The sequence below is a fragment of the Bufo bufo genome, chromosome 11 (genome assembly GCF_905171765.1).
Source record: "Bufo bufo chromosome 11, aBufBuf1.1, whole genome shotgun sequence".
In the NCBI taxonomy this organism is placed as follows: Eukaryota; Metazoa; Chordata; class Amphibia; order Anura; family Bufonidae; genus Bufo; species Bufo bufo.
The window spans coordinates 82,298,843-82,407,877 of NC_053399.1; the positions used below are offsets into that span (position 1 = coordinate 82,298,843).

General features: G+C 47.5%; 3 protein-coding genes across 5 annotated transcripts; 1 reads left to right on the plus strand and 2 right to left on the minus strand.

Annotated features, from left to right (window-relative positions):
• Positions 1 to 2,825: 2,825 nt before the first annotated feature.
• On the minus strand, positions 2,826 to 34,164 carry EIF2S1 (eukaryotic translation initiation factor 2 subunit alpha). 2 transcript variants are annotated; one of them, XR_005774737.1, is made up of 9 exons: positions 34,009 to 34,164; positions 25,848 to 26,089; positions 24,053 to 24,132; positions 23,083 to 23,234; positions 22,597 to 22,703; positions 22,290 to 22,387; positions 22,019 to 22,162; positions 11,343 to 12,261; positions 2,826 to 2,833 (listed from the first exon to the last, which is right to left on the minus strand). XR_005774737.1 is itself a non-coding variant. In XM_040411343.1 (8 exons), exons 2-8 carry the CDS (start codon positions 26,086 to 26,088, stop codon positions 12,136 to 12,138), a joined length of 948 nt encoding a protein of 315 aa, XP_040267277.1. In that variant the 5' UTR covers position 26,089; positions 34,009 to 34,164; the 3' UTR covers positions 11,061 to 12,135. The 2 variants fall into 2 exon arrangements, 1 of the variants encoding a protein (XP_040267277.1); XM_040411343.1 differs by lacking the exon at positions 2,826 to 2,833 and having other exon boundaries at positions 11,061 to 12,261.
• A 387-nt stretch (positions 34,165 to 34,551) lies between these two features.
• Positions 34,552 to 46,251, plus strand: ATP6V1D (ATPase H+ transporting V1 subunit D). The gene is made up of 9 exons (XM_040411345.1): positions 34,552 to 34,694; positions 39,020 to 39,137; positions 40,620 to 40,699; positions 41,292 to 41,359; positions 41,615 to 41,659; positions 41,752 to 41,855; positions 43,000 to 43,066; positions 43,932 to 44,010; positions 45,868 to 46,251. Exons 1-9 carry the CDS (start codon positions 34,654 to 34,656, stop codon positions 46,004 to 46,006), a joined length of 741 nt encoding a protein of 246 aa, XP_040267279.1. The 5' UTR covers positions 34,552 to 34,653; the 3' UTR covers positions 46,007 to 46,251.
• A 7,394-nt stretch (positions 46,252 to 53,645) lies between these two features.
• On the minus strand, positions 53,646 to 101,638 carry PALS1 (protein associated with LIN7 1, MAGUK family member). Of its 2 annotated transcripts, none has more exons than XM_040411339.1 (14): positions 101,430 to 101,638; positions 84,523 to 85,006; positions 74,520 to 74,728; positions 73,610 to 73,687; positions 71,071 to 71,217; positions 70,775 to 70,936; positions 68,956 to 69,033; positions 67,265 to 67,448; positions 65,289 to 65,360; positions 62,880 to 62,951; positions 61,570 to 61,737; positions 59,199 to 59,401; positions 56,910 to 57,020; positions 53,646 to 56,709 (listed from the first exon to the last, which is right to left on the minus strand). In XM_040411339.1, exons 2-14 carry the CDS (start codon positions 84,884 to 84,886, stop codon positions 56,533 to 56,535), a joined length of 2,025 nt encoding a protein of 674 aa, XP_040267273.1. In that variant the 5' UTR covers positions 84,887 to 85,006; positions 101,430 to 101,638; the 3' UTR covers positions 53,646 to 56,532. The 2 variants fall into 2 exon arrangements, with proteins under 2 accessions (XP_040267273.1, XP_040267274.1); XM_040411340.1 differs by lacking the exon at positions 101,430 to 101,638 and adding an exon at positions 100,815 to 100,885.
• Between the last annotated feature and the right edge of the window lie 7,397 nt (positions 101,639 to 109,035).

Consider the following 109,035-nt stretch of genomic DNA (forward strand, 5'->3'; position numbering starts at 1 on the left):
CATACACACCGCTACCTCCTGATACATACACACCGCTACCTCCTGATACATACATACACCGCTACCTCCTGATACACACACACACCGCTACCTCCTGATACATACACACACCGCTACCTCCTGATACATACACACACACCGCTACCTCCTGATACATACACACACCGCTACCTCCTGATACATACACACACCGCTACCTCCTGATACATACACACACCGCTACCTCCTGATACATACATACACCGCTACCTCCTGATACATACACACACCGCTACCTCCTGATACATACACACACCGCTACCTCCTGATACACACACACACCGCTACCTCCTGATACATACACACCGCTACCTCCTGATACATACATACACCGCTACCTCCTGATACATACACACACCGCTACCTCCTGATACATACACACACACACCGCGACCTCCTGATACATACACACCGCTACCTCCTGATACATACACACACACCGCTACCTCCTGATACATACACACCGCTACCTCCTGATACATACACACACACCGCTACCTCCTGATACATACACACACCGCTACCTCCTGATACATACACACACACCGCTACCTCCTGATACATACACACACACCACTACCTCCTGATACATACACACACCGCTACCTCCTGATACATACACACACCGCTACCTCCTGATACATACACACACACCGCTACCTCCTGATACATACACACACACACCGCTACCTCCTGATACATACATACACCGCTACCTCCTGATACATACATACACCGCTACCTCCTGATACATACACACACCGCTACCTCCTGATACATACACACACACCGCTACCTCCTGATACATACACACACCGCTACCTCCTGATACATACACACCGCTACCTCCTGATACATACACACACACACCGCGACCTCCTGATACATACACACACCGCTACCTCCTGATACATACACACACCGCTACCTCCTGATACATACACACACACCGCGACCTCCTGATACATACACACCGCTACCTCCTGATACATACACACCGCTACCTCCTGATACATACACACACCACTACCTCCTGATACACACACACACCGCGACCTCCTGATACATACACACACACCGCTACCTCCTGATACATACACACCGCTACCTCCTGATACATACACACACACCGCTACCTCCTGATACATACACACACCGCTACCTCCTGATACATACACACACCGCTACCTCCTGATACATACACACCGCTACCTCCTGATACATACACACACCGCTACCTCCTGATACATACACACACACCGCTACCTCCTGATACATACACACACCGCTACCTCCTGATACATACATACACCGCTACCTCCTGATACATACACACACCGCTACCTCCTGATACATACACACACACCGCTACCTCCTGATACATACACACACCGCTACCTCCTGATACATAGATACACACCGCGACCTCCTGATACATACACACACACCGCTACCTCCTGATACATACACACACACCGCTACCTCCTGATACATACACACACACCGCTACCTCCTGATACACACACACACCGCTACCTCCTGATACATACACACCGCTACCTCCTGATACATACACACACCGCTACCTCCTGATACATACACACACACCGCTACCTCCTGATACATACACACCGCTACCTCCTGATACATACACACCGCTACCTCCTGATACACACACACACCGCTACCTCCTGATACATACACACACACCGCTACCTCCTGATACATACACACACACCGCTACCTCCTGATACATACACACACCGCTACCTCCTGATACATACACACCGCTACCTCCTGATACATACACACCGCTACCTCCTGATACATACACACACACCGCTACCTCCTGATACATACACACCGCTACCTCCTGATACATACACACACCGCTACCTCCTGATACATACACACACACCGCTACCTCCTGATACATACACACCGCTACCTCCTGATACATACACACCGCTACCTCCTGATACATACACACACCGCTACCTCCTGATACATACACACACCGCTACCTCCTGATACATACACACACCGCTACCTCCTGATACATACACACACACCGCTACCTCCTGATACATACACACACACCGCTACCTCCTGATACATACACACACCGCTACCTCCTGATACATACACACCGCTACCTCCTGATACACACACACACCGCTACCTCCTGATACATACATACACCGCTACCTCCTGATACATACACACACCGCTACCTCCTGATACATACACACACTGCTACCTCCTGATACATACACACACACCGCTACCTCCTGATACATACACACACCGCTACCTCCTGATACATACATACACCGCTACCTCCTGATACATACACACACTGCTACCTCCTGATACATACACACCGCTACCTCCTGATACATACATACCGCTACCTCCTGATACATACACACACACCGCTACCTCCTGATACATACACACCGCTACCTCCTGATACATACACACACCGCTACCTCCTGATACATACACACCGCTACCTCCTGATACATACATACACCGCTACCTCCTGATACATACACACCGCTACCTCCTGATACATACACACCGCTACCTCCTGATACATACATACACCGCTACCTCCTGATACATACACACCGCTACCTCCTGATACATACACACCGCTACCTCCTGATACATACACACACACCGCGACCTCCTGATACACACACACCGCTACCTCCTGATACATACATACACCGCTACCTCCTGATACATACATACACCGCTACCTCCTGATACATACACACACCGCTACCTCCTGATACATACATAAACCCCAATTATCTGATTCAGAGCTTAGAGGGGTGAAAGGGCAGAGATTAGGGGGGGGTGACAGGGCAGAGCTTAGGGGGGGTGACAGAGCAGAGCTTAGGGGGGGGTGACAGAGCAGAGCTTAGGGGGGGGTGACAGAGCAGAGCTTAGGGGGGGGGTGACAGAGCAGAGCTTAGGGGGGGTGACAGAGCAGAGCTTAGGGGGGGGACAGAGCAGAGCTTAGAGGGGGTGACAGGGCGGAGCTTAGAGGGGGTGACAGGGCGGAGCTTAGAGGGGGCGACAGGGCGGAGCTTAGAGGGGGCGACAGGGCGGAGCTTAGAGGGGGCGACAGGGCGGAGCTTAGAGGGGTGAAAGGGCAGAGATTAGGGGGGGGTGACAGGGCAGAGCTTAGGGGGGGTGACAGAGCAGAGCTTAGGGGGGGGTGACAGAGCAGAGCTTAGGGGGGGGTGACAGAGCAGAGCTTGGGGGGGTGACAGAGCAGAGCTTAGGGGGGGTGACAGAGCAGAGCTTAGGGGGGGTGACAGAGCAGAGCTTAGGGGGGTGACAGAGCAGAGCTTAGAGGGGGTGACAGGGCGGAGCTTAGAGGGGGTGACAGGGCGGAGCTTAGAGGGGGCGACAGGGCGGAGCTTAGAGGGGGCGACAGGGCGGAGCTTAGAGGGGGCGACAGGGCGGAGCTTAGGGGGATGACAGAGCAGAGCTTAGAGGGGTGACAGGGCAGAGCTTGGGGGGGTGACAGGGCAGAGCTTAGAGGGGGCGACAGGGCAGAGCTTAGAGGGGTGACAGGGCAGAGCTTGGGGGGGTGACAGGGCAGAGCTTGGGGGGGGGGGTGACAGGGCAGAGCTTGGGGGGGTGACAGACCAGAGCTTAGGGGGGTGACAGGGCGGAGCTTAGGGGGGTGACAGGGCGGAGCTTAGGGGGGTGACAGGGCGGAGCTTAGGGGGTGACAGAGCAGAGCTTAGGGGGGCAACAGGGCAGAGCTTAGAGGGGTGACAGGGCGGAGCTTAGGGGGGGTGACAGGGCAGAGCTTAGAGGGGTGACAGGGCGGAGCTTAGGGGGGGTGACAGGGCGGAGCTTAGGGGGGTGACAGGGCGGAGCTTAGGGGGGTGACAGGGCGGAGCTTAGGGGGGTGACAGAGCAGAGCTTAGGGGGGGGGGGTGACAGGGCAGAGTTTAGGGGGGGTGACAGGGCGGAGCTTAGAGGAGTGACAGGGCGGAGCTTAGGCTGATATGACTACACATAACTATCTACCTTGCCAGGCATCAGCACATAGGAAAGCTGGGTAAGGATCCTTACAACAGAGTAATGAACCCCGAGGTAGATTCACAGATCACACACACACAGTAACGCTGCGACTCCTCCTGAGATCCCCGCTGTATAGAAGTGTACCACTTCAGATGTGGGTCCCTCCTGGGACTTGTAGTCCCTCCGCAGCCGACCCCCCCACCCACCACACCCACCACTATAGACGATACCTACACGGCGCGAGAGCTTCCCTTCAGCGATCCGTGCGCTCCATCATAGAACTCGTTAGCTGCGTCCGCTGTTGCTAGGTTACCGTGCTCCGCTATAGAGCTCACGTGATCAGAGATAGTGGCCGGCGAGGCTCAAGATTCCGAAGCGCGTTTCAGGCTCGTAAATGGCGTTTCCTCTTGTGGGGATGAAGTCCATGCGCATTCCATATTTTGCGGAACGGCCGGCCCCTGATAGAAAAGTACTATTCTTGTCCGTAATGCAGACAATGATAGAACATGTTCTATTTTTTGCGGAAAGGAAATAAGGAATGTACACGGAGTACCTTCCGTTTTTTTTTTGCGGACCCATTGTAAAGAATGGTTCCGCATACGGTATGCAAAAAACAGGGATCTGGTCTCCGCTGCGGGGGAACCACCAGGCTGCCACCTCCTGGAGTAGTCTCTGTTCAGTGACAGCTGGGACACCAAGGGGACAGACGAGGACGAAGTCAGTGGACAGGCCAAGGTCAGGGCAGGCTGTAGGTGGTCGGAAGGTTAAACAGGACTTAAAAGCAATATTCTGGTCGGAGGAAGGATGACTATTAGGCCTCTTTCACACGGGCGAGATTTCAGCGCGGGTTCAACGCGTGAGGTGTACACATTGCACCCGCACTGAATCCGGACCCATTCATTTCTATGGGGCTGTGCACATGAGCGGTGATTTTCACGCATCACTTGTGCGTTGCGCGAAAATCGCAGCATGCTCTATATTGTGCATTTATCACGCAACGCAGGCCCTATAGAAGTGAATGGGGCTGCGTGAAAATCGCAAGCAAGTGCGCATGCGGTGTGATTTTCAAGCACGGTTGCTAGGAGACGATGGGGACCCGATCTTTATTATTTTCCCTTATAACATGGTTATAATGGAAAATAAATCGCATTCTTAATACAGAATGCTAAGTACAATAGCGCTGGAGGGGTTAAAAAAAAAAATATATATATATTAATAAACTCAGCTTAATCCGCTCAGCCCGGCGTGTCTTCTTTCTTTTCTGATAAAAAGGACCTGTGGTGACGTCAACGAGCTCATCACATGGTCCATCACCATGGTGATGGACCATGTGATGAGCGCAGTGACATCATCAAAGGTCCTTTACCCAGGTCCTGAAGAAAGTAGAAAGAAGAGGAGATCCGCTAGGCCAGGGCTGGCCAACCTGTGGCCCTCCAGCTGTTGTAAAACTACAACTCCCACCATGCTTTGCTGTAGGCTGATACCTGTAGGCAGTCTGGGCATGCTGGGAGTTGTAGTTTTGCAAAAGCTGGAGAGCCTCAGGTTGGCCATCCCTGTGCTAGGCGATCAAGTGGATGGGGTGAGTTAAATTTGTTTATTATTTTTAACCCCTCAATGGACATTGTACTATGCATTCTGTATTCACCATGTTATACGGGAAAATAGTAAAATCTACACAACACCGTGTGAAGAAATCCGGCTTCGGGTCTGGGTACCAAACATGCCGATTTTTCTCACGCGCGTTCAAAACGCATCAAAACGCTTTGCACTCGTGCGGAAAAAATCGCGCATCTTGTCCGGCCCTCACACGGACGCCCGTGTGAAAGAGGCCTTAGATCGGTGGGACCCCTACTGATCACGAGAACTGGGGGCCCCCAACCCCCTGCAAAGAACGGAGTTGCCAGTCGGGCATGTGTGCGGCCGCTCAATTCATTTCTATGGGAATACCGGAGGCAGCCGAGCGCTGTACTTGCCAATAGAAATGAATGCAGCAGCTGCTCTATTCTTTTCAGAGGGTACAGGGACCCCGTTCTCGTGATCAGTGGGGGTCCCAGAGGTAGACCCACCACCAATCTGATAGCCCCTATCCCTGTGGCGTAGCTATAGGGGTCGCAGCGGTCGCAATTGCCCACGGGGCCCCCCAGGAGATAATGAGTAAAGCCCTGGCCCGGGTAGTTTACAATACTTGTGCGCTGCAGGCGGCACCGGCCCTAACCCCCAGGCGTTCCCATGGTGACGGGGACGCTTGCCTGGGGGTTAGAATATACAGGGCCACGCCGCTCACAGGAGAACATTTATAAACTAATCAGTAACTACTTTAACTTTAATCATTGCTCATTGCTGAGCTTTTTACTTGGATTATTTGGATATCTTATTTACTCTCTTAGCTCCGGTAATAGCAGGCAGTGCGGGGGGCGGCGCTCACTCACTGATATCACGCGCCTGCGCCGCCCCCCGCACTGCCTGCTATTACCGGAGCTAAGAGAGTAAATAAGATATCTGATAAACTGATTAGTTTATAAATATACTGCTGTGAGCGTCAGGGAGGGGGATCTGTGGATGGCACTGCCATCCACAGATCCTCCCTCCCCTAAACAGTGCCATCCACAGATCCCCCCCTGAACAGTGCCATCCACAGATCCCCCCCTGAACAGTGCCATCCACAGATCCCCCCCTGAACAGTGCCATCCACAGATCCCCCCCTGAACAGTGCCATCCACAGATCCTCCCTCCCCTAAACAGTGCCATCCACAGATCCCCCCCTGAACAGTGCCATCCACAGATCCCCCCCTGAACAGTGCCATCCACAGATCCCCCCCTGAACAGTGCCATCCACAGATCCCCCCTCCCCTAAACAGTGCCATCCACAGATCGCCCCCCCTGAACAGTGCCATCCACAGATCCTCCCTCCCCTAAACAGTGCCATCCACAGATCCCCCCCTGAACAGTGCCATCCACAGATCCCCCCCTGAACAGTGCCATCCACAGATCCCCCCCTGAACAGTGCCATCCACAGATCCTCCCTCCCCTAAACAGTGCCATCCACAGATCCCCCCCTGAACAGTGCCATCCACAGATCCCCCCCTAAACAGTGCCATCCACAGATCCCCCCCTGAACAGTGCCATCCACAGATCCCCCCTCCCCTAAACAGTGCCATCCACAGATCGCCCCCCCTGAACAGTGCCATCCACAGATCCTCCCTCCCCTAAACAGTGCCATCCACAGATCCCCCCCTGAACAGTGACATCCACAGATCCCCCCTCCCCTAAACAGTGCCATCCACAGATCCTCCCTCCCCTAAACAGTGCCATCCACAGATCCCTCCCCTAAACAGTGCCATCCACAGATCCCCCTCCCCTAAATAGTGCCATCCACAGATCCCCCCTCCCCTAAACAGTGCCATCCACAGATCTCCCCCTAAACAGTGCCATCCACAGATCCCCCCTTCCCCTAAACAGTGCCATCATGGCACTGTTTAGGCGAGGGGGGATCTGTGGATGGCACTGTTTAGGGGGGATCTGTGGATGGCACTGTTTAGGGGGGGATCTGTGGATGGCACTGTTTAGGGGAGGGGGGATCTGTGGATGGCACTGTTTAGGGGAGGGGGGATCTGTGGATGGCACTGTTTAGGGGAGGGGGGATCTGTGGATGGCACTATTTAGGGGAGGGGGATCTGTGGATGGCACTGTTTAGGGGGGGATCTGTGGATGGCAGTGTTTAGGGGGGGGGATCTGTTGATGGCACTGTTTAGGGGGGGATCTGTGGATGGCACTGTTTAGGGGGGGATCTGTGGATGGCACTGTTCAGGGGGGGCGATCTGTGGATGGCACTGTTTAGGGGGGGGGGGATCTGTGGATGGCACTGTTTAGGGGGGGATCTGTGGATGGCACTGTTCAGGGGGGGCGATCTGTGGATGGCACTGTTTAGGGGGGGGGGGATCTGTGGATGGCACTGTTTAGGGGGGGGATCTGTGGATGGCACTGTTTAGGGGGGGATCTGTGGATGGCACTGTTTAGGGGGGGGGATCTGTGGATGGCACTGTTTAGGGGGGGGATCTGTGGATGGCACTGTTTAGGGGGGGATCTGTGGATGGCACTGTTTAGGGGGGGATCTGTGGATGGCACTGTTTAGGGGGGGGATCTGTGGATGGCACTGTTTAGGGGGGGATCTGTGGATGGCACTGTTTAGGGGGGGATCTGTGGATGGCACTGTTTAGGGGGGGGATCTGTGGATGGCACTGTTTAGGGGGGGATCTGTGCATGGCACTGTTTAGGGGGGGGATCTGTGGATGGCACTGTTTAGGGGAGGGGGATCTGTGGATGGCACTGTTTAGGGGAGGGGGATCTGTGGATGGCACTGTTTAGGGGAGGGGGATCTGTGGATGGCACTGTTTAGGGGAGGGGGATCTGTGGATGGCACTGTTTAGGGGAGGGGGATCTGTGGATGGCACGGGGGGGGGGGGGGGCATAAATTTTTTTGCTATGGGGCCCATGCATTTCTAGCTACGCCCCTGCCCTATCCTGTGGATAAGGGATAACTTTAACCAACCAAAATACCCTTTTAGTTTAGGCGTACAGTGCACTAAAAACGTATTTAAACACACATGGAAAAAAAATGGAGACAGGAGAATAATAACTTTCTTATAAGTTTATAGACTTCTGTTCATTCACAACTGCCGATCAGAGGAGACAGCAGCCGTCTGAACCAATGAAGAGGCAGGGGGCGTATCTCACTCTACCTCTGACCCCTTGCAGACTACCTCTGAATCCTCGCAGGCACGGGGGGGGGGGGGGGCGTGTCTCAGACTACCTCTGACCCATTGCAGGCATTGTGGGGCGTGTCTCAGACTACCTCTGACCCCCTTGCAGGCACTGTGGGGCGTGTCTCAGACTACCTCTGACCCCCTTGCAAGCCCTTGGGGGATGGGGGGATTGTGTCTCAGACTACCTCTGACCCCTTGCAGGCACTGGGGGGGGGGCGTGTCTCAGACTACCTCTGACCCCTTGCAGGCACTGTGGAGCGTGTCTCAGACTACCTCTGACCCCCTTTCAGGCACTGTGGGGCGTGTCTCAGACTACCTCGGACCCCTTGCAGGCACTGGGGGGGGGGGGGGGGGGCGTGTCTCAGACTACCTCTGACCCCTTGCAGGCACTGGGGGGGGTGGCATGTCTCAGACTACCTCTGACCCCTTGCAGGCACTGGGGGGGGGGGGCGTGTCTCAGACTACCTCTGACCCCTTGCAGGCACTGGGGGGGGGCATGTCTCAGACTACCTCTGACCCCTTGCAGGCACTGGGGGCGCGTGTCTCAGACTACCTCTGACCCCTTGCAGGCACTGTGGGGCGTGTCTCAGACTACCTCTGACCCCCTTGCAGGCACTGTGGGGCGTGTCTCAGACTACCTCTGACCCCCTTGCAGGCACTGTGGGGCGTGTCTCAGACTACCTCTGACCCCTTGCAGGCACTGTGGGGCGTGTCTCAGACTACCTCGGACCCCTTGCAGGCACTGGGGGAGGCGGGGGCGTGTCTCAGACTACCTCTGACCCCTTGCAGGCACTGGGGGGGGGGGGGGTGTCTCAGACTACCTCTGACCCCTTGCAGGCACTGGGGGCGCGTGTCTCAGACTACCTCTGACCCCTTGCAGGCACTGGGGGGGTCGTGTCTCAGACTACCTCTGACCCCTTGCAGGCACTGGGGGGGTCGTGTCTCAGACTACCTCTGACCCCTTGCAGGCACTGGGGGGGCGTGTCTCAGACTACCTCTGACCCCTTGCAGGCACTGGGGGGCATGTCTCAGACTACCTCTGACCCCTTGCAGGCGTGTCTCAGACTACCTCTGACCCCTTGCAGGCACTGGGGGGCATGTCTCAGACTACCTTTGACCCCTTGCAGGCACTGGGGGGCGTGTCTCAGACTACCTCTGACCCCTTGCAGGCACTGGGGGCGTGTCTCAGACTACCTCTCACCCCTTGCAGGCACTGGGGGGCGTGTCTCAGACTACCTCTCACCCCTTGCAGGCACTGAAGCTACACTGTAGTCACAGATCACGGCTCAGGCCTAATGGAGCAATATCAGAGGAAATAAATGACCGGGGACAATCCTCGGTAGGTACTTACCGGCATATAAGTTTTGAGCTCCTTACTGAACAGCCCCTTCAAGGCAGTGACCTGACCGGTGGCTATCAGATATATCCCCCTTACGTTCCCTTTAACAAATCTCCCCCGGGTGCACTAAAAAGACCAGGGAGACGACAGAAGTAAATATCAGACTTTATTTTTTGTGTCACCAATGTAACTGAATGAACTGACAGTCGTTCGGCATGGTAATAAAAATAAACAGGGTTTTCCATTGGGATATTCTGCAATGGTTCCTTCACGGACCCAACGCCAGCAGTCACAAGTGTCGCGGCGTCTCGCTTCTAGTCACACAAGGCATTTCCTGGATACAAACAGCAGATATTGGGTTTCTTGCTCAATGTCTCCCCCTGCTGGTCGTCTTCTATATTTCACTGTCAGCTGTGGATTCTCAGTGTGCGCCATCAGATCATTGCGATATCTAAAAGGCCACACATCTAAGGCTACTTTCACACCAGCGTTTTAGTTTTCTGGTATTGAGATCCGTCATAGGGGCTCAATACCGGAAAAAAAAAACGCTTTTGTTTTCTCCCCTCCTCTATTTATTGTCAATGGGGACAAAACTGAACGGAACGGAACGCTCCAAAATGCATTCCGTTCTGTTTAGTTGCGTTCCCAGACCGGAGAGCAAACCGCAGCATGTTGTAGTTTGCTTTCCGCCCTGGGATGCGGAGCAAGACGGCATGACCCCCAATGCAAGTCAACGGGGACGGATCCGTTTTCTCGGACACAATAGAAAACGGAGCCGTCCCCTATTGACTTTCCATGGAGTTCATGACGGATCCGTCTTTCCTATGTTAAAGATAATACAACCGAATCCGTTCAGGCGGCAGGCGGTTGTATTATCAGTAACGGAAGCGTTTTTGCTGATCCCTGCCGGATCCAGTAAGCCTAAGGTATTATAGGCCACCCACAGGTGTCCTGGAGAAGAACTGTCCACATGGCATAATGAAGGGATTGTCCCATCACAGGAACTTATCTCCTCAGGTGAGACGGACCCCCGCCGACACATACGCTCCATCCAACTCTATTGGAGTACAAGAGCTCAGCTACGTCTGGAAGCCCCGCAGCGTGCATGCATGTACGCCGCACCAGTCAAACAGAGGGGCACAGGTGACCAATCTCGGGATCATTGGGATCTCCTATCCAATGCTTTAAAGGGGTCGCTCACCCTTGGGGACCTTTTCTGCAGAGCTCTCAGGATGTCCGGACCCGCAGTAGGACTCCTACTTTCATCGCTCCCCCTTAGGAGCCATATGTCTCAGGTCTACCCACATCAACATCTAGTTTGACGTGGGTCATGTGGCACGGCAGTGTCCAAAGCCATCTGCCTCCAGCCCCATACACTGACTGGTTGGGTAGCTGGGTTACAGACGGATATCGATGACCTAGCCTGAGCAAAGGTCAGCAATATCTGTAGCCCGGAGAAGAACCCCTTTAAACATGTTTGATTGAAACTTTAAATTTCAATAGAAAGGAACTGCCCATGCAAGAGGGGATCGGCCGGTCATGGACGCCAAGACCCAACCAACTTCAGTTATGACATGTGAAAACCCCTTTATATCAGGGCCTAACTGTGACCAACTGGATGCAAGAAACCCAAGATCAGATCTTACTGGTGACAACAATGGTGGCTACTTGCCATTAACCCAAAGGAGAGGTGTCCTACACGAGTTTGGATTGAGAGCATATAAAACCATGCCCTGAAGCCTCGGAGAAGCTCTGAGAGGCCATCACGAGTCCTGCAGAGGCAGATAGAAGGGACGCTGTGGTGGAACGACAGGTTTCATAGTCTTGGAATGAAGAGTTAGATCAGGGGGCGACTGCATAAAATGTTAGATTTGGGAAAATGTACGGATATGTTGTGGCCAGATTGTGGAGCTGGTGTTTGGAATTGGAGCAGTTTTCTTTTTAATCTTCTGCTTTTGCTTCCATTTCATCTGCGTCGTCGTCTCCGTCCACCTCGGCGTTCTCCTTCTCCAGTCGCTCCAGTTGTCTGGCCAGTTCTGTTTCGTCTGTCTCTGTGACCACCTTGGGCTAAACAGGAAAAAAAAAAAAAAAGACGGTTAACATTACACCTCATTTATCAGTGGGCCAATCCTGGACCATAAATGTCCCACCTCTGGGACCTGCTCCTGGAACTAGTCCTTGCTGTGGATGGAGAGCAAGGTGCACATGACCTGCTTTCTCCATTCACTGCTAGGAGAAATCCTTAAATTAGTGGCCATTTTCGGAAGCCCCAGTGCATTGAATAGACAGGTGACCGTGGACTTGCAGCCTGTTCTGCCCCAGCACAGGAAGATTCATTTCAGATCACGTCTATTTCATTCTGCTGCTTGTCTCGTATTGCTGTAGTTATTAGTTTGGTAATAGCACCATCTAGCGGCCTTAAGGATGTACTACACTTTGTTTGTCTGTTAATCAAGATTATTGTATTGTTGGGAGGTGCAAAGCATTGTGGGACCGTAGTGCATTCTGGGAAGGAGAAGCCCAGTCCCAGTCATCAAGGACACACCAGCATATCTTCTTAACCACCTCCGGACCGCTGTACGCACAGACGCGTCCTGGAGGTGGTTGTTTCATTCCGAGTGGACGCGCCGGCGCGTCTTCTCGCGAGACGCGAGATTTCGGTCACAGCCGGCCCGCGCATGCGCATCGCGGGCCGGCAAAAGTTCGAGGAGAGTTGCATCAGCAACCTGCCAGCCAATGATCGTCGCTGGCAGGTTGCTGATTTTTAAAAAATCGAATCACAAACCAGATAACAGATCATATTAGTAAATATGATCTGTTATATGGCTTCTCTGCTCCTGTGCTGGTCCTTTTCGTCGGTTGGATCCAGCACAGGAGCAGACTTCACAGTGAGTACACCAAACAGCACACCTTAGCCCCAGATCACCCCCTTGCACCCCAATTAACCCTTTGATCACCCCTTTGATCGCCCCTGTCAATCACTAGTGAAAGGAAAAAAAGTGATCAGTGTAAACTGTCACTTTTTTTTTTTCACTGGTATTGGCTGTTAGGTTTTAGGGATAGTTTAGGCCCCTTGGTTAGGTAGTTAGCGTCAGTTAGCGCCCACCCCACCACACCGCAGTCACTTTTATTCGCTGATTAGCGTATCGCTAATCAGCATTTGTACTTTTATAGTATCTGTAAGTGATCAAAACTGATCACGGTCAGATCTATAATAGTATTAGTGTCACTTTAGTTCGCCCTCCACCCAAAACGCAGTGTTTGCCCGATCAGGCCTGATCGGTCGCCCACACGTGCGTTCACCCACGCCCGCCCCACCGCAGTGACAAAAAATTATTATTTTTTGATCACTGCACATTCACTTTACACGCACTGCGGCGATAAAAAAATCAGTTTTGATATTTTTTATCAACCGCAGCGGCCTCCGGTACTTCGCTAGCCTCCCCTTTGTAAGACAGGTTTGCTTTTTTTCTTGGGTAGTCTCAGGGAATACCCCTAAATTTAGTAGTCCAAAATGTCAAACAGGGGGTATTCTTCTGAAGAGGCCTACAGGATTCTGACCCAGTCGGATGAGGAGTGGGAACCCTCATCTGACGAATCTAGCGGGTCAGAATATGAACCTGTAGAAAGCAGTGGCTCTCTGACCCAAAGTTCGGACGAGGAGGTTGAGGTCCCTGGCAGCACCAGGCGTACCCGGCCCCGTGTCGCTAGACCACAGGTTACGCAGGATCCGCTTCAAGAGCAGCAGAGTGGGGCTGTCGCTGCCGGATCACGTGGTGAGGCATACACCAGCAGCGCAGCCCTTCCTGGACCTAGTACCAGCACTGCCGTACAACCTGGTGAAGTAGCGAGCACCAGAAGGGCAGTTGAAGCTGGTACGGTGGCACGTGCAGTAGTTACCCCGTCGCAGCCACCGCGCAGACAGGCCCGTAGACCCCCTAGAGTCCCTGAGGTGCTGGCAAACCCTGATTGGCAGTCACCAACTTCAGCCGCACCTGTAGTTCCCCCTTTCACCGCCCAGTCTGGAGTTCGGGTTGAGACGGCTCAAATCGCTTCGGCCCTGGGATTTTTTGAGCTGTTCTTGACTGCGGAGCTCTTGGACTTAGTCGTGGCAGAGACCAACCAATATGCCACACAATTTATAACCGCAAACCCGGAAAGCTATTATGCCCAGCCTTTCCGGTGGAAACCAGTCCAAGTTTCCGAACTTAAAATTTTTCTGGGCCTTCTCCTCAACATGGGCCTGACAAAAAAGCATGAATTGCGGTCATATTGGTCCACGAACCCAATTCATCACATGCCCATGTTCTCTGCTGCTATGTCCAGGACACGATTTGAGACCATCCTGCGTTTTCTGCATTTTAGCGACAACACCACCTCCCGTCCCAGAGGCCACCCAGCTTTTGACCGGCTCCACAAAATTCGGCCCCTCATAGACCATTTCAACCAGAAATTTGCAGATTTGTATACCCCTGAGCAAAACATCTGCGTAGACGAGTCCCTAATACATTTTACCGGGCGCCTTGGCTTCAAACAATACATCCCAAGCAAGCGTGCCCGGTATGGGGTCAAATTGTATAAGCTCTGTGAAAGGGCCACAGGCTATACCCACAAATTTCGGATCTATGAGGGAAAAGATCAGACCCTGGAGCCGGTCGGTTGCCCTGACTACCTGGGGAGCAGTGGGAAGACAGTCTGGGACTTGGTGTCACCCTTATTCGGCAAGGGGTACCATCTTTATGTGGACAATTTTTACACAAGTGTGGCCCTCTTTAGGCATTTGTTTCTAGAACGGATTTGCGCCTGTGGCACCGCGCGAACTAGTCGCGTGGGCTTCCCCCAACGGCTTGTAACCACCCGTCTTGCAAGGGGGGAGAGGGCTGCCTTGTGTAACGAAGAACTGCTCGCGGTGAAATGGAGAGACAAGCGTGACGTTTACATGCTCTCCTCCATTCACGCAGACACGACAATCCAAATTGAAAGGGCAACCCGTGTCATTGAAAAGCCCCTCTCAGTCCACGACTATAATGCGCTCATGGGAGGGGTGGACTTCAATGACCAGATGTTGGCTCCCTATTTAGTTTCCCGCAGAACCAGACGCTGGTATAAGAAGGTGTCTGTATATTTAATTCAATTGGCGCTGTACAATAGTTTTGTTCTCTACAGTAAGGCTGGGAGAACAGGATCCTTCCTCAAATTCCAGGAAGAGATCATCGCGAACCTCCTTTACCCAGGAGGTTCCGTGGCCCCATCCACCAGTGTAGTTAGCCGTCTACACGAGCGACATTTCCCCAGTGTCGTTGCTGGTACCTCAACCCAACCGCCACCCCGAAAAAAATGTCGTGTCTGTAGCAGGAGTGGAATAAGGCGTGACACCCGCTATTTCTGTCCTGACTGCCCTGACCACCCTGCCCTATGCTTAGGTGAGTGTTTCCGGAAGTACCACACACAGGTACACCTAGCATAGGGATTGCATCTCACAGGACAGGCACACAGGGCTATTAGGGCCCTTTTACTCACAGCTGCTGCAAACCTCTCCTTTCACCTGGGATAAAGTGCATAACGTACTTCGCCACATCTTTGGGCGATTTGCGCTTTGCACATTGTCCCATGGGGAAGGAGAGGTTTGTTCTATAAAGGTAAAAAAAACTAAACAAAAAAAAAATTACCGGTAAGTAAAAAAGTTACAAAAGTTAAAAAAAGTTAATATGTTCTGTTCTAAAGTTAATAAAGTTATTGCTTTGCGGCCTGGTTTTTTCTTTTTTGTTTTGTTTTTTTTTACCTTTCAGGTGGACCAACCGATCGACCAGCTGCAGCACTGATGTGCATTCGGACAGAAGCATTGTGCTGCTGTCAGATTACACGCAAGTCGGTGTATGCGGCGCTGCAAGACGAGATTTCTCCTCTGCAGTAAAAGATACGTTTGCCGAGGCATATGAGCTGAGGAGGTGGCGGTGTTCATATACTTTGGCAAACACTTTGTATATATAAAAAAAAAAATCCCGGCAATGATTTATTCATCCACATCGATTGATGTGAATGGAGAAATCGGGTTTGCCAGGGCATACGAGCTAAGTGGGCATGGATGTTGGGCGGAGCTCCTATGTCCTGGCAGACGCCTTTCCCCTCCTTTTTCTTTTTTTGGCAGAGATTTTTTCATCCACATTGATTGATGCGAATGAAGAAATCTGTGCCGTTCATTTTTTTCTTTCAGCCCAGAGGCTGAACGGAAAAAAAAAATCTCATTACCCGTATGCTCAATATAAGGAGAATAGCAGAAACTCCTAATGCTGGGCATACATGTAATGATTGCGGAGACCCTCAAATGCCAGGGCAGTACAAACACCCCACAAATAACACCATTTTGGAAAGAAGACACCCCAAGGTATTCGCTGAGGGGCATATTGAGTCCATGAAAGATTGAAATTTTTGTCCCAAGTTAGCGGAAAGGGAGACTTTGTGAGAAAAAAAATAAAAAAATCAATTTCCGCTAACTTGTGCCAAAATTTTTTTTTTTCTATGAACTCGCCATGCCCCTCATTGAATACCTTGGGGTGTCTTCTTTCCAAAATGGGGTCACATGTGGGGTATTTATACTGCCCTGGCATTTTAGGGGCCCCAAAGCGTGAGAAGAAGTCTGGTATCCAAATGTCTAAAAATGCCCTCCTAAAAGGAATTTGGGCCCCTTTGCCCACCTAGGCTGCAAAAAAGTGTCACACATGTGGTATCTCCGTATTCAGTAGAAGTTGGTGAATGTGTTTTGGGGTGTCATTTTACATATACCCATGCTGGGTGAGATAAATATCTTGGTCAAATGCCAACTTTGTATAAAAAAATGGGAAAAGTTGTCTTTTGCCAAGATATTTCTCTCACCCAGCATGGGTATATGTAAAATGACACCACAAAACACATTCCCCAACTTCTCCCGAGTACAGCGATACCAGATGTGTGACACTTTTTTGCAGCCTAGGTGGGCAAAGGGGGCCACATTCCAAAGAGCACCTTTCGGATTTCACAGGTCATTTACCTACTTACCACACATTAGGGCCCCTGGAAAATGCCAGGGCAGTATAACTACCCCACAAGTGACCCTATTTTGGAAAGAAGACACCCCAAGGTATTCCGTGAGGGGCATGGCGAGTTCCTAGAATTTTTTATTTTTTGTCACAAGTTAGTGGAAAATTATGATTTTTTTTTTTTTTTTTTTTTTTACATACAAAGTCTCATATTCCACTAACTTGTGACAAAAAATAAAAACTTCCATGAACTCACTATGCCCATCAGCGAATACCTTGGGATGTCTTCTTTCCAAAATGGGGTCACTTGTGGGGTAGTTATACTGCCCTGGCATTCTAGGGGCCCAAATGTGTGGTAAGGAGTTTGAAATCAAATTCTGTAAGAAATGACGAGTGAAATCCGAAAGGTGCTCTTTGGAATATGGGCCCCTTTGCCCACCTAGGCTGCAAAAAAGTGTCACACATCTGGTATCTCCGTACTCAGTAGAAGTTGGGGAATGTGTTTTGGGGTGTCATTTTACATATACCCATGCTGGGTGAGAGAAATATCTTGGCAAAAGACAACTTTTCCCATTTTTTTATACAAAGTTGGCATTTGACCAAGATATTTATCTCACCCAGCATGGGTATATGTAAAAAGACACCCCAAAACACATTCCCCAACTTCTACTGAATAAGGAGATACCAGATGTGTGACACTTTTTTGCAGCCTAGGTGGGCAAAGGGGCCCATATTCCAAAGAGCACCTTTCGGATTTCACTCGTCATTTTTTACAGAATTTGATTTCAAACTCCTTACCACACATTTGGGCCCCTAGAATGCCAGGGCAGTATAACTACCCCACAAGTGACCCCATTTTGGAAAGAAGACACCCCAAGGTATTTCGTGAGGGGCATGGCGAGTTCCTAGAATTTTTTATTTTTTGTCACAAGTTAGTGGAAAATGATGATTTTTTTTTTTTTTTTTTTTTTCATACAAAGTCTCATATTCCACTAACTTGTGACAAAAAATAAAAACTTCCATGAACTCGCCATGCCCATCAGTGAATACCTTGGGGTCTCTTCTTTCCAAAATGGGGTCACTTGTGGGGTAGTTATACTGCCCTGGCATTCTAGGGGCCCAAATGTGTGGTAAGGAGTTTGAAATCAAATTCTGTAAAAAATGACGAGTGAAATCCGAAAGGTGCTCTTTGGAATATGGGCCCCTTTGCCCACCTAGGCTGCAAAAAAGTGTCACACATCTGGTATCTCCGTACTCAGTAGAAGTTGGGGAATGTGTTTTGGGGTGTCATTTTACATATACCCATGCTGGGTGAGAGAAATATCTTGGCAAAAGACAACTTTTCCCATTTTTTTATACAAAGTTGGCATTTGACCAAGATATTTATCTCACCCAGCATGGGTATATGTAAAAAGACACCCCAAAACACATTCCCCAACTTCTACTGAATAAGGAGATACCAGATGTGTGACACTTTTTTGCAGCCTAGGTGGGCAAAGGGGCCCATATTCCAAAGAGCACCTTTCGGATTTCACTCGTCATTTTTTACAGAATTTGATTTCAAACTCCTTACCACACATTTGGGCCCCTAGAATGCCAGGGCAGTATAACTACCCCACAAGTGACCCCATTTTGGAAAGAAGACACCCCAAGGTATTTCGTGAGGGGCATGGCGAGTTCCTAGAATTTTTTATTTTTTGTCACAAGTTAGTGGAAAATGATGATTTTTTTTTTTTTTTTTTTTTCATACAAAGTCTCATATTCCACTAACTTGTGACAAAAAATAAAAACTTCCATGAACTCGCCATGCCCATCAGTGAATACCTTGGGGTGTCTTCTTTCCAAAATGGGGTCACTTGTGGGGTAGTTATACTGCCCTGGCATTCTAGGGGCCCAAATGTGTGGTAAGGAGTTTGAAATCAAATTCTGTAAAAAATGACGAGTGAAATCCGAAAGGTGCTCTTTGGAATATGGGCCCCTTTGCCCACCTAGGCTGCAAAAAAGTGTCACACATCTGGTATCTCCGTACTCAGTAGAAGTTGGGGAATGTGTTTTGGGGTGTCATTTTACATATACCCATGCTGGGTGAGAGAAATATCTTGGCAAAAGACAACTTTTCCCATTTTTTTATACAAAGTTGGCATTTGACCAAGATATTTCTCTCACCCAGCATGGGTATATGTAAAATGACACCCCAAAACACATTCCCCAACTTCTACTGAATACGGAGATACCAGATGTGTGACACTTTTTTGCAGCCTAGGTGGGCAAAGGGGCCCATATTCCAAAGAGCACCTTTCGGATTTCACTCGTCATTTTTTACAGAATTTGATTTCAAACTCCTTACCACACATTTGGGCCCCTAGAATACCAGGGCAGTAGAACTACCCCACAAGTGACCCCATTTTGGAAAGAAGAGACCCCAAGGTATTCGCTGATGGGCATAGTGAGTTCATAGAACTTTTTATTTTTTGTCACAAGTTAGTGGAATATGAGACTTTGTAATAAAAAAAAAAAAAAAAAAAAAAAAATCATCATTTTCCGCTAACTTGTGACAAAAAATAAAAAGTTCTATGAACTCACTATGCCCATCAGTGAATACCTTAGGGTGTGTACTTTCCGAAATGGGGTCATTTGTGGGGTGTTTGTACTGTCTGGCCATTGTAGAACCTCAGGAAACATGACAGGTGCTCAGAAAGTCAGAGCTGCTTCAAAAAGCGGAAATTCACATTTTTGTACCATAGTTTGTAAACGCTATAACTTTTACCCAAACCATTTTTTTTTTACCCAAACATTTTTTTTTTATCAAAGACATGTAGGACAATAAATTTAGAGCAAAATTTATATATGGATCTTGTTTTTTTTGCAAAATTTTACAACTGAAAGTGAAAAATGTCATTTTTTTGCAAAAAAATCGTTAAATTTCGATTAATAACAAAAAAAGTAAAAATGTCAGCAGCAATGAAATACCACCAAATGAAAGCTCTATTAGTGAGAAGAAAAGGAGGCAAAATTCATTTGGGTGGTAAGTTGCATGACCGAGCAATAAATGGTGAAAGTAGTGTAGGTCAGAAGTGTAAAAAGTGGCCTGGTCTTTCAGGGTGTTTAAGCACTGGGGGCTGAGGTGGTTAAACTCCACCATCCTTTTGCAAGCATATCTGGCGAGACTTCTACCTTTGTTTCAGCTAGTTCTAATCAGTACTCAGGAGGTTGTCTTAACTGTTAGATGCTAGACATGCAATCCATGTATAGGCAGCCATTTTGGACATGTGCCCAGTGTTAATGTAATGTTATAATACATGCTGTTCTATGCTTTATACTTCTACATGATATTTGTATTCTTATAGTTTTACCACACAATTGATTAATCACATCAAATACTCCTGTTTTGCCAATAAACGAGTTAGACCCCAGAGAACAGTCCTCTTATTTGGAAGACAGGAATGGTTTATGCTGAATGTCAGACTGCACACTGTGTGAACGGGTATGAAGACAGGACAAGTCCCATTCTTGAGAGAGGAGCAGGTCCTAGAGGTGGGACCTGCGCCTAGCGGACATTTATAGCCTATCCCAGTGATGGCTAACCTTGGCACTCCAGCTGTGGTGAAACTACGACTCCATTTATTTCTATAGAGCAGCCAAGCAAAGGGGGCATCTTGGGAGTTGTAGTTTTCCCACAGCTGGAGTGCCAAGGTTAGCCATCACTGGCCTATCCTATTGACATGCCATACATGACACACAGATGGGACATCCCCTTTAATGTAACACTATCAGGTCATGCTCATCCATCTCAGATGGCTGTGTTCACGTCACGAGGCACACCTCAATGATATGTAATCCCAGCAGCAACCCCATGTGCCTTACATTAAGGGGACGAGCCCTCGTGGCACCCCCAATCCATTAAGGCTAACCTGCAGATTTTCCATGGCATGGACCAAAGCCCACTCATTTATTCCAATGCATGTGAATGGGGTACATAATAGGCCATCCATGGAGGGCAAGGCCGTGTAGGGACAGACGCTGATTTCTTTAGTCACTTTAAGTCATTATTGAGGACCAAGTCAAAAGGAGAAACCTATCACTCAGCATCTGGAGGGTGAGGGGAGCCTGCATATCATTGGATTCCTGGCCGGCCGCACTATTTAACATGTAAGACTTCTAAAACGACTTCATATCAACCTCATAAGTGACACACAACCGAAATCAGCATGTCAGTCACTACACTATGCTGCCCGTAAGTCGGAGACCTGAAAGGCTCCAGTTAGGTGTGGATCTACCACAATTCATAGTCCAATACACATGGAGGAGGTCTCAAAAACCCAATCTGAAAAATCGTGAAAAATTCAGGGCATGGTCGGGATTCTCTACTCCTCCATTGGGTTTCACCCTTTGTAACTGAATTCGCAAGCAACACGTGGATTTGGAGGTGGGCATGCTACTGCACGTCACTGGAGAGATATATTGATGACTTCTCCTCAGGGTAGGTCATCTCACCATCTGACTGGTGGGGGTCTGACCCGTTGGAAGGGGTTGCAGCCACTTCCGCAGCCTGTGAGGTCATGTCCATCAATCACGTGGTCTTTCTGTAGCTCAGTTCCATGCAAGTGAATGGGGATGAGCTCAGTTTTTAAATGGGCGTTTTTTAACAGACACTAAAAACTGATACAAAATGCAAAATGGCCGTTAAAAAAACGGTAGATGGAAAATGAACACAAACATGAATGCAAAAAAGCCATGAAAAACTGACAGCGTATTCGTTTTTTATGGTCCTTTTTTTTCCTGTGTGAATGCGGATGATAAAGCCTCACCTCCATTTGGACATTAAAAACGCCTCTTTTCTCCTCAATCCTCTCTTTGATGACGGACATTGCTTGATTCAGAACGGACAGGCCTTCCGTCCTCTCCAGGGTGGTGGTGGTCATCACGTACCGAGGCGGCGCAATCAGATTTATCTGCACAGATCACATATCATTAGGGTTGATTCAGATGGGGAGAGCGCTGCAATGTAACGGCGGGTCAAATGTAAGGCCCTGCTCCATGACAGTAACACATTTTACATCGTTGCGCGTCCCGCTTTACCTTGATTGGCATATTTTCCGTTGAACAGCTAAGTCCTGCCCTCAGGGCATCTTTGACGGCATCGATACCTTCATATCCGTAGCACGCAACTTCAATATCTTACGAGAAAAGAAGAAAAAAAAAAAAAAACGGAGACCGTAAGCCCGGTAAGCAGTGCATTCATACATCAGAATAGACTCATCGACCACGTTCACTGACATGAATGGGAGTTATGGACACCAGCTACCGTTCACTTCAAGTCGTGTTTTAAAGGGAGTTTCCCCCGAGGACCACCCTCCTCCAGCAACCGTAGGCGGAGGCGATTTACCTGCTCTGATCTTCACAGCTTGTGGAGTAAGACGCCTGTTAATATTGTCAATGAGAACTCGCATCTCCTCTTCTGTTAAATCCAATCCATCCAGAACTGAAGGGTCCCTGAAGGAATAAATTTTTTATTTTTTTTAAAAACCTCGTTTAGGGAGGTCGGTATACACTTACTACTCTGCTTATGTATACACCCCCTTTAACAGATGAGCATTTAGAATTGTATTACATCTACCTTCAGATGCCCTCTGCTGGACGGGTGTGAAAGCACACCCTGATAATCGGTATTACTTCTTTTCTATCCCCGTACAGTCCTACAATCTACAGTCAGAATAGGAAAAGGGACGGATAATCGGTGTATAACGACTTAAAGCGGTTTACAAGTGATGGCCACCACTACCTGATCGGCGGGGGTCCGACACCTGGGATCCAGTGCCAGAACGAATAGGTTGGACAAAAAAAACTAAAACAAAAACGAGAAGCTACTTACGAAACTGCTTGCTTGAAGGCATCGTAGGCTCCGTAGCCCGGCCTCTTGTATCTTTCATCAAATACCCAGGCGGTCCGCTGAAAGAGGCTCTCCAGCTGTTCATCCTTCCTGTACTCCAGCACCTCTGCTACATGACGCAAAATGCTGTAAACCTGGAATTACAGGAGCGCGGCGGAAAACACTAAATCAGAAAATATTTCTGCTGCCGACATGAAATCACTAGATGTCCGCTCTAGCACCTCTGTGCCTCGCTGTTCGCCGCAACAAAATGATATTCCCCGTACCTGCATCGGGACGTAAGGTGACAACTGTCACTGATGGCAGCTTACGGAAAGCTTAAAGGGCTTGTCCAAGTTATTAAACAGGCAGTCATGGCGGCCTATATTTACCAATTCCATCCCAGCACTGTGATAAGATTGCCGGAGCGCAGTGAAGTGCCCATATGCTCCAGACCCTGCTGCAGCCAATCACTGGCCTCAGTAGCTAAGTGTGAATGCAGCTCTGGAGTATAACGCAGACTGTAACTTGTGATCACTACAAAAATTAACAATGCCACGTGTATACAAAGTCGGAGTCCATGTACAAAGTGGGAATTCCGGACATGGACCTCAGGTGGACGCGTGCCGCTCTATAGCCACACAGTGGCATGCGCTGCCCGTGGGCTCCCAGGTTAATAAAAGTAAACTGTAGGTCATACCAGCCTATACCTACACTCTTTTGGCCTCCACTGGGTAAATGGGGGACCCCAAGGATACGTTTTAAGTATGCACTGGGAGCTTTTGACGTACATAGGGCAAATGTATAGAAAGCAGCCAACTATGTATTATTATAGATCAAATGGCGCTGAAACGTGAACACGCGTACCGCAGGGTTATACCCTGTTCATGTGTAATACTACTACAGCTGCCATGCTTACCGCAATCAATTCATCGTCCCACTAACTATCCCTCCAGCACAGGATCTTACTCACAGTTTTAGACTTGGTGAACTTATCTTCGCATTTCAGCGCTTCTTCCGGCGAAACTCTTCTCTTAGACAGATCTATGTATCCTGGGGGAGGAGGCAAAATGAAAGAGAAAATTAACAACTGCGAGAGTTGCCCGACAGACCCGGGGGTCTACCGACGTGTGTCTAGAGAGGGGACGGGCTGAGGCGAGTCTTAAAAGGGAATCTGTCCCCAGCAATATCCCTATTAAACTGTTTGTATAGTCACATAGCTGTGGTAAAACGCTGGTTTTCTCTAGTTCACCTGACGCGTCGTTCCTATGCAACAATCACCATTGATCCAGTTGAAGCCGAGCTCTGCTCTATTCTGCGGCCAGCCCTTCCCTCACTGCTTAGAGACTGCCCGGCCCTGTCAAAGGCAGAGCCAAGAAAGAAGCGGGGCTTTGGTGCAACAAGAGCAATGGCGACGCCCACATTGCACCAAGAGTCTTAATTGCACATTTTGGAAAAAGTATCATAACTCAGGAATGGAGGCTCCGATCAACTAAAGAAAAATAGCAATTTAATCAGGTGAAGCACAGCTATGTGTCTATGCAGACGGCTAGCACCTGGTGATAGATTCCCTTTAAAAAGTCCCAAATATTGGTGAAAACAGAGCCAGATTTACCTTTGAGGAAAAAAATAAATATATTTATGACCTAGTTATGTGTACGGGGCTGTGTGGGGGCTCATTTTTTGCGGGACGATCTGTTCTTTTTAGTGATACCAATTTGAAGTGTATGCGATTTTTTTATCACTTTTTATAAAAAAAAATATTGGGTAGTTGAAGTGACAAAAAAAAATGGCAAATCGGAAGTTTTTATTTTTTTTCCCCATTAAGCCATTTGCCGTATGCCATTAATATTGTTATATTTTAATAGTATGGCAATTTTCACACGTGGCGATGCCCATGATGTTTATTTTTTTATTGCTTAAGTATTTTTATTTTAAGGAAAGGGGGGGGGGTGATTTGAACTTATGTTTTTTTATTTTTTTAATATTTGTAAAAACTTTTTTTTTTTACTTTCTTTAAGTCACCTTGGGTGACAATAACTGGCAATCATTGGATTGCCCATTGTGTTCACTGCTGGCTAAATAGCCATCATTGTAAACTTCATTTGGAATACAATGCTGCCACCCAGTGGCCTGAATTGGTATATTCCTAAAATAGGCTAAGTAACACCTTCCCCGATCTCATCCGGGAAACGCGGTTACCAGACCGGAAGCGCGCTACTTCCGCTTCCAGACTGATCAGATTCCATGGTCACATTTGACCACGGCATCTAAAGGGTAAAATGTGCCGTGGGTCTCTGCTATTTAAAATCGCAGAAACCCCGCTCGCGCCATGTTTAAAGACCGGACCGATGACTTACATGTACGTAAAATCGGTCCTTAAGGGGTTAAAAGGGGATGTCCCACAGAAAATATTCTACAGTTTTCAAACCAGCACCTGGATCTGAATACTTTTATATTTGCATGCAATTAAAAATGTTGTATATTAACTCTGAGCTGTCCAATAAAATGTATCTGTATAGCGCCGCCTATTCGTTTTTTTTCTTATTTCTCTGTCCTACTCACTGAGATGGCCGCACATGCTCAGTTCCATCCTTCAACTGCCTCCTGAGCTGTGATAGGTGGAGTATGGACACGCCCCCTTAGCTGCAGTAGAAAAGACACGCCCCCGAGCTATCAGCTTGATATAAATCTAGCCGAGCAGTGAATGTAGAGATCTCACATACATTAAAAAAAAAAATATATATATATATATATATATCACATACCTTTATCTTTATCGACTCTTATGACCACCACGCACTCGTTTCTGCCAATGCGGATGAGCTTGTTGATGGATCGGATACGCCTTCGGGAGAGCTCGCTGAGGAGAATCATGCCCTCGATGTTGTTATACTCCAAGAGGCTGACGTAGGCGCCCATCTCCGCAATGGAGCGGACATTGACCATGACCACATCGTCTACTTCTGGAAACTTGTGCTGGTAAAACCGACAACTCAACGCAGGCATCCTGAAAGGAAGGGACCGTCATCATTAGTCACTGTCACACACTGTACAGTACAGTACCGTAATATAAAACCCACAGATGTATTGTATTCCCCTGCAAAGGATTTGGTCAGGATTTGGGCACAGAATGTGCAATGTGCGAACACGGTCAAAAGCTGGCTGGCATCCAGGCTTCTCCATGTCTTTGCTGCATGACTTGAAGGCCCATCAGGAAATCAGTCCCTTGCTCTGAACGCTGGGGGTCCAACCAACCAGACAGCGAAACTAACACCGCCAATAGTGGGGGAGGCTCCCGAGTCACGGATGATACCTTTTACAGGACCACAGGATAGGCCATCAATATGAGATGGTCAGCCTCCATAACCCCCACCGATCAGCTGGATGACCAGAGGTGGACAGTGCCAGAACACCACAGCGCCGTACATTGTGTAGTGGCCAACCTCGGGTACTGCAGCTCTGTACACTATTTTGACAACCTGTGGCTGCAACTAACTGCTGATCAGTAGTGGGAGTCAGACCCCCACTGATCGCATCAGGGCATACTATGGCCCTGAAAAACCCCTTTTAAGCAGATTTTCAAACCCCCTACCAAGGTCCAGGAAGCTGAGATAGGGGAAGCGCTTCAGTGGCTATCAGTGTTCAACCCTGTAGTCCTATCCTTATTTGTGGTCGGGGCTACACCTGAATCGGGACCCTAACTAGTAGTTAGCTAAACGGTTTGATTTGTGCCGGAATGTCGTAGGGATGACTGAAGGAGGCCATCCCCTGGTGTGACAATGAAATGGAGGGTGGGTGTGTTGAGCAGACGTAGGATGTAGGGGAGGGGGAAAATGAGCCTAAATAGCGGGGCAGAGCCCCTCCCACAAATACAGGCCAATAAATCGGCCTTAAAACATATCCCCACTGGGGCTGTGGTTTGGTTCTGACTGGGTAGAAAAAGGGGGACGGACCGGATTTGTGATTATCGAAAGTTCTTAATTACACATATAGTGAACAAAGGGGTCTTGATGAAGAGTCCATCGTTTATCAAAAGGGGTTCGCATCACAGTTCAAATGTGCAACAATATTATAAAGACGGGCCCCTCATGTATCTATATACCCGAGTAATTCTACTCTAATGGTCGTTGTCGTCGTCCCCCCTTCAGGGTCTCTCCACTTTTTCGATGGCTGTGACAATGAGTGATGTAGGATCTTTGTAATGTTTAGGCCGAGTGTTGATCGAAGCCTTTCTTGATTTTATTAATATGTTCGGAGATCCTTTTTGCGACCGATATACTGTCTGTTGAATTGCATGTCAAATGATCCTTTATTTCTAAATTGAATGAGTTTTTGGTAGATTGTACACTGTTAGTTCTTTTCGGAAATTTCGTTATTTTGCAATTATTTTTAAATCCTTTTAAATGTAGCCAATCATTAGTCTCCTTTGTTTTCTATCATTGGTGTTCATTTCTTGTATAAAGCTATCGAGAGCCTCTTCAGACTGTTTCCAAATGAAAATGACATCATCAGTATACCTTCGCCGTGGCACCAGGCTCACCCCCAGTTTTGGGAGTATGATCTCTTACTCCCAATTTGCCATGAATAGGTTTGCATAACTGGGGGGCGAACCTGGTGCCCATGGCGGTCCCTCTGATCTGTAAATAAAAATTAGAACTATAGCAAAAAAAAAAAAGTTGGGGTGAGCCTGGTGCTCTGGCGAAGGAATATTGAGGATATCATTTTCATTTGGAAACAATCTGAAGAGGCTCTCAATAGCTTTATACAAGAAATTAACACCAATGATGGGAACCTGCAATTTACCACCAATATCAGTAATTTCCTGGACAGAACAGTCACAAGACTTGTAACACTTACCAGAAACCAACCACTAGAAATAGCTTTCTACTCTTCTCAAGTTGCCACCTAACAAATATACCGACTAGTCAATTTAGGAATTGTACACACAATGAACAGTTCCAGATAGGGGCACCAAAATTAAGTGATCAATTACAAAATAAACCGTAATCGATTCATCGCTTCAAAAAGTTAGATTACTGGAAAGGGCATCTTTCTTTGTCAAACAAAATCCTAATACAGATGCCGACGAGACCCTACGGATGATTCCAGGAAGGTAGAAAAAATAAATAGGAAAATATTGGTCTCGTTTACTGGAAGACAAAATGATAGGTTCACAAGTGAGTAAGCCACCAAGAATTACATACACTAAAGCGCCAAATTTGGCCCTACGTACAAAGGAGACAAATGATTGGCTACATTTAAAAGGATTCTTCCGATGTGGCGCTTGCAATAATTGCAAAATAACGAAATTTCCGAAAAAGAACTACCAGTGTGCAATCTACCAAAAACTCATTAAATTTAGAAATAAAGGATCATTTGACATGCAATTCAACAGACGTCATCTACATGTAACAGACAGTATATGGGTCGCAAAAAGGATCTCCGAACATACTAATAAAATCAAGAAAGGCTTCGATCAACACTCTGTCTAAACATTACAAAGAGTTTCACAAGTGTAGAGCGGCGCCCAGGGATCCCGCTGCACTTACTGTTATCCCCGGGCGCCGCTCCGTTCGCCCGGTATAGCCTCCAGTATGTAAGTAGTTAGGCTCCACCCACTTGATCCTGCCGGCGTCGTCTTCTCCTATGCTGTAGCGCTGACCAATCGCAGCGCTCAGCTCATAGCCTGGCTATGAGCTGAGCGCTGCGATTGGCCAGCGCTACAGCATAGGAGAAGAAGGATCAAGTGGGTGGAGCCTAACTACTTACATACCGGAGGCTATAACCGGAGAACGGAGCGGCGCCCGGGGATAACAGTAAGTGCAGCGGGATCCCTGGGCGCCGCTCTCCATGTATGTATAGTTAGTTTAGAGGCTTTCCTCTGGTGAAAGGTCCTCTTTAAAAAACACAATGTAACTCCAAGTCAATCACACTTCTGTGAAATCAAACTGTCCACTTAGGAAGCAACACTGAGTGACAATCAATTTCACATGCTGTTGTGAAAATGGGATAGACAACAGGTGGAAATTATAGGCAATTAGCAAGACACCCCAATAAAGGAGTGGTTCTGCAGGTGGTGACCACAGACCACTTCTCAGTTCCTATGCTTCCTGGCTGATGTTTTGGTCACTTTTGAATGCTGGCGGTGCTTTCACTCTAGTGGTAGCATGAGACGGAGTCTACAACCCACACAAGTGGCTCAGGTAGTGCAGCTTATCCAGGATTGCATATCAATGCGAGCTGTGGCAAGAAGGTTTGCTGTGTCTGTCAGCGTAGTGTCCAGAGCATGGAGGCGCTACCAGGAGACAGGCCAGTACATCAGGAGACGTGGAGGAGGCCGTAGGAGGGCAACAACCCAGCAGCAGGACCGCTACCTCCGCCTTTGTGCAAGGAGGAACAGGAGGAGCACTGCCAGAGCCCTGCAAAATGACCTCCAGCAGGCCACAAATGTGCATGTGTCTGCTCAAACGGTCAGAAACAGACTCCATGAGGGTGATATGAGGGCCCGACGTCCACAGGTGGGGGTTGTGCTTACAGCCCAACACCGTGCAGGACGTTTGGCATTTGCCAGAGAACACCAAGATTGGCAAATTCACCACTGGCGCCCTGTGCTCTTCACAGATGAAAGCAGGTTGACACTGAGCACATGTGACAGACGTGACAGAGTCTGGAGACGCCGTGGAGAACGTTCTGCTGCCTGCAACATCCTCCAGCATGACCGGTTTGGCATTGGGTCAGTAATGGTGTGGGGTGGCATTTCTTTGGAGGGCCGCACAGCCCTCCATGTGCTCGCCAGAGGTAGACTGACTGCCATTAGGTACCGAGATGAGATCCTCAGACCCCTTGTGAGACCATATGCTGGTGCGGTTGGCCCTGGGTTCCTCCTAATGCAAGACAATGCTAGACCTCATGTGGCTGGAGTGTGTCAGCAGTTCCTGCAAGACAAAGGCATTGATGCTATGGACTGGCCCGCCCGTTCCCCAGACCTGAATCCAATTGAGCACATCTGGGACGACATGTCTCGCTCTATCCACCAACGTCACGTTGCACCACAGACTGTCCAGGAGTTGGCAGATGCTTTAGTCCAGGTCTGGGAGGAGATCCCTCAGGAGACCGTCCGCCACCTCATCAGGAGCATGCACAGGCGTTGTAGGGAGGTCATACCAGGCACGTGGAGGCCACACACACACTACTGAGCCTCATTTTGACTTGTTTTAAGGACATTACATCAAAGTTGGATCAGCCTGTAGTGTGTTTTTCCACTTTAATTTTGAGTGTGACTCCAAATCCAGACCTCCATGGGTTAAAAAATTTGATTTCCATTTTTTTATTTTTGTGTGATTTTGTTGTCAGCACATTCAACTATGTAAAGAACAAAGTATTTCAGAAGAATATTTAAGTAATTCAGATCTAGGATGTTATTTTTGTGTTCCCTTTATTTTTTTGAGCAGTGTAAATAGATAAAGACCATATAGAGTAGAATTAGTCTTATGTACATCGGGTATATAGATACATGACGGGCCCGTCTTTATAATATTGTTGCACATTTGGTACAAAAAGTAGAGAGACCCTGGGGGGGACCATATAGCGGCAATGTCTAGACTCGAATCCAGAATTTATGAATTCGAGACCGTCATTCCGAAGGGCTTAAATGCAGAATTGGAGATCTTTGGGTTTCTATAGCTCCTGGGTTGGTCGCCCCCCCGATGCGACAGTGTCTGGCTGTCTACCAGCACCTCTATGTCTCCTCCAGGGTGACCACCCGATCATCTCCTCTAATGCATCACTGCCAATCAGAAGGCCCACCAAGTGAAAGACGTATAAAACGCAACGATGGCGCATGAAAACCGCTGAGGATATCTATTGTACCCTTACTTAAGTAATAGTATATACACCTCAGAGTAGAATTACTCTTATATACATCGGGTATATAGATACATGAGGGACCCGTCTTTATAATATCGTTGCACATTTTGAACTGTGATGCGAACCCCTTTCGATAAACGATGGACTCTTCATCAAGACCCCTATGTTCACTATATGTGTAATTAAGGACCTTCGATAATCACAAATCCGGTCCGTCCCCCTTTTTCTACCCAGTCAGAACCAAACCACAGCCCCAGTGGGGGGGATATATAAGGACATGACTACAGGGTTGAACACTGATAGCCACCAAAGAAGAAACGTGTTGTTTCGAAACGCGATTGGCAGGCAACAGTGTTACCCTGATGAAACTGTAACACAACCATCGGATATGGAGTAAATACCAGCGCGCCGGAAGACCTTTGAAACCTCTAATCCGATCACGTGGGACGCCAGGAAACCTGTACTGGAAGAGTCGAGTCTCCGGCTATACCGCGGTCTGCACCTGTTCGAGCGGGGAAATACATACCAGGAGGCGGAACATACTGCCGGCGAGGAGACGGTAACAACGATATGTTTCCAATTGTTATCCCATCACCGCCGATTTGCCATTGGTCCTATAGACCCTTCACCGCTGATCCGCCAGTGAGGGAGAGACAACAGCATCGCTTTTGAGACCAACCCCAGACCACATCAACCAACTGACCTGGAACATCATCCATCAGAGGAATCTATACGCAGCTACAGCGTCCCTGGAACACGTCTGTTAAAGGGATCCTGATGCAACTGCGGTTCTGAATATATGGAACGACCCTATATCTGCTCAATGGGATGTGGTTTTGAGGGACTTTGCCGCATTGGATGCCACCACCGTTGTCCTTCTCCCGGCACAATCCGGCATGTACGACCATACCTGAGAACACGGCAGCTGACCGTCTGTGCTCACTTCTTTATCTGTTAGTTTTTATTATTCTATTTTGCACTATTACATTTTATATTTTAAATCATATAGTGCTTTTGTACATTTTAACTGTATAGGTCTATAGTGATCGTGTCACTTGAATAAATCACTCTCTTCTATACTATTCCAGATGGTAAAGAGCCTGTTCCATCTTTCCTTTAAATTTTGTCTTTCCTAGCAGGCCTGTGGGATAGCCCTGGACCAAGAGCACCTTAGTCCACGACTCGATTGGGCTGGGCCGCTATATGGTTAGGCTGGGACGCTGTATGGTTAGGCTGGGACGCTGTATGGTTAGGCTGGGACGCTGTATGGTTAGGCTGGGACGCTGTATGGTTAGGCTGGGACGCTGTATGGTTAGGCTGGGCCGCTGTATGGTTAGGCTGGGACGCTGTATGGTTAGGCTGGGACGCTGTATGGTTAGGCTGGGACGCTGTATGGTTAGGCTGGGACGCTGTATGGTTAGGCTGGGACGCTGTATGGTTAGGCTGGGCCGCTGTATGGTTAGGCTGGGACGCTGTATGGTTAGGCTGGGACGCTGTATGGTTAGGCTGGGACGCTGTATGGTTAGGCTGGGACGCTGTATGGTTAGGCTGGGACGCTGTATGGTTAGGCTGGGCCGCTGTATGGTTAGGCTGGGCCGCTGTATGGTTAGGCTGGGCCGCTGTATGGTTAGGCTGGGCCGCTGTATGGTTAGGCTGGGCCGCTGTATGGTTAGGCTGGGCCGCTGTATGGTTAGGCTGGGACGCTGTATGGTTAGGCTGGGACGCTGTATGGTTAGGCTGGGACGCTGTATGGTTAGGCTGGGACGCTGTATGGTTAGGCTGGGACGCTGTATGGTTAGGCTGGGACGCTGTATGGTTAGGCTGGGACGCTGTATGGTTAGGCTGGGACGCTGTATGGTTAGGCTGGGACGCTGTATGGTTAGGCTGGGACGCTGTATGGTTAGGCTGGGACGCTGTATGGTTAGGCTGGGACGCTGTATGGTTAGGCTGGGACGCTGTATGGTTAGGCTGGGACGCTGTATGGTTAGGCTGGGACGCTGTATGGTTAGGCTGGGACGCTGTATGGTTAGGCTGGGACGCTGTATGGTTAGGCTGGGACGCTGTATGGTTAGGCTGGGCCGCTGTATGGTTAGGCTGGGCCGCTGTATGGTTAGGCTGGGCCGCTGTATGGTTAGGCTGGGCCGCTGTATGGTTAGGCTGGGACGCTGTATGGTTAGGCTGGGCCGCTGTATGGTTAGGCTGGGCCGCTGTATGGTTAGGCTGGGCCGCTGTATGGTTAGGCTGGGCCGCTGTATGGTTAGGCTGGGCCGCTGTATGGTTAGGCTGGGCCGCTGTATGGTTAGGCTGGGCCGCTGTATGGTTAGGCTGGGCCGCTGTATGGTTAGGCTGGGCCGCTGTATGGTTAGGCTGGGCCGCTGTATGGTTAGGCTGGGCCGCTGTATGGTTAGGCTGGGCCGCTGTATGGTTAGGCTGGGCCGCTGTATGGTTAGGCTGGGCCGCTGTATGGTTAGGCTGGGCCGCTGTATGGTTAGGCTGGGCCGCTGTATGGTTAGGCTGGGCCGCTGTATGGTTAGGCTCAGACGCTATATGGTTAGGCTCAGACGCTATATGGTTAGGCTGAGCCGCTATATGGTTAGGCTGAGCCGCTATATGGTTAGGCTGAGCCGCTATATGGTTAGGCTGAGCCGCTATATGGTTAGGCTGCGCCGCTATATGGTTAGGCTGCGCCGCTATATGGTTAGGCTGCGCCGCTATATGGTTAGGCTGCGCCGCTATATGGTTAGGCTGCGCCGCTATATGGTTAGGCTCAGACGCTATATGGTTAGGCTGCGACGCTATATGGATAGGCTGGGCCGCTATATGGATAGGCTGCGACGCTATATGGTTAGGCTGATAATAAAGCCGCAAATAGACGACTGTGTGAATAACGTCCGATGATACGTCTGCATATACAATGCACAGCTGGAGGACACACCCCATAACTTATGTACAATGTATAGGGCAAGCAGGCCGGTGCCACCCTTGTAATACCAGCTTCAGGGTGGGTCGACTCCAAACCTGCAGCTACACAGGACGCCATGCCCTTGCCAGCCTACGTACTTGTCTTATCGGCCGTCTCCGTTGCTCCGCGATCAGATCGGTGACTGGGCCCCGGGTGCTTTCCTGTAGCACACGCCGCACTATTTCATCAGCATGCGTCCCGGCAAGACTTCCAAGCGCATGCGTCAACCACAAAGCGGAACCATCGAGACGACGGGGAAAGCGCCTAGAACGTACGTGCCGCCGCCGCGGCGCGTCAGCGTGACCGAGGCGGCCATCTTGCTTGTGGTAAACCGTGCCCAAATGTTTGCGGCGTCCAAAAAAAAAAAAAAAAAGAGAATTTTTAACCCATTATGAATGATAATATCGACGCTCAGTTTAGGGAGGGTGGCAAGAAAGCGGATAATGAGCATGAAGCAAGTGTTACGTTCTAAACCCCAAAATTTAATACGGCGATAAAATGACGTAGATATTTTGTCTTGAATAAAATATTTCAAAGCGGAACAATTTCGTCCTAATTTGAATTTATTTTTTAGGGGGGGGAGGAGAAGTCACGTGATTATGCAGCGTCTGCGCTGAGGCGAAGTCAGGTGACTGGCTGCGGTTCCCGCCCCCTTACACACCGCATCACGTGACCCTGCGCTAAAGCCCTGTGACTGTTCCAGTGACAACACCAGAGGCGGCTGAGGCTGTGCTGAAGACAAGATGTCGGGCAAGGACAGGATCGAGGTGTTCCCCTCCCGGATGTACGTATACACGGTGTGCTGGTCTGCCAGCATAACTGAATGCTCTTTATGAAATAGAGGCTTAAAGGGGGGCTCCATGTTTATTACTATCCCTTATATGGCGCTGACATCATTATCTGTCTCCACTGGAGCTTGCAATCTAAATTCCCTATGTGGGAGGAAACCCATGTTGTCCATGGTCAGACCCCAGCGCTGCAAGGCGCCAGTGCTAACCACTGAGCCGCCCATATTAAAGGGGTTCTCCGGGCTTTGAATATTGATGATCTATCCTCAGGGTATCAGATCGGTGGGGGTCCGACGCCCAGCACCCTCGCCGATCAGCGATGTGACGGGAAGGTGCGCGCCGTGTGCTTGTGCCGTCTCCTGTCTCTCTGCTGCTATGGTGAGAAGGGAGACGGCACAAGCACGCGGCGCGCACCTTCTCGTCATATCGGTGAGGGTGCTGGGCGTCGGACCCCCACCGATCCTGAAGATAGGGCATCAATATTAAAAGCCCGGAGAACCCCTTTAAGGAATGTAGGTATCCTGCCCTAAGGGCTCATCCAAGAAGAAAAAGATGGCTATGTTTTTCCCCCCCCCCCACAATTCAAATGTCTACAGTGGGTATCATCAACCTCGGACGTCCAGCTGTGGTGAAACTACAACTCCCAGCACTGTAGTGAATGGAGCATGCTGGGTGTTGTAGTTTCACCCCAGCTGGAGCGCCACAAGTGGTGTGCGGTATTGCAGCTCAGCCCCAGATCCTGAGCTGCAGTACCAGGCACAACCTGTGGACAGGTGTGGCGCTGTTTTTCGAATCCTGGAGAATCCCTTTAATTGTAGACACGAGTTGGGTGCCCCGACCCTGGATCCTCCACCGGCTGTACATAACCCTGCCAATCAGATGTGGGGGCACACCTTGCCTTCAAGAAATGAACCCCCACTGGTATTTCTTTTATTTGCTATATAGAATAGTGTGGGCCCCTCTTTAAGGAGTTCTCCGGGATTCAAATATTGGATAAGATATACATTTTTGGTGGGGTCCGACCCCGGACCCCACTGATCAGCACAGTTGAAGGGCATTGTCGATATGAGAATCAGGAGCTGGTGATGCCTAAGGGCTTTGGTCCCTGGAGAACCCCTTTAATCTGGCTCTCGATCAGATTACGCCTATAACTCCCCCTCGATAGGGGTACATGTGGTTTTATAAGTAAATGCAATGCCATGTCACCCCCCTGTATATGGCCCCCTCACGTCATCCAGTCTTCAGCTGTGTTATTTTACTGTATACAGTAGTTGTGTCCGGTGTCAACATCCTCCATTGTGGAGTTTGCTAAACTTTGGGGCGGGGTTGTTTCTCCAGACCTCATCCACCTTCAGGCCCCGGACCACCCTCTTAGCCAAAGCAAAGGGCTTTATGCTAGTAAGCTTTCTCACAGTGGACATCCAGCAGATTGTGGGGGTTCCTGGGGACCCACAATATATATTAGTAGAGATTTCGTCTCTTCAAACCTTTCTATTAAAGGGGTCCGCCCATGAAAATCATGATCACTGGTGGTCCGACCACACCTTCATTGTTCCAATTTTAAAGCCCAAAACCTTCGGGGGGGGGGGGGGGGGAATTTCCTACCTCAGTGCAGAACGATATTTGTCATCTGTTACGTCTCCCACCTTAAAGGGGTCTTCTGACTATATATCTTGCTATGAGCCTTCATGCTCCATCACCTCTGCCCTGAACATGGAGTCTTGAACTGGAGGAAGTCTTTACCGCCTCAATCCTGCGTCTTAATGTTATGTCTCGTGATAATGTATTGCTTCGAGCAAATATTCAGTTTTGGAGACTCCGCACATTAGGGAATTGTAATATAAGCGATTGCCTGCAAAAGTTTTCTTAAGGGATTTGCTCATTTTACAATTGTTGTCGGGTGGTGCTATGGACCCCTCCATAAAGGCTGGCATAATATACATCAGTGGTCTGTTCACCGAATACAGACTACTGGAACCATCTGGGCCCGGAGATTTGCTCCAGCATGTATAGGAAGCAGTCCTAATCATGGCCTTTATATTAGGGAATGTGCACCAAATCATGGGGGTCTTGGTACCCCCATGGTTTGGTGCACATTCCCTAATATAAGGCCATGATTAGGACTGCTTCCTATACATGCTGGAGCAAATCTCCAGGCCCAGATGGTTCCAGTAGTCTGTATTCGGTGAACAGACCACCGATGCCAAGAATGAAATAGTTCTTGTTGTACCCTGGGTTAAAACTAAAAGGGTTGTCCATTTACCTCCTAAAAACCCCTTTAAGTGGCACTGTACCCTAATTTTGTCTGCCCCTTTATTTTTGCCACGTTCACTTTGATTTTGTGGTATATTAGCCCGTGGACTCGGATTTCGCTCTATCCATTAAAACAGCAGCCAGCAACCTCCAACGCTCCGGCTGTTGGAAAACTACAACTCCCAGCATGATCCATTCACTTCTATGGGAGCTTTAACAACAGCCAAACAAGTGCGTATGCTGGGAGTCGTATTTTTTCCCCACAGCTGGAGGTTGCTGATCCCAGCATTAAAAGGTTAAAATGTGTCTGTGTCTTTTCCGCAAGGTAATGATTCGGAAATGGTCTGTCTGCTCAGTACTGTTCTGTACGCGGTTGCAGATTCTGCCGCGTCTGAACGTGGCCTGATAATGTAGGGATCTGATTATGTCCCATCTGTATCTGCATTTAGCAGACATGGCCTCCTTTACTGGTGTGGCTGGAGCGAAGCATTGCTTCAGGGTAAACACAGGATGTGTTTAGAGTAAACGGACGTTCTAGATCCAGCCGGGCCCGGGGTGACGTTCTGGCCAGACCACGACAGTACAAACCGGCGGAAAGTGGATATTCGCGGTCTTATGTATCACAGAGGAAAGCTGCGCACGGGACACTGAGGGCTGTGCAGGGGGATTAATGGAGCCCAGAAAAATCCCTGCCCCCTTGATCAGGATCTTCAGGATCTCAAGGTGACTGATAGGAGAAGGACGACTCCTTAAAGGGCTTCTGTCATCAGGAACATGGCGATTGTCGCAAATGATGTCCCAATCTCAGCTGAAGCTTTGACAGTCTTTGTCCCTTCTCTCTGTGGCTCCCCCTTGCCTTTTGAGCGGAGCCCCCGCAGTGAAATCGCGGGGGCTCCGATCTGTTGCCATGGCAGAAGCACGCCAGGCTTACCGTGGAAATCTCCATATTGAGCTGCGCGCGAGGCACAGCTCACCAGGGAGAGTGTCAAAATCCCATTCCCGAAAAAAATCTGAACAGTGAAAATATTTTTGAAAAATTCCTGTCCGGTGAGTGCCGTAATGGAAAAAGAATGCAAAACACGCGATTCGCCATTTTTTTGATCGCCGTTTTTGTGTAACTGTGATCAAAAAGTCGTACGTACCACAAAAATGGTACCAATAAAAACAACAGTTCGTTACGCCAAAAACAAGCCCTCCTACAGCTCTGTAGACCGAAATATCAAAAGTGATGGCCGTCAGAAAATGGCATTGCATAGAAAAGTTAGATTTTTGCAAAGGTTTTTATTTTTTTTAAATTTAACAACACGCATAATTTTTTTTCTTGTTTTCTAATAAAAGACATGTTAAGGCTACATGCACACGAATGTTGTTGGTTTCCGTGACCGTTCAGTTTTTTTTGTGGATAGGATGCCGACCCATTCATTTCAATGGATCCGCAAAAAATGCAGACAGCACACCGTTTGCTATCCGCATCCGTATATGTCTGTTCCGTATCCCCGCAAAATAAAAAAAATAGAACATGTCCGTTTTAGGCATTGTTACAATGGATCCGCCAAAAAAAAACGGATGGCATACGGATGTCATCAGTTTTAGGTTTTTTTTTTGCGGATCCGCAATTTGCAGACCGCAAAACACATGCGGTCATGTGCATGTAGCCTAAGTTAAATGGTACCATTAAAAAATACATCTTGTCCCGCAAAAAAAATAAGCCCACATAAGGCTATGTGAACTGAAAAAAAAAAAAAAGTTATGGCTATTAGAACGTGAGGACGAAAAAACTAAAATGCTAAACCAAAAATGGGCCCAGGACTTAAGGGGTTAAAGATCGGACAGAGGGGCCGGGGAGGTGGTTAAAGGTAAATCCACACAGGATGGAATGGCTGTGGATTTGCACAGGTAAAATCTGTGACGGATTAGGGTTTGATCGCAGTCAGAAAAATCCGAAGTGTATACTTTCTGTGCCGTCAAAGCCGGACCCTTGGTGGTAGTCGGCATTCTCACATCCGGGATCCATGTTTTTGCTGATTTATATTGTGCTCTGTAACCATTTCCGTTTTTTCTCCCTAAGGGCTCAGACCATCATGAAAGCTCGTTTGAAAGGCGCCCAAACAGGACGCAACCTGCTGAAGAAAAAGTCTGATGCCTTAACCATGCGCTTCCGACAGATCCTCAAGAAAATTATAGAGGTGAGACCCGCCGTGTATTGGCCATTCCACTTTTGAAAAGTGGGCGAGCTGATGTAAGCTAAATTTTACCAACTGCGACATTTAAAAAAAAAAAAAAAAAAACGCCGCAATCTGACTTCGGGAAAAGGCAACTTAGATACAGACAGAAGTGCTAGACTTGAAGATGCACCAAATATCATGTGACATTTGATAAATTTGGCGCAAATTACAGCAAAGCAGACGCCTGCAGAATGGACTTTCAAAAGTCCCCTCATGATAAATCTTCCCCGTTGAGTCACCGCCCGGTAAAGACTGTCTGAGCGCCAAATTCTTGAGTGGAAAATGTCAGCAGTGATGCATCATACCTATTTCCACTACCATTTTATATCTGGGCAAATACGGGCATGTGTGAGACATGGCCGTCATATCCTTCTTTGACCTCATGCACGTGGCTGTATTTTCGGTCCGCATTGTTTGCGAACCCATTCATTTCGATGGGGCCGCAAAAGATGCAGACGGTACAACTTGTGCCGTCCTCATCCGTACGTCTCTGCCACTGCCCAGCCCAAAAAAAAATTCAACATGTCCTATTCTTGGCCTTTTTTTTTGCGAATTAAAAAAAAAAAAAAAAATGGCGGCAAGATCCACAAAACCCATACGGTGGTGTGCATGAGGCCTAAGCGGAGGGCTATCATTAGTTCCCTTTCTGCTCCCTGTGCTGATCAAGATGTATGTGAGCGCCCTCTGGTGGCTACTAACGTGCAGGTTCAGATACCATCAATAATGGGGCACTGTGCCTAGCTGGCAGCACTGGGAGACACTGAGGTTGGAACTGGTGTAGGGGGCAATGCATGACTAATATTCTGGTGTTCTTGAATCCCTGTGTCCTTCATGACCACCTCAGGCCTTGCATGTCACAAAAACCCTAAAAGCATCTGTTTCTAGCCAGAATATTACTTTAACCTCTTAGGGTAGTCTCAGATGAGAGTGTTCACTGTGGGAAACACGCCCCATGGGCATTGCTCACCTGGAGTGTGGAGACCAGCAGATGAAAAGCTGTGGCCTCCAACTCCAACCACCATGACCAAATACAGCGTCTTATAAAGAGGGATGGACTTGTTCATCCAATGTATTAGAGCAGGAAAAGTCCACTTCTGGGAGGTTCCCCGGACACTGCTCCAGAGGAGACAAGATGGAAAGGTGGTCATTTATGTGGACAACTGTAGTTTCTGCAGCACCTACATCGGTGATAGCTGTGCCCATGTGTGGACACCTTATCTTCTCCTCTCCGGTGTGCTGAACAGGGAACCCCCATTCTCTCACGAGGTGAGTGTTGCACCCCCCTCCATCACACATGTATGGCATAGATGAGGATACCCCTTTAAGACTTACTGTGGCCTCCGGGCCAGGAAGGCTGTGCTCCTCTGGTGTAGTGTTGTCTCTAGGAGGGTAAGTAGAGATGATATGAGGTGACTACGTTTCTCTTTGACATTTGTGTTGTAGACCAAGATGCTTATGGGGGAGGTGATGAGGGAAGCTGCCTTCTCACTCGCTGAAGCCAAATTCACTGCAGGAGATTTCAGGTGAGCAGAACCTGTTCTAGATAGACCTTGATCCCTCACGTCCTACTGTCCAAATATTAATGTCCCTGGATGTAGCAGGTACAGAGACGACCCGAATTCCTTATGTCATTGGAGTATGTAAGTTTGATCTACTGTGTGACTGAAGCTGTCTCACATGTATGGGGGGTGTCCCCGCTCCCTCTGCTGATGGCAAATTTCGGGGGAAGAAGGATTGGGGCGTTCAGCCAAAAGCTGTCTTAGGGTCAGTTCACACTATGTGTAGGTTGGAGCAATATGTCTAGAGACTTTCCTGACACACATCTTTGACATATGGCAAGATATAGCCATACAATGGTGGGTGTGTGTGTGTGTGTATATATATGTGTGTGTGTGTGTGTATGTATGTATGTATGTATGTATGTATATATATATAATCACTCCTAGGTATTTAAAAAAAAAAAATAACAGCCTCTGTTGGGTGAATGGTGGTTGTCTAGACACTGCGCACTATCCTAGCACATATGGCGAGCAGAATGTGAATGTAGTGATACCCTCTTATAACTCATGGTAGGTTCCATTGATCTCAGCCTAATGTAGTATTTTTCCTCAACAGTACAACGATTATCCAGAATGTGAATAAAGCCCAAGTTAAAGTGAGAGCCAAGAAGGACAACGTGGCAGGTAATAGACAGGGTGTAATGAGGGGTTCAGGTGCACCTCCCTCCCGTGATGTCTTCTCGTCACACCGGAGACGAGAAGGGTTACTTTAGTCTTCTACATGGGTATAAGGTCATATGTGGTGACCACTATGGCGGTGGCTACAGCACTGCTGTGGATTGAATGGTATAGAAACGTAGAGGGGAAGTTCTTGTCAGACATTCATGGACGCAAGATATGAAGGATGTGCCATACACTGACTGTTCTTCCTTCTCCCAGGTGTGACCTTACCTGTGTTTGAGCATTACCAAGAAGGAGGAGATAGTGAGTATGAGTGATTCTCTCTTACACCCTTCTAAGTCTCTCCTTGTACACATGCATCCCCTCTCCAACCTCCACTGTATTCGTACCCTCAGGTTATGAATTAACGGGTCTTGCGAGAGGTGGAGAACAGCTCGCTAAACTGAAGAGGAACTATGCGAAGGCTGTGGAGCTGCTGGTAGAACTGGCCTCCTTGCAGGTATAGCCTGATCTGTGTCCTTAGTCTTTATGTACATATATCTACATTCAGGGGTATACGGGACATTCACCAAACTGCAATTTCTGATATCGCTTCCATCGTAAAGTGATGGAACACTTCTTCTAGATTATACCATTGCTGTACGTCTTGGGGTTCGAACCTCCCTGAGAAATAAGGGACCACAGTGCCGCCCAACCACTGATGGGGCAATCAGATGGCTGGGGCGCCACTGGGCATGGATAACTTGGAAGAGGATGCAGCCCCATCCTTCTCCATGACACCCACACTGATCATAAAATGATGGCAAAACCTAGGCCTTACTTTATAAGACAGGAATACCCCTTTAACTTGGCAGATGTATTAAATATAATGTAACTTGTTCCCATTTAATACAATAGAAACCACAGCACCGCAATAATATTACAGCCATTTGACGTGATGTATAGTCCTTGTCAGGTACATTTTAAGTCTATATTCTTTAAGTAGTGGTTTATTAGCTATATTCACTGCCATGCTAAACATTCATTTCAATATAAGGCATAGTAGGAGGAGACTTGAATTACTGCAGCCCTTTACTTCCTCCCTGCCAGTGTCAGTTGCACAAGCAGATATAGCGATAGGTTAAGAAATGCAAGTTATTTCAGCCATAACAGGAAATTAGAAGCCACCCCTTCCATGACTGGATAGAAAAATAGCTAGTTAATAAAGTCATGTGTTTACAGCAGGCTCTGTGCGAGCCGTGTAGACAGTGCTTTGAGAGTTAAAAATTGACAAGGAGCAGGGGGGGGGGTTGTAGAAAAACAAAGAAAAAAAAACTCTGAAAACCTTTACATCACTGAACCTCCCTCATTCGGCACAGCTCCACTGAGTCTTCCTCCCGTGGTTTTTGAAATGTGGTTTTGCATAGCCAAGGGGGTGGTCACCATTGCTCAAGGGGGAGTCCTTGGCTATACACGGCCACTTTTACTTATTGGGCACAGAAACTAATGGTCCCAGGTATTTTGGGAACGGCACAGAAGAATAAATTCCACCACAATATTCACTGGAGCCAAGTGAGGGAGGCACGAGGATTTAAAATTTCCAGCAGGTGACAGGTCCTCTTCAAGACAACTAACCAACTCTTTTCTCCTGTACATTACTGCAGACTTCATTTGTCACTTTGGATGAAGCCATCAAAATCACGAACCGACGTGTTAACGCCATAGAACATGGTAATGAAATCAAAAACTATTATTTTTTTTTTTTTTTTGCTTTTGTGTATATTGTATTACTCATTATTGAATATCTAGGAGGTTGCTGTAGAGCAGGGACACCCAGCTGTTGTAAAACTACAACTCCCACAATGCCCTGCTGTAGGCTGTCCGGGCATGCTGGGAGTTGTAGTTTTGCAACAGCTGGAGGGCCGGAGTTTGAGATGCCTGATCTAGGAGGTTGCTGTAGAGCAGGGACACCCAGCTGCCATCGTACCGAGGCTGCCAGTTGTCCAGTCCTCTGCCTATCCTGGTTTCTACTGTATTTGTATCCTTAGGATGCAGATACAGTTGAGTCCAATGGTGAAGCAGGAAGCTGTTAGGTTCACCGGTTCTCTGCCATTGGTGGTTAAAGGGTTTATCCAAAGTATAAAACATAGGTGAATATTCAAATAAATTGGATGCAGTAAGAAGTATCGCTCTGTGGTAGCTATTTTAGGGGACATCCTATTGGGAGGGAGGTGGCACTTAGAGGCATTATACTGTGTCGAGGGCACTAAGTATCGTTATTGTGAGGTGGCGCTAAGGGGGCATCCTCACTGTATAGGTGGTGTAAAGGGGATTAGGTGTGGCTTATTGTAAGAAAAATAAAATTGCTGCAGAGTGCCACCCGCCTTGCCCAGCAGCAGACTCGGGTATGTAGACCTTTAGTAGTATAGGATCTTTCTCCATACACCATTCCATGTGGGTGGATTATAAATGACCCCATTACTTGCATGGTCAGTGAATTTTGTTCCTGAGCTCAAAATATATGGACATGCCCTAGGAGACTATTCATACAGTCAAAGTGCGTCAATGACATTCTTTCTTTGTCTTCTCTCCCCAGTCATTATACCTAAGATTGAGCGCACCTTGTCCTATATCATTACTGAGCTCGATGAGCGTGAAAGAGAAGAGTTCTACAGGTAACCATGACTTCTTCTGCACATTATTGCTATCGATCTCACATGAAGACCCCTCTTAGGTCACAAGATGATGAATTTCGGACGACCATGCTAGGCTACTTTCACACTCGCGTTTTGGGCGGATCCGTCATGGATCTGTTACAATAATACAACCGCATGCATCCGTCATGAACGGATCCGTTTGTATTATCTGTAACATAGCCAAGACGGATCCGTTATGAATTTCATTGAAAGTCAATGGGAGACGGATCCGTTTTCTATTGTGCCAGAGAAAATGGATCCGTCCCCATTGACTTACATTGTGTGCCAGGATGGATCCGTTTGGCTCAGTATCGTCAAGCGGACAGCTAAATGCTGCAGCCAGGGTTTTGGTGTCCACCTCCAGAGCAGAATGGCGACTGAACTGATACATTCTGAGCGGATCCTTTTTCTATTCAGAATGCATTAGGGCAAAACTGATCCGTTTTGGACTGCGTGTGAGAGCCCTGAACGGATCTCACAAACGGAAAGCCAAAATGCCAGTGTGAAGGTAGCCTTAGAGTGGTTGACGGCTTGCTTCTCCCAAAACTGATCTTCCAAGATGGAAAATATTGGCTGAAACTACATGTGTATGTCTTGCCATGGAGTGGAGACTCCCCGATCAGCCAGTTTAGGTGCTTTCGTCGGTGGGATCATTCACTCATGACCCCACCGTGAACTGAAGGGCCACATTCCTACATTGTACCCTAGTTCTGCTTCTGTTTTCACCTCTTAAAGGGTCTTTCTGTAATGAGAATAGCCCCTCATGTGGTAGTGTCTGTACCTGGTGATTCAGCTCTCTGCCACTCAAGTGAATGAGACAAAGCTACAATAGCGGGCACAGCTAAGCAATGAAGGGGATGCACTATGGTCCGTTCAGATGGGCAATCAATTGCAACATCCCAGAAATCCACCTACAAAAAGTTACCTTGAGTGTGCTGAATAGGAAATGATGTTAAATTGTCTTAAAGGGGTTGTCAGTTTTTTTTTAATACTGATTACCGATCCTCAGAATAGGTCATCAATATCAAATCGACAGGGGGCCGACTCCCAGCAATCAGCTGTTTGAAGAGAAGGCAGCACTCGTACGAGTGCAGCCTTCTTTTCACCGTTTACCTGCTCGCCCTTGCAACTAATTACATCTTAGGCTACGTTCACACTCTTGTATCTGCAGACGGATCTGCACTGATAATGCAAACACTTGTATCCGTTTAGAACGGATCAGTTTGCATTATTCTTAAAAAAAAAAAAAAGTCTAAGTCAAAACGGAACCGTCCTGACTTACAATGTGATGCAATTGACTTTCAATGTAAGTCAGGACGGTTCCGTTTGGCTCCGCATCTTCAGGCGGACACCAAAACGCTGCAAGCAGTGTTTTTAGTGACCGCCTAAAAAAACGCAACGAAATTGGTGCATTCTGAACAGATCCTTATCCATTTCAGAATGCATTGGGGCTGAACTGATCCATTTTGGGCCGCTGAAACGGATCTCGCAAACGGACCCAGAAACGCCAGTGTGAAAGTAGCCTTAGCCGTCCGTACACTTCAAGGGGACTGCTCCTTCTTATTCACTTGAACAGGAAGTAGCCGTCCCATAGAAGTGAATGAGATGGTAAACGGTAGGAGCGCTGCAGTCTCTTTAGACAGCTGATCGGCGGGGGAGCTGGGAGTCAAACCCCCACTGATCTAATGAAGAAAAAGCAGGCAACCCCTTTAAGAGGAAAAGCCAGAAACGGAACTGCCCGACCTAGGAAGGCACACTGCTGAAACAAGAATTGTATGTTCGTTAGGCAAAGTAATGTTCACATGAAATAATTAGGGATTTTCTATTTTGTTGTAGATTGAAAAAGATTCAAGAGAAGAAGAAAATTATCAAAGAAAAGGCAGAGAAGGAGCGTGCGAAGTGGGAGGACTCCAGGACCTCGGAGCCGGCCAACCTCCTGGCTGAAGATCGAGATGAAGACCTGCTCTTCGACTAGTCCGCTTGGAACAGAACCCACTGTATAATATGAATGACCTCAATCCCAGGGGTTGTAACTGTAAGAACATGCTTGGTGCCACCTTCATACATGGCACTGGGAGCAGCCAGGCCCTACAGTACAATGTTAGGTAACCCAAGACCCCATTCTCTCAGCCGTCCCTAAACCGTGGTGAAGCCTGCATGACCGTTAAGTTATTGTGCGTGATTGTCCCTGCCATGACAGTAAAAGTGCAGTCGTGTCCAGTAACCTGGTCTTATTGTATTCATTGCCTGGCAGATTCACTAGACGGTCTCCATGATGGGACAAGGGACACAACCATGCAGTCTCCAGCAACCAGAGATTGGGTTGTGCTCTGTATGTAAAGTATTTCTTTAACAGTAGGGCTGGAGGGAAGGGGTTAGGTTAAGAATTTGGCTGCAGAAAGGCTAAGTGCCCACCTAACGCAGGTATATGGCACGTTGTAAAAGAAATCTAACACTAACACACCAGAGAGGAAGGACAAGAAGTTTTCAGCCTCAGCCCAGTGTCAAGAGCTGACTTCGGGTCTACTGGCCTGTACTCTGGCATCATAAATTCTTAGGATGCTGTGAGTTCGGATCAGTCCGTAATACACTCATGTGAAACGTTTCTACTACAGAGATCGTGAAAAATAAAAAAACACAATGGTGGTCATTTATCAAACTGGCCAAAGATATCCCCTGCGCTGACTGAGAGTGCGCAGGACTCATCACAAATTAGATGCATCCTCTGGCAGTCCGTGCGTCTAGATTGAAATCTATTTAGGCTCTTACGACTTCTTCAGACAAAATAAAAAAAAGACGTAAGCAATCTTGGTAAGCATATCAAGCAATCTTGGTTACCAAGATTGCTTATGTCATTATTTTTTTTTTTGTCTGAAGAAGTCGTAAGACTTTAACTAGATTTCAATCTAGACGCACGGACTGCCGGAGGATGCATCTAATTTGTGATGAGTCCTGCGCACTCAGTCAGCGCAGGGGATATCTTTGGCCAGTTTGATAAATGACCCCCAATGTAGATCAGCACATTGCAGAACTCTTGGTATACAATGATGACTATGCCTGAACTACAGCTGTTGATGACCTGTCCTCAGAATAGGGATGAGCGAATCGACTTCGGAGCTCTGTACAGTATTAGAATGTATTGGCTCCGCTGAGCCAAAGTTATTGCTTTGCGAGACTTTGGGTAATAACTTCATACATTTATTTGTACTGTAAAATACCATTTCCCAAACCCAGGTTCGGTTCCAAGTGGTAAGTTTTTTTTTTACAGTACAAATTAATTTATGAAGTCTCGCAACACTTCACGAAGCAATAACTTCGGCTCATCGGAGCCAATACATTCTAATACTGTACAGAGCTCCTGCTCCGTACAGTATCAGAACGAAGTATTATTCGAATCGACTTCTGATGTTTCATCCGAAGTAGATTCGCTCTTCCCTAATCATGAATTACAGATCAGCGGTGGTCCGACTTCCCGCTACCCTGACAATCAGGGCTGTGGCGGTCCAGCAAGTGTCGCGTTCTCCTCAGTTTTTACCTGCGCAGTCTCCCTTCTAGTGGTGGTGCAGGATAATTACAGCTTCCTCTCCCAGTACAAGCAGTAGCGCCACAGCCCCTTGAAACAGCTGATCTGCAGGGGTGCCATGATTTGGGGCACCACCCTTTTTCAGAGGTATGTAGCCATGTGTCTCAGGGGTATAACAACTCCTTACTGTCTGCGCCATACTATTATGGCAGAGGTGGAGCTGGTCAAAACGACTGCGGTACTTTAATCCACCAGACTTAGGGCTCTTGCACAGAAACGTATTTTTTTTGTGTGGGTCAGATATGGACCCATTCACTTCAACGAGGCCGCAAAGTATGCGGACAGTACACTGCGTGCTGTCTGCATATGTCTGTCCGTTCCGTGGCACCTGCAAAAACATAGAACTGACAAGAGGACAGGAGCATTTTATAGGAGCAAAATGCAGAACACACATAGCCGGTATCCGTTTTTTGCGGACTGCACAGTTGTGTGCATGAGCCCTTACATTTACAGACCAGTGAACTCTCATATGTTATTTAAGGCTATGTGTCAGGGGATCTGTTACAGAGGGGGGGTGTCCCTTTAATCCCATCAGCGGGGTTCCTCTGAGTATAGCCATACCTTGAGTGGGTAAGCAGCACAGTATCCTCTGTAGAGCATAGTTCGGTATAACTAGTCCCACACAAACCTACAATTAGAAAAGTCATGACCATCAGAATGCCTGGACGTAATAATGAACAAGGACTCTTGCTCCTTAGGGGGGCAAAAATGGATAAGGAGGCTTTGTCAGAAATCCATCTTACATTTCTGGTAATGCCACTGGGTTTCACGCAATCGGCGTTGCTAATTTCCGTTGAAATCAGAGGACCAGCACCCTTCCCCCGCACTTACGTCTTGCAGAAGTGGATTCAAAATGAGCTCACCTTTTATCAGAACTCTGCCTCGTGCTGTTCCTCTCTTACACCTCCTGAAAATGTATGAATACATTGCAAAAGCAATCGGGCAGTATCAGGAGGCTGAGTGCTGCGCTCCACGTGAAAGAAGAACTCAGACGTACAACCGTGATTTTATTCATTTATACAGAGCTGTGACATCTCATCCATACACAGTGCAGATACATGAGTGTTAGAACATGGCGGATCAAATCGTTAAGGCATCACATTCTCCATCTTGTACCCGTTTACTGACAAGGAACTAATGGGTCGTCCAGTCATTAAATATCACATCACGTGAAACGGAACAGTTCCTCAGTGGGAATCTCTCTTATAAAAAGCTCCCACACAATTGTTATGGCGCCCCCTGGTGTTCTTTTAATTCCCTCTTAGAACATCCCGCTTTTAGGGGCTTTTCTTATTGCTGCCTTATCCTTAGGATAGGTCATCACTAACGGACTCCCAGCACCCCGCTGATCAGCTGTTTTGAGGCCGCTACAGCCTCCTCCAAGGCCAGTGATGTCACATTCATCAGTCACATGGTCTAGGCGCAACTTGCTCCTATTCAAGTGAATGGGCCTAGGCTGCAACATCAAGCACAGCATATGTACAACGTATGGCATTGTATACGGTAAGCTGTGGGGAGGCCGCAGCACTCGCCAAAGCCTCTTCAAACTACTGATATACCGGATACGTCATTATCAGATCGGCAGGACCCCCGCGATTAGCGCGGGCAGTGCACAAGTGCAGTCTCCCTTCTCACCACTGCTGTCTATGACTAAGACAGGACCCCCACCAATCTGATAGTGATGACCTACCCTAAAAATAGGTCATCAATAGTAGGGAAAAAAAAAAGCCTGGACAACCCCTTTAAGAGGTGCATGCCTCAATCTGAAATCCAGGGCTTGCACAACATTTCCAACGATTTGTGCACATATATTCCAGCACCGAGGGTACATAAATCTTCCCTATTTTTTTATTTTTTTTTTATTGTAAGTTTTCCTGGTGTTTTTTCCATAGGTTCCTTTATACGAGTTGAGATAAACGCAATAAAAAAAAAGCTTAAGACTAAAAAAAAATTCAAAACTGCAGTTTTTCACCTTTAAAGGATAACTGTCACATTTAGACCCTAATTTTAATTTTCCTATATGTAGTTACTAATAACATGATATTCCAGAATCAGTTACTATTAGACTGACTTACCCCATATTTAATAAGATTCAGCCCTTAGCAACCAGTCTGCATAAAACTGCAATCTCACTATTCAGTTAAGATGGCCACCAGTAACAATAGCCCCCCAAAAGTGCTAGTAACCAGAGCCCCCCCCCCCCCCCCTAAAGGGTTAATCTCCTGCAGCACAAAGGGGTCCTCTTACCACATGTTGCTTTCATTTATACACTGAGCAGACGGCAGATCTCCCTTCCCTGGTCTGCGCTGCTCCAACTCTGCATTCTCCAGCTCTGCTGAGTGAGGGAGCGTCTGCCAAGCGCAGGGACAGGGAGAAGTGCACACAGCCCTGGTCTGCGCTGCTCCAACTCTGCATCCTCCAGCTCTGCTGAGTGAGGGAGCGTCTGCCAAGTGCAGGGACAGGGAGAAGTGCACACAGCCCAGGAACTGTTATCAGCTGCTGGGGAGGACCTGGCTTTAATCATTTCCTTACAGTCCCTGGCCGTCAGTAATGTGAGCCTGCACGCAACATGCTTCTGCGTCCTCCAACACATAGACGGACCATGCCTAGCAACACTATTTTAAGCACAGGTAAAAGTAGGCAGTACAGGGAACAAAACTGTGGAATTAAGGGGTTATTGAATACACAGTGAAAAGTTTAAATAGGGCCACCAAGGAGATATTAATCACCACAATCCAATACTCCAAAAAAAAATTAAATATCTATATATACACACACACACACACACACACGACAGTTATCCTTTAAAGAACAAGAGGAACTGAGAAGTTGGACTGAGCTACCAGGCATGTGTTAACACCAGGGGGCGCCACAAGATGTAAAAGTAATATACAGGAGCTTTTTTCAAATATAATATGTAATTTAGGAGTGCGCCTTTTTAACAAATATTCCCGTATAAACCCCACAATCGTGCTCAGCATAATACTCATTTTCTACATATTCAAAAAAAAAAAGAAAAGACGAATGTTCTCATAAATCCCCCCTCCCCCCACACTGTCTTCAGAGTCAATTGGTTGATGAATGACCCCCACGACTAGTATTCAGTGTAAGTACAAATTCTCATTATCCAGTGTCTCCCTGCCCAAAAAAGCAGAAACAAGTAGGTTTGCAAATAATACGACCCAGAAATTGTCGCACAGGCGTTTTTACACCATCCTTTCCACTTGGGAGTAGCAGGGACCAGGCCTGAGCATCAGCCCAGACACATTTACTCCAGTTCAGGGGTTGGAGTAGTTTTTACACCAGGTACATGGACTGCCTAATTTATGACGCCTCATCAGATGCATCCTACGGCAGCGCAGGGGGGGGACTCAAAGACCAAGGTAAAACGCCGGTCTTTGTAAATGACCCCCAAAGGTCATGTCTAGCCATAGAGAAAAATCAGTTGCTACTGCCGAAGCTTCTAGGAAAAATGCAGAATTCAGTATCAGCCATTTACACGAATGGTCGTCAGTGTAATGCCTGTCAGCACCAAGAGATGCTCAAGACTTGGACTGTTGGGATTTCTTAAGGGCAGGTTTGGGAATATAAATATAAAGGAACAAAAAAAGTGTCAGAGAAATATCTCAGCTAGAATCTGATTGGTGGGGGTCTGTCTCCCGGCACCCCCGCCGTGGTACTCCGGTGAGCGCTGCAGCCTCTTAAGCCACGTTCATCAGACACCTGGCCTAGGCACAGTTCAGTCCCATTGAAGTGAATAGGGGCGACCTGTAAAACCAAGCACAGCCGCTAACCAATAGATGGCGCTGTGCTTGGTAAGCTGCAAGGAGTCAGTGGTGCTGACTGGAGCGATGCAGCTTCTTCCAACAGCTGATCGGCAGGGGTCCTGGGTGTCGGACCCCCATAGATCACATACTGATGACCTGTCCTTAGGATAGGCCATCCATATTAAACACTTGGAAAACCCCTTTAAAGGGGTTTTCTCATCTCATACAATGGCGGCATATCGCTAGGATATTCCCCCATTGTCTCATAGGTGTGGGTCCCACCTCTGGGACCCGCACCTATATGGAGAACGAAGCCCTGAAAGTGAAGGAGAGCGGACTGCGCATGCGCAGCCGCCCTCCATTTATTTCTATAGGGCTGCCGATAAAAGCCGAGCACTGGCTCGGCTATTGCCGTCTGCCCCATAGAAATGAATGGGAGCATGGGCCGCGCGTGCCATTCACTATGGGAGAGGCGGGGATTAGGGCTTGGTGGTGGACGGACCCCGGGAAATCTGGGGTCCTCCAGCCACAGCGCTCCCCGCTCTGTTCTCGATATAGGTGCAGGTCCCAGCGGTGGGACCCACATCTATCGGACAAGGGGGAATATCCTAGCGATATGCCCCCATTGTCTAAGATGGGAATACACCTTTAAGGGAAGTTTCTAAATACAGTGCGGTTAGAAAAATATGTTTTAAAGGGATTCTGTCACCAAGTTTTTTAGGCTATAGAGATACGGAGATGCACGGCTAGATCGCCGCTAGCATGTCTGCAATATACCGGTCCTATAGGGCTGTGTGCTTTTATTTTCTTGAAAAAAGGATTTTAAAGATATGTAAATTAGTCTTGTAAGGTGCCCAAGGGGCTGTACGAACCTTCCTGGTGCCCAGCCACGCCCGCCTGTGAAAGAGCCCAGCACCGCCTGCGTCCTCCGAATCTCCTCCTTTCGTCATCGATAGATAGCCGTAATCTCGCGCATGCGCAGTTCCTTCCCTGAGGCTGATGCCAGCACAGGAAAGGAACACTATACCGGCACTGCGCATGCGCGAGATTACGGCTATCTAACGGTGACGAAAGGAGGAGATTCGGAGGACGCAGGCGGTGCTGCCTAAAACCTGATGACAGAACCCCTTTAAGGGCATGCCGTGCTTTTTAAAAACAGTGGTATACACTATTTGTAGCGTTTTTGGAACCCCCCCCCCCAAGTAATTTACCAAAATCTGCAAAGACATCTGCAGCTCAACCACATTCACATAGAGCAGTACTGACGTGACTTCAGACCCCCATGTACACTCCTACCCGTGTACCCCAGGGGTTCAGTGTTGGCCACACAGCAACCACACTGGGGGTACCTCCACGCTGCGGATTTGCCTCCACTGATGTGTGGTGTCATTTTAAGAAAACCTCAGCTCCAGGCTTCAACTTTATCTAAATCGAAGAGGACTGTCCGCCTCTCCGGATGCGGCTGGTTCACTAGATACTTGCATCCAATCGGGGAGCTTTTCTTAGAACTTTCCGTTACGACATCCCTCTGTTATTCCTCCTGATAATGAATGAATAATAGCCAAGGATGGTCCATTATCTGCCCGTGAGGGGAGGCACCACCTTGACAAGGAGAATGGCAATTGTCAATTTAGTCATACATTTCCAGGAGGAGTAACAGAGGAACAACAATTATACTCAAAAGTATAAAAACTCTTACTAAAACAGACAGGTCGGGAGAGTGGAAGGGCACCTACCTTTCTCACTTTCCACATAACCACTCATTTGCTATACGTTAATAGGTCCACAATGCATATATATACGGTTCCGCTCCAGTGAAAGGTTTTGTCCCACCAAACATAGTCAACATTTTTCAAACCAGCACCCGGAGCTGAACACTTTTGTAATTGCAAGTAGTTAAAATTCAAGAATAGCCAGCGAGTTATTCAATAAAATCTGTCTCGATAGCGCCACCTGCTGTTTGCTTCTTTTCTTATTTCTTCATCCACCTCGCTGAGGTGGTCGCACATGCTCAGTATAAATTTTCAACTGCCATCAGCCATATCTCCTGCTAGAAGCTGTGACCGTTAAGGGAGAGAGCTGCAGCAGAAAGGACACCCCCTTTCCCCCTGAGAAAGGGCATGTCCACTGAGCTGTCAGATTGATATAAATCTATTGGAGCAATGAATGTGGAGATCTCTGGATCCATGTGAGGTACAGGGCTGGTTCTAGCTTTGTTAGAAAGAGGTTGTCATGTTCTATACGATGTCCGATTTTTATTAAATACTCCTTTAAATGCTCACCACTAAATGCCATTTTAGAATGCACACATTTAACTGGTCTAAGCAGAGTAATTCTAGTGTTCTTTGTTCTGATCCTGATTTACAGTCCGAATTATGCTCCAGAGCTGCATTCACAGTTCAGCTGGTTAATTAGAAGCAATCTATGAGCTTGCGCCGAGCTCCTATTGTACAGTGCCCGGGGTATAGACTGCAAATGACCAGACATTGCTCTGTACAAAAACTGCTCCAGCAAGAATCCTGGGAGATTTCAGCTCTGCAGAATAGTGAATGCAACCTTGTAATGTTATGTATTCAAGTAATCAAGCAGTCCAAGCCACCCCCTCCCCTAAATAATAAGATAAGTGATGACCTCCATATACACGTGCACACATATCCTTCATTATAATCTGTGCCTACCTAAGTCTATCAACGTATCCTACAGTAGCGCAAACATATACAGTAGAGTCCAAATCTTCTCCACAGTCCTCCCCTTATAACTAGCTATTATATGTATATTTGTACAGTTAAAGGGGACTTCCAGGACTTAGATACTGATGGCCTGATATCAGATCGGTAGGGGGGAGACTCACTGCACGCCCCCCAATGTGCTGTTCCGGCAACTATACAGTGGCCAGAGCCAGAGGCTTAAGGCGCCATCCACTGTGTAGTGGCCATACAGAGGTACTGCAGCGCAGCTCCCAGTGGATGGAGCTTTCTGTCCACGGCATCATTTCTGCCATCTGCCGAAAACAGCAGATGGGTGGGGGTGTAGGGCGTCAGCCCCCCCACCGATCTGATATTAACGACCTATCTAAATCCATTTACATAACGACCAATTAGTTTAATACTGAACAATTTATAATACATACAGTCCGTCGGCGTCCATCCATTCATCAGATCCCATTAGTAAATGTATTGACGGAAGAAAGGTCCCTCCCCCACATATAAACAGCGCCACTTTTGTCCATGGGCATGTCTGGTACTGCAGCTCTTCATACCTGTTTAAATGCACAGGTCTGAAGCAAGAATCCAGAAGAAAGCAGACATTTCATGTCATATGACCCCTTTAATCCTCATCACCTACATGATAACAGCAATGTATTGTCCCCTTTAAGACTGTTAAGACTGGCTGACGCCGAGCGTTACACCCGTCATTCGGATTGGTGACCAGAAGTATAACTCAATGATCATTTTTCCAAAAATCACAAGAATTCTCTGGTTCTGGGAGCCTAATAGTCCATGAACTGGACACCATATTCAGTAAATGCCTTAAAGGGGTTGTCCTATCTCGCCGTTTCCATAGGCTCACGGAAACTGCTGAGAGGCCCAGTGATCCACCATTTCCGTAACTCCTATCGTCGTGGATGGCAGCTATGCAAATAGAGTATCGGCACAAGCTACGCTGCTTCCGTCCTTTAAAAGGGGAGCCACGGAAACAGCGGAGCGTCGGTCAGCTTGGCTGTGTCCTTAAGCCCACCCAACTGGGATGGCACATCCCCTTTAACATCTACCATTCATAATTAACACGGCAGTCCTATCTTATGAGGTGATGCCACTTTATGATCATGATCAGCACTGCAGCCCCATAACCGTTTTTCCCCGCACAGCAGGGCTCCTTTCAAGCGAATGGGGTGGGCCATTGTCCTGCTAAATCCTGAGGGCCCCTTCCCAGGAGGTCGGACCCCCAGGTGAATAAACACATATCTCTACGACTCCCCCCTCCCTGATGATCAGTTCTCCAAAGAGAATCTGATCATCTAAGCAGAGCTGGAGTGTAAAGCATGGAACACGGCTTGGTATGAACTGCTCAGACTACCTTAGGCTCCTATCAGAGAACGTCTAAGCTGGAGTCATGCCCTCAAAGCTGCCAACGCTGTAGAGGAGAACTCGTCGTTGTTAAAAAGTCAAGCTCCAGTGATCCGCTCAGGATTTACGCTCGGAGGTGGACATCCCAATCATAGGAACTAGAATATGAAAAAAATCAAATAAAAAAAGTGGAGCAAACGCGAAACCCAAATTCTTCAAGAGGTTTGGTATGTACGGCCAACGCAAAACCTAAAAAAATAATAATTGGATAAGTATGGGTGAAGTATGGCGTAGCTCAGGCCGGATGTGGAGGACATGCGGTCCAGAGGCTACTGAACGGATGGACGCCTTCTGGAGGAGAGGACAACATGGAAGGAGGAGGTCACTGGTGAAACTGTAGCCCAAGTTTATTTAGAGAAACGAACAGCTTTACATTCATTGCAACTTGTGAAACAGGAATCGCTGCTGGCATCGGGTGCGACTATAAAATGGAATGTGGCAAAGTCCTTGACCGTTAAAAACTAACTTCTCTTGGTTAAAAAAACCAGCGCCCTCCGGTGTGTGATGTGTGCTGGGGGGGGGAAGGGAAGGGTGTATGAAAGTATATTGCTAAAACACAATCTCTTATCTGTACATCCAGTTACGTAGGAGACTTTCCCAGTGATTCTTCTCTCTCTCTCGAGCATCCTTTATACATATAAGTGCCACGCATTACAGGAGCCACCGCCGACGGCTGCCTAATGGCGAGAACGGAAAAGATTCCTGGTCAATTAAAAGGTTAACTCCATCACTCTCTACCACAAGAAGGTTAATGAGGGTCTGTAAACATGTCCTCCTTTCCCGGGAGGGGTCAGGCCTACAAGGCTGTGCTCCACGCTGACATCAAGCACTGTCCCGCATTACCCTGGCATGGACCGCTGGCGCGGTTTTGCTCGGTCTAGACTAAACCTGAATGGGCGCTTCTACATTGGGCCACATCTTCTGGCCCTCTTCTAGAATAACTCAAACATACGTTGCAAAAAACGGAACTAAACTGGTTCTCCAACCGTGACTGTCCGGGGGGCTGGTTGCCGTGCGCCTCCGTTCACCGCAACCAGGAGGAAGGGACCCACTGAGGCTCCGTGTCCAGCTTGTTGATTAGTCGGAGGAGTTCCTGATAGGCCTTGTCCAGGTCAGTGTTCACTATGGCCATGTCAAAGTAGTGCCCGTTGTTTTGCTCCATTTCTCTGGCTTTCTCTATGATGTCTCGGAGCTCCTCAGGCTGCAAGGGAAACCAGAAAAAAAATGTCACCGACCATAATCGTCGGGTCACACGCATCGGCGGACCGCGAGAACATATGAAGGTCCCTTTTCAGGCCAACATTATGGGACTATCGTCATTGTGGGAGTCGTAAAGTAGTGGTATCCTCGTCACCATGCGGTCACTACACACAGTCATACATACCACGGATGACTACTTACCTTTGGATTTCTACCTTCTTTTGCCAGCAGTGCACGCAGCCTCTCTTGAGAAGGTGGAGCGATGAATATAATGTACGGCTTTAAATCCGAGTTGCGCAGCGTTTTAAGAGCCTGAAATGGGGAGAACAAGAAAAATCACATGTGTTAGAACAGATACAGGATCACCTACTGACAAGTCATGTGTGGTGGTCTTTACTATACGATACATAAAAACAGGCAACCCCCAAATAAGTTAAAAGGAGCTTACTCTAGAAACAGCACCACTCCTGTCCCTAGGCGGTGTGAGGTATTGCAGCTCTGTTTTATTCAGGTTAACCGCTCAGCTGCAATACCTGACACAGCCTGTGGAAAAGAGTGGCGCTGTTTCTAGAGTAAATGTAGACCCCTAGATCTGCTTTTAGAGACATTATAGTCATTTTTAAGACATCCAGAGGGGACAGACTGATATTTGTTTGATTTCGATAAATCCCAATCTGAATCAACGTGGGAATTTACAAAGAAATGAATCTACGGCTGAGGACGAATGTAAGGGGGGGGGGGGGGGGGAAGTGGTTTCTGCTATCACACAGCATTACTCATCTGTATATCCCCCCCACACGTAGAGCAGGACCCGGCCGCAGTCTCTGGCGGCAGCTCCCACTCATTCCACCGCAGCCTTCAGGTCGGCTGTTCTACAAGAAGCACGGGAGTCTTCAAGAATTTCACAAGAAACACATTGCTGGTGGTATTACTGTCCCTGAACCTCTGTGTGGGCTGACAAAGCACAGTGATAATGACTGCACATACCGGCAACGTGACATTTAACCTCTTATGTTTATGGCAGAAAACTACAAGAGTCAGCGCAACGCTGCTAGTCACCATCCTAGCCTCACTGATTGCCATCCGACTGCCGCCCCCCTGCGTCAGCATCCGACTGCCGCCCCCCTGCGTCAGCATCCGACTGCCGCCCCCCTGCGTCAGCATCCGACTGCCGCCCCCCTGCGTCAGCATCCGACTGCCGCCCCCCTGCGTCAGCATCCGACTGCCGCCCCCCTGCGTCAGCATCCGACTGCCGCCCCCCTGCGTCAGCATCCGACTGCCGCCCCCCTGCGTCAGCATCCGACTGCCGCCCCCCTGCGTCAGCATCCGACTGCCGCCCCCCTGCGTCAGCATCCGACTGCCGCCCCCCTGCGTCAGCATCCGACTGCCGCCCCCCTGCGTCAGCATCCGACTGCCGCCCCCCTGCGTCAGCATCCGACTGCCGCCCTACCTACTAAAGTAAGGCTACATGCACACGACCGTATGTGTTTTGCGGTCCGCAAATTGTGGATCCGCAAAATAAAACAGATGCCATCCGGGTTTTTTTTTGCGGATCCATTGTAACAATGCCTAAAACTGACAAGAATAGGAAATGTTCTATTTGGTTTTTTTTGCGGAGCTACGGAACGGACATACTGATGCGGACAGCACACGGTGTGCTCTCCGCATTTTTTGCGGACCCATTGAAATGAATGGGTCTGCATTCTATCCGCAAAAAACAAACAAACGGAAACGGACAGGGAAACAAACAATGTTTGTGTGCATGTAGCCTAAGGCCGAATGCACACGGCCGTGAGCGGTCCGTGAGATACCGGACTGGATTCCTGCTGAGAGCAGGAGCGCACGGCGTCATTGGTTGCTATGACGCCGTGCGCTTCATGCCGCCGCTGCACTACAGTAATACACTGGTATGATCTATACGAGTGTATTACTGTAGTGCAGCAGCGGCATGAAGCGCACGGAGTCATAGTAACCAATGACGCCGTACGCTCCTGCACTAAGCAAGATGCCAGTCCGGTATCTCACGGACCGTGTTCCATGGACGTGTGAATGAAGCCTTACCCTGCTTGGGCTGAATTGTGAATTTCTTTTCTCAAAGCTCAAGCCAAACTGTTAGGGGGTTAAATTAGTACAAAACTTAGAGGATACATTCTCTTTAAGCCTTCCTATCTGCTCCTGCACTAACCACAGCAGGGAGGAAGTAAAGTGCTGCAGTGATTCAAGCTTGCCATGCAGGTGAATCCAATCTATTGTTCCCAGCCCTTCTTCAATGTGATTATTCTCCTGATGTCCTGACGAATCCCTATCCCCATGAGCACAGCCACCATATATCTCCATGTTTTAAAAACTCCAGAAAAATGTACATTCTTAAGTGTGGATGGTATCAGCAGGGATAGGCTTTGGACTCCACATATGAAATATAACAAGGCAAATCCTATATTATTAAGGCAGTGTAGTGGTTACGATCCAGAGACGTGACGGCGACCTCACCTGCGTGTGCAGCGTTAAAAGGCAAATCTTGCCAGAATTAATGACTTGTCGCACGGAGTCCACGCCGGTGCCGTAGAGGTTCTTCTCGTGCTCCCCGTATTCAATGAACTTGCCAGAAGCAATGTCTGCTTCAAACGTCTGTCTGGAGACAAAGTGATAATCTCGGCCCGCCACTTCATTGTCTCGCCTATTCCGAGTCGTATCTAGACACACAAGGACAAAACGGATATCTGAGAGTCTGGCTCCAACCGTACAGGAACCATGTAATAAATATAAATCCTGGTAGGTTAAGGCGAGGGCAGAAAAGAAAAATCACCAAATGCTGCTTCTCGATGACACGGACGCTTATACAAGGCAGACTGGGAAAGCAGATTTCCATTAGACAAATCCCACTATGTCTGGAATTACAAATCATGTCCATTCAGAGACCGGAGGCTGAAATACCCCCTCCCCCACTCATCGTCACTCCCACCAGCTCCTGGGACCCCCTACAACCCCACACGCCTGCACTCATACAGGGAGGTATATGTGAGGGCGTCATGGTGGGAGAGCGTCCTCCTGACTGATGAATGCAGAGCGCTATACACAACAGTAACCACATTCCAGCTGCACAGAATACTGCAAGAAGGAGCCAAGACACCTCCTCAAGGAGGCAATACCCTTAGGCCTCATGCACACGACCGGTGTGTGTTTTGCGGTCCGGATAACCATTGATATAACTGCCTATTCTTGTCCGCAAAATTCCAAAATCTCATCCCATTTTCCGCTACTGTAAACAACGTGGATTTTCTGCATGCCATCCCACTGCAGAAAATCCACAGGTGTAGTGGTACCACAAGGGTCAACTGGCATTGCCCCGACAACTCCCATCAAGCTGCAGGAGCAAAGTCAGATAAGCTGTGGGCTGACAAAATGTGTGAAGGGGGAGCGTCGCCCTCCAGGAACCACCATCATGTAATCAGTCATCAATGTTGTAATAGAAACTGGGATAACGAGTTCACAAATCAGCACTCGTCACTGAAATGCAGCCATACCATCAGGAACTCCGTGAACCTTCTCCCACGAGTGCCTTATGTAACGGCATAACAGCTCATTAACCCCTGACAAGGCCTCAAAGACCAGAAACACTTTTCACGTTTTCGCCTGCCTTTCTGCATTACAGACGCCGTGCGGTTTTTATTTTTCCACTCGGGCGGCTGTCTGAGGCCTTGTTTTATAAGAGAGAAATGTGATTATTTGGCGTTGTTCGGGAATACATACAAATTACAGTCTGTCGAATTTTTTCTCGTTTTGCTGCAGACATAAAGAATCGATTTTTGGAGTCTTTTTACGCCACATTTCACACTACATAACCCGATAATCAAATTCAGATTATCACAGTTGCGTGGATACCTAACAGGTTTATATTTGTATTTAATGTGTGCACAATAAAATGTATTTTACAGTGAATAACGGCAATATTTTTAGGGAGGGTTGTGATTATTATTTTATTTATTTTTTTAACTTTTATAGCATTTTTTTAATCCCATTATGGGATTCCTGTTTTAGAACTTTATGTCACATTTATAATGTGTTAGCATACTTCGGTATGCTAATACATTATGTTCTGTGTCGGTATTACTGGGTAACACTAGTGTGCCCTAACAGCAGGGGTAGGCCTCCTGCACACGACCGCGGACCGCATTTGCCGCAGCACGACCACTGCGCGCACACGTTCGTGTGCAGGAGGCCTTACAGCAAGGACAGCCCGAGGGTCCTTCATAGGTCCCCAGGGCTGACTGAGTATCACTACCCCAGCTACAAATCGATCTTAGGAAGAAGTCCCCATTAAATATGCTGCAGTAAGGATTACGCCATGATCAAAGGGTTAACAGATGGTGTCGTCCAACTCCTGCTGTTAAAGGGATTATCCGTGAAATGATAATGATGACCTGTCCTCATTATCAGGGGGCACCCCACCAATCATTTATTCCAAGGAGCGGCCGCACTCCCCGAAGCTCTGGGGGTGCAGCCAGCGCCCAGTGGCTGTGCTTGGTATTGCAGCTCAGCCCCATTCACTTCAATGGGGCTGAGCTGTATCTAGGTCATGTGACTGATGTACGGTGATGTCATATGGCCTAGGAAGAGGCCGCGACACTCACTGAGCGCCCAACTTCTTCTAACAGCTGATCGGTGAGGGTCCCGGGTGTCGGACTGCCGCCGATGAGATACCGATGACCTAGGTCATCAATATACATTACTAGATAACCTGTTAGGAACACACGCACGATTCTTAGTGCTAAAGCGCTCTGGGGGGCGAGTAACTCCCTCATCAGCAGAAACAACAGGACAGCGGGCGGTCATTAAAGGCAGTTTGGAGCAGAATACTCACGAGGCACGGCGGCAGCAAATCTATCAGCCTCGCTGTTCATTAGGCGCAGCCGCAGCTCGTTCTGCCCGCAGTTCTGTGGCCCTATTAGTACTATAGGCCGCTTCCTGTTTGCCGGTTGGTGGTAGAGAGACATTTCTTCGTAGGTCAGGATCTCTTCATTATCGTAATCTAAAGGAATCAAGGGATAAGTGAATTAATAGACAAATCCATCATATAGAGACACCTATACGGCAAAACTGTTAATATTTCATACGCCATGTGCTGCAGACTTATTAAAGCTTTTACAAAACCTTTGTGGCAGAAAAAAATAAATAAAAAATAACTCGCAAATTATGGCGCACATCACATTTTACACTTCTTGCTACTTTTGAAAAGTGGTGAGAAAAGGGGCCAGGGCTTAGCGGGAAAGGGCGTGGCCTCCTAATACTATTTCTGCTAAAATTTACCCCAGTTCATAGCACAAGAAGGTGCCCGCTACAGGAGAAAAAATGTATATAGATTGTCACAGCTTCTGCACATGCGCAGTCGCCGAATGCTCAGAGCTAAGCGCTCGACTCTACACAAGACGACTATCGCCCTGCGTGACGGTGGCAGATTTGCTTGGCCTGTCATGCAATGTCCCTGCTAGCGTTAAACTAGTTACACAGACATTTTGGGCATGCAGCAGGCATCTGTGTGCTGGTCGGCAACCATGAGATGCCCCAAGCAAGTTGCAATCATAGTCCCATTAAGGCTACATCTACACGACGACATTTGTCGTGCGACAATTTTTATAATGGCAGTCTATGGTGTCGCACTGCAACATGCAACATGCTGCGACGCAATAGTCGCAGAAAATCCATTCGAGATAGATTTTTCTGCGACTGTTGCGTCGCAGTTGCAGCATGTTGCAGTGCGACACCATAGACTGCCATTATAAAAATTGTCCTACGACATTAGTGCAACAAAATGTTGCGCGACAAATGTTGCAGTGTAGTTGTGCCCTATCTGTCGTGCGACAAATGTCGTCGTGTAGACGTAGCCTAATAAGACTAGTACCCACGCAGGATACCCTAGGGGCCTGACAGAGATAGCTGCTGGTTGACTCTGCTATCTAGGGTAGTGCATGCTCAAACCCAACTCCATTCAAATGGGGGACACATATCCCCTTGTGCTTCTGAATGATGGGGGTCCCAGCACTCTGCCCTCCAGCGTTGTGAGATAATCCCTTTAACGGGGCCCTAGAGTCATGGACCCTTCAGATGACGAGATCTACCATCATGGATTTCTGTTGTTATATCAGTAACGCCCCCTTCTTCCTGGATACATACCATCATTTTTATTGGCATTATATAAGATTTTTTTCCTCTTTTTCTTGTTTTTCTTCGCACACCACAATTTGCCTGTAAAGGAAGAGAGAGGTTTTAGGTGGATGACTATAATCATGGCAGGCAGTAATGTACCCACTACTAGAAAGAGCTTACTGCTACGACTATACGAATATCTTTAACTGGACAGTCCTGTCTCTTAGGCTTTATCCACACAACTGTATGTATTTTGCGGACTGAAAACCGCGGATCCGCAAAATATGGATTCTAGCCGTGTGCATCCCTTACGTTTATTAAAGAAATGGATATTCGTGTTCGCAAAACAGACAAGAATGGGAGGTGTTCTACAATTTGCGGAACAGCCACATGGATACGAACAGCACATGGATGACATCCACGTGCTGTCTGAATTTTTTGCAGCCCCATAGAAATTAATGAGGTCATGTGCGATCCGCAAAAAAAAAAAAATGCAGATCAGACACGGTCCAAAAATACGGTCGTGTGCACGAGGCCTTAACCTAACATGTATACCATCCTAGGTATCCTTATATATATAGCAAGTGTCCAGGTGGCATCTGTTAATCCAGGAATGTAAAAAATCTGTAGCGGAGATTCCTAGCACAAAATGGACAAGATCCAGAAGAGCAGAGCGAGCCAATTATCGGACATTGGTGTATGTAGGCCAAACTGTAGAGAAAAGGCCCTGGGTGGCACATCCACATGCCACGCACTGATCTACTGCAGCTAGGCACAAGGCACTTTGTAAGTGTTTTTGATCAAAATGCATAAATGCCCTTTTTCAGGCGGGTCCCTACACTAATTTGGTGCAGTGCCACAATACAGCACCTACAGGCAGCCAGACCCCCCCTGCTGTTGGGCTAAGCCCCCTTGGCACTGGGCCCCACCAACCCACACGCAGCACTGCCCCATGTGAACAGATCTCTAAAGTTCATCTCATGTGGTCTCAGAAACCAGACTGTTTGGGTTATTACAGATGTGGCCATAGCAATTATGTGTACTTTTTTTCTTTATTTTTACACATTTTTCATTTATTAGCATTTTTCATTGGGAGAGAGGTTTGTGTTTTTTTTTTTTTTTCTTATTTTAAATATTTAGAAACATTTTATTAAACTTATTTTTTTTTAGTCTTATTAGGGGGTTGCTAAAATACACTGCAATACCTCTACAGCGTAAGGGTTCATGCACACGACCGTAAGTATTTTACGGTCCGCAAAAAAAACGGATCCGCAAAAAAAAAATACGGATGATGTCTGTGTGCATTCCGTATTTTGAGGAACGGAACAGCTGGCCCCCTAATAGAACAGTCCTATCCTTGTCCGTAATGCGAACAATAATAGGATATGTTCTAATTTTTTGCGGAACGGAAATATGGACATACAAAACCTAATGCACATGGAATAACTTCCGTTTTTTTTTTTTGCGGACCCATTGAAATGAATGGTTCCGCATAAGGTCGGCAAAAAAAAAAAAACGGAACGGACACAGAAAGAAAATACGTTTGTGTGCATGAGCCCTAACACTGACAGGCATCCTATCATACTGCCTCTGGAGTACTAAGGTGACAGACCTGCGAGCCACTGTTGGCTTCCTGGCTGCCATGACAACCCCCTTTCGAGAGGGCAAAAGAAAAAAGTACCATATTTTTCTCTTTATAAAGACAAAACTTTTTCCCCCCCAGAAGTGGGGGGAATGCAGAGCGTCTTATAAAGCGAATACTAATGAGTGCTTCCATTATGGTAAAAGTGCGTCACATTAAACCTCATGTACATTTTTGGTGCAGGACACGGTTGCTTGATCTAGGTAACTGAATTCCATGCGCTTCCTTTCAGAGGTGGGTCCTCTGCTCTGCTATGAGCGGTGACAAGACGTTGAATTATGTAATGCTGTGTAATGCTATACGTCTCCTACAGGGGACACCTGGATCTTGCCCCAGGACTAAAACGTTACTATAGCAAAATAATTAGCACAGCCACCTACCCACCCCGCCACAAACATGAAACTGAAAGACTCGGAAAACAAAGTTCTCAAGTCCTAAAAGATAATGAGTAACAAACCTATGACAAAGGTGGCCGGTAAAATAATAAATGAATAAAGAGGCCACAGGGCAGCGCTTAGAGCTGCACCCCCTTCACACAATGTTTGCGGTTTTGCAGGAAACTGCCGTCAGCCCATTCACTTGAACGTAGCTGTAATGCACTTTCCAGGGAAGTGGATGCAGCGCTAAACTGGCCCATTTATCTTAAGACCGATGGGGATCCTGGAGGTGAGAACACCACAGATAATAAAGTGATGGCACTGCGCAGTGATGATGTGATGACTCCTCTAAGTAGGTATGACAGGTACGTTACAGTAGTAGCAGAGTCACCTTTCAACAGACGTGGTGAGACCTACCTGACTTTTCCGGCTCCTTATCCTCTTCTATTGTCTGCTTCATTGCCTCCCGTTGCTGCTGAAAACTTTTTCCTTTGGGGAAAAAAAATAAAAATAATAAAATTCACATAATTTTGAAATTAGTAATATGAAATTGATAAAAAAAAAGAACAGAAATCAAATTTGTTTTCTACATGCCATAGTTAGTATCAGAAAACTGCACCTTATAATCTGCTCAGATCAGCAGCTTGAGAAGGCAGAGGCGCTCCTGTGAGCAGCTTACCAGGCACAGCGCCCTACATTGTATAGTGGCTGTGCTTGGTATTGCGCTCAGCCCCACACTTCTATAGGGCTGAGCTGCTCCTAGGCTACGTGACCAATAAACGTGTCGTCACTGGCCTAGTGAAAGCTGCGAGAAGGCCGCAGCGCTACTGTGAGCAACGGTGCCTTCCCAAACAGCTGACCGGCAGGGGTCCTGGGTGTCAGACCCCATTGATCATATACTGATAGATAGGTCATCAGTTATAAAGTCACAGAAAACCCCTTTAAGGGCAATCTCACACAATCATGCTCAGTGCGGGAAATACTCTCCGTCTTACTGTATTTCCTGTGACACAAACTCACAGCATTACAATGATTTATAATGCTGTGTGTTCCTGTACTGAACTGTACTGACGCCATTACGTGAGCACAATTCAGTACAGCCGCATTCAGGCAGGAACACACAGCATCATAAATCAGTCTAAGGCCTCATGCACACGACCGTTGTGTGCATCCGCGGCCGTTGTTCCATTTTCCGTTTTTTTTCCGCGGACCCATTGGGCCAGATTTATCATTAGCTCAGGTCAGAATAATGGAGTGAAAAAGTCCCCAAAAAGTCCCAAACGCTAAAACTGCGCACAAATTTGCGACTTTTTTCTGCTCTGCACTATGCTCGCCAGTTTTCTGAAAGTGGGCGTGTCTTCTTATGTAAATGAATCTCTAGACAGATTTACTATTGGGACTATTTAAAAAAGTCGCAAAAAAGTCCCAATTTCACTCCAGTGAGGACCATGCTTATCTTATGAGACTTTTTAATAGAACATGCGACTTTTTAATAAAAACGTGCGACTTTTTCATAAAAACGTGCGACTTTTGTAAAGCTGCTTACTGACGGATAAACTGCTACCGTCAAACCACATTTATTACAGTCTTAAAGGGCCGATCATAAATCTGACTTGGCTAAAACTGACTTTAGCCATATGTTAAAGTGGAGTGAGCTGTCAGAGTAATGATAAATCTGGCCCATTGACTTTCAAAGGGTCCGTGGAAAGATCGGAAAGTGCACCGTTTGGCATCCGCGTCCGTGATCCGTGTTTCCAGTCCTATTTTTTTCACGGACAACGGTTCACGGACCCATTCAAGTCAATGGGTCCGTGAAAAATCACGGATGCACACAAGATTGTCATCCGCGTCCGTGATCCGTGTCCGTTTTTTCCTATTATTTCAAAGGCAAACTTGACTTTTTTTTTTCATTTTTCATGTCTGTGGATCCTCCAAAAATCAAGGAAGACCCACGGAAGACAAAACGGACACGGATCACGGAACAACGGAAACCGTTTTTGCGGACCGCAAAAAAAAAAAAACGTCCGTGTGCATGAGGCCTAATGCTGCGAACTTGAGCCATAGGAGCAGAGTTCAGTCCGGGAAACCCTGCCGTCATGAGGAGTGTATTTCCCACACTGAGTACGCCTGTATGAAATTTACCCAAAAATGACCAAGCATATTCACAAACGTTTAACGTGTCATTGAGACATGTGAAAAGCTTTGACAGGTGGGGGTCCAGGTGCTGAGACCACCACTGATGGGTAAAACAAGAGGTCAGACTTTCTATGAATCTGTACACCACTTGCAGAAACAAGGGGCACAGCTGAGCGCTTCTGCCCCCTGTATTTTACCCATTAGTGGGGGTCTCAGCACCCAGACCCCTAATAAACAAAACGTTAATAGCACATTACCTGGCACAAGGCCTGCAAGAGGCTGATTATCTTCATCGCCGTCTCTATACGCCTGCCACCAGTTGGGGTCATCTTGGCTGATGATATGAAGGATGTCTCCCTTCTGGAAGGAAAGGCCCAGTTCTCTACACGGGACATAAGGGTCATCTGTGGGGTCATAATCAAAGTGCGCTTTGACATGTACCTGGAAAGAAATAAGACATGTGCGATAGGACCGTGATGTGACCAGGGGAGAGGAGAAGTCAGCCGTGGTCAACAGCACATTAGGAGTTAAGAGGATCAGTGAACTATTTTGAGGCCAAGAGTGATGAGCAGTAAAGACGGGACCTGGATAGTCAAACGCCTTTCAGGATTGTGCTGACCCAGTAATGCAGCACATGATATTGGGGGCTTTGCCACGGCTATAGTAGGCGATGGTGTATCGTTAACCCCGCGATTCTCAAAACAGAGCAGCAGCGCTTTCTTTCTAAGGCCGAGTTCACACGAACGTGTGTGATCCGTGACCGTATTGCAGCCCGCAAATTGCGGCCACAGTTCCGTGTGCATTCCGCATCACGGATGCGGACCCATTCACTTCAATGGGTCTGCAAATCCGGAATTGCGGAACGGCCGCACGGGACGGGACCCCTCGGAAGCACTACGGAGTGCTTCCGTGGGGTTGCGTCCCGTACTTCTGTTCCGCAAAAAGATAGAACGTGTCCTATCTTTTTGCGGAACGGGCGGATCCATTAAAGTGAATGGGTCCGCGATCCGATGCGGCTGACCTACGGCCGGCGATCGTGCATTGCGGGCCGCAGCACGGGCACGGGTCACACACGTTCCTAACATTTTGCTACTGTACGGCATGTGCAAGTCCTTCACCTAGCTGGTGGTGCTGCTGAATCGGACAAATCACAACAGTTTCTGGCAGCGCTTTCAACTCTCCCCCTCCCCTCAGTGTTAGGCTCCATTCACACGTCCGCAAATGGGTCCGCAATTTTGCGGAACGGGTGCGGACCCATTCATTTTCTATGGGGACGGAATGGATGCGGACAGCACACAGTGTGCTGTCCGCATCCGCATTTGCGGAGCGCAGCCCCGATCTTCGGGTCCGCAGCTCCGCAAAAGATAGAACATGTCCTATTCTTGTCCTCAGCTTGCGGACAAGAATAGGCATTTCTATAGGGGTGTCGGGCGGGTGTGTTGCGGATCCGCAATTTGCGGGTCCGCAACACACCACGGACGTGTGAATGGAGCCTTACAGATAGCAGTAAGAGGTGGAAGAGGTCCTACATAGTACATCAGAGTGTGGAGAGGAGGTAAAGCATGCAAGGAGGACAGCTTACACAGGCTGTAGATATGGGAGGAAAGCACACATATAGAATGTGTACAAGAGGAGAGAACCTACAGGAGAGGGCAATCACAAATTACACACGTCTCAGTACAAGTAAGGGTGCCTTTAGACGGCCCGAGAATCGGGCAGATTATCACGACACTGTGCCCATGTAAATGTGCCACCGAACACCCGATGATCGAGATTATAGACTAAAACTTGGTGCAAACTTTTAAACTCAAGGTAACCACTATCATTAAAGGAGTCCACCGCATTTAATGATGACCCTTTGCAATATATATACTTTTTCATATTCAACACATACTTGTACGTATATATATATATGTGAATGACACAATGACATGATACTGCTTCTTACCACAGTCTCCCTGGCCGGCGGTGGTCTGGTCTGCTGACTAGGGATAAGTACAAAAGTGAGCGCCCCATGCATTTCAGCCTAGTAAAGAGAAACTACATTTTACTCTAAAATATGACAATCACTTTAACATGAAACTACAGTAAATACTAAACGCCTCCCAAAAATGATGATGCTCCCCATTGACTCATTACCAATCCAATCCAATGTACCCCAGGAGGCATCCATCTTGTCTCCTTCACAGGAACCTTTCTCCACTCCTCTGTCTGTTATGGAGCCACAGAAGCTGAAATCTGACAGTTTAACTAAACCCTCCACCCCTCATTCTAAAAGGGGCCGCCTCCAATGAATCACTTCCGGACCTCCAGACTTTAAAGATAGCGTCCTCAGTGGAGAGGGAGCCACAGCCACCACCAAGTTTCTGCTGTTTGACACAGCAGACACCAGAGGCTAATGTCTGCGATCGGTGATCATTCTGATCGCAGACATTTAACCCCTCAGATCCCATGGTCAATTGTGACCATGGCATTTGAGGAAGCCTTCCTGGGAAAGCTGCGCTGCCTGGGGCCTGAACGGCTCCTCCGTGTGGCGATCAGGGAAGCCATTTGTTCCTTGTCCCTCTGAAGGATCCAACGGTATCACAGCTGTAGTTCCTAAGGATGCCTGCAGAAGGAATATTGTGCAGCTCCCATAGGCTGCAATGGTAATTCATTGCAGTACATGGGACAAGTAATCTTAACAACTGCTAAGGGACTTAAAACGTATAAAAAATAAAAAATAAAAACGTTTTTAAAAGTATAAAAAAATACCACCACCCCCTTGCCCATAACAAAAATAAAAAATAAATAAATACAGATCATATGCACCACCGCGTCCCAAAACGCCCAAACTATGAGAATATAAATACATTTATCGCCTATGATTAAACGTTGTGATGGAATAATGAAATGTATAAAAGTTATTGGGATCAGAATTTGGCAAAAATCTGGTTTCAGTTTATCCTTTTTCAGTATTAAAACACAAGAAAAACTATATAAATTTGGTATCACTGTAAATGTACTAACTAGAGATGGGCGAATGCCAGGTTTACTGGTAAAAGGTGAATTGCGTTATGGATTCCGTTACCACAGACCATATCGCAATTCTATGACGGAATGCATAACGGAATGCCTCCAGCTGTGGCAAAACTACAACTCCCAGCATGCCCAAACAGCCTACAGCTATCAGCCTACAGTAGGGAATTGTGGGAGTTGTAGTTTTACAACAGCTGGAGGGCCGCAGGTTGAGCATGCCTGCTTTAGAGGCATTCCGTTATTCAGAGAAGTCTATGGGCTGCATAACGGATCCGTCCCTTTTCCGTTATACTGGAGTCCTCTCCTGCATAATGGAAACCGGACGGATCCGTTTTGCAGGCCATAGACTTCTATTATGACGGAATGAATAACGGAATGCCTCTAAAGGCATTCCGTCATAGAATTGGTTACCAGTAAACTAAGCGTGAATGAATTTCGAATTTCAAAATATGAAATTCGCTCATCTCTAGTACTGACCTAGAGAATAAAGGGAACAGGTCAGTTTCACCACATAGAGAATGTCGTAAAAATAAAACTATGGTGAAATTGCGTTTTTTTTTTTTGTCCAATTCCAGATATCATGTGGCCATGGAAAAAATAAATAAAAAAAATGTCATGGCTCCGGGAAGGAAGAAAGCAAAAAACTAAAACTCAAAAACCAGGAAATCACACAGTGTGCTGACGGGGCTGAAGGAGTCTTTGCCCCATACAGTAACCTGCTGACTAGTGACAGATCTGGATCCACTTACAAGCAGCTCAAAGACATCATTGACATCTTTCCCCCGGATCTCGATGCCATTTATTTCCAGGATTTCATCTCCTTCGTGCAGTAAGCCGCTCTTCTCTGCTGCGCCCCCCTTCACGATGCGGCTGATGATTACAGAGTCCAGTTCATTTCTCACCGTGGCACCCTGATCCGTGAAAAAAAAAAAAAAAAAAAAGCCATAAGACCACGGAACCCACTACATGTATTATCACATGATCAAGTGACTGGACCATCACACACAGCAGACTGAGCCGCTCTGCTGACACGTCGGGTACTTACCAGTGGGATATCTCTTGCCTTCTCTATTCTTACTATTTTAACTGTTTCATCACCGTACTGGGCAATGTTTTCATGAAAGTGGTCTTCAGAAACAGATTCGGGCATCATTTCCTGCTCCGCCACCTTGTCATGAGCCAAGAAGAGAGCCTGTGTCAGAGAGAAGACATTAGTGGCACATCGGCTTCATCCCCCTGTATGATATCATAAATTAAAGGGGTTGTCCCACAAAAAATATTCTACAGTTTTCAAACCAGCACCTGGATCTGAATACTTTTGCAATTGCATGTAATTAAAAAATTTGCATAGCCACGGAGCTATCCAATAAAATGTATCTGCATGACGCCACCTGCTGTTTTCTCTTTTTCTTATTGTTTTGTCCGGCTCACTGAGAAGGCCGCACATGCTCAGTTTCTTCCTTTAACTGTCTCCTGAGCTGTGAATAGGGAGAGCATGGACACGCCCCCTGAGCTGTGATAGGGAGAGCATGGACACGCCTCCTTAACTGCAGCAGAGAAGACACTCCCCTTGAGCTGCCATCTGGATATAAATCTAACAGAGCAATGAATGAGTAGATCTCCGGATCCATGTGAGGTACAGGGCTGGTTCTAGCTTGGTTACAAAGAGATTGTCATGTACTGTATTATGTCTGATTTTCAATTTTTACAGTAATCACTGGATAACCCCTTTTACAGGGGAGCGCTGACTTTACCATCATTTGTCTGCTGGGTCCCCTATAATGATCAGAACAGTGGTCACACTGTGTGGTCAGGGGTGTGGATACGTATTGGGGGAAGGGGGGTCATAATATAGGGATTCTGGGGTCCTAGTGTTCAGACTGCCACAGACCACATTTCATCAGACTGTGTTAAGAGCATTGCAGAAGCATAAAAGAGTATATTGGACCACAAAATAAGAAGGTTTTTTTTCTGGACTTAAGAGTTTTCCAGGATTTTATTTTATTGATTACCTATTCTCAGGATACAGAGGTAAAGAGCTGCCTCCTCCTCCTCTCTACTTGTCAGGGATTATGATCCTGAATACAGTTTAAGAACTTTAGCTGAATCTCTGGGGAATTTAGTTCATGAGGAGACATGAAGTACAGAGAGGACGGACAGACTGTGGTAATGGAGACTGTAAACAAGTGCTGCTGCTCATCATCTACACCTCACCCTCCTGATTCCTGACAAGTAGAGAAGAGAGGAGGATGAAGCAGCACTATGGCTCATTGTGGTGAAGTAACTTGTCCTGTGTAATTAGGACAGGTTCTGTGTGTACTGATAGGACGGCGGCCATTTTACTTCTCCTAATGATTGCTCCCTAGACAAAACAAGCCATTCTAAGTAGGGATCGACGAATATTGATTTTTTTTAGGGCCGATACCGATAATTTGTGAACTTTCAGGCCGATAGCCGATAATTTATACCGATATTCTGGGAATTTTCATTTTTGAAAAAAAAAAAATTCCTACACAAATCTGCTGAAAATTTATGTATATTGTTAACGTGTATTTTTTTTGTAAATCTTTCTTTTTCATTTATACTTAATATTTTTGTTTTTACAAACTTTTAGCCCCCTTAGGGACTAGAACCCTTGTCCTATTCACCCTGATAGAGAGCTGTAGCTGCGATCTGCGGTAGTTAACCCCTTAGGTGCCGCGGATCGCAGCTACCGCTCATAGAGGTCGGGAGCCGGCTATGTGATTCTGCAGCCAGCTCCCGCCTCCTGTATATGAATTAATGAAAGACTTATCTTCATTGGTGGAGCGGTGGCCACAGCCCCTCCCCTTCTCTTGTCCTCCTTCCTCTCATTGGCGGCAGCACAGGGGGAGGAGACACTGCTTCCTTCTCCCCTGTTCTGCCGAGGGAACACGGAGAGCGCTGAGAGCAGCGCGATCTGTGTTCCCCATACGTTATCGGTATATCGGCAAAATAGATGCCGATACCGATAACGGTCAAAATCCTGAATATCGGCCGATAATATCGGTAAAACCGATAATCGGTCGATCCCTAATTCTAAGTAATGAAAGGTATTTGTGAATATATTTATGGTAAAATAATATTTAAGTATTTTTATTTTTTTAATTCCTGGAGAACCCTTTTAATCAATAAATTACGGTATGTGGACCCCAAAATGATGCCGACAAAAAACAACTCAAAATGGTTGGATGTCCTGACCATGAAGTTGTGCGTCCCTTAGGTTTAAAACAGGCAATGAGGACACACCTTTTTTTAAGAGAACATAGATGTAAAAGAGTGGGACCTCCCTTTAATAGGAGATGCTATGAGAAGCTCTCCTTCCTAATGACAGGGATATCAGCGGCTGCATGCAAACCTAATTTCCCACTGTAGAGGGAAAGCTGAAGAATTCCCCGTCAGTGGAATCCCCCTGCAACTAAGTTCCTCTCCGAGGACCCTTCATTGAAACAAGGGTTGTCCAAAGTGAGCAATATGGTGAAGAGAATCTCATTTGTAAAAAAATTAAAAAAAAAATAAAAAAGTTTTTCTCCTCTTGAAGTTTCGGTGTCAGCAGAGCGTTCTACCTGAATGTTGGGCGTGTTCAGAAGATCGGTAAGTTCTTGGCTTTCTTTGTGATGACTTGCTTTCAGTACGTGCTGCACCTACAAGGAAAAAGCATAAAGCAGTGAGCCAAGCATTTGGTTAGCCAAAGCAGGCAATCATCGGGATAACTGCCTGCATTTACATGCAGCGATCCCCTCCACTGTATGGGGGCGAGCGATGGCTACTGCAATTCAGCCTTCACAAAAGAGCCCATTCCTTCCTGAGAGTAGGAGGATACATCTAGAAGTCTAGATACATCTACTAGAAGTGAGAAGTATGGACTTCAGGCCAGACAGTTTCCTAAAGACAGCAATACAAACCCAACGTATAATAGTGCCACATACTGCTACAGCCCCAACGCTCCATATCCTCAGCTATATTATTTCCAAGGTTATCAAAGGACTGGACTGGTCAGAAACCAACTAGTCCGCCCCTTGTTCCTCCGCTGGCCCTATAGAAAAATAAATAAAAAATCTATGCTCCGATGATCATGTTTGTGCTATATAATATAGTTCACTAGAAATCCCATGTATGTAGTATTTCACTCCATGGCGTCCATATGTCACTCTGCCCAGGAGCCGTGGACACAAAATTTAGATGTAATGGAGCAGTAAAATCCATGTACATACAACTAGTAAGATTTATGAAAGCAATGCCTCCAGGCTTGTCAGTCCCATCACCTTGAGCCAACAAATGGAGGTGCAGCTATAGTTCTTGGACTGAAAATGTCCTGCAGACGTCATCATGGTCTTCGTTTGACCCTTTGGGAGTTGAAGACGGCATACCTCACGGTAAACCAGGCTTCAGAAAACCGCCCCGAAAGGCACTTGAGGAGAAAAAATGCACACCAGGCTATTTTTGTTAAGGAAAGAAAACAAGGTGGTCACCTACCTCCTGGACCAGCTCCTGCCCATTAGGGGTGAGGGGGTATGGTGGGCTGGCTTTGTTCATGTGCACAGCTACAGCATTGTGGATTCTGAATGCATTCTGAAAGTCTACATTTTGCACTAGATGGAGGAGTACACCGAGGTCCTCCTGGCTCTGAGAGTCTACCAGGGTGTGCTGGATGTCCTTCAAGGAACTCAATAAATCTTCCAAGTCTGCAAAAGATGGAGAGACGACATCTTTATTACCACGTGTCCGGTGGAAGACGACGACAGATCAAAGTGATAAAAATCTGAGAACAATACGGGTCATTAGAAACAAGTCCGCTCACTCTTGGTCGGCAGCTTGGACCCTGAGAAGTGAGCAGGACGGCAGAGTGGACCCTCCCTGCAGCCACCAGCTGCCTCCGCGGCTCACAGGTTTCATAGAAACTGGTCAGCAATAAAGACTGAAGGAGGCAATGTCGACGAGGAGGAGGCAGCGCATCCCAAGAAAGCAAACAGGCAGGAAGCAGCACAATGCGGCTTTGAGTGGCAGGAATAATAGGCAGCTGTGTCCTGTAGGCCCTGCTATGTGGGCAATAATCAGATGCAACTCAACACCACTGCCAATGCAGACCCTACTGTCTACACATGTGGCCACACACAAAGCCGGGAGAGGTCCTACACACTCCGGGAAAGGGACCTACAACAAGTTCTTTATGGAAATGTCACATTTCGAGGCGGCCGACGACATGGGAATGCGTCACTCCTTCTGGAAAGATTACAATAGTATTCAGAACAGATCGGCCTCGCGATGAGAGACCACGCTGACCGGACAGGACACCTTGTGCTCTGATGACCACAACCGACAGCAGAGCCAACCATCTACATATACAGTGCCTTGAAAAAGTATTCATACCCCTTGATCTTTTCCACATTTTTTTCACGTTACACCCACAAACTTACATGCATTTTACTGGGATTTTATATGAAAGACCAACTTGTATGTGTGAGGTGAGAAGATGATGAAGATGATGATGACGATGATACATGGTGTTCAAAATGTTTAATAAATAAAAATCTGGAAAGTGTGGCGTGCATTTGTATTCAGGCCCCCTGAGTCCGTACTTTGTAGGACCAACTTTCACTGCAGTTACAGCTGCAAGTCTTTTGGGGTACGTCTCTACCAGCTTTGCACATCTAGAGGATAAAATATTTGCCCATTTTTCTTTGCAAAATAGCTTGCGCTCAGTCAGATTGGATGGAGATCGTCTGTGAACAGCAATTTTCAAGTCTTACCACAGATTCTCAACAGGATTTAGGTCTGGACTGTGACTGGGCCATCCTAACACATGAATATGCTTTGATCTGAACCATTCCATTGTAGCTCTGGCTGTATGTTTAGGGTGAACCTCGCCCCAGTATGAGGTCTTCTGCAGCCTCTACCAGGTTTTCCTCCATATATTTAGCTCCATCCATCTTCCCATCAACTCTGTCCCGCTGTAGATGCTGCCACCACCATGGTTCACGGTGGGGATGGTGTTTCCAGGGGCATGTACAGTGTTAGTTTTCCACCACACAGCATTTTGCATTTACGCTAAAAAGTTCAACTTTGGTCTTATCTGACCAGAGCAACCTTCTCCCACATGTTTTCTGTGTCCTCTATATGGCTTGGGGCAAACTACAAGCGGGACTTCTTATGGTTTGCTTTCAAAAATGGCTCTTTTTGCCACTCTTCCATAAAGGTCAGATTTATGGAGCACACAACTAATAGTTGTCCTGTGGACAGATTCACCAACCTGAGCTGTGGATCTCTGCAGCTTCTCCAGAGTGACCATGGTCCTCTTGGCAGCTTCTCCAATTAGTTTTCTCCTTGATGGGCAGTCAGTTTAGGTGGACGGCCATGGCTTGGTATTTTTGCAGTTGTGCCATACTCCTTCCATTTTCAGATGATGGGCTGAACAGTGCTCCATGAGATGTTCAGAGCTTGGGATATTTCTTTCTTTCTTTATAACCCAACCCTGCTTTACACTTCTCCACACCTTTATCCCTGACCTGTCTGGTGTGTTCCTTGGTTTTCATGATGCTGTTTGATCACTAATGTTCTCGAACAAAACTCTGAGGCTTTCACAGACCAGCTGTAGTTATACTGAGAATAAATTACACACAGTTGATAATTAGGTGACTTCTGAAGGTAATTGGTCATACAGGATTTTATTTAGGTGTATCAAAGTACAGGGGGCTGAATACAATTGCACGCCACACATCAGATTATTTATTTATTAATACTTTTGAAAACCATGTATCATTTTCCTTTCACCTCACACATACTTGCTACTTTGTGTTGGTCGATCACATAAAATCCCAATAAAATACTTGTTAAGTTTGAGGGTGTAACGTGACAAAATGTGGAAAAGTTCAAGGGGTATGAATACTTTTTTTTCAAGACACTGTATATAGGGGTGTCCAGAAGATTTGGACATGCTGGATTTCAGCTTGCCTAAACCTTTTTTCCTGAATGCAGATAATTCACTAGTACCGGCGTCTGGCAGCGGCTTTCACCCCCAGCTAATCAAGTATGGGGGGCCAGGAGGAACAGCTGCCACCTGAAAGTTGTTAAAGGCTTGTGCCCACCTTAAGACAACTAAATGCAGGTAAGGTATGGGCCTACAATATATTGTTTGCAGAGTATACTAAAGTCACCGCCGTGTACAGAACATACCAAGGATCCTTGCAGCCACTGAGCGCTTCATTTCAAGAGCTTCACAAGGGGCCCTTGACCCCAGGGCTGGAGCACAGACCCGATCTTGGCAAAGATAATCACTTCTGATCTATTTCATGACTGTAGGAAGTCCACTACCCAGCAGTGGAGCAGGAGGCGAAAAGGTAAAGTGCTATGCACTTGCTTCATCAGACATGCGATGTCAGTGCACATTAAAGGGAACCTGTCACCAGTTCATGTCGCCCATCATAAACTGGGCACAAGAGAATTGGATTACACCACTGGGTCACTTACTGTCTTCTGGCCAGTGGTTTTCTTTAAATCAGTGGTGAGCAGCTCCAGCTGGAGTCCTGATACTCATGAGCCGCAGATGATTGACAGCTTTCCTCCTATACTATGAAAGGGGGAAGAAGCTGTCAATCAGCAACTTGGGGCAGCCCGTATATAGGGTAGCGTAAAAACCAGTGACGGATAGCCTGCTGTGATCAGAGACATACTGAACGCAAACCGTGGAGCAGAGGACAAACCAAAGAGCTCTACAGATGATGATGGACTGAGGCCGAGAAGTTAAGAACCAGCACCAGATCTCTAGGTGGCCCCGGCTTTGCCCCGTCATGGTCGGATGTCCATAAAATGCAGAAATCTCCTGCTCCGGGGAGTTACTGACATTATCAACCTTCCCACCATTAGCAATGTGACATCATACTATCTCTCACTAACTGGTATTAGTGCGATCAGAGCTTTAAAAAAAAATCGCCATCGGGTCGACAGGTCGCCAGTAATGCAACCACACGGCTGTAATGCACACTAGGATATTGTGCATGCATGGCGGCAGTACAGCCAATCACCTTACTGGAGATGAGCTGCAATACCAGACACAGCCAATAGACTAGAGTGGCACTGTTCAGGAGGGGAGGAAGACTAGCGGATCTAATGCTGGGACTACTTGGAACAAGTTTCGGAGCATGTCGAGGGTGTTCCCCAACCTGTGGACCTCCAAAACTTCAACCCTCAGCTTTGTAGTTTTTAAGAGCTCCAGGCTGGGGAACACTCAGAGGATCTAAATGCCTGAGGAACGCCCTATGTAGGCCTTGTGCTCCTAACAGGCCCGAGATCCCCCGCAACTTTTTTACCTAAAGATAATAATTTTATATATTTAAATTAAAAGGGGTTTAGCAGGAAATAAATAACTGATGCCCTATCGTCAGGATAGGTCATCAGTAACTGATCGGTGGGGGTCTGACTCCTGCCAATCAGCTGTTTAGAGGGGACTGTTCATAGTATACAAAGCACAGCGCCGAACATTGTATAGTGGCTGTTCTTTGTATTGCGGGTCAAACCATTCACTTGAATGGAACAGAGTTGTATAAAGACCATGTGACCAATGGAGGTGATGTCACAGGGCTGACTGTTGGGGATGTCAGGAGTCCCCCACCAATCAGATATTGAGGACATATCCTAAGGTTAGGGGTCAGCAAGACTTCAAGGGGCCACAACCCCCGCTGATTGGCTGTTTGGGAGTAGCACTAGCCAGCTCCACCCATTGGCACTGGCTACTGCAGAACAGCTGATTGGCGGGGTCTTGGGTGTCGGACCCCCACTGATGGCCTGTCCCGAGGATCGGAAGAGGGTGTGAATACTGCTCAGCCAATCGCTGGCTGAGGCTGGCCACTGCTGCCGTGATTGGCTGATGATCGGGAACAGGAGCGGGAAAGTGGCGCGCAGTGAGGACCATGCCATGGTGCCACCACCAAAACAGCGCCAGTGGGGGAGGAGAGTATAAGCTGGGGTATTTCTTTAATTTTTGCATGCTATGTGGCTGCTGGAATACCCCTTTAACCCGAGAAGCAGACATATCACGTGCACGTCCGTTCTGGTAATGACGATAATGACCACGGCCCAGGAAACGGTCAGGTTTGATGGATCGGCGGCATAGTAAATAACTTGTGTGAGAAAGTCTGATAATGTAACAGTGAAGGTCAGGCTCCGGGCTGAATGAATGACTTTATAATGTGGCGCGCGACCGGGGAGGACCAGACGTTGTGCAGATATGGAGCTTGGCAGGAAACCATCTAGGAGGTTTCTTCTGGGAACCTCAACTGTGAGGAAATGACCTGGCGTCGGTCACCACATGCCGTGGCCAATGGCCGCACAATTTACCTACATATGGACGGTGGCCCTGATGCAGCTCTCGGCACCCAGGGGTAATGTAGTATAACATGGCGGCATGTCATACATGGACCGTTCTCCATTCTGGGTCACAGAGGAGATCTGCGAGCATCCATCCTATGACATCCATATGGCCAAGAGTTGTCCTTAATCTACCGCCACATAACGCTATTATATTTACACCTTATTTAAAACCAACGTGGCGGCCGGGGGCACCTGGTAACCCCCATTACGTACTGTAGTTGTATTGTAAGATTGGAAAGCAAAACCCGGCAATCATAGTAACGTAATTATAACGTAAGGCGATGCCACCACACCTAGACCGGTGTCATGGAGGTCACTGTGCACCCTGGGTAATACACGACGCAGTAATTAGCACCCTGTTAGACCGGCCGCTCGTACACACTGTAATCACTGCTGGGGACGGGCTACAGCGACCGCCACACAGCTAACCCTTATTAGACATCTATCCAGCACCAGGTCTGGTTCTTATGGCCACGTCCGGGACACGATGCAGATTCGCCACTGGACACCATAAACGGTTACGATTTTCGGATGTGTGTAGATTACTGACTACATTACTTGCAGCATTCGCTGGGTAACACAGCTGACCCCCACAGCCGTAGCCCTGCTCCCGATCCCATGGGATCTGTACCGGTATAAAAAAAAAAAGAACTGAGCGTTACTTACCCAGCTGGACTCCGTTTATCCGGCTGCAGCAGTGACATCATGTCGACAACATGTGACTGCTGCAGCCAATCACTGGCCTCTTCAGTGCACTGCTGAGGCCAGCGTTTGGCTGCAGCGGTCACGTGTTCTCACCATTTCAGTTGTGTAAACGGAGCCTGACTGGGAGAACCAGAGCAGCGGAGCGGGGTCTAACAGGTAAGGGCTCATTCAGACGATCGTATGTTTTTTGATGTCCACAAAAATTCTGATGCATTTCTTTTTTTTTGCGATCAGTTCAGCATGTCTACAAAAAAAAACGGATTGCATTCCGCATTTTTGCTGACCCATAGACTGGGGCCACATCCTGATTTTCACTGAAAAGTATAGGAAATGTTTTATTTGTGGGGCCACATCCGTGTGGTGTCCCCATCTAATCAGATGCGGAAAGCAACATATGGCCGTCTGAATGAGCCCTTAGTAAGACGCAATTCTTTTTTGCAGGAGAATCACGTGTGTTGTCCGGTTTGTGGACGAACCCCTTTAATGGCTATATATTTTGATATTATTAAACACTTAAAGGGGTTGTCCCACAAATAATATTTGGAATTGAATACTTTTGTAATTGCACGTAATTAAAAATGTATTTTTATTCAATTCAGTCTAGCTGTAGAGCGCCACCTGCTGTCTGCTCTTTTTCTAATTTTGCAGTCCTGCGCACCGAGGTGGCCGCACATGCTCAGTGCCATCCTTCAATTGGCACCAGCTGTAAGGAAGTGCACGCCCCCTGAGCTGCCAGCTTGATATAAATCTATCAGAGCAATGAATGAGGAGATCTCTGGATCCATGTGAGGTACAGGGCTGGTTCTAGCTTTGTTAGAAAGAGATTGTCATCTACTATATGATGTTGTATTCTCATGTTTTACATTAATCATTGGATAACCCCTTTGATGGGATTCCTCGACTTCAATAAATTACTCATGAAAAGCGTAAATGCCTATGAAATCCCCCAAAAAATACTAGAGGACAATGTGGCGCCCCCTAGAGAAACCCGTCTCCAGGCACGCAGCATGTAGGGTGCCAGCCTATGCGGGCGCTATATCTAGGAAAGGAAACAAAGCACAACTGATGGAGGAGAAATGTGAGTTTCTGGTATTTAGAAGGAAAGGACTTTCTGTCACGAGGAGATTGATAGATGAGCCTTTCCACCCACCCCGGCTATGACCTACAACTCTCATCCTCCCTCCAGGACTGCTCTTGTACTGAACCCCTTGACCCGGTCACACCGATCTCCATTCCACCCTCCCCTCGTTAGATCTGCGCCGGCTTAGGTTCTGGCGGAGGTGGCGGGGTTCATACAGTGTCATTTATATTTACATGACTGGTGACAAAATTCCTGCTAAGTGCCTACTGAGCGACTGCCTCCATCGCGGTCAGATTGTAATCTCTTGTGGGCAGGGACTCCTCTCAAAACCGCAGTGATGGTTCTCCGGGGGTTATTACATGCCATCAGATAGGTTTTTAATAAATATATTTCAGAATTTTTGGCTTTTTTTTTTATTTTCCATGTCACTATATATATTTTTTTTTAATCCTGCAGGCCACTAAGGCTCACAACAGGCTGATACTTCCTGTTCTGTACAGCAGTCATCTCATTATCATCACAGGCAGGATTACAATAAAAGGCTTCATTTCTACTAACACTGGACTACTTCCCCTCCCCGCACAATGACCTCTGTACAGGTCACAGAGCATGCCTAGAAGACTCAATGGCGATTTATCAAACTGGTGTAAAGAAGAACTGTCTTAGTTGCCCATAGCAACCAGATTCTACCTGTCACTTTCCAAACGAGCTGGAATCTGATTGGTTGCTATGGGCAACTAAGACAGTTCTTCTTTCTACCAGTTGTGACAAATCTCCCCTCCTCCAGTCTATCGTGTCTATGGCCCACGTGGCTGCTGTAAAGTAAAGCCCCATATGCACGTGACCGCATATTTTGTCCGCATCCGATCTGCGGTTTTTGCATATTAGATGCGGTCCCACTTCATTTCACTCCGTGTGCTGTCCGTATCGGTATGTCCGTTCCACAGTCCCGCAAAGCAGATGGAACAGGCCCTAATCTTGCCCAGACAAGGACAGGACCTTTCTACAATGGCGGCATGCACACAGCGGTATCGGTGTCTTGCAGATCCACGGTTTGCGGATTGGAAACCCATACGGTCATGTGCACGAGGCCTAAATGTGGTTAACAACACTTCAGGAAAGATGGCTGCCTCTGTAACCTGTGCTTGCATGCGTTATATAAAGTCATGTGATCTCGTCCGTTTTTTGTTTTTTTTACAACAAATAAAATAAAAAAGCAGACCAGAAAAACTGAAAATGGATTTTGTGCTGCAGGATTTTGTGCTCTTTTTATAGGTGAAAAGCACTTATTTAACCTAAAAAAGCGAGGGCAATTACTGCGGCAATCGCGGGGAAGACCTAAGCGATCGTTACAACGCAGCTCCTGGCGTGCATTCTGGTTTCGGCGCGGCACAACATACCCAATTACTTAATGGCAGCAGTGACCGGAGACGCCTGTGCGCCACTCAACTACTATTAACACATAACGCTCCCAATAATTGCCCGGTGTAAAGATGCTGCCAATGTGGTCACCTAAATCATCATGTCCTAGAAACAATGAATGTGTACAGGGATGAGGACCGCAGCAGCGATCACTGATCCCCATACACAGGAGAGGATTGCGGCATGTTAAGGCAGCTCTCACCTCCGCTGACCGCCTGCTGTAGTAGAGGAGCAGTGGGAGTCTGACTGCCGAGACCCAAAGTGCCCATCGAATCTCTGCTGAAGCTCCATTCATTCTCTAGGGGACTGCTGGAACTCGGCATAACCCCTTTTAAAAGGAACCCGTCATCCACTCTGTGCTGCCCTTACTAACGGCAGTATAAAGTAGAGACAGGTGAGTTGATTTCAGCGGTCTGTCATTTATAAGTAAACAGTAAGTGGTTGCCGAGAACCAACATCACAATCATTGCAGACTGAGCCTGGAAAAGAGTCACGGCCACCGGAGAAGAGTCCTGGTTATTCATGAAGTCCTGCTCTCCTGCCCACCTGCTGATTGACAGTCTTCTACCTAGTTTTCTCTCTTTCTCTCTAGGAGAGAACTGCCAATCATCAGCAGAAGGACGAGAGAGCAGGAGATTGGGAATAACCAGGACTCTTTTCAAGGCCTGGGCTGCAAGGATTATGATTCTGGTTCTCGGCAACCACTTACTTTTAGCTCATGAGTGACACACCGCTGACATCAGTATTTCTGTCACTACTTTATGCTGCCCTCAGTGAGGTTAGCATAACGTTGTTGACAGGTTCCCTTTAATGATCATAAACGCCAATTTTTTTTTAAATAATATAGTGATGATTCATTCCCATAAGCTCCTTCACTATCTTCACCACATAGTCTCCTAATATACTGCGGATGAAGAGGTGTTCTGATCTCCCGGATAGAGGTGAAACCCCCTCCACAGATAGGGTTAATTCCTGCAGCCACCACTAGAGGCGCTCAGGAGCTCACTGCATAAGGGCTCATGCACACGACCGTATGTATTTTGCAATCCTAGACGTCCGTGTGCATTCCGTATTTTGTGGCCCCTAATAGAACAGTCGCATCCTTGTCCGTAATGTGGACAATAATAGGACATGTTCTACTCTTTGGCGGAACGGACATACGAAAACGGAATGTACGGAGTAACTCCCTTTTTTTTTTTTTTTGGCGGACCTATTGAAATGTATAGTTTCTCATACGGTCCGCAAAAAAAAAACAGAACGGACACTAAAAGAAAATATGTTCTTGTGCATGAGCCCTGAGTGGAGGGAATCTATCAAGGGCCTGGCCCCCATTTTTGACCTCCTTTTTCACGATGAGATGAAAAGTGGACAGGGTTTAGCAGGAGGGACCTCCCACCGCCTGATAGGTTTACTGACTGTAGTTTACACCAGAATTGGCAAAAGCTATAGCAAAAATCTATGTCTGTCCGTAGCTCGAAGGACAGCCAATGATGGGCCAAATGAATGACTTGTCATCAGTCTGCCATTAAGCTCCAGATGGGGGGTTACCAGTCGGGATGGTGTCCCCGTACAGTCTGAAACTATCCAATCAGTGCTGCCAGCGTCAGACTGTGCAGGGACACACGCCAGGTGGTAACACCCAGTTTCACCTTCATTGACAATCCATTCATAACTTCTAGCAGGAATAATAGAGGACTGGCACAACACAGTCATTATTACATGGGGATACAAGTAGTTACTAAAACGGACATGTCAGGAGAGGGGACAGGTCCTCTTTAACATTATCTGGTAATAAGAAGCTCCTGCTGTTTTGGCCCATAACAGGGGGGCCCCTGTGCCGCGGTACAGGGTCCGCACACTGGCACTGCCATGTGTACACTATAGAAGAGACAATCGCATTCTTACCTAATACTTTTACAGCTCGGCTGGGACTTTCCAGAACCGGTCCTTCATCCGTATCAAAAATTGGGTTATCAATTCCAGTTTTAGGAAAGGTCTGCGCCAACTTCTTCAGTCTCATGGAGGAATTGACGTCCAGATCCTGTTTCTTGCCCTCCTCTTCCCGTCGACGCCTCATATCCTCCTGCTGCTGCCGGATCCGTTCCAGCTGAGCGCTCCTTCGTATGGGCATGGCCCTCGTGCCCAGGTCCGGCGGGCAGTCCACTGCCATTTCTCTGTGTCTCTGCGGCTCGTCTGGAGAAAGATCTGCACTTTGCTTCTCGCTATCCGAGTCTTCTGTTACATGACCATTCACATGGGAGGTGGTCATGGCTGCTGAGAGAGCCCTGCGCCGGCTTTATACGAGGAGCAGGGTCGGACCATCGAGATCCTGGCCCGTGGTAGCCATCCGGGGACGAAGGGAACCGGACTCTTCTGAATGTGAAGTTACCTAAGTATAGAAAGGGCAAACATGTATTAGATGCGTTGTACAAGTCATCTGCCATCTACCATAAAACAACCAACTTTTCTTAGAACTCTGGAGTGATTCCTCTATTATTCCTCCAGGAAATATATGAATAAACTGACAGCTGGGTGCTACCATTTCCCTTAGACACATAGTGCCGGCGGTAACGGGCCACACCCACTGACAAGGGGAAGGGTACCTCCCAATTGTCAATACATTTCCAGAAGGAATAAAAGAGGAACGGTACCAGATACTGCCAGAATACCTTTAAGGCAGTATGTAGAACTGAACTCAATACGGGCAGATCTTCTCAAGTGTCTGCATGGTCAAACTCCCTAATGAATCATTACAATAGAAAACGGCACTTTCCCTTTAAATTAGACTGGTACGCCTATGCATAATACAGCTGTACGGTGAATAATGGACCAGTCGGACCCCACCGGGTGTTATTTTATTGGTCGCCTGCCAAGAAGAACTGAGAGGCACAGACGGAGCCCAGCAGTGAACTTCCCATCACACCGACGAGCGTCTCAAGAACCGGCACAAACTGAGCAAAGTCCTGAAGGCATACAATAAAAGCCAGTGTGTGGCGGCTAATTAAGGAGCACGCTGCCACCCTGCCGGGGCGTAATGCAGGCGGCCACGCTGTATAATGAGCTTACAGAGGGCTAAGCGGATAATCACCCAGACACACGAAGAGTGGGGAGCCTGGCCTTACCCGCCACCTCAGTTATTACTCCCCGCAGTAGTCAGAGCGCCCCTCGCTAGTCACATAAATGCTCGGCCTTTGCTTCAGTAGCTCAAACGGCTAAGGGGTCAGCAACCTTCAGCCCTCTAGAGGCGGTGAAACTACCACTCCCAGCATCCCTTCTATGGGAGTTCTGAAAACAGTTAAGCAGGTATGCATGCTGGGAGTCGTAGTTTCACCACAGCTGGAGTGCCTGGGCCAGGTTTCCGGCAGAGAGGATCAAATATGCGGGAGGAATGATCGCTGCTGCGGTCGTTCTTCCCTCATTCAGGTCTATTGATGTGCTGCCGATAACTGAGCCGGTTTGACGGAACACACGGCGCCGGATCCGGCGTTAATGCAAGTCAATGGGGAAAAAAGCCGGATCCGGCGTTCAGGTAAAAATACAGCATGCTACGGTTTTCTGAAAAGCCTGATCCGTCAAAAAGACTGAACTGAAGACATCCTGATGCATCCTGAACGGATTACTCTCCATTCAGAATGCATGGGGATAAAACTGATCAGTTCTTTTCCGGATTTGAGCCCCGAGGACGGAACTCAGCGCCGGAAAAGAAAAACGCTAGTGTGAAAGTACCCTAAAGCACTGAGGTCCGTCACATAAGGTACGGGCTCCTGGGAATGAGGAGGAATGTGTGAAGTATGCGGAGAATGCTGCTGCCCATCTGCAGGCCGGGGAGAGCCTGACACGGTGCAGACCACGTGTACGCAGGAGCATATTAGGGCATTCTCCGTCTGGATCTGCCAGTAGGGCTGCAGTAAACAATTATTTCAGTAATCCAGTATTCTATCAATTATTTTTTATGATTAATCGAGTAATCTAATAAGAAAAAATGAATTAATAGACTGTTTTTCTTTATAAAAACTCAGACCCCCTGCCATCAGTCCTCAACATCCTTCATTCCCCCCTGTGCAATCAGCTTCAACCCAACCCAGTGCCCTCAGATCAGCCCCTCCGTGTCCCCCAGTGCCCTCAGATCAGCCCCTCCATGTCCCCCAGTGCCCTCAGATCAGCCCCTCCATGTCCCCCAGTGCCATCGAATCAGCCCCTCTGTGTCCCCCAGTGCCATCCGATCAGCCCCTCCATGTCCCCCACTCCCCCAGTGCCATCCGATCAGCCCCTCCATGTCCCCCACTCCCCCAGTGCCATCAGATCAGCCCCTCCATGTCCCCCACTCCCCCAGTGCCATCAGATCAGCCCCTCCATGTCCCCCCACTCCCCCAGTGCCATCAGATCAGCCCCTCCATGTCCCCCACTCCCCCAGTGCCATCAGATCAGCCCCTCCATGTCCCCCACTCCCCCAGTGCCATCAGATCAGCCCCTCCATGTCCCCCACTCCCCCAGTGCCATCAGATCAGCCCCTCCATGTCCCCCACTCCCCCAGTGCCATCAGATCAGCCCCTCCATGTCCCCCACTCCCCCAGTGCCATCAGATCAGCCCCTCCATGTCCCCCACTCCCCCAGTGCCATCCGATCAGCCCCTCCATGTCCCCCACTCCCCCAGTGCCATCCGATCAGCCCCTCCATGTCCCCCACTCCGCCAGTGCCATCCGATCAGCCCCTCCATATCCCCCACACCGCCAGTGCCATCCGATCAGCCCCTCCATGTCCCCCACTCCCCTAGTGCCATCCGATCAGCCCCTCCATGTCCCCCACTCCCCCAGTGCCATCAGATCAGCTCCTCCGTGTCCCCCACTCCCCCAGTGCCATCAGTCAGCCCCTCCATGTCCCCCACTACCATCTGCCCCTCCATGCCATCCATTGCCAGCTGTCCCCCTTAGTGCCATGTCCCCAGCGCCAGTGAAATAAAATACTTACCTTTCCTGTAGGGGCGCCACTCCACAGCTCCTTCCTCTCCGCGCGCTGCACTGGATCCTAACATCACACAGCGTCGGGTCATAGTGCACACTTACGTGCACTATGACCTGACAACGTGTCAGGATCCAGTGCAGCGCGTTACAGGCCGGCGGGTGACCACGGAGCGGTAAGTAATAGGAAGCGCTTCACTCGCGCTCCGTAGTCACATGACACAAACGAATCCTCAATGCAAAAAATGTGAATTTTATCGAGTAATCTTCAATCGAGTAATCGTTTCAGCCCTATTTGCGAGTGTTACAGCGAGCGAGATATTAGGAAATCTAATACGTGGATTTGTAAAGCTGCACCACACTGAATCCAAAAAAGCGCGGGGAAATTCAGAGCGAATTTGCAGCAAAATCCACGTTAAGCTGCATCTGCACTGATCCGGAGGATAGCCCATCAGTATCGGAATCCCGGAGAACCCCTTTAATGGGCCCGATCCTCCGATATCCTATTCAAAACCAAGAAAAAATAAAATAAAATGACCAGCCTTTATAATGATTGATAAAATATACGTGAAAGCGAGCTTTCTGACCGCACAGCATCCGGACTGAACCCTGCCCCATCCACTTCAATGGGTGTGCGCACAAGAGCATCGTTTTTCACTGACCATCTGTCCGTTCAGGAAAGATCGCCGCATGTTTTATCTTCATCCGTTTTTCAGGCAGGACTGGTCAATTCCAGTTAATGGGTGAGAAAAAAAAAAAAACAGATAGCACACCCATGGCATCCGGATGCAGTGCGTTTTTCACCTCCTGCACGTGACCGTACCCGTTTTAGCGGTCCGCAAATTGTAGATACCAACCGTGTGCATCCCACATTTTTCCTTCCACAGGTTCCGCAGTATGTTTCAAATTCCCATAGAATGTTCTATATTCTTGCGGGGCTGTGGAACGGACATACGGATATGGAAGCACACGGCGTGCTGTCCGCATCTTTTGCGTCCCCACTGTAATGAATGGGTGCTCAAAAAAATGCAGATCGGACGCGGACCTTACTCTTCAGTTTTTCTTCCAGCATGTGGAAAACGGATGCAATCCTGATGGAAAAACTAAAAATACTGAATGCAATCGCAGATAAAACTCCTTCAACTTGCATGCAAAACCATTGCTGAACGGACCTGGACGCGTTCCGTCTCGCTCAATGTGAATTAGGCCTCACCTGCTTTTTATTTTCTTTGGTGCTGGCTGCTCGTTAGGGCTCATGCATATAACCGTATTTATTTTACGGTCCACAAAACACGTATCCCCCCCCCCTCCAAAAAAAAAGGATGACATCCGTGTGGAGCCCGTGTTACATCAGTTTTTTTGCGGATCCATTCTAACAATGCCTGTCCTTGTCTGCAAAACGGACTAGAATCGGACATGTTCTATTTTTTTGCGGAACGGACTTGGACATACGGAATCATTTCCATTTTTATTTTTTTTGCGGCCCCATTGTAATGAATGGTTCCGCATACGGACAGCAAAAAAATAAAAAAACGGAATGGACAAAAAAAATATGTTGAGCCCTTGAGCACACACCTATGATTATTGACTGTAGCAAAGAAGCAAAAAGTAAGGTACTACCCACCTCCTACCTTCTCAGAGACTCTGGATGTGACTTTGACCCCCATACTTTACACTGTGGCTCCACTTGTATGCACACAATCTGCACACACTGCTGCTACTACTACTAGTTTAACAAGTCACAAAATATCATGAACTGCCCGGAGGACGGCTTAAAGGCGCAGACCATTCATCATCTCCCTCATGGAGGGAGTATCGGCACGTCACTCAGATCGTATCTAGATGTTATCTGTGAGGTGCCGTTCACAGGTGACTTACCCCCAACATGAAGTGCTCTCGGCAGGTGAAACATTCCCAAAAGCAAATGGAGACTTTCCATTTCAATCTAAATCTGGTCATAGTCTAGAGACGGTTTCACATGAGCTGTCAGCTGATGGAACTCAGGAATGACAGACGGTTTGCAAACAGACAGATTTCTTATTTTTTTTTCGATATCCCACGTATCACAAAAACTGCGAAAACTTTTTAATAAAGACCAATTGAAAAAATGATTGCCTTTAACAAGGGCATAAAGATATAGGTCTGTGTGAACTGCGGTGAAGTGGGCACCGCGCGTTTAAATGCTGCAGAAACGCTGCGGATTTGACACCGATTTTAGCCTCTGCGTTGCCAAGGGTGAAACTAGGAGCAGATATCTAAAAACGGAGATTTAAAATCTGCTCTGCATTTTAACACGCACCTCGCTGCTACCGTTAAACGCTGCAGATTTGCCGTACGTAATTCCACTACAAAAAAATACGAAACTACAAAACTACAACTCCCAGCATGCCCTCATGGCTGTAGGCTGGCCAGGCATTATGGAACCTGTCGTTTTGAAACAGCTGGCTGCCGCAGGTGGGGCGTTCCTGCCCTAACGGTGGGTGCTGTGGGCGTCACTAAGCATAGTCTCCCCTGCTGGAGCACCGCTGCTCCCACGCTTCTCCACATAGGACACATAGGAGAGGGTGCAAGGCTGATGGCCGTCCGATACCACCGCGCAGGCCTTCCACTACACGTGACTACCAGGCCGGGGCTTCTCTTCCCTGACACTTTCACATGGCCAGCTGGGAGTTCTCCTCCTTACCAGAGAGATTAGCATTCCAGCAGCATTCCTTAGGTCAAGACCATTAGTTCCTATAGCAACCGGTGGGCAAGCCTGGGAAAGCGGTACAAAGGCCGGGGCCAGACACCGGGCGGAAATAATAGGTGATCTCACATCGCTGCTGGTGTCACCGGACGTGATCCGATTCCCAAAGGGCCGAGGACGTAGGCGATGACTACTGGTGGCACTGGTTTCCAGTAGATGCACCATTTCTTGTAGATCCCACCATCACCGATCGCTTTTCCATTATTTAACGGACCTGTAGTGGATTTGTATTCAGAGACGCCAAGGCAATTTACTGATATTCTCCCCCCCCTCCCCATCATCCTACACCCTAGTTTTAGACCAGTTCCTTCAGTTGTCATCATTATACTACTACTTAAGACTTCATTTTTTTGTTTTTGGCGTGTGTTAAAAGCAGGATAAGCAGCTGCCAGACAGACCTGGCTCCGCTTGTCAGCATCGGACAGAATGAAATACATGTGTGAAACCATGAGACCGTACCGTTAGGTGTCACCCGTCTGACCCTAAACCCCCTAACGAAACTGTGGGGGGGGATTAAGACGGATGTTTCTGACGCGGCAGTAAGAGAGTTGAGCGGGGCAGTAAGAGAGATCTACGTCAGTGCGGTATTAAATCTTTCAGGCCACGTAGGCTTTGCACATCTTTTAGAAAAGTGCAGCCCCATGTAAAATTGTAGGGGGGGGGGGGAAATAGCTCAAAATGAGGCTTCTATGTCATTTCCCTCTAGTCCTGCATCGCTGCACATTTAGGGCTCATTCACATGAACGTGTGCTGCCCGTTGCCGTATTACGGACCGCATTTGCGGATCCACAATACGCGGGCACCTACGGAGTGCTTCCTGGGGTTCCGTGCCTCCGCATCAAGATAGAGCATGCTCTATCTTTTTGCGGAACGGAGGGATCGCAGACCCATTCAAGTGAATAGGTCCACGATCCCCATGGACGGTGCCTGTGCATTGCGGACCGCAATTTGCGGTCCACAGCACGGGCTTCGCACAGTCGTGTGAACAAGCCCTTACCCTAAAATCCAAGGACCTGTACAGGAGCCGCAATCAGAAAATCCATCATGTCTGACGCCATGCCTCCTTATTCTTCCCGTCAATGATGGGCACCATGACGCAGACCCTACAATTGGGGGCCACTTTGGCATCCATCACAGGACACATCCAGGCAATCTGTTATTTTAATCTTTCCACACCAAGTGGAAGCGTGAACAGAGCCGAAGCCTTGATGTCTACAAGTAACCGAAACCCAACCACAATGGCAGCGGGTACAGCACTGCACTGGTGAGTACCGCCTATTGGTAATTAAATACATCTGACATATCGGCAGAAACGTGGCCTGGCAGGTAGGTAGATAGGATAGCTGTCAGACATGGTGAGCTTCAGGTTAAAGGGATGATGGGGTAATCTTAAATGGGTTTAATACTGATGACCTATCCTGATCGGTAGGGGTCGGGCCCCCCTCCGATCAGCTGTTTCAGAAGGCACCGGCGCTCCAATGAGTGTCCCAGTATTTTCCACGCTCACCAAGCACAGCGCCACACACTGTATAGTGGTTGTGCTTGGTATTACACCCAGCCCCATTCACTTCTATGGGGCTGAGCGTCGCCTAGGCCACACGACCAATGAAGGTGCCGTCACTGGCCGAGGAAAATCTGTGATAAGGCCGAGGCGCTACTGCTAGGGCTAATTGGCAGTGGTCCCAGGTGTCGGATCCTACCGATCAGATAATGACAACCTAGGATAGGTGTGCGCCCCTGGCTGGCACTTCTTATAGAGAGAACCAATGTCACAGCGCCAGCCACAGACATCCGAAAAGCATTTCTCTCAATTCTACCATAAACTGGTATGACTGGACAATCAGGAATAAGCCAGTGCCCTCTGCCGGCTGCTTATCTTCCTTTGGATAGATCCTCATTATCAGATGGGTGGGGGTCCGACACCCGATACCAGTGGACTGAGCCGCAAGCAAAAGGCCATGTAGTGGACGCGCAAGCCTCCTGGCACACAGCTACTACACAATGGACGGGGCCATTGTTTAGCTTCTGGCGCGGATCAGTGGGGGCGCCAAGTGACGGACCTTCACCCATACAATATCTAAAGCCTGGATAACCCCTTTAGTGGTAATGGTGGGAAAGAAAGTCGTATCACCACGGCAACAACGACTCATCCTCCCATTCAAGTCAATTGGAAGGACTGCAATCAAACCGGAACACTTTTTTTCCCCCAAGACACGTAACAAATGGGCGAGATACAGAAACCTCTCCTCGTGGAATAAATGAGTCATCACTAAACTTTATCAAGCCCTAGAAACACAACAGGAACAACGCACCTCCCAGGGAAAGAGGTCTGAAGACTTGTGTGACAAGACGTCCTCTTATGTAATCACCTCTCCGGTACGTGCCCCAGCATGCTCGTTGGCGCTACCCCGCCGTCCACTATGGAGACTGACAGCACCGACGTCTCCGGTGACATTGGACCTTGGCAGGGGACGACGGTCGCTGACACAGAGCCCCGGATCGTAAGATTTATAGTCAAGATAGGAACTGGCAAGAGCTGAGGAAGGAATCCTAAATATGCCGTATACACAATACCTTGACAAACAGCTTTTGTCGGTGGAGGGCGTGATCTCTAGACGGTTCATACAATAGGAGGAAGATTCATATGCATCCCTCAGACTGGCTTTACACGAAGCCGATGCAGAGGTATTGGAACAGGTCCATGTGATACAAGGATGGTTCCAAGTCTGCTGGATCGGGAGCAGCTCTCTATTCTGGCTCTCTGGGTGGGGCCCTCCTCTATCAAGACCATATGTCCTCACAGAGCACGCTGTGGGCTGGCCACATTTTGGTGGCCCCGTAGAAATGAATGGTTGTGTGAATGCACCCTTCTACAGGTAGCAGTGCCAGGATATAGCAGATCTCACACAGCCCTATAACCTAGGAGATTACAGGAGAGACATCTCCTCCCTCCGCTCTACCCTGCCCCCTACCAGGAATAGATCTTAGGACTTGCTCAGCACTGCAGCATTTCCAGCAGTACCCCAGCGAGGGCTCCTGAGTCATCAACAGGTCAGAGATTAGGCTTTCAACAGCCGGCCAAACGCACCATCATCTAGACCTCCCAGCAATCAGCACCACCACAGGGAAAACGAGGCATTCCACAGGTCCCATAGAGATCACTGAGCTGTCCATGGAGGTGTGGGGTCCTTCAGAAGAACAGACTTCTGGCCAACATGTGAAGGTCCTGCACAGTAGGAGATCCATCCAAGTATCAGCAGATACTACTCTGAGGGCTCCAGCGGTCCTTGTGTTTACATGGATATCCATCACTGCAGAGGAAACGTATAGCTAAAAGGGGTGGTCATGGTCAGACAAACCCTTTAACTGACCACTGAACCATCGGAGATCCCTGGAGTGTCTAAATAGCTCCTAATGCTACAGTAATGTGTCCCAACCTGACAAAACAACTACTCCAATCATCCGTGTGTATGATTATCAGATAAGACTAAGCCTCTGTTCACATCTATTCCCCGACCCATACCTCCAGGGAATCCTCAGGCATATACCATCACAGACATACATCATACATATATAATACACAGGGATCCTCTCACAGACCGTCTCCATTACCCACTTATCAGACCACTGGGACCCCCAAGTGAGCCGGAAAACGAGGGGCTCATCTCTGAATGGAGTGGTATGGCGCAGGCTAGTCAAGGGCTCCATTCACTTCATAGACAGCACCCAGTCAGTCCTATAGAAGGGAATGGAGTGGGGGACTGACGCACGCTATACTGCTCCTACCCCCAGTGGTCGGACCCCCAGAGATCTGACAGCCTGAGAATAGGTGATCAGTACCTAAAACTTTTCCCTCTGCATAGGAAAGTGCAGCGGACCAGGCTTTCCTGCAGTGTAAAAAAAGAAAAAGTTGCACTGGACACTGGCACCCACCAGGACGATGTGACGGCGCACGCGCAGTATTACATTTGCTTTATGTAGAATACTGTTACTAGGAGATGCCCTCCGAAAGTGTGATGCCGCCTGGTCAAGGGGAAATCTGATTTACAGCAAATAGAGAACAGGAACCCTGCCAAAAGAGAGAACTAGGAGACGTATGCTACATACATATAGCTACGTACACACTGATAGATGGACAGATAGAGAACCTACATACAGGTTCTCACAAAAGTTAGTCCACCCCTCACATTTTTGAAAATATTTTATTCTATCTTTTCCATGGGACAACACTGAATATCTAACACTTTGATACAATGTACAGTAGTCAGTGTACAGTGAAAATGGCCAAATTGTGCCCAATCAGCCCTTTTCCCTCCCCGATGTCATGTGACTCATTGGTGTTACAAGGTCTCAGGTGTGAATGGGGATCAGGTGTGGTACATTTGGTGTTCTCGCTCTCACACACTGGTCACTGGAAGTACAACATGGCCCCTCATTGTAAAGAACTCTCTGAAGATCTGAGAAAGTTGTCCTGGGCTATAAGAAGATTGTCACCACCCTGACACTGAGCTGCAGCACGGGGGACAAAAACCATACAGTGGTTTAAGACAGGTTCTACTAAGAGCAGGCCTCGCCATGGTCGACCAAAGAAGTGCACGTGCTCAGCGTCCTATCCGAATATAGGCGGCAGCACACTGCATCAAATAGGTCTGCATGGCTGTAGTCCCAGAAGGAAGGCTCTTCTAAAGATGATGCACAAGAAAGCTCGCAAACAGTTTGCTGAAGTCAAGCAGACTAAGGACCTGGATTACTGGAGCCATGTCCTGTGGTCTGATGAGACCAAGATAAACTTATTTGGTTCAGATGGTGTCAAGCGTGTGTGGTGGCAACCAGGTGAGGAGTACAAAGACAAGTGTGTCTTGTCTACAGTCAAGCATGGTGGTGGGGGTGTCAAGGTTTGGGGCTGCATGAGTGCTGCCGGCTGTGGGGAGCTACAGTTCTTTAAGGGAACCATGAATGCCACACAGAGCATGACCCCCTCCCTTCAGAAACTGGGCAACATGATATACTGTAGATCCCAAACACACCTCCAAGATGACCACTGCCACCTGAGGATAAAGATGCTGGACTGGCCAAGCATGTCTCCAGACCTAAACCCTATTCAGCATCTGTGGGGCCTCCTCAAACAGAAGGTGGAGGAGCACCTTATATCCACCAGCTCCGTGATGTCATCATGGAGGAGGGAAGAGTATTCCAGTGGCAACCTGTGAAGCTCCAGTGACCTCCATGCCCAAGAGCGGTAAGGCAGTGCTGGAAAATAATGGTGGCCACACAAAATATTAACACTTTGGGTACAATTTGGCCATTTTCACTTAGGAGTGTACTCTACTGAAAAGATATATTAAAATATTTACAAAAATGTGAGGGGTGTACTCACTTCTGTGAGATACTGTATATGCATAAACACACACTACACACGTACAGATTTACATGCTGTATACATTAGACACATAATACATATAGCTATACACAGACTGATTAGAGAGAGACTGATTGAGGGCCGGTCTGAATCCCTCTGCAATGCTAAACCCAAGGATGTGTCAGCAAGTTAATGGAGGAGGAAGCTCCATCTTTGATGACCAGCATTAAGCAGATGATCCGGGAGGAAGTCAGAGAGTCGGTTAGCGGATTGATTAAATACCGCTCCGGTACTTCTGCGGCTGCATCTAAAGATTCCCCCTCCAATGACAGCGATATACTATCTGGTTTGGAGGAAGAAGGAGAGTGTTTCTCATCTGACGATTCTTCTGAGGACGCGGTCGCAGGGAAATCGCTGTTTCATGCTGAGAACACCAACTCCCTAGTCAAGGTGGTTACATCTACTATGGGGTTGGATGATCAAAGACCTCAGCAATCGGTGCAAGACTCTACGTTTGAGGGCCTAGGTCCTAAGAAGAGGAAGGTGTTTGATGTACATATATAGGCGGTAATCGTCAGGGAATGGAATAGACCAGATAGATTGTTCCTTCCTCGGTTAAACAGAAATATCCGTTTGATGAATAAGTCTCCGCCCCATGGGATAGGGCCCCAAAGCTAGTAGATGCCGTGGCTAAGATGTCCAGAAAAAAAATGCACTCTCCTTTGAAAATATGGGTTCCCCTAAGGACCCAATGGACAGAAGGGCAGAGGTTTATTTAAAGAAAAACTGTGAGGCCTCTGCTACGTCTGTGGCAAGGTGTGGACGGGGGAGTTAGAATCCCACATTAAAGGAGGTACCCCTAGGGAGCAGTCGCTTACCTCCTTCCCCATTATAAACAATGCCCTAGATTTCTTGTCCGATGCCTCTGCGGATTTCTCAAGATTCTCCGCTAGGGCTTCGGCCTTATCTAACTCTGCCCGTAGGGCTATTTGGTTAAAGGGCTGGAATGGGGACGCTTCCTCTAAGGCAAAGCTTTGCTTTATCCTCTGTCAGGGTGAGTTTTTGTTTGGCCCCGTCCTTGACGACCTTCTAGAAAAGGTCTCCGACAAGAAAAAAGGCTTTCCCTTCACTAATCAACCCCCCAGGGGGTAAAGAAGGATTTAAGGGAAAGGAGAGAGCAAAGAAGTTTTCTGGTGTCACTAGAAAAAAAAATAAGGGGTTTCTTTTTTTCAAGTCAGAAGCCTCAAAAGAAACAGTCCCAATGACGCCAGGCCCCCTGTCGGAGGTAGTCTGTCTCTCTTTGCTTATCGGTGGCAGGAGATCTGACAGCACTTGGATAAACTCTGTAATAAGGGAAGGCCTAAGGTTAAACTTTCAAAGCATTCCAGAGAGGAGGTTTGTGGTCACAGATTACCGGTCAGATCACACAAAGCAGTCAGCTATCATTACAGAAGTCTTTTCCCTAATAGAGAAGAGTGTTGATAAAGGTCCCAGAGCAGGAGGTGACAAGGATTTTACTCTCCCCTGTTTCTCGTCAACAAACCAAATGGTTTGTTTCGGACCATAATAAACTTAAAATGCTTAAATCAGCATCTGGTGTACGAGAGGTATGGAGTCCATCAGGTCAGCAATAAGCAATCTTTCCCCGGACTGTTTTATGGCCACAGTGGACCCGAGGGATGCATATTACCATGTCCCTATCCATCATAGCCATCAGAAGTTTCTGAGGGTAGCAGTCCAATTAGGGAAGGAAGTTCTACATCTTCAGTTTCAGGCTTTACCCTTTGGGCTCTCACAGGCTCCGAGGGTGTTCACGAAGATTGTTTCAGAAATGATGGCCCACGTGAGGGAGAAAGAGATAGTCATTATACCTTACCTGGACGACTTTCTTCTGGTGTCTCGGTCAGATCAGGCTCTTCAAAGACAGATTGCCTGGTTGAGGGAAGTTCTAGAGAAGCTAGGATGGGAGATAAATCTAGGAAAGTCCAGTTTACGTCCAAACCAGAGGTGCAGCTTCCTAGGGATGATTCAATACTCCAGATCCCAGAAGTGTCTGTTGCCCTTTCAAAAGGCCTTACTAATCAAGTCCAGGGTCCAACGGATCTACTCGCACCTGTCAGTCACCCTAAGAGAGGCCATGTCTGTGTTGGGTCTCATGACAGCTGCGATTCCCGGGGTAGAATGGGCCCAATATCTCTCAAGAATTCTCCAGCTTCAGATTCTACAGGAATGGGACAGATGTATACTCTCTCTGGACTCGGAGATCTCTCTATCACCTCGGACTGTGAGCTCCTTGAGGTGGTGGATGAATTTAGAGAATCTACAGAGAGGAGTCCCGTGGATCAGAGAAGCGGTTCTTCCTTTGACTACGGATGCAAATCCATCCGGTTGGGGAGCCCATGTGGAGCCCCTTCTGTTACAGGGGAGCTGGGACAGCAGAGCTTTATCCCAGGCTCACAATTTTTAGGGAGTTGAATGCAATCAGGTTAGCCCTGGTACAGAGTCTTCCCGTTATCAGGGGCAGAAATGTAAAGATCTACTCGGACAACATGACAGCTGTAGCCTATATCAATCGGCAGGTAGGTACAAGGGCTCAGGGCCTCATGTCTCTCACCCAAAAAATCTGGCAGAAGCTTCTCCATCTTCTGTTTTAGCGGTGCAACTAAAGAGCTTGGACAATGCGGACTTCCTCAGTAGTCATCATCTAAGCCAGGGAGAGTGGTCCCTAGATCAGAAGGTTTTTTAACCAGGTCACAGCATTGTGGGGGATTCCGGAGATAGATCTCTTTGCCACCAGATCGAACAGAAAGGTAGAGGTTTTCTATTCCCTACCTCCGGGGGAGTATCCGAGGGCAGTGGACGCATTGGCTCAATCTTGGAGGCAGGGCCTTCTATATGCCTCCCCCCCCCCCCTTCTGGCCGAGAAGAGCTTGGTTCTCCTGGCTCCGCAGGGTGTCAATACCAACCCCATGGGTGCTTCCGGAGTCTCAGGAGCTTCTGTCCCAGGGTCCACTCTTTCACCCAGAAGTAAGAAATCTACATCTGACTGCTTGGCTCTTGAGAGGGAGATTTTAAAAAGAAGAGGTCTTTCTGAAGAGGTAATTACCACTCTGTTGGCCAGTCGAAAGAGGGTTACTTCTGAAATCTTAGAGTTTGGAAGGCCTTTTTCAGATTCGCCAATAGACCTGTGGATGTGAGGTAGGAATCGACCATTATAGATTTTTTAGAGCCGATACAGATAACCTGTGAACTTTTAGGCCGATAGCCGATAAGGCTCCTTTCACATCACCGTTTCTCCTTTCCGTTCTCCGGCTTCGTTGAGGAGCAGGAGAACGGAAAGGACGGATTCTACAGATAACTGAGACCTAACTGAGCGTAACGGAGCCTAAAGACCCCATAGGCTATAATGGGGTCCGTTCGGTGTGCGCTCAGAACATGATTTTTGAGCGGAGACGAAAGTCCTGCATACAGCCTGATAGTTATCTTACAAAGTTTGGACCCATTAAAGGTCAACTGACGAATGAAATGGTCCGGCCTGCCGTCTTCCCCACCACTTCGCAAAAGTGGCGTGTGCGGGGTAAAGTCACAGATTTTGTCACCAAACACCTTTGCAACAAGATTAGCGACCTAAATACGGCAAAAAGTGGCGTACAACAAATAATAAACGACCGCCATACTACGTACATAGATATCTATGGACACAAAGATTGATCAGGGAGACTGACAGAACCATATGTATATAGACAAATACTGCAAACAGATACAGGTTTATATGCTGTATACACATATGACGTACACACATATTCATATACTGTATAAATATATACACACACACTATGTACATATCCGTATTTACATATTGGATACATATAGATACACACCACAGACACACTACATACATACATAGACAGATTAACATTATATATACACACACATAATTACACACTATGTGCACAGATTTACATACTGATATATAGACGCACACTAGATATACAGATACATGTACATATATAGACACTACATACAGACGCCATACAGATACATGTACATATATAGACACTACATACAGACGCCATACAGATACATGTACATATATAGACACTACATACAGACGCCATACAGATACATGTACATATATAGACACTACATACAGACGCCATACAGATACATGTACATATATAGACACTACATACAGACGCCATACAGATACATGTACATATATAGACACTACATACAGACGCCATACAGATACATGTACATATATAGACACTACATACAGACGCCATACAGATACATGTACATATATAGACACTACATACAGACGCCATACCGATACATGTACATATATAGACACTACATACAGACGACATACTGATGCATGTACCTAGACACACACTACATACATGTACACATATAGACGACATACAGATACATGTACCTAGACACACACACACACACTACATACATGTAGACATACAGACGACATACCGATACAGGTACCTAGACACACACACACACTACATACATGTAGACATACAGACGACATACCGATACAGGTACCTAGACACACACACTACATACATGTACACATACAGACGACATACTGATACATGTACCTAGACACACACTACATACATGTACACATATAGACGACATACAGATACATGTACCTAGACACACACACACACACTACATACATGTAGACATACAGACGACATACCGATACAGGTACCTAGACACACACACACACTACATACATGTAGACATACAGACGACATACCGATACAGGTACCTAGACACACACACTACATACATGTACACATACAGACGACATACTGATACATGTACCTAGACACACACTACATACATGTACACAGATGACATACAGATACATGTACCTAGACACACACACTACATACAGACGACATACTGACACATGTACATATATAGACAATACATACAGACGACATACTGATACATGTACCTAGACACACACTACATACATGTACACGTACAGACGACATACCGATACAGGTACCTAGACACACACTACATACATGTACACGTACAGACGACATACCGATACAGGTACCTAGACACACACTACATACATGTACACGTACAGACGACATACTTGCTCAGCCCGGCGGTCAGGCTCTCAGTAAATGGCATTACTACAGCTCATCCAGATCCAGGGCTCAGGGAGTGGCGCTATATGTAAACTTATGGGTGCAACCGGGTGCTGCCTCCGCACATGACAGGAGGACACAATTACCAGACTTAACCCTTTACTACACAACCACCAGGCCAGCTGACGTACCGAGTGACACAGGGGACCTCCCCCACAGACCAGCACTGGCCATACGTCCCTGGAGGCCGATTACTCCAGGGGTACAGCCTTAAAGGGGTATTCCAACCACTGGATCAAGGATGAGCGTCACCTCTCCACCGAGAACAGCTCATTCTTGGGATCAGCGGTGCGGACTGTGTGTATAATGGGGGTGAATGGAGATATGGCACAGATGGCCAGGCTTGGTATGGCGGTCAGGGTATATATATATACACACACAGCCCGCATTACACTACATGTCACTCCACCTGCCAGGCCTCACCACTAGTGCCCAGCAACAGGTTACACACCGCACTGCCTGAAGCCCCTGAGATACTACAAGTCTCAGCAAGCCTCAGGAAGGAAGAAGTGCTGCCACCTGTAGTGGCCCCTGGCTGGGGAAGTCCTGCTGCCACTCACCTCGGCGCTATGTCCGCCCCCACCGAGACCTCCAGCTCTCCTTCCAGCTGAGGAGCGGCTGTCCTCCTCCTCCTCCTCCCTCCAGACTCCAGTATTACAACTGTGACGCCGTCTCTCCGCGCAAAAGGGGGGCGTCAGGACGGCGACGCGGGAGTCTCCCAGACTTCAGAGTCCACCTGCACTGCGCACGCGCAACGAGTTGGGGGAAAGCCGGGGGCAAGGGGACGCGGCGCATGCGCCGTGGTCCGAAAGCTGGAATTCCGTGCATGCGTAGCAACAGGTGTCTGACGCATGCGCGGTGTGCGGCGTCCGTCAAGCTCTGCCGTCCTGACAAACATTCGCAGTGTTTGACAAAACGCTTTTTACCAGTTCATTATACTTCCATTTTCCTGCCCGTGCTTATTGATATTATTACGTTATTTAACTCTTTGCTGTAGATAGAGTGGCCAGTGTACATGAGGGAGAAGAAGCTGGAACGTCAAAGCTCTCGGGCGCCCCCTGCTGCTCAGTGTTAGTATAGACTAGAGACACAATTCAGCCCACACCAGTCAAAGCTCTCGGACGCCTCCTGCTGCTCAGTGTTAGTATAGACTAGAGACACAATTCAGCCCACACCAGTCAGTGTGTTTTACCCCATTGACTGACTTCACGGAAATACGTCTATAAGACGCATGAAGCCACTTCTGACGTGTTTTTGGAAAACGCTGGTGAAATAAGGCATGCAAGCGTGTGCTATAGGGGCGTATTACACATTGAAATCAATGGGAAGATGTCGGTTTCTTGCGCCCGAAGCAAGGATTCAGATTTGCCCCCCCCCCCCCCCCACGCCAGTCAAGTGACGCGTGCAGTACGCACAGCATGCGTGTCTACTATCCTTTAACTTGGGGGAGCTATGTGACGTACCCCCAGTACTCAGGAAGAGTATTTCCGCCTCTGTATTCTTCCTTCCTCAGGAGATATTGCAAACCGCTGATCTGTAGCTTCCAGTTTCCAGAGCCTGTGTTGAATTGGGAAATTGGATGGCTGTAGGGGCCAGGATCCACCGCAACAGCCATCCATGGGCCCCGGACACCCAGTTCAACCAAACAAGGGGGGGGTCTCCAAATTCCTAGGTCCGTAGTCGCTAGGAAGGAGGCTGGCCGTCAGCTCCCTGTCTCACAATGGAAACGAACCGCCTGATGTTGAAAGGAGCTGCCAGGCAGGTGCGCACCCCCAGCCTCTGCGACCAGGACATGTGTCCCATCTGCCCCCCTCGCTATATATAGGACTATACATGGGGTGTAGTGTAATATACAGGACTATACATGGGGTGCAGTGTAATATACAGAACTATACATGGGGTGCAGTGTAATATACAGGACTATACATGGGGTGCAGTGTAATATACAGGACTATACATGGGTGCAGTATAATATACAGGACTATACATGGTGTGTAGTGCAATATACAGGACTATACATGGGGTGCAGTGTAATATACAGGTCTATACATGGGGTGCAGTGTAATATACAGGACTATACATGGGGTGCAGTGTAATATACAGGACTATACATGGGGTGCAGTGTAATATACAGGACTATACATGGGGTGTAGTGTAATATACAGGACTATACATGGGGTGCAGTGTAATATACAGGACTATACATGGGGTGTAGGGCAATATACAGGTCTATACATGGGGTGCAGTATAATATACAGGACTTTACATGGGGTGCAGTGTAATATACAGGACTATACATGGGGTGCAGTGTAATATACAGGACTATACATGGGGTGCAGTGTAATATACAGGACTATACATGGGGTGCAGTATAATATACAGGACTTTACATGGGGTGCAGTGTAATATACAGGACTATACATGGGGTGCAGTGTAATATACAGGACTATACATGGGGTGCAGTGTAATATACAGGAATATACATGGGGTGCAGTGTAATATACAGGACTATACATGGGGTGCAGTGTAATATACAGGACTATACATGGGGTGCAGTATAATATACAGGACTATACATGGAGTGCAGTGTAATATACAGGACTATACATGGGGTGAAGTGTAATATACAGGACTATACATGGGGTGCAGTGTAATATACAGGACTATACATGGGGTGCAGTATAATATACAGGACTATACATGGGGTGCAGTGTAATATACAGGACTATACATGAGGTGCAGTGTAATATACAGGACTATACATGGGGTGCAGTGTAATATACAGGACTATACATGGGGTGCAGTGTAATATACAGGACTATACATGGGGTGCAGTGTAATATACAGGACTATACATGGGGTGCAGTGTAATATACAGGACTATACATGGGGTGCAGTGTAATATACAGGACTATACATGGGGTACAGTGTAATATACAGGACTATACATGGGGTGCAGTGTAATATACAGGACTATACATGGGGTACAGTGTAATATACAGGACTATACATGGGGTGCAGTATAATATACAGGACTATACATGGGGTGCAGTGTAATATACAGGACTATACATGGGGTGCAGTGTAATATACAGGACTATACATGGGGTACAGTGTAATATACAGGACTATACATGGGGTGCAGTATAATATACAGGACTATACATGGGGTACAGTGTAATATACAGGACTATACATGGGGTGCAGTATAATATACAGGACTATACATGGGGTGCAGTGTAATATACAGGACTATACATGGGGTGCAGTGTAATATACAGGACTATACATGGGGTGCAGTATAATATACAGGACTATACATGGGGTGCAGTGTAATATACAGGACTATACATGGGGTACAGTGTAATATACAGGACTATACATGGGGTGCAGTATAATATACAGGACTATACATGGGGTGCAGTGTAATATACAGGACTATACATGGGGTGCAGTGTAATATACAGGACTATACATGGGGGTAGTGTAATATACAGGACTATACATGGGGTGAAGTGTAATATACAGGACTATACATGGGGTGCAGTATAATATACAGGACTATACATGGAGTGCAGTGTAATATACAGGACTATACATGGGGTGCAGTGTAATATACAGGACTATACATGGGGTGCAGTGTAATATACAGGACTGTACATGGGGTGCAGTATAATATACAGGACTATACATGGAGTGCAGTGTAATATACAGGACTATACATGAGGTGCAGTGTAATATACAGGACTATACATGGGGTGTAGTGTAATATACAGGACTATACATGGGGTGCAGTGTAATATACAGGACTATACAGGGAGTGCAGTGTAATATACAGGAATATACATGGGGTGCAGTGTAATATACAGGACTATACATGGGGTGCAGTGTAATATACAGGACTATACATGGGGTGCAGTATAATATACAGGACTATACATGGGGTGCATTGTAATATACAGGACTATACATGGGGTGCAGTGTAATATACAGGACTATACATGGGGTGCAGTGTAATATACAGGACTATACATGGGGGTAGTGTAATATACAGGACTATACATGGGGTGTAGGGCAATATACAGGTCTATACATGGGGTGCAGTATAATATACAGGACTTTACATGGGGTGCAGTGTAATATACAGGACTATACATGGGGTGCAGTGTAATATACAGGACTATACATGGGGTGCAGTGTAATATACAGGAATATACATGGGGTGCAGTGTAATATACAGGACTATACATGGGGTGCAGTGTAATATACAGGACTATACATGGGGTGCAGTATAATATACAGGACTATACATGGAGTGCAGTGTAATATACAGGACTATACATGGGGTGAAGTGTAATATACAGGACTATACATGGGGTGCAGTGTAATATACAGGACTATACATGGGGTGCAGTATAATATACAGGACTATACATGGGGTGCAGTGTAATATACAGGACTATACATGGGGTGCAGTGTAATATACAGGACTATACATGGGGTGCAGTATAATATACAGGACTATACATGGGGTGCAGTGTAATATACAGGACTATACATGGGGTGCAGTGTAATATACAGGACTATACATGGGGTGCAGTATAATATACAGGACTATACATGGGGTGTAGTGTAATATACAGGACTATACATGGGGTGCAGTGTAATATACAGGACTATACAGGGAGTGCAGTGTAATATACAGGACTATACAGGGAGTGCAGTGTAATATACAGGACTATACATGGGGTGTAGTGTAATATACAGGACTATACATGGGGTGCAGTGTAATATACAGGACTATACATGGGGTGCAGTGTAATATACATGACTATACATGGGGTGCAGTATAATATACAGGACTATACATGGGGTGTAGTGTAATATACAGGACTATACATGGGGTGCAGTGTAATATACAGGACTATACATGGGGTGCAGTGTAATATACAGGACTATACATGGGGTGCAATGTAATATACAGGACTATACATGGGGTGCAGTGTAATATACAGGACTATACAGGGAGTGCAGTGTAATATACAGGACTATACAGGGAGTGCAGTGTAATATACAGGACTATACATGGGGTGCAGTGTAATATACAGGACTATACAGGGAGTGCAGTGTAATATACAGGACTATACATGGGGTGCAGTGTAATATACAGGACTATACAGGGAGTGCAGTGTAATATACAGGACTATACATGGGGTGCAGTATAATATACAGGACTATACATGGGGTGCAGTATAATATACAGGACTATACATGGGGTGCAGTATAATATACAGGACTATACATGGGGTGCAGTGTAATATACAGGAATATACATGGGGTGCAGTGTAATATACAGGACTATACATGGGGTGCAGTGTAATATACAGGACTATACATGGGGTGCAGTGTAATATACAGGACTATACATGGGGTGCAGTGTAATATACAGGACTATACATGGGGTGCAGTGTAATATACAGGACTATACATGGGGTGCAGTGTAATATACAGGACTATACATGGGGTGAAGTGTAATATACAGGACTATGCATGGGGTGCAGTGTAATATACAGGACTATGCATGGGGTGCAGTGTAATATACAGGTCTATACATGGGGTGCAGTATAATATACAGGACTATGCAGTGTAATATACAGGACTATACATGGGGTGCAGTGTGATATACAGGACTATACATGGGGTGCAGTGTAATATACAGGACTGTACATGGGGGCAGTATAATATACAGGACTGTACATGAGGTGCAGTGTAATATACAGGACTATACATGGGGTGCAGTGTAATATACAGGACTATACATGGGGTGCAGTGTAATATACAGGACTATACATGGGGTGCAGTGTAATATACAGGACTATACATGGGGTGCAGTGTAATATACAGGACTATACATGGAGTGCAGTGTAATATACAGGACTATACATGGGGTGCAGTGTAATATACAGGACTATACATGGGGTGCAGTGTAATATACAGGACTGTACATGGGGTGCAGTGTAATATACAGGACTATACATGGGGTGCAGTGTAATATACAGGACTATACATGGGGTGAAGTGTAATATACAGGACTATGCATGGGGTGCAGTGTAATATACAGGACTATGCATGGGGTGCAGTGTAATATACAGGTCTATACATGGGGTGCAGTATAATATACAGGACTATGCAGTGTAATATACAGGACTATACATGGGGTGCAGTGTGATATACAGGACTATACATGGGGTGCAGTGTAATATACAGGACTGTACATGGGGGCAGTATAATATACAGGACTGTACATGAGGTGCAGTGTAATATACAGGACTATACATGGGGTGCAGTGTAATATACAGGACTATACATGGGGTGCAGTGTAATATACAGGACTATACATGGGGTGCAGTGTAATATACAGGACTATACATGGGGTGCAGTGTAATATACAGGACTATACATGGGGTGCAGTGTAATATACAGGACTATACATGGGGTGCAGTGTAATATACAGGACTATACATGGGGTGCAGTGTAATATACAGGACTATACATGGGGTGAAGTGTAATATACAGGACTATGCATGGGGTGCAGTGTAATATACAGGACTATGCATGGGGTGCAGTGTAATATACAGGTCTATACATGGGGTGCAGTATAATATACAGGACTATGCAGTGTAATATACAGGACTATACATGGGGTGCAGTGTAATATACAGGACTATGCATGGGGTGCAGTGTAATATACAGGACTGTACATGGGGGCAGTATAATATACAGGACTGTACATGAGGTGCAGTGTAATATACAGGACTATACATGGGGTGCAGTGTAATATACAGGACTATACATGGGGTGCAGTGTAATATACAGGACTATACATGGGGTGCAGTGTAATATACAGGACTATACATGGGGTGCAGTGTAATATACAGGACTATACATGGGGTGCAGTGTAATATACAGGACTATGCATGGGGTGCAGTGTAATATACAGGACTATGCATGGGGTGCAGTGTAATATACAGGTCTATACATGGGGTGCAGTATAATATACAGGACTATGCAGTGTAATATACAGGACTATACATGGGGTGCAGTGTGATATACAGGACTATACATGGGGTGCAGTGTAATATACAGGACTGTACATGGGGGCAGTATAATATACAGGACTGTACATGAGGTGCAGTGTAATATACAGGACTATACATGGGGTGCAGTGTAATATACAGGACTATACATGGGGTGCAGTGTAATATACAGGACTATACATGGGGTGCAGTGTAATATACAGGACTATACATGGGGTGCAGTGTAATATACAGGACTATACATGGGGTGCTCCTGACGAAGCCGCTGAGGTGAAACGCGCGTCGAGGTCTCGCGCTCAGGGCCTGTCATTCATCCCACCACCATGTCTTCAGGTACGTCCCGCTATTAGCACAGTTCCATGCTGCGTGCAGGGCACCCTCGTATGTATCCACACTGGGGCCTCTGTACTTAGGCGCACGTTTGTTATTTTTATTTCAGCCAGTGATCTACATTCATTGTATTATTTTTTATTGGCTGACTGCGGTGCCTACATCATTTCCGTGCTTGTCAGCTACGGCTCTGGGTTTACCATAATTGGCCTGTGGTACTCTGCATACTACACCCGTATTGGGGAGACCTTTCATATGTGATATCTATCTGGTTATCCCAGAGTCTTAGCTCTATCTTTCGGTCATACCATTCTGCGCCACACATTGCGCAGTTTCATGGTGGTGTTTTTGATGCTGCTGGCCTTGTGCTTCTCCGTGTACTGTATAACATCCCGTTGTTCTCCAGATTTTTTTATATTTTATAATAAATGATATTTTGTGATACTATATTCCACTTGTTTGGTTTTTGGTAATATTACATCCCTTCCCCGCGAGTCCATGCCTTGTTTAATGCATGACAATATCCTGGTGGCCTTAGGAGCAGCTGATTGACATTGTATGCTGTAATTTAATCTACCATCTACACGGACACCCAAATCCTTCTCTATAAGTGACTCCCCCAGTGTTACATCCCCTAGGACATATGAATCACGGAGATTATTACTACCAAGATGCATAACTTTACATTTGTCCACATTGAACCTCATTTGCCAAGTTGATGCCCAATCACTCAGAGTGT

What these genes read in the sequence shown, in the direction of transcription:
- EIF2S1 (XM_040411343.1), bottom strand. Translation starts at nt 26,088, where the DNA reads ATGCCTGCGTTGAGTTGTCGGTTTTACCAGCACAAGTTTCCAGAAGTA. An exon ending in AGTTCACCAAGTCTAAAACT is followed by an intron (nt 23,235 to 24,052) that starts GTGAGTAAGATC and finishes CTGTAATTCCAG; the next exon opens with GTTTACAGCATTTTGCGTCA. An exon ending in AGCTGTGAAGATCAGAGCAG is followed by an intron (nt 22,388 to 22,596) that starts GTAAATCGCCTC and finishes TTTTCTCGTAAG; the next exon opens with ATATTGAAGTTGCGTGCTAC.
- ATP6V1D (XM_040411345.1), top strand. Translation starts at nt 34,654, where the DNA reads ATGTCGGGCAAGGACAGGATCGAGGTGTTCCCCTCCCGGAT. An exon ending in GAGGTGTTCCCCTCCCGGAT is followed by an intron (nt 34,695 to 39,019) that starts GTACGTATACAC and finishes TTTCTCCCTAAG; the next exon opens with GGCTCAGACCATCATGAAAG. An exon ending in TAGAACTGGCCTCCTTGCAG is followed by an intron (nt 41,856 to 42,999) that starts GTATAGCCTGAT and finishes ACATTACTGCAG; the next exon opens with ACTTCATTTGTCACTTTGGA.
- PALS1 (XM_040411339.1), bottom strand. Translation starts at nt 84,886, where the DNA reads ATGACCACCTCCCATGTGAATGGTCATGTAACAGAAGACTCGGATAGC. An exon ending in CGCCGGCCAGGGAGACTGTG is followed by an intron (nt 67,449 to 68,955) that starts GTAAGAAGCAGT and finishes ATTTCTTTCCAG; the next exon opens with GTACATGTCAAAGCGCACTT. An exon ending in ATTTGCTGCCGCCGTGCCTC is followed by an intron (nt 59,402 to 61,569) that starts GTGAGTATTCTG and finishes TTGTGTGTCTAG; the next exon opens with ATACGACTCGGAATAGGCGA.